This window comes from Malus sylvestris, chromosome 12, assembly GCF_916048215.2.
Source record: "Malus sylvestris chromosome 12, drMalSylv7.2, whole genome shotgun sequence".
NCBI lineage: Eukaryota > Viridiplantae > Streptophyta > Magnoliopsida > Rosales > Rosaceae > Malus > Malus sylvestris.
Window position 1 is genome coordinate 20,868,676 of NC_062271.1, and position 144,179 is coordinate 21,012,854.

Consider the following 144,179-nt stretch of genomic DNA (forward strand, 5'->3'; position numbering starts at 1 on the left):
CACACTCCCGTTTTTCATCCATTATCATATCCTGGAGGAAAATCCTTATACACTTCCTCCTCCAAATGTCCATGAAGAAATGCATTTTTTACATGAAACTGTTTCAATGGCCAATTCAAATTTGCAACTAATGAGATAAGAACTCGTATCATATTCATCTTAGCTACTGGAGAAAAAGTTTCTTGGTAATCAACACCATACGTTTGAGTATATCCTTTTGCTACCAACCGCGCCTTATACCTATCGAGTGAACCGTCAGTTTTGTATTTAACTGTAAAAACCCATCGGCACCCAATTGGCTTCTTCCCTTTCGACAACTCCACTACTTCCCATGTATTATTTTTCTGCAGTGCCTTCATCTCTTCATCCATTGCTTCCACTCATTCTCGACTCTTCAAAGCTTCCTCTACTCGAGTTGGCACTTGAATTGACTCCATATTGTTTACCCAAGCTTGACGTTTAAGTGAAAGGTTTTCACACGACACATAATTTTCTATGAGATACTTTACTTTTCTTTCTGGAGAGAACCTGTTAGAAGGTATACCACGATTTTGCCTTGGTGGCAGTTTATATGTACTTATAACATCATTAGTTACATGAGCATCACTTTACCTCAGGGATATTCAGAGAAGAAGTATTGGACGATGCCATGATCGAGCTGGAGAGAGGGGGAAGCTTCGGCATAAATCTCATGGCTGTTAGCTTCGGTAGATGCTTGTGGTGAGACTAGCTCGACCTCTGTAGCAGCTGGCTGAACACCACTTGCAGCATAGGGGTTCTCGGTGCAAACTGCCTATCTATATCATCTTCGGGAGGAAGCAACTGAGACCCTGCTTCTTCCCTTGGCACGGTATTGTCATCTCCCCCTGAAGGATGCACGTCTTGGACATCCAACCACCCAAACACACCATGGTGACATACATGTGGCAGGTTTCAAGGTGATAGCATTTATAACCTTTTTGTTGGGATGCAAAGCCAAGAAAAACACACCGAAGAGCACAAGGATCCAATTTACTATGATGAATCTTGTGGATATGAACGTAAACAACACAACCAAACACTCGAGGAGTAAGAGTGTTGGTAGAGACAACCGGAACATGTTCTGTCAAAACTTAGAGTGGAGTACGGAATTCTACAACCCAAAATGGCATGCGATTGATGACATACACGACATATGTAACAGCGTCCGGCCAAAAACTCTTAGGTACGGACGCGCCAATAAGCAATGCACGAGCAGTTTCTAAAATATGACGGTTTTTCCTTTCAGCCACCCCATTTTGTTGCGGGGTATAAGGACAAGTGGTCTCATGGAGAATTCCTTGATCTCGGAAAGAAAAAAAAAAAAAAAGCTCAGAGTTCTTAATAACGGAAGAATATTGTATAGCCACCATCTGAGAGAAAGATCGAATAATCATACTAACATCACTTTTATGTTTCAACAGATAAACTCATGTCATACAAGTGCAATCATCAACAAATTTAATAAACCATTTAATTCCCGAAGTAGTACTAATAGAGGAAGGCCCCCACACATCAGAGTGTACTAGAGCAAACGAAGAAAATGTTATATTCATACTTGGAGGGAATGAAGCACGATGACTTTCAGCTAAAATACATACTCCACATTTCAATTCTAAGTCTTCAATACAACTGAACAAATCAGGTAATATATGTTTCAAATAACCAAACGATGCATGCCCCCAAATGACAAAGCAATAACAATACCTTCTGTAGATTACTATTATGTGACGCACGAACCAAATTAGCTCTTCCAGGAACCACGTCATCCACATAATATAGCCCATCTCTCTTAGTGCCATATCCAATGATCTCCTTTGTCTGAATATCCTGAAGCAAGCAAAATGAAGGATACATTAATACAACACAATCCAATTGTTCAGTGACTTGAGGTGCAGATAATAAGTGATGGGACAATGACGAAACCAATAAACAATTACGTAAGGAAATAGAGGATGTAAGAGACATTGTTCCTGCTCCAACAACAACAGCATTAGTTACATTGGCAGTTGCCACATACTCTCTATGAGGACGTGTCATAGATTGAAATAAGGTTTATCATACGTCATATGATCTGTTGCACCGGAATCCAAAATCCAACCAATATTTGCCATTGTAATAACACACAAAACAGTATTACAAGGCAACCACAAATACTCGACAATTATCCCAATACACGATAATTGTAGCAAGAAGGCACAATGATTATTGCTTCTGAGGCTTGATTACAGCTTCTGAAACTCCACTCATGGAAATACAGACAAGACCACACGACCACGGGGAAAGGGAAAACCACGTAATTGTCGTGCTAAAGGTTATCACCCACTGCCCAAGGCAGCAAGCAGCCAGAGTTGAGCAAATCCCTTTTTTATTTTATTATTTGGTCAGTTCCTTTACATGCTGTAATCATGCAACAAGCAGCATCAAAATCCCCTTTTATTTTGGTCAGCAGCAATAGCCAATCATGGTATAAAATAGGAAAAATCCACACGGCACAATTTGTACTTTGAAGCAGCAGCAAGATCAGCATAACCCTTCTTACTTTGGGAGTATTCTGGGTGCAGTTGCATAATGTGCCGGTGCTCAGCATGACTCAGGCGGTCGCTGAATCCATAGGTGGGTTGATTGGGACGGTTCGGATGGTGGACAAAACGGGACGACGTGACTGCATTGGAAGATTTCTCCGTGTGAAAGTCAGATTTAATGTCCGGGAACCTCTGATGCGAGGGACCTTCGTGAGCTTCCCGGATGAAGGTAAGATCTGGGTAGAGTTCAAATACGAAGCGCTTCCAAATTACTGTCTACTCTGTGGAATGTTAGGCCATCCTACGAGAGTCTGTAAGGAACTCCATACAGCTGAACTGGCAGATGATGAGAATTCCAAAGAAAAAGAAGAAGCATTGGCTTTTCGCGGTCTGAATGTAGTGATGGACCTGCGAGGGAACCTGTTGGGGGCCGGTACTTGTAGTAGGGCTTCTCAGGGATCCAGTGGAAGCCGACGGAACTCAGGGTGGAAGGAGGAGCACAGTGATGAACCGGATAGGGGGAGACGATCTGGTCGATCCTCAACAGCGTCTGGTGTGGGAAGTTATACAAGACTTTGAGCCAGCAATTCTCTGAGCAGGAGCGAGTGCACTGCGAAAGTGGATGATGAAGTTATTAACACCACTACCTCACCAAGCAAACCTCGATGGTCTTCGAGTAGAAGCGGGAAGGAGGACAAGAAGCTAGCAGATAAAAACCGCTGCTAACGCAGAGAAGAGGAGAAAGCTAGAACAGCCAGAGAACTGGTTTTCGATGCAGGGCTCATAGGTCCGGGGGGTGTGGTGGCTACTGGGGTAGCCAATGTCGTCTTTTATGATATGCAGGAGCAAGAGGAAAGTTTGAATACGGTTAGTGGGCTATCAGGGACTGAACAGGGGTTCGACCTAAATGTCTTGCCATTTGTTGCTAAGGGTGAAGAATGTGGGCAGACTGATAAGGAACTGAATGTAACTGACTAAGTGTGTGGAGATGCTAGCAGTAAGGAGGACCAGGTTATGGGGGATGACCCGTTTGATCTAGCACCCATCATTGAGGCTGTTATGAATGAGCACAAAAGGAAAAAACGAGTGCATCAAGAGGTGAAGTATTCTGAATCGGATCTATGCGTGGAGCCGGTCCACACCAAGCCAATGAGGAGTTTTGCTATTGAGGCGGAGGAGACCAGCCGTAAGGGGTATCCCAAGTCCCCATGAAGCTAATCACATGGAACTGTCAAGGTATCGGGGGTGACCTGACAGTTGACAACCTATTGGAGCAGAATCGACTCCACACCCCTGACATAGTGATCCTACTGGAAACAAAGAACAACAGTAGTCGCTATGGATATTTAAGAAAGAGTTTGGGCTTAGATTATCTGCATGATGTCGAACCGAAAGGCATCGGATGAGGTCTATGCGTATTTTGGAGCGACGCTGCTATGGTGGTTGCGGTAAAATCCGATGAATTTATGATTGAAGTTAAACTGTGGGATGAGAGCAACAAATGTCAATGGTAACTTTTTAACATCTATGCTAGCACTAATGAGAGGAAACGGAGAGGCCAGTGGATGCAGCTGAGTAGGAGGCTCGAGAAAGACAGGGAAAACTGCCTACTCGTTGGGGATTTTAAAGACATTCTGAGTAACTAGGAAAAAGAAGGTGGAAACTAGAGAAAGGCTTTTAGCATGCGGGACTTCAGGGACTTTGTGGCTCAGAATGAGCTTATGGACCTTGGATATGAAGGATACCCGTTTACATGGCGGAACAATCAGGAGGCTAGGCCAATCCAACTGCGGCTGGACCATGGTCTGGCTACCTCGGGTTGGCATGAACTATACCCTGGTACCACTATCAGGCACGTTGTATTGGAAGGCTCCGACCATGCGTTACTCCTCATGTCTACTGAGAAAATTAAGGCGTGGACAGGCAGGAAATTCTCATTCGATGCCTGGTGGAGTAAAATGAAGGAGTGTCGGGACTTGGTTGCAGAGGAATTGTGGGTTAGGCCCGAGGGATCACACGCGTTCCGATTTTGTGAAAAGATGAAAAAGCTCCGGAGAACTCTCAATGAGTGGTACAGAGGGAGGGGGAGAAATTCTAAGAATTCCATCGATCATCTGAAAAAGGAAATCAGAGCAGCTTACAAATCCGGTGTTTTTGCTACGAATGAGGTTAAGCTGATGGAGAGGGAACTCAGGACTGCCCACAAAAATGAGGAGACCTATTGGCGGACGAAGTCTAGGAACCAATGGCTCAAAGAGGGTGACAAGAATACTAAATTCTTTCACGCACAAATAATGAAAAGACGGAGATCCAACCAAATTCGGGGTCTGATGGACGCGAATGGGGTGTGGCAAGAGAACGAGCCTGTGATCAGCTCGATTGTGACTTCCTATTTCTCGGATTTATTCCGATCCGGTAGGCCTGCCCATTTTGATGTCCCTGACAACGGCCTGGAATCACGGGTGACTCTTGAGGATAACTTGGCCCTAACTGCTCCGGTCACTGAGGAAGAAATTATTGTGGCGGCTTTTCAAATCCCGCCGACTAGAGCCCCCGGGCCAGATGGTTTCTTTGGGTGTTTCTACCAGGACCATTGGGACACTGTGGGGAATGATGTTATTAGGATAATTAAAGCTTTCTGGCATTTAGGTAGGCTCCAACGGAAACTCAACCATACTAACCTAGTGCTTATTCCAAAGGTCAAGTGTCCGAAGAACATGACGCAATACCGGCCAATTGCACTCTACAATGTGATCTACAAGATTCTTGCCAAGGTCCTCATGAACAGATTGAAATTGGTAATGCCTAAAGTGATTAGCGAGAACCAATCTGCCTTCGTTGCTGGAAAGCAAATTCAAGACAACATCCTGGTTGTGCACGAGATCCTTCATTCGCTTCTCCATCAAAAGAAGGATGACCAGGCCGGGATGGCAATTAAGCTGGACATGGCCAAGGCATACGACCGTGTGGAGTGGAATTTTTTGCTCTCTATGATGGCTAAGTTGGGTTTTGCGCCTCTGTTTTGTAGCTGGATTATGGAATGCATATTTTCTACATCCTTCAGTTTTATCATAAATGGAACCCCGACTGGGTTTATCATGCCTGAGAGGTGTTCAAGGCAAGGTGACCCCCTATCTCCCTATCTATTTCTTTTATGTACTGAAGGTCTATCTATGTTAATTAGAAATGGTCTGGAAAGGGGTGCAATCAACGGGTATAGAGTGTCGCCAGCTGGAATCCCGATCACCCATCTGTTCTTCGCGGATGACTCTATTCTGTTTGGTAAAGCCACGACTGAGGAAGCACTGGGGATTTTGAATATTCTGAAGACTTATGCCAGGGGGTCTGGGCAGGAGCTCAATATGTCGAATAGCTCTATCTTTTTTGGATCTAAGATTCTGAACCGTACTATGTTGAAAATTGGAAGGACCACGGGCATTCAATGCAAGGTGGGATTCGGGAAGTATCTTAGTTTACAGGCCGACTTTGGACATTCAAAGAAAGTTGTCTTCGAGGAGGTTAAGGACAGGCTTGAGACCCGTATGACCGGCTGGGCCGAACAATATTTATCCCAAGCAGGGAAGGAAACTCTGGTTAAGGCGATGGCCATGGCTATGCCAAACCACGCTATGAGCTGCTTTAAGCTACCTATTGGGGTGTGCAGAGACATTGAGAAAGTTATTCCTAATTTTTGGTGGAGGGGCAGTGACCAACGAATGGGGATTCATTGGCTCTCTTGGGACCGCCTCAAGAAGCAAAAACGGTCATGAGGGCTGGGTTTCAGAGATATCCAATGCTTCAACCTTGCCTTCCTTGCCAAGATTGGCTGGCGTATGATTCAGAACCTTTTGTCCCTGCTTGCTACGATCCTAAGGGACAAATATTTCCCAGGTAAAAGCCTCATGGAAGCCGGTAAGGGGAGGAATACCTCTTCGGGTTGGAAAGGAATTTTCGACGCTTGCAAAGTACTGCGAAATGGTCTGAGATGAAGGGTGGGTAACGGTACTCAGATTAATATTAGGGAGGACCCTTGGTTCCCTAAACCTTCTACTTTTAAAGTCCGACCTTGGGAGAATCTACTGGGCAGCATGGTGTGCGACCTCATTGACCCGGCCACTAAATCTTGGAAGGTTGACTTGGTTACGGCGGGCTTCAATCGAGATGATGTGGCTCCAATTTTAAGCATTCCCTTAAGCAGGACTGGCGACCTTGATAGATTAGTTTGGCATTATAATATGAACGGTGAATACTCGGTCCGATCGGGGTATGGGGTGGCGGTGGATCTTATGGAGAACGGCGCCTTGGGTAGAAAAGGTCGAGGAGCCCCTAGTGAAAGACAGAAGAACAATCAGGTATGGAATCAAATTTGGAAGTTGAATGTGCCAAATAAAATAAAAATCTTCATTTGGCGATGTTGTAATAGAGTTGTGGCGGTTAGACATAATCTTCAACGACGACGCCTGCGGGTCGATAATGTCTGTGGGGTCTGCGGCGCAGCGGAGGAAACGGAAAATCATCTCTTTTTCCTTTGTGAGCTTAGCCACCTATTCTGGTTTTGTTCTCCTCTGCACCTAAACTCCCATGAGTTGAATGGCGTTGATTTTTTGACTAATTGGGAGATCTTCCATAAAGTGTCAAGGGTAGGGTGGAAGTAGATGAGATTATGCAAGAATTTGCCTTCGGGCTCTGGAGGTTGTGGAAGAACAGAAACGAGACAGTGTTTAACGGTACACAAAAACAGCCTTTGGAGGTTTTGGACATCTGGATGAGTAATTTAGCTGAGTAAAGAGAATCCACTTCCAGGGAGTCTGATGGTGACTGCCTTGCTTGTGACTCGGTGACTTTGGCTGGGAGGCGACGGGGTGCGATGTGGACGAAACCTGAGTTTGGGTTTATAAAAGTCAATACGGATGTTGCGTGGTGTAAGAATACCCTTCGGATGGGTGTGGGATGGGTGTGCCGTGATTTTGCCGGTGTGCTCCAAGCTGCAGGTGGGTCAGGTCCCGGGTTCTGTCATTCTGCTGCGGCGGGAGAAGCCTACGCCATTCGCGAGGCCATTTTGGCTTGCACATCGCTCGGCTTTAACAAAATCATCATTGAATCTGACGCAATGGTGATCATAAAGATGCTCAGGAAGGAATTGCCTTTTGATTTTAGCCTGGATTGTATTCTTGGTGATATTGAGGTTCTAGCACGCAGGTTGACGTCGGTTGCGTTTGCCTTTGTGTCTAGGGAGAGCAATTATGCGGCTCACTCAGTGGCCAAGTATGTTTTCAAGCAAGGAAAAGAGTTTATCTGGGACTGTATTGGCCTGGATTTTTTGTTTAATACTCTTGTTAAGGATGTAAACATTTCTATTCGTATTTAATGCATCTCTATCTTTCGGGAAAAAAAAAAAAAAAGCAGCAGCAAGATCACAGCCTACAATACTAGGATACACGGCCTGAACCGATTTCTGCAACAACTACGTAGGAACCAATTCGACCGACACAATAGCGGAAGGAAAAAAAGTTTTACAGTTTCTGGGGTTACAGCAGCTTGGCTCTGATACCAAATAAAATTTTACGCCTTAATTTTTATGTATTGCATAACTGGGAATATAATACATAAAATCCTTGTTCTCCAAGGTAAACTAAAAAAGAACATAAGAAATATCCTTCCTAATAAAGGACTCTAATATTTACACAATATTTACATTCCTATTCTAAACCAACTCACGCAACAGAGATAATTTCACAGGAGTCATTGTCTCACGAAGGATAACCAATAACTAACAGGTAAAGGTTTAGAAATATTTATTTTGAAAATCTTCAAAATACATTTAAGTACTTAACTCATAAGCAAAATCTCTAATCATAACAGAAGTTTTCACACAACAAAATGGATGAACCTGCCAATTTCTAAATATTTCCAAGGAAATAGTAAACACAAATTAGAGTAGATAAATTAATGGCACTGATTAATGATGCTAACATGTACGTTTACACTAAACACAGTGTACGGCCCAGATTTTTTGTATTTTGGAGGGAAGGAGATCTTAGAATTAGCAAAACCATCGTCTTGTTTAGGCTAATTTAGATTCAGCGCCCAAGATACATAAGAAGCATTGAAGGAGGATGCGAAGAGCAAAGGACATGAAAAACATATGGTCGGTAATTGTAATCGCGATGATTGTCCACTCTCGTAAATAAAGATTATTTTGTTGGAAAAACATTTTTTGACACAATTGTTTAAAACACATATGTTGTCATTTGAAAATTAATTCGACAACTATATAAGTATTTGTGACCACAATTCCATTTCGAAAATAAAACAAGTTTGCCATTTTGATTATTCATTTTTGACATATATATAACTATTACCAATGAGTCATGTGCTTTAAAAATGAATTATTTTTTACAGCTAGTCGGAACAAGTATTTCCAATAGGACAATTTTCGAGCTTTTTCTCGTCAGAAATAGGTATTTGCGACGGCAAAATGTCTTTTTCTACGGCATTTAACCCTTGCTAATGACACTTTGTTTTGTAGTAATAATCCAACATTCTCTCAATGCAAATTTACTCAAAATAGAACCTATCCGTTAAGGTAATTCACCGACAGACTATAGTAGCTTGACAAGAAAGTAGAATATAAACGTCCAGCCCAAAAAAAAACAGAAAAAAGAAAAAAAACACCGTACTGATAAAATAATTCAGTTTGTATCTCTGACTTTAGTTCTTCAAAACCAAACTATATCATTTATTTATAAACCTATCCACTGACTTGCTCAAATTCAAAGTGTTAAATTAACTGCTAATTTAATTTCACAAAAGTTTTGGTGAATTATCTTAATTCCGTGATCTGGACTATTTGAAAAGGACCAATTTAGAATTTTGAAAGTAAGCAAAGTCAGAATGCAACATAAATAATAAGATAAAAAACGCGTAAAAGGTTATTTTTTTTGCCCGTCATTCACCATGATTTTCATCTCCACGTGTGCTGTCATTTTCATGCAATTCAAACAAGAAAACTAACCACAGCAAGGGCGCGAATTGTGGCTCCTAAGTTAGTGAGTTTGTTTCACTGTGGTTATGGACATAATGAAATTCTCTATAACCTCTCTGAGCCCAAAAAATATGGATAACAATGACTTACCACCAATTATCTTATTTTTTAATTAAAGAAACAACAACAAGAAAACTAAACAAACGACTTCTACTTCTCTCCAGAAGATTTGTATTAATCTTTTTTCTTTAAACATGGTTGAAAGATTTTTTATAGGAATTGGCAGATAATCAAAACTAAAATCTTAGATTGTGAAACTGACAAACACTCTTATAGACCTATAATTTTTTTTTTAAGATTGATATTTTTTTTTATTTGACAAACGATAGCATTTTTAGTAAATCAGATTTTTAAAAGTGTTTTTCTCGATCGGACGGTGTCACGTCAAATTATAGAAATTAGCTTAATAGTAGGATGACGAATGAGCCAATAGTGCGTTTTAATGTATTTTTCTTTATTTGTTACATTGACGTTGTTCCTCAAGGAATTTTCAATTTTGATGTGTTAAATACTATTTTCACTTAAACAACACTTGGTTCAACCTTCTTCATTCAATAACCATGGAACGTTATTTCACCGTATAAATATTATATTCAAAACTATTAGTATCATTTAAAACCATTTAAAAAATCATTTGACCTGGGGACTGTCTAATCATCCATATGAATCAAATAAATTGACATATAGTAATAAAAATGATACTTGTTACCATAACTATCGAATTATTCAACACAAATGAATAACTAAACGGTTTACAAATTGAATGAAATTTTCTAAAGGTATATTAAGATGGTGATAAAGAAAATAAACAATTTTGATTGTACAGTAAAATAAGGGTACATCATCGTTAAACGATGAATGGTCTAAGCCAAGTATGGTCAATTTCATTATCCACGGGTGGTACACCACTATTATTATATGAATGGATGAGAATTTTATGTTTCACCTTAATTTTTTAACATAAGTATTTCATTACTTGTATACTAACACATGGTGTATTACCTTGTGTTCTGAACACAGTAAAAAATCTCTCAACACCACATGCGATAGCATAACAGAGTTTTGAATCTCTATCTAAAAGGGGGGGAAACCACATAAATCTTTTATATTTTTACCTAACCAGAAACGGCGGGAGATAGAGGAGAGTCATATATTCAGCCAAATACCTAACCCAATACGCTTCTTCTTTTCCAGGTCTTTGGAATAGCTCAGAAAGGTGTTGATTATGATGTATGTACAAGTTCTAGATTTGGATTTGAACTAAACAAACATGATTAAGAATCTTAATTCACATCAACTGCTCCATCTTTCCTAATCCTAAGATTCTTACTGTGTATGATGTTGACTTTTCGTGTCCATGAGAGGATCAACATTTTCTTCAACTTCTTGTCCCCAACAACTCTGTTTTCTTTCCTTTGTCAGGGAATCATGAACAGAAAAAGATTGATGAAATCTATGTTGATTTTGTTGGCTACTACTATCCCTTGTTATAAAACTCGTTACGGAATTGGATGAAATAATGAAATAAATCTCAATTGTTTAAATGATCATTTTTTAAAGTGTTTGTTGATATTTGATCGATAATGTCGTTAATATTTGATTGATATGTCATTATGATTTTTTTTTAATAGTTCAACAATTAAATGCAAGCCGAACACGAATATTCTTTGGATTGGCAAGGGTTAGAACATAGAATTGAGTTTACAGCTCGCGCCATGGCCACTCAGACATGTTGAAGAAATCTTATTTGCAGCTTTCACGTTTATTTACACTGATGATCTCCATATTCTTCCTTCCAACAAAATCACAATGATGGAAACATCGTCATGGTACCGTCGGCGTTCCCCTTGTGGGATATCTAGCAGCTCATGGAATGCCATTCCTGCAAAACCCCAATATACACATTAAGTTCAAGGTTTCAATAAAAGAGTTGCAGCTTTGAATTGTTGTTCATCGAGAGAAAAATGCTTTAATCACCAGCTTTCTTTGCTGCTCGAAACAACACTTCTTCGATGAGATGTTGCGCAGGATCTCCATCGGGAAATGAAGAGATGAACAATTCTACTTCAGAGACGGCTTCTTCATTAGTGAAGTACTGGTAGAGTCCATCAGAAGACAATATTAAGAGCCGGTCTCTCGGGCTGAGTTTGTGGTGGTAGAGGGATGGATTGCAGGTGAGGTAGGGGGCAGTCCCAACATATTTGAGTCTAAACCTCTCTAGCAGTGCATCATTCCACTTTGGCTGCAACAGAACAAATAATTAAGTTATGTGACAGGACGAATAATTGCATTTCTGTGACCACAAACAGTTCTCATACATGTGACATGTATGTCTAAATTACTTCTACTAAACCAAATGTAGTAACACTCTGACTTGCTAAGCAAGTAATGAACCAGTGTCATGTATTCTTGTTAAGCATAAAGTCAAAATGTACCTGTTTGAGAAAGCCAGCTCCAAACGCTCGAGTGACCTTCAAATAACCTTTCACTCTGTCATTTGTTATCGCAGAAGCATCGTCTGGATGTTCTTTCTTTATTCTTTGTACTTCCTGCAACTTAAAGGACTTTAATTAGTCTCAAAATTAACCATAAAAACAGATAATTAAGCACAAAATGCACTCCAATTAGGTAATGTATTTACCTCTTTCACATGTGTGCTGTGATCCATGGTGAGCTGAAGTGCAGTCAAATATTTTAAACTGTAACTTTCATAAGCATTTGATGAATCAAATGAAGGCTCGTCCTCACTAATCCGATCCAAGTTCCGCCGAACATTTTGTTCCAATTTCCGAGCTAAAACCGCCCTACTGTCCCCAACATTCAACAAGTAAACATCATCTCCCTTCATTAGCATTACCAAAACACAAGAACCCATCAAGGCCAACTCAGGATTCTCAGTCACCACCTTATCTGCAGTGTCCAAAAATGCATCCTCTGTCTTCCTCAATGCCTCCGAAAGCGCTTTAAGAACATCAGAAGGGTTAACACCGGCCACACCATTCGACACTGGACGCTTTAAATTCTGCTGTAACTTCCGATCAAGCTCTGGCCTTTCTCTGTCCCATTCACACGTCCACCTCCTCCGAGTCCCTTCCAACTTATTTTCCAACCCATTACTCTGTTTTCTTATTGAATTAGCCTTTCCTTCCATTTCTCCATTTTCTAATGCATATTTCTCCCCATCGACACCGTCAGGCATCCGATTCCCCATCTGGGTTCGATCAGTTTCCTTCAAAGAAACCGAACCCACATCCGTATTCAATGAATTTAACTCGGGTTCAATTTCAATTTCGAACTTGTCATTCCAAAGCAACCCTTTGAGTTCCTTGTGCACAGCAGAGTAAAGATTGGAAAGCAAGTAATCAGGAGCATCAGGGCCATTAAACCCATCATAAATCCCCACAAAAACCCAGCTATGTTCCTCCGAAACCACCACATGAACCCGATCCTCGCCGGCTTTCCCTTGAGCCCATTGAAGATTCTGGCTTCCCATCGAGTAATGTCCACTCCCACCATCCTCATTCTCATTACTCAAACTCACATGGCTGCTCAAATTAATACTACTGCTAGTCCCATTCTCCCCCACCTTCTCCGAATCCGAATCTTTCACTGAAATGTTGCCTTTTAATGGCGAAACGCTCGATCTCTGCCCCCGAAGCATGGCACCCAAAACCGCTCTTCTGAAAATCTTCATCAAGCTCCTTATTTTTGGTTTCGTTTCAATCCCAAAAGAAAGGCTTCTCGAGAATTTGTCGCACTCTTTCTCGATCGGACCCGAATACATCCCGTGATCAATCGGGCCCGACAAGTAGCCTCGCTCTATGGGACCTGACAAGAACCCTCTCTCGATCGGACTCGACCCGGAAACTCCCTGGTATGACTTCCGAGGAACCGGCTGCAGAGGAATGGAGGCGAACGAGTTCGAGCTCTCGAACTTCGCCGCCCGATCGCAGCCGGTGCTGTACGGGTAGAGCTCGCAGAGAGAAGTCGAGAGCGGCGTGAATGTGTTGGCGCTGACGGAGGCGCCGGAGATTGACCGGAATGTCGTCGTTGGCGGGTTCGGCTCTTCGGACGAGACTTTAGACGACGTCGTATCGGAGGAGTCGGGCCTGAAGTAGCAGAAGGAATGGCCTAGGCCCTCGTCGAGCGGGTCCGACGAAACGACGGAGTTGTCGTGTCGCTGGGAGATTTCTCCGGCGGTGCAGAAACAACGGCCGGCTTTTACGACTGCGTTACCCATTCGAGATGAAACAAAAAGCGGAAAGAACAGAAAGAAGAATGAATGAAATGAATTGGGTTTTTTATGATTTGATTACTTGCAGGGTTTAAATTCAACTGTTCATGGTTAGAACTCAATTAACAGCTCGAACAGAGGAGGGAAGAAGGGAAGTCACAAATAAATGTCTTCTGTTTAGAGAGAGAGAGAGAGAGAGAGAGAGAGAGAGAGAGGGAGAGAGGGTTGACCTTCTGAAGGTGGTGGGCTTTCAGTTTATTTGTTTACTTTTTTTCCTCTTCTTTCTCTGAAATGGTGTTTATATAGATAAAAATAGGTTTTGTTGTTTTAAATATTTATAGAGGGAGTTGACTGAGTTGGGGAGTTGTATCATTTGAGTTGAAGTGTAGGATATTGAGTTAAAAAAAAAAGAAATAAATTTATTGATTTTCTAAAGTCAACAAGCCGATAGTCAGACATTCGTAATTCATGCAGGCGGTTGTTGAGTTTCTGTGTCGTTCTGCACAATCAAGTAAAGATGTATGACATGCACGAATGACTTTGTAATCTAAAACTTAAAACGAGGAAAACTTCAGAGATATCACGTGAATTGTTAAGCCGTTATGCAATTATTGTTTGAACAAATTTTTTTTAAAAAACTAATCAGTTGAAGTTCATGCCATTTAATACTTCAATACCTCTATTCACTGTTGTTCACGTTTTCGTCAAATAATAGTCATGTGACAAGCGTGAAAGCCATTTTTAAAAAGTATTCCCGTCAATTTACACTACTAAACCCTTTTAAAATTAATTTTCATCATTTTCTTAAGGGCCCTAAATCCCTATTTTTTTCTTAACAACTCTTATTGTAAGTGAGAAGTTTTAGGCTTGATTCTCGCAGAAGACGAATTTGAACCCCATTAATGCTAGCCCATTGTTAGGTGCAGCTAACCCCCCTCTTAGTGTAGATAATATCATTTATTTAAAAAAAATTATCTTTTTATTAAAAATAAAGTAATTGCACAAAATGTGAAAATTTCAGGAATTATTTGTGCAATTTTTTCTTTAAGGTTTTTGTAATTCATCAATTGTTTAGTGTCTTTTTAATTTTCAGATTGTTTAATTTATGGAAAACAATTCTAAAATAATAATTTTATTCATTTGGTAAGATCCAAACTAGGAAATTCTGGTGTCCTCTTCCTAAGGTAACTCAAAAATGGAATAGCATCCTTTACTGTATTTCTTGTTTGATTTTTAAATTCATACGATGTCGTTATAGTGTTAACGATTAATAATAATTTCCTGACAATAGCATATCCGAATCCCTCCAAATTTATATTTTTCAATGACAAAGTTCAAACTTTTCAGTAGAATTTTTATGTAGCAAGTAGAAACCCCATGCTTCCACTCATGCCATTTTTATATTACGTTATGTATATTTTCAGGTTCTTATACTTAAAATACGAAGTTGACTTTGTTGCAAGTGGAGTGGGAGTGTAACTTTAGGGTACTTTTTGTTTAAGGTGATATTAATTAATTACTTAATTAGCAATGTATCTTGCATCCAAAATATTGACAGCCAAACAAAAAGAATAAAGGAAAACTAATGAAAATGATTTGAAAACTTTGAGTTTTAACGATAAGGACAAAATAAATAGTAAAGTGAATAGTACTATTATTGACTTTTTAGTGTAAAAATGTGATTTTTCGTTAAAGTAAACAGTACCGAAAGTTTTTCGTTAAAGTTTCCAAAGAATAAAGCAAAGCAAGTAACAAGATTTTCCACAAGCTATTTGGTGTTAACACACACGCAAACACTTCATTCCATGGCCATATAATCATCATCATACATCATATGTAGTGTGTGCATATATATAGGGTCGGATAAGTGACACTATTTTTTGTATACAATTTTTTACGCATGTTTTTGTGGAGTCTACTTCGTAATGTATTTTAATGATCCAAATCGTATATATATTTTAAGTCTTCCCTCAAAGATCATGTCTACTAAAAATCACTCACATTTGAAACTATATGACCGTTAGATTAAGAGTTTAGGGTTTATTTGTGGAATCGTATTCGTCGATTTTCTTCAATACAGATAAATGTCTTACTTGTTTTGGATATGCTCAATTTTTTTGCAAATGATGATCTATGAATGATGTTCTAAAATATAGATGTTTCAAATCATTAAAATACAATACGGACTAGGCTCCACAAAAACGTGTGTCAAAAGTTATGTTAAAAAAAAGTAGTGCCACGGATCCCCCCATGTGTGTGTATATATATATATATATAATATATATATATATATATATATATATATATATATATATATATATATATATATATATATATATACGTGTGTGGTGTGTGTGTGTGTGTGTGTGCAGGAGGGGTGGCAATAGGAAGCAAGGTGTCCGGAAAATATATATGTGAAGGTCCTTCAAGGACACTTCGAATGTCTGGTACTGATCCTTTTGTGCCTGCTAAATGTTTGATATAATGCATGTCAGGCATACCTCAACATGTTACGTCGACAGCACTTGACAAATTCTCTCTATAGCACTCATCAAATTGTTTTGGCATATATCGATATTTGTTGATGACACACCTCGACCAAGATCAAGGCATGCTGGCCGTCACGTGAGAGTGACGTAGCCATGTGCACAGTGCAGAAGCAATAGAGATAAGAAGTATACGAATAATTAAAAACTGAAATACTAAAGTGCACTACTAAACAGGAAATGATAGGAGTTAGTTACAACAGTAAACACTCCTAATCAGAGCATAATAAGTCTAGGTGCAGTCCAGTAGGACAAGTACTAGTTATACAGTACCAGGAATGTCCTATTATTATTTAGGTAGGTCAGTACTGCCGACGTCCTCAAGCCACCAACAGCAAGCTGACGTCCTCAAGCCACCAACAGCAAGCTTACTTAAAACCTGGAGGGGCGCAAAACAGAAAACGTGAGTGGGCAAAAACAAATGTTTTACAAAACCATTTCATTTATCAACATATCTAACCCCTCGCTGTAAAACATATATAATTTTTCCCAGAATCAGAATATAAGCATATACATAAATATATATATATATATATATATAATCATAACATTTCAATCATGCTTCACATAATCATACACATATGTATGTCATGCCACAATATAACAGAGTAAGCAATTCAGGTAAGAATAATTTCATAGAAATAATACATGTGAGCCGAAACCCCTATGGTAGTCTATACAGCTAAATTCATAGCTCAAAAGTGACTCTAGCCGGAGTCACTACTATGACCTATACGGCAATATACTGCACAAGAGTCGGAACCAAACAAAAAGGTCTATATGACAATAATGGGTGTAATATAATCATGCTCAATACTACTCTCACATAATAGCCGGGCGATAAATCGCTAGTCACCTACGAGTCGGAACCATAAATAAGGTCTGTACGACAAGACTATGCACCTAAATTGGATCCAATATGAGCATATGGTGCGGGAGGTGACATAATAAACAGGCTTGTATCATATCTCTGGCTAAATCACAATCACCCTAAGTGCAGTTTTATGAGCTCAACATTATGCAATCACATATCACACCATCGATGATTCATATAACCAAACATGACTTACCTGGGCTTACCTGAGTGTCCACAGCACCACAATTATATATATAACGTATCGCATACCAAATCATACTTGAATTATAATTTATATGCATGGCATTTATGGCATACTATCATTTAAACGCATATTTCTGGGAAAATATCAACTATATAATATATACTGAAAACCAAAAGCCCACTCACTGGTAAATCGAAGGGTTGTAGCCCCCGAGTCGTCCTTGAATACGCTCGTCCTCAAGATAAGTCTCACCTATATGCGAATTAACTATAAAAAAAGTTATTTTAAAGCACATAGGCAAAACTAGCTAATAACTTCTCATACATAGCTCAAAATGGGTATATGAATATATCACAGTGACCTACACAACCTCAAGTTCATCCCCAAATTTTTAGAAAATTTTTTTGGACCCCTCACGCGCCGGCGAGTGCACGGCAAGACGCACAGCCATGCGCAGGGAATCCTGACAGATTCCCTAACTGCCGTTAGGAATATTTCTTGGAATATTCCGTTAAACCCAACGGTAACCATCCAAACTAACTGACGGCGTTAGAATATTCCGTCCAAACTGATGGAATATTCTGTCTTCGTCTCCGACGAGTCGCTTGTCGTCGGAAAACTGGGTAAAACTTCAAAACGTCTAATCTCACTCATTTTTCAACCATTTTCTTCGAAATTTGAAGCAAATGAAAGCTTAGAGTGAGAAGAATGGCGTTATATCTATTTGAAGCTTCAAATCTCACGAAATCGTGTCGGGGAAGCTTCGAAATTCCGACCAAACCTGTAACTCGTCGTTTCTCGCGATCCCGACGTCCAAATTCCTCAAACGAACTACCCCGAGACTCGTGAGGACCTCATTAAGCTTCCTATGAGCTTAGATTTCCCTAAAACACAAGGTTTTACGTGAGTATGAACAATGCATGAAAATTGGGTTACGGGTTCACGAGTTTTCGAATGATTCCTTACCTGAAACTGGTACCAAACGATTCATAGCACCACGAGGAACACAATGGTGCACTCAAAACCTTCAATCTGCGAAGTTTGGGGTGTTCTTGCTCTTGTCCGTACGTATAGTAAGGAGAGAGAGAGTGAAACCGAGAGAGAGAGTACGGGGAGGAAGAGAAAGAAGGATAATGTGTGTGTGTGTGTGTGTGTGTGGTCCACATGGGTCACCAAATCAAAACCACCAAAAATCAACATCTAAGTCTCCAAAATAAGTCACACACAAGCACCACAAGATTCATCGTCCCTGGTTAAAATCGTAAATTTACGTCACTGAGAATAAAATAATACATATTTCTAGGACGGGCTGTGACAGTTGACATGTGCAAACAAGCTTACTAAGTGAATAAACTGATTTTTTTTTTTTTTTTGCTCGCTTCCTGCTCTGTTACTATCTAAAAAACTTATATTTAATATTAGGAAACGCTGAAAGATTCAAATCATGGATCCATCACTGTAAACTTATCAAATTTCTTCAGATGAAATTTTAACATTAGATAATATGTATGTTATTAGACTAGTCGATCATGCATCCAGTTCAAACGAGTGATTTCAATTAAATTTAGTGATTCAGTTAGTATTGGATAGTCAAAATCACTTATGTAAACGATTCATCCCAGATCTATCTATTCTCAAAATCATTTTCGATCAGCATATCTTGTTATTAATTTCAAATGTACTCTTAATCTTATTGTCAAATTGAAATTTTTTTTTATATAATTCAATCCAAATGGATTGTTACTATTTTTTTCCGGCGATAGGATTTTATTGATGATTAAAGAGCATGACAATTTTCGAGAAGAATATCCTGAATAATGTTATTAGGTTCGTTACACCAACTGGAATCGAGTCTCGGATTATGCATATATTAGTCTCTCTGTTAAGGCTTTAAACACTTGCTGATGTGGAGTAGTTGAGGCCATTGGACCCCAAGTCCCAACCCTAAAGGCTAAAACACAGGAGGATTTACTTAATTAATTGTCTCATCGCATGGCATGTACTTTTCAAGTTTCAACCTACGGACAGACAAACACGCACACGAGCTTTTTAAGTTCTTGTTTCTTAAACGTTCGTATGGATGGCTGCTGCGAAGAGGTGCATAGATTTCGCTTTAGTCCTCGATCATGAATCATCCATTCGATCAATGGTACGAAATACGATTAACTATATAAAATTATGCTTATTCTTTTTGGTTTTTTCTCTTGATTGACATCAATTTCGACGTCACTTATATGAATCAGAGTCCCAAATATTTCGAGGAAAATTATTTGGAAATTATTTTAATTAGAAAACTGATTTGGATGCATGTTTTGTTTCCCATATATTTCTAGGAGCATCAATCAAATTCAAACTTAGATTAGGAAATGCCTTCTGAAACAATTAAAGGAAAAGCTGCTGCTAATTTAATTTGTTCTTCGGGGTAGATTAGGGGTATGTTTGAGATACGACTGCATTTGGTAGAAAAACATATAAGTTTAGGTCTTTCTCTTTCAAGTGCTTTTCCAGGAAGCACAGCTGAAGTGCTGCTTCTAATAAAAGCGCTTATGAGGAGAATTGCTTCTTTAATGGTTGAATAATGTATGTCAAAGAATTGCTTCTTTAATGGTTGAATAATGTATGTCAAGCATTCTGAATTTGATATGTAGGTGTTCGATATCTGATACATGTTATGTTGCCAATACAATGGAATTCCATTTCCTTGTCCGTGATGATTAATTTTTGCTTGCAATTTGGATATAGGTTTTACGAGCTTGTAGCTGAAGCCATCACTGGTCGTTCAAGTAGATTTACGAGGTGAATTTTACCATGGGAAAGAATTTGAGAGACAAAAACCTTAACAATCCATCAGGGAATGAGCATTCATCAGGGTGCGTTTGGGGATTACTTCACATCATGAAGTATCACCACTGGCATTATGTCAAGAAAAGACAAGTGCACAAGAGGCGCCGCGGTAATAGACACACTGTCGGTAAGTAAAATGACTCCAGTCTATATTATATGAAAGTTTTTCTTCCTGCTTTCTTTTTCATTAAAGTTTAATCTTAGCCACTTTGGCCATATACGCAAATTTTGTGCATAAAATCGATCTATGTGCATAAGAATCGGTCTTGTTTACTGCACTGGTAGCCTAAATTTCGTTCACTTTTGTAAGTAGTTCAATAGACTGGCTGGAGCTTATGACCATGCCATGATATGTGATGTAAAATAATATTACAGTTTATTTATGTTGGACTTTTTTTTTTCTTTCTGTCTGCTTGGCCGCAGGAGTTGGGATTCTGGGAAGCTGTACTGCAAATGCCTGTATGCCAGAAGACACTGATGCTAAGATTGATGAATCTACTGTAAGTTTCAGCAAAAGAATTTCTGATAGCATGCATTTTAGTGCATTATTGGATATTAATTTCTTTTCGTTTTCAAAAATATTACTTGAAAGAGTGATAGACAAAAGCAACATTTGATTTGATTTTATCAGGGTAAAGGAAAGACGATGCAGTCCATTCCAGCAGGCATACATTCTGTCAAGGCCCGAATAAAAGCACGGATTTCTGGAGAAATATCAAAGAAGAAGGGTAGGCATAACCGGAGTTCAAGCTGCCCTGTACGATCACAATTGAAACAGCATCATTTCGAAGCACCACCTAACCTGCACCCGATTGCTGAAATGGTATTGAATGAGAAAAGTCCTAGAATTGTTCACCACGGCAATGAAAAATCTTGTGCTACAAGCAATCTGGCATCACCGCCCATGACATCATATGAAGGACCAATTAGTGACAACAATGATTGCTGTGGAGATAGTTGCCCACCAATCACTAGAGATCGTACTGTGCATGACCAGGTTAACAAGAATCAAAAGGATCACACATTTACTGAAGAAAAGCTGGATAATGACATAATGCAAAATATGTTCAAGAAGAAGTTGATAAACGTAAAAGAACTCGATGCAGATGCTTCCTTGCACCATCCGAAGGAGTATTTGGAGGCTTTGGATATAATCAATGTGAACAAGGAGTTATTAGTAAAGATTCTACATGACCCCGGCTCTCCTTTGGCTGCGCACTTCAATAATCAGCAAGCCGTCAGTGCAAAAATGGGTTTAACTAGGTCAGACTCATTCCCCGTCAAGCCCAGGCACAAGCATGAGTTGACAGGGTCTCCTTTAAAAGAAGAAAGCAAGTCGAAAAACATCAGTAAAACAAAGAAGTTAGTAGGGTCGTCTTCTTTGAAATATGCTGGTGAACGCTCAATTCCATCGATCAGTGAGCACACTGCAGATGGGATTCTAGAGGTAAACCAAACAATTGCTGATAGTTCTAGTTCTGCCGAAAATTTGAGGAGCCGAGGTGAGAATCAAGTGTCAATTAAGCGGTTCAAGGATATTAGACAGAAAATAAAGCATGTAATCAAGGAGAGCAAACAAGAGAGACGTATGATTGCCATGGATGCCATCCTCCACAAGGTTCCTCATGGCCAAAAGCTTGCTAAAGAAATGGAGAAAGAGATCATTAACCATTCGAAGGACCTTGCAATGAATAGAGAAGGTAAAGACAGTTCAGCAAGCAGTTTTGATAGCGATTATTCGATTTCTACCTTCAAGAAAAAGCAACAGCGCCACATGAGAAGAGCATCATCACTCAATGCATCGCTAGATAAGTACTGTGAGTTTTACGAGTCTAGTTGCAACAGAGAAGCCAAATGCCATACAACATCCGAGAGATTGAAGTTGAGAAATGAAGGGGTAGGCTCGCCTTTACGCTCTGTCCCAAAAACGTTGGGGAGGATTTTTTCCTTGCCTGAAATGAAATCATATAACTATCAGAGTGAGGAATCTTCTGATGTGTTCTCTTCAGAATATCATATGCAGCTCGATGCGCCAGTAGAAAGTGAGATTAAAAAATTGGCTGATGTTGGTGAATTGAAGGCAGCTTCCGGGAATAAGATGGCATCAACATCAGTTGCAGACAGTGAGAAAAGTGCTCCGGTGTATTCAATTGTTGACGATATTGAAAACTTGAAAGAACCGTTTCCTATCTCTGTGCCCGAGTTCAACGTTTCCCTCTCCGAAGGTATGTCTTCATTTTTATTAATAGGTGCTACCTTAAATTACATCATCTCAAACCAAGCGCATGCATTCTTCAAAACTTTAATTTCTTGTTTGCTCTAAGAAACTTTATGTTCAATGAACCTTTAAGTCCAGAAATTATCAGATTTTTTAGCTTCAAATTTTGGCACTTACTGATCAAACCAACTTTTGACTGAAGAATAAAGATCATCCCAACTTTTTTCAGTGTAAAAAATGTGAATTATGTTTCAAATTTAAGTCGTTCTTCGTATTTTCCTCCATCAATCACCAATTGTTGAGCTTTTAAGACTGAAACGATTATGCTTATAGATATCGGTTTTATAGGAGAAGAAACGGAAATAAAACCTAGAGATGAACAAGAAAACTTGGCCAAGCCAGGGCATGATTTTGTTATTGGTACGCCTAAGGCGGTTCACATAGATACAGAGAAGATTGAAAGTCCAAGGAAGCACTTGAGGTACGACATGACTCATCTCCGTGTTGATGACAGAGACATGGCTGAATTCAATTACGTACGAAATGTGTTGAAGCAATCTGGATTCAATGGGAATGAGTCCCTTGGGACATGGCATTCGGATGACCAGCCAGTTGATCGTTTGATGTATGGAGACGCGGAGGGCTGCTTGGTGCATGGTCTTGATTGTTCAGGAAATGAAGAAGGCAGGAAATGCGATCACTATCTTTTGTTTGATATAATCAATGAGGTGCTGATGGAGATATATGGTAGGTCATACAACTACTGTCCGATGGCGTTGTCTTCGCTATGTCACATTCCTCTAATGCCGGCAGGGAACCATGTTCTAAAGGAAGTTTGGACCCTTGTGAGTTGGTACTTGAGCTTGAGACCTGAGGTTGATCAATCACTGGATTATGTTGCGAGCAGGGATCTTGCGAAGAACGACGGATGGATGAACCTCCAGTTTGATTCTGAGTGCATAGGGATTGAGCTGGAGGACTTAATTTTTGATGAAATTTTAGAGGAAGTTCTCTGTGTTTGAGCTTGTGGATGGATCGGCTTTCAGTTATCCGATACGTTGCCAAATCTGACAAGACGATATATGTTCTAAACTAGTTTAACCTGCAGGGAAGTAGAATCCGAAAGTGGGTGCAAATGATCGAGCACTCGGCCCTAGTCAATTGGCCTAACCCACATCTACATGTAATATCATTACTCTGAACTTCACCAAGAACATAGAGAAAAGGATTAGGAACAGAGAGAATTATTTTGTTCATATTCATATATCCTTTAGTAACTAGTGAAATATGAAATTTGTAGTGTATATTTAAAATTGGGGTTCACGTGTCCTGCAGTGTGAATTTGTGAGGAGATTTGCTTGTAACAGTTTGCTTTCTACAGTAATCAGACAGAAAGTATTACATCAATCAAAAGAAATTGTGCAACAGATTCTATAATTACATTCCCAAAACCCCTAAGTAAGGAACTAACCCAAGATTTTAGGCTTGAATGTCTACTTGGTGACATTGAGTTTCTAGCACGTAGGATGCAGTCTGTTGTTTTCGTTTCTGTGTCTAGAGAGAGTAACAAAGCTGCTCACTTGGTGGCCAAGTATGTAGGTGAGAAAGGAAGGGATTTCATGTGGGATTGTATTGGGCTTGAATTTTTGTTTAATATCTTGGCCCAAGATATTAACCTTCCTATGAGAATTTAATATACTCTATCTTTGACAAAAAAAAAAAAAATCGAAAGAAATTGTGCCATGCGTCTCTCTCGAGTGAGAGTCTTTCTCTCTTTTTGAGAGTACTAGAAATTGTGACCTGCACGTTGTTGTGGGGAGTGTGACTTGCACGTAGCTATGAGATTGAAAATTTTATGACATAATATGGTTAAAACATATACAAATCATGTATCCAATGATTGTGGACCTAATAATCATAGACTCAGCATCGAACACCTAAATGTCATCAAACCAAAGTAAACTTTCATTTTACTAAGTTCTTAGCACTTTAGTTAAATTTGAAGTTAAAAAAAAAGTAGTTCAATTTGACTTAAAATTACACAAAGGAAGGCAGATAGACAGAACAAACAATTGCGGAAAAGTGTACAGTGACACTGATCCTGCAAGTCAAATATGAAAATTATTCAAAAGAAAGTAAAAATTCAAATTATTCCTAGCATCAGTAGATTAACAATGAAGAAATAAAATTCATTTAAGTTTATATTGCTTGTCACTTGACAATTCAGCATGGGAAAAAAATGCAAGAGAAAAATATTGTTAATATCCGGTGAAGTGAATAACAGTGAGTATAACATGAATATGCATGTGCATAGTATGGAAAAAAACTGGACAAACCTAAATCAACTAAGTTACAACACAACTACAGATGCAAACAACGCAAAAGACTGAATTAGGCGCAAGCCAACTAACTTTGAATTTAACCAAATCAGAAAAGCAATCACAATCAAACTAACCTCTTCTTCCCATATGAAGTAAAAGATGTCTCATATTTTGCTTTTGCGAACAGCGCGCTTTTCACCCTTTACGCACAAAAAGAACACACTGAAAATGCTTGACAACATTATAAAACCTATACATACAGCATTATATATGTATTTGAACATAAAGTATAAAGATTTACTAACAAATTCAAGCTTAAATTTAACAAAATAAGTAAATATGAATTGAAATCAAACCATATCATACTTGTTAAAAAAAGTTTTTGACTAAATTTTACAAATAGCATCATAAATTGTTCAAAAATTAGCACCACTTAAAAACCAAAACAAAACACAAAATTACACACACATAACAAAATTAAATAGAAGACCAATAAAAAAAACCAATACATTACGTAAAAGAATTGTGGCAATTAACCCAATTTACAATGAAAACGTTAACTGGACAGCCTTGTCGAAAAGATTGGATCAACATATTCCACATAGGTAGTTCTTGTGGCTTTGGATTGACAATGGTATTTGCATACAAAAGATTTAATAAACATTGTCCCATTTACATGCAAAAAATGACAAAAATATTGTTCTATTCAGTTACCTTCCAGAAAATAATAATGATAGTGAAAATGCTTATGTTATTCGGTCATATGGCAGCTTGAAATCGAAATACTAAGCTCTCAATTAACCAAAAAAAGGCAGTAACTTTGAAAAATATTTGACAACATATTACACACCAACAATAAAAGGATTTCCATCCTTGTGAGAAAAAAATCCTACAAAAATTGGTATTGTTCATATCACTATAGATTTATATGTAATGGCATATAGTTTGAAGAAATTGACGACATTTCTCCAGAGTATTTTGAACCAAGAAATGATAATGACAAATAAGCGCTACGATGAGCGAGATTATATGACTACTGAAATTTTGGATTGAAAGAAATACAATACTTGCATAGAAAAAAATGGTCCATCTCGAACACTCCATATGTAGTGGATGAGAAACTAAGAAAGTAGCAAAAGAAAAATTAAATGGCATAAACTCTATGCTGAATCAACACATAACCAAACCCATTTGAGTCTTACCTCGTGATCATTAACCCAACTAACTGCCACCCACCTTAAGTTTTGCTACATAAATGCCCTTTGCAAGCAACCCAAATGGAGTGGTCTCCTCTTCCAAAGTGTGCATATATGGTTCTTTGTCAAGAGAAAATGCACTCAACATTTGCTCTGATCGACTGACACATAAGAAAGTAAAAACAATTGGTACACCGGTTAGCATAGTACTTACATAGAGAAAATGGTCCATTTTCTACACTCCATATGCAGTGGATAAGAAACTAAGAAAGTAGCAAAAGAAAAATTAAATGGCATGAACTCTATGTTGAATGAACACATAACCGAACCCATTTTAGTCTTATGTCGCGATCATTTGCCCAAATAATTACCAGATTTCCAAGTGATAAATCAAATATATAACTCTTACTATCATGCACTACCATTCCAAATTACCATGTCAAGAGAAGGGAAAGGAACATTGTGAGGTGAAAAATATAACTGAGGGCAGAGTAGAATTAACCATTTTGATGTTCCTGTTAATTATGTCTAAAAGAATTTCCATATCCAGTGCATTCTTTCTCATAATTGACACAAAAGAAAAAAATATACAGCCATGTTCATGTACTTCAAAGAGGAACAACCATATACCTGAGTTTTTCAGATGATTAGTCACCTTCTCCCCAAATTCCCTGAACATAAAATTCTCTTGCGCTCGTTTGTTTCATGTTGTGCCTTGCTCCCATTCAGATCCTTCTATTTCTCCTAGTTGAAGACTCTAAGTCAAGTAAAATCAAACATTTAAACAACTCATCTCTCACCTGATTGATTGGTACCAAATGAAGGCTATTCATACTTATTTGTAATTTAATTAGAAAAAAAATTAAAAACGCTTGAATGAATTTAACAAATCGGTGAGCTACAATATGTAAGTAATTAGTACTCTTGACAATGCCTGCTGCTTATCCAAGATATAATTCAATGTCAAATCGAAATCAAAATTAATATGAACTAATTTAAATAAGTGAAAGCATTGATACCTCAATTGAATTTTTTCTTGCCGAAAAACCTTGACCTTCAAAACCAAATTACCTTTATCAACGAAAATGAATCAATTTAAGAAAGCCAATACAATGTAGAAAAATAGCCATTCAATTCAAATGTATTTAGATTATACAAAGGTCCATTCAAACAACCATAAAGACAAAAATGAAAATTTGAACAACCAACCTTTTCCAAAAACCACTGGTCGCACCCTTCTAACCTTTGATTGATCCAGTAAGAACCAAAATAATCTTAAATGAAAAGAAACCCTATTAATTAACCTTCAATATCAGAATCTATAATCACTTTCTTCAACTAAATTGACTTTTTTGTTGGGAAACCCCACAAAACCCAGTTTACTTATCCATTTCTAAGGGAATTGACATACATGCTTACGTTTCTCACCACTAGTCTGATGCTCCACTTATATCCTGATTCATTTCCTTGCAAACCGTCGTTTGATTGCCATAAGTGTCTCGTAGAATTTTTTTGGAAGCTTGTAACTTTGTTTCATTACTGGTTGTAAATTTATGCAGAATACCGATTGGATTCAAAGGTATTAAATTAATGACGTATAAGATTAGAAAAAACAAATAGACACAAAAAAGGGACCGAAGTTCCACATATGGTGCAAGTTCATAGATTAGAACTTACCACTTGAAATGTCTCTAGCAATTTTCCGAGTTGGTGTTCATGTTGCTTTTCATCATTCATTCCATCAAGCATTATATACTCAATGAAGATTTTCTGTTGACTAAAGAGTCAGATTAAAGAGCAATAACGAGATTTTCTAAGGTTGTAAAACAACAGTAAAGTTTCGTTGTAAACAAATGAAAGCTCAAAGAATTTACTAAAGGAAAAGCCCAAGCTGCAGCCGTTATCTGACAATGAATTTCTTGGACTGCTGCATGAAGTAAAATTGCTAATTTCAGACCTGGAAGATGGCAATGAAACTTTCCATATTTCTTTAATCCAAATTTTTTAAACTAAAATCATAAAAATTTGAATAAAGAAAAAAAATCAACTTTTTTGAGCTAACCAATCGCCAGTTTTTGAGTGCCTACTCATGGAAGGAACTTCAAAAGTGGGAGCCAAATGCATAGCAGGTACTCTTTCACTCTTTCCCTAGGTTCTGTCCACTGACTCTGGCTTGTAAACAAAAAAATTATGAACAGAAAAATTTGAAAGATGTTGTAGAACAGTGGATGTCCACTCAAATAATTAAATAATTAGCCCTTCTTTTTGGTTGCTAAAGCTTGCTACACACTACTCTCATTTTCTATATAAATACAAACCCCACACAACATCAAAGTGGGAAGACTCACGGGAGAGATAGGAAGGAAGAAAAAGGAGAGAAAAGAAAGGAAGAAGAAAAGGAGAGAAAGAGAGAAAAGAGAGGAAGAGGAGAGGAGATAATGGAGAGAGTTATCTTTGTATTTCTATTATTTCATATTATAATGAAAGCACCACTGCTGCCCCGATGACGTACTCCAGTCACATTGACTGTAGAGGAACCTCGTAAATTTTGTGTCTTGTTTATTTATTCCATTGCACACACCATCGATTTTATAACACGTTATCAGCACGAGAAGCTCTCATGTCAATGGAAAGCACAACGCCACAAATCCTGTTCACATCTGTCGCTTGGAATCTCACAGATAAGAAAATATTTTCATGTCATCTTAAAATCTTTGTACTACTGATTTTCCTGAAGCAAATATATATATGTTGTTGCATGACTGTATATCATTCTTTGCAGAAGCAAAAGAGTACAAACTCAAAATTCGTAGAGAATTTGACAGCCATGTAAACAGCCTCGGAACTCCAACTTGCGGACCTCGAACTGAAATACGTTCTTCTTGAAAGTTGTTCATCCGCTCATTATCTACAACATATCAAAATTTCAGAAAACTTTAACGGTGCGATCGTCGCAGATGTCTGAATACCAAACCAGTTTCCACTTTCCGCAGAAAACTGGACAGCCACCTTATGAGTACCACAACTCCATTTTTGTAGCTCAAATCGAAATTGTTTCTTCACAAAAGTTATTTGGTATCCTCTTATCCATATCATACTAAAATTTGAACTAAATCTAACGGTTTGATCTTCTCATAAGTTGCAGACACTCTTGACTCCAAAACTTATGGGAACCGTTTTGACTTTTTCGAAACTCACTTGAGGAGGAATACCAATTGGAACTTATTGTTACTATTATTTACTGAGTAACCAAAATGACTTCAAAACTGTGAAATAAAAATAAAAATAAAAGGAATCGGACAAAAGAAGTGGCAGACCAAGAAAAATAAAAAGCAAAAGATGAGGACTTAATCATTGCATTTTCTGTTTTGGCATATTTATGTGCATGGTGTTGGTTTAAAGCCCATGTCACAAGTTCTATTTATTTAAAGCAATTTATTTACAGTGGGTAGAATTATTACCCTTTGCTTTAAAGCTTTGATATTTATGAGAATGGTGCTGAATCAAAGCCCTTGTCACAAGCTTTATTTTCTTAAAAGCAATTTATTTACCATGGACGGTTTTACGACCTACTGCTTTAAGTTTTAATTTATGTGAATGATTCTTAATTAAAGCCTTTGTCACAAGCTTTATTTACTTAAATGCAATTTATTCATTATGGCTGGAATTACCGCCTATTACTTTAATTTATTTATTATACTTATCTTTTGTTACGACAAATATATACAGTACCTGAACTTCCTTGATCAGATCAGAACCTGTAGTTTCTTGATCCTCAACATATAAAAATGATTGGACCTGAAGTTCCATCACACAAAAAGATCAGGCATGAAGTCCCTTGATCCTGAAGATCAGGACATGAAATTCCTTGATGAGTACCGTAAGTTTAAAGTGTCATAGTGGCTCAACTTAATTGTAATAAAAGCTACAAGAGTCTTAGTCTACAGACTATTTAATAAGGACCAGAAGTTCCTTATGTCCATACTCAAAATGGTTTAGCAGAAGCATTTATTAAGCGGATGAAATTGATTACCTGCACTTTGCTCATGAAAATGAAATTGCCAGTTTTGACATGGGGACATGTCATTTTACATAATTCATTATTAAGTTTGGTTGAGACTAGTTGCCAACCATCAATATTTCTCAGTACAACTCGTGTTTGGGCACCAGCCAAACATTAACATTTACGAGTTTTTGGTTGTGTTATCTATGTGCCTGTAAGATTGCCATAACGTACTAAAATAAGGCATCAATACAAATTGGGAATTTATGTTGAATTCTGTTGATGCACAAAACCGGAGGGGTCTTGGAACAACGTAAATCCGACCATGAATCTGCAAGAAAGTAAAGAACACAAGATATATCGTGGTTCACCCCAATGTTTGGGCTACGTCCACACTGATATTGTATTTCTCTGTTTGTGAGAGGATTGTGAGAGTGAGAGCTTTGAATATGAAAGTGAGGCTTTAGGGATCTCCGGCCCCTTCTTTATGAGGGTGAGGAGTCCCTTTTATAGACTAAAGGCTCCTCACTTATTACATATTTGCCCCTTCATTTATTACATAATTACATTTGAGTCCCCCAAGTATTTATACGAGGTCTAAATACGGAGGCCCTAAGTATGGTACAAACAGTAGTCCCCCAAGTCTTCAGTCAAGAGAGTCTTTTGGTTGGAGACTTGAAATTCAGTCCATGTGTGGGCCGAAGTAACTAGATGTCGTTTAGAACTGAATACTCGATATAAGGCGGTGCTCAATGTGAAATGATGCTCAACTAGATGTAGCACATGTTGCGAGGCTGCTCAGCTTATGGCTTATGTTGCCTTGGTTGGCTCGTCTTGTGGTGTTGAAGGTGAGGGAGTCCCTTTTATAGAATAAGGGCTCGTTCCTCAATACATAAATGATGGGCTAGAGTTGATGTTCGCGGCGAGACGGTTGCTCAGCAGGCGGTGATGCTCTCTAATGATGATGAGAGAGTTCCTTTTATAGAATAAGGGCTCGCTCCTCAATACATAAGTGATGGGCTAGAGTTGATGCTCGCAGCGAGGCGGTTGCTCAGCAGGCGGCGATGCTCTCTAATGATGGTGAAGGAGTCCCTTTTATAGAATAAGGGCTCGCTCCTTAATACATAAGTGATGGGCTAGAGTTGATGCTCGCAACGAGGCGGTTGCTCAGCAGGCGGCGATACTCTCTAATGATGGTGAGGAAGTCCCTTTTATAGAATAAGGGATCGCTTCTCAATACATAAGTGATGGGTGCTTTCTAATGAAAGTGAAGGAGTCTCTTTTATAGAATAAAAGCTCGCTCCTCAATACATGAATGATGGGTTAAGTCCCCTAAGTATTTTTCATGAGGCCCAGTTGCGGAAGCCCAATACATGGTACATAGTGTAGTCCCCCAAATCTTTAGTCAATAGAGTCTGTTGGCTGGAGACTTCAAATTGAATCTATGTATGAGCCAAAGTGGCGGTTGTTCAGAGGCGGTATTTGTATACCCTGCATTGAAGCTTTGTAGGTGAAGCTTTGCAAGTGAATATTTGAAGCTGGAGCTTTTGTAAATGAAGCTTTTGAAGCTGGAGTTCTGTAAATGAAGCTTTCGAAGCTAACTGACATGAGTGATGCTCATAAATGTTTATGTTTATTGACATGAGTGATGCTCATGGATGTTGACATGAGTGATGCTCATGAATGTTGACATGAGTGATGCTCATGAATGTTGACATGAATGATGGTCATGAATGTTTATGTATGATTGACATGAGTGATGCTCATGAATGTTTATGTATGATTGACATGAGTGATGCTCATGTATAATTTTGGAGTACTGGACGTACTTTTGATCACCTAGTTGGTGATAATAGCGGCAGGCTACCGAATAATTTTGGAGCACTGGACGTACTTTTGATCACCTGGTTGGTGATAATAGCGGCAGACTGCCGAATAATTTTTTGTAGTACTGGACGTACTTTTGATCACCTGGTTGATGATAATAGTGGCAGGCTGCCGAATAATTTTGTAGTACTGGACGTACTTTTGATCACCTGGTTGATGATAATAGCGGCAGGCTGCCGAATAATTTTGGAGTACTGGACGTACTTTTGATCACCTGGTTGGTGATAATAGCGGCAGGCTGTCGAATAATTTTGGAGTACTAGACATACTTTTGATCACCTGGTTAGTGATAATAATGACAGGCTGCCGAATAATTTTTTGTAGTACTGGACGTACTTTTGATCACATGGTTAGTGATAATAGAGGGTCTGGCTCTTTTGGGCATATGGGCCTTCGCCCTCCACATAACATTCCAGCCCATTATTTTGGGCTTGCCGTTTTTTTTTTAATTTTTTTATTACCCTCTAATGGGGTTATACAGATGTCTCCGAAAGATAAAAAAAAGTAAATTACATCATTCAAAAAAGCTGTTGTAGAAGGTGGGTATGGCAGATTGTTGGATAGTGGGATAACATGTGTAACTGTCAGTTGCTTTTGCAGTGTCCCTCATGTGTTACTCATCATCGAAAACAAGCTTTACGTCTTGAGGCTTCCCCTTATTCTTTGCACTGTCACCCATGTGCTACCCATCCTTGAAAACAAGCTTTACTTCTTGAGACTTCCCATTGTTCTTTGCAGTGTCACCCATGTTGCTTTGCAAGGTCATCTTTTGCTTTTCTTGATATGTGAGCAGATGCACCACTGTAAAATGCTCAATAATTTCTCATTATTGCAAACTGTTGCAGCAACGTGACTCTTAAAACTCTTTAGCAATGATGTATCTATTGGCCCTCCTGGAAAAGGCTCTGTCGGTTCAGCATCATCTTCACAAGATCAGGTTGTCAGATGAAGACTCCAGTAGCCCATGCCGATCTGATTCAACACCAGAACTATCCTCCAAATGCTGCATGCGTTTCTTACATAGACCAATGAATGCATAAAATTGTAGCGGTACACTCTCATGGCTTCTAATATCACCATTGAATACAGGCGTTGAATCAGATAGCATAGCTTCCACAACACACAATCTGACTCGTTCCTGCAAATAATCGAGACCGCCATTACATGGATTCCAATTGGAGAAAGTTTTCCAATCTTTGACGCAGCCGCTGAAAACGGATGGAACGTTCTCGGATTCGATCCGAGATGCGAAGTCTGTGGCCGAAGGAACTTCGTTCAATCTTTAAACTCACTGAGATGACTCTATTGATACGCTGATTTGCTCTCCGACTTACTGAGTTCGGTGAACTAGCACACAACCATAGCAGGAGAACGAGAGCAAGAGATAAATGAACTTAATGTCTTTTGTGTGGGCAACAAACTTTTGGGTTAACCAGCTGTCATTTGCGCCGATCTTTTCTACCGCATAAACTCCCCCCAACACCCTTCAAAGCCGCAAGATTGAATCTTTTCAACCAACCCAAATTCCTGAATCACCAACCTGATTTGGTTCCTCATAATTCCAGCATTTCCTTCACTGACCCCAAACTTTTGGGTTTAAATTAACGTGCCTCAACTGACAGCCTTCCCAATTTCACAGAAACGTCGGAAGACTCATCGGAAGAAGTTACAGAGAGACTTCGGTGATTCTTCGAGAAGAAATCCAGGCCGCCTTCATCGGAGTTCTTCAGCGTCAAGCTTAAGCTCTGACCTCGTCGGTGCTACGAATATGCTTCCTGGGAATATGTTTCCCACATACCTCACCGATCGTTGGAATATACTTCTCGGCTTAGCTCTCGTCGATTATGTAAATGGGTCGGGTTTTGAACGACGAGTCAAGCTCAATGAACTTCGTGATCGCGGCAAAGAGGTGCTTCACGACGGTGACTTGGTCTCTCGGGATCTCTGCTGAGTTAGCGGCGATGCTAAATCTGGTACCGATCAAGTTGTCGATGAAAGTCATGCCAAAGATTCTATTCCAGAAGGCGGAATTAGGTTCCAAGGCCAGGGGGTCATAAGGGTTTTTATGGAAATTTCACGAGCTAGGGGTCGAGCCCGTAAAAGCTGCCGAGCATGGAGGAACAGCCGGGGCCGCCTAGAGTAAGAAAATGTCCGTTGTGAGGTTCTGAGCTTTGTAGAAAGTGTAGAAAATGGCAGAGCCGCTGGTGGGAGCAGAGGATTATGAGGAAAGATATGAAAATGGCTTGCTTCTTTGACGACATTGCTCAAATGGGTTGAAGGAGGATGAGAGATTTTGAGGTGTTTATTTGGTGGAACAGGTGCTTGGTTCTTGGGTTTATGCGGATTCACGGTGGAGTGTGGTAAGGTCTCACGGTGGTGAGATGAAAAAATTGAAAGAGAACCGACATAGCTTTTCATGTCGATTTCCTACAAACGGCGTCAAATGTTAATGCACAAAACCGAAGGGGTCTTGGAACAACGTAAATCCGACCGTGAATTTGCAAGAAAGTAAAGAACACAGGATGTATCGTGGTTCATCCCAATGTTTGGGCTACGTTCACACTGATATTGTATTTCTCTGTTTGTGAAAGGATTATAAGAGTGAAAGCTTTGAATATAAGAGTGAGGCTTTGGGGATCTCCGGCCCCTTCTTTGTGAGGGTGAGGAGTCCCTTTTATAGACTAAGGGCTCCTCACTTATTACATATTTTTCCCTTCATTTATTACATAATTACATTTGAGTCCCCCGAGTATTTATACGAGGTCTAAATACGGAGGCCCTAAGTATGGTACAAACAAATTCGATTCACCATCTATCATTCAACATTTGGACCCCTTGACTGGGGATATATTTACCGCATGATTTGCGGATTATGATTTTGATAAGACAATTTTCCCGCCACTAGGGGGAGAAAATAACATTGTTCCAGAAGAATGATGAGAAAATATCATTCCAGAAGAATGATAAGAAAAGACCGTTCCAGAAGAACGAAGAGAATTTGTCTTATTTTGATTCACAAAGCAATCAATATGAAAATGAAGTAAGAATAATTGAATGATGCAACGAAAGTGATGAAATCATACATACTTGATGCAAATGTGCCTACAAGAATTGATGTCCCTGTTGGACAAAATAATATGGCAGTAAATTATTTATCTATTGCACGCCTGAAGCGTGGCATACCCTTAGACTCAAAAGGTTCATTCATTCAAAAGAGGAAGAATATGGCACTCCTAAACTATTGGATTCCCGAAGCATAACTGTTGCATGTCAAAAGCATGACAGTCGCCGCATGGATATACGACAATCCGCAGATATGGGAATGTTGATGTCTCATGCATGAAGCATGATAGACATATAGGTTCTAAATGACTCAACTCCTAGAAGTGGAGATTAAAATCCAAGCTCTATAACGCTCTAGAAGAGGTTATGATTCGTATTCTCTAAATTACGACTATCCTATAAGAGGTTATGATTTGCATTCTCTAATGCACATGAGAATATGGGATCACGGATTGATGATAACCAATAGTAATTTTGGTTTTTATAAGTAGTTACTAAATTCATCAATGAGCTGTGTCGATATTAAGTCTCGTTCTTTTTCGTCAACAAAATTATTGGCCAAAAATGGAGAAAGGCAATTCCATTACAATTTTGTAAGAACGTGGAAAAATGGACCTATATATATTTGAATAGCCAAACTATGTTGAACCAATGAAGTTACATATAGGCATTTGTAATACAATGAAATACACTTACATGATATGACACAAGGTTACTAATTATACTCTTGTAAACGAGTTCATATGAATGGAGAATTATATACGAAGGGTTGTGAGTCACCCACATCATATCTCCATAAGTAAATCCCTCAAGTATACATGGGAGCAAATTGCTTTGTATAAATTTCAAAGGAAAATGTGTCATGAAGTGTAAAAAATCCCTGAAGGATTCAAATTACTTGAAGTAAGCGCCCAAAGGGTAAAGCATAAATTATGTACTCAATACCAATGGATGGTATAAATTGCCTTAGTGAGTACTATCATTATGATATTGTTGCAACATACTAAAATCTCTTAGAAGAGTCAATGACATTAAATTAGAACTCCTAAAGAGTTGATGATATTAAATTGGGACTCCTGAAGAGTCAAGAAAGATTATAAAGTGCTGAGAGAAATATTGTCTCGAGCTGCAGATCGAACAATCTACCAACACGAATCTTATCCATGATGTCTATGATATTAAAAGAACCATATGGATTGAAGATTATGAGTTGAATACTCAAATAATGTAGACACTAAGAAAGATCATTTATCTTCGTAAGGGTAAAGATAAATTAATGTTTGGTCCAGAAGTACCACATCTTAGTGAAGTATATGCTTTATTGTATTTGTCACAATACACTGAATAAAATAAAGCTTATCTATTAATATCTCTGAGAAATTACAGATATGTGCATACACATGAGTTAAAACAAACAAACAGGATGGAGCCTCCCCAAAGGTTGCTCATGTGAAGCCTCAGTACTCAGAAGTACCCCATAATGAGGAAGCACTGGAAATTGATCATGTGGCACCCTAGTACTCAGTAAAACACCAGAAAGGGAAAGCATCAGTTGCTTTTTTAATCTAGCAACGAACCTTTGGTGATCACTTTAAATCCGACTTTCGGATTCCTGCAGCTGGTCGAACTTTCTTTTCATGCTCGTAGAGTAATTATTTGCAAGCACGTGTAACACTCTATTCTCGTGCTTGAGCCATCGGATCTCTTGTTTAAGACTTACCACCTCAGCCATCAATGATTCAACTTGGCGAGTTTGAACAAGTAGGCTTTGGCCCATATTGGAAACAGAGCCAGCACACTGAACACTGAGAGCCAAAGAGTCTTGAACGGCCGACTCATCAGACCGTTTTGAAAGGATTATGTTATCCTTTGGAGTAAAAAGATTCCTAGCTACCATAGTAGCGGTTATGTTATTCTTCATCACAGAGTCCCCAACTGTAAGAGGACCATTAAAAGATAAGAAGGACATGTGCCATATGTTATCCTGACGCTGCTAGTCTGTATCACTTCTAAGACTCAAATCTAAGGAAATGTTAGATGGGCAAGCCATTCTTAGAAATGATGAAGAAAAAAAAAGGTCAAATAAAATCTTAGAAGTGCAAGTAGGGGAAAATTTCTACATGCAGCAACTTTTTAAGCATACTCTTGAACATAATTGATGTCTCTATAAAAGAAGAGGCAGCAGAGCCACTTGTTCAGAGATCGAAGAGGCACTGCTCTCCGAATTTCAAAAGCTAGATTTTCCTTAATAAAGTTCGTTGGCATTTTTCAGATGCAATCTCAGCTTTTTCTGTTATCGCGTGCAACTTTGTCAAAGATCTCTGAAAAATTTGAAAACGCGTAAATCTTATTGTTCTAATTACACCACAGTTGCTGACAAGAGTAAAGGCACAACAACACTACCTGCTATTAGGGAAATCCCTATATATGTCGACCTTCATCGTCCATGGCAAGGCACACATCCAAAACTCCTAACTTTTTCTCATCTCCGAGAATGCATCTTCAACAAAGCATCTCGAAATACTCAGTTTTCTTCCTCTCCGAGACTACCTCTTCAAACAAGTCACACCAGAGCAAGAGTCTCTCATATCTTCAGGGACGAGAGTAAGAGTATCTCATTTAATGCAATCTCTATGTCCTTTCTTTTGTCCTTGTTCTTACCTGCAAAGATAAGGATAAAGAAAGCAATATGTCGGAACCTCCACTCAAACTCCCGGTAAGGAACCGACTACCTGGAACCTTTCCTGATTGCTTACCTAATATTGCTCTCGAGTAGCCATCTTCAACTGTTGTTGAAGCTGGGTCTCCAGTCACCAAGAAGTGATGAACCATCCAAATGCAAGGGTTGCATTCCACTCCTGCATCAGAAGGCAAATACTGCAGGAGAATATGCCACACATGCATGGGGAAAACCAGGGAAAATACTACTTAAGCAAGGGGAGCAAGTAAGGCAAATGAAAATGATACATTGAAGCATGTGGAGACAAGCGCAACAAACACGTGCTGATTCATCCCCGACAAAGCCGAAGATCAGTTGCCATGTGAAGCTTCTCACGGTACAACTTCATTCAAGATCAAGTTTCGAAGGTCCTTGAAGAAATTACAAGTCTGATTCAAGATCAAGTGTCCACCACCTTTGAATTAAATTTAGCTCCAAATAAAAGAAGTAAATTCAGACCTTTGGAGGAAATCTAGCAGAAGACTCTCCAGCCCAGTTCAAGAACAAGCCTGTGGAAAGTTAATAACAAGTAAAACACCTCTTTCGGCAACTCTTTTTGCTAAGAGACTGAAGCAGAATGATTAACGATCAGCCTAAATGATTTGAAATCAGGGGGAAATACTCATCAGGGGGAGCATTCAAAACAGATCAAGATTTTAACGAGTCAATCGAAGACTTGTGGCCATCCAAGGGGGAGTGTTGTAGAACAGTGGATGTCTACTCAAATAATTAAATAATTGGCCCTTCCTTTTGGTTGCTGAAGCTTGCTACACACTACTCCCATTTTCTATATAAATACAAACCCCACACAACATCAAAGTGGGAAGACTCACGGGAGAGATAGGAAGAAAGAAAAATGAGAGAAAAGAAAGGAAGAAGAAGAAAATGAGAGGAAAAGAGAAATGAGAGGAAGAAGATAAGAGATAATGGAGAGAGATATCTTTGTACTCATATTATTTCAAATTATAATGAAAGCACCACTGCTGCCCCGAGGACGTACTCCAGTCACACTGACTGTAGAGGAACATCGTAAATTTTGTGTCTTGTTTATTTATTCCATTGCACACACCGTCGATTTTATAACAAAAGAAACAGGCCCAAAATTTTAGCATGCCAGATGAGATTATAAATGTTATTAAAATGAGTGGCAATAGAATGCAGTGCAGATTTTTAGATGGTGATATTAATCTACTGCTTTTATCTATGTCCATATTGTGGATGCAAATTTCTTCCTCCTTGATCTTGAACAAAATTTATTCCTGCTGGAAGTCCTTTTTGGAAGGCTGCTCTAGTTATCGAGTCATTGGATCCGACTATCCTTGCCTTTTCTACTTTGAACCTCCTCACATAGTCGCGAAGCGACTCCTTTGGGTTCTTCTTGACGTCGAACAAATGGTCGGACTTCTTTTTTATCGATCGATATGATGAATATTCTTTGGTGAAAACCAAAGAAAGTTCGTCGAAATTCCAGATGGATTGTGGCAACAGGGTGTAGAACCAATCTTGCACCTCGCCTTGTAGAGTGGTGACGAATATCTTGCACATGAGATCATCATTGTTTCGATAAAGGATCATTGCGCTTCGATAATGCTTTAAGTGTCTCTACGGGTCTTCATCCCCTTTGAAAGATGTGAAATGTGGCATGCTGAACTCGCATGGAGGCTCTGTCTGCTCTATTTCGTCCGTGAAAGGTGACTTGCTTATGTTGGTCATGTTCCATCGTAGTGCCTCGTCGATGACCTCGTTGCGTTGGAAATTACGCAATCGCTTGGTCAAGAGTGTCTCTACTTCTTCTTGAATTTACCTTTGTTGAGGTAATGGAGCTCTCAGTTGCCCCCAACCGTGACTTGCTGGTCTAAGCTGCTCTTCCATGTGTTTAGCTCGTCTATGTCGCAGATGCGATATGTGTAGCGCATTACTAGCAGGCAAGCGAATTCTTCACAGGCTGCCAATTAAACTTGAGCCGGATTGAGTGATTGTTTCTCTCTGTCTATCGTGCTGCCTACTCCAATGTGAGGTGGAGGATGCTCCTTGCGGGCTTAGCCGCGAATAAACACTTCACCTGGAAGGTTGCTTATGTTGACTATCAGAGTGTGACCCCAACTGTGAATGTATGCTCGTCTGTGGGCCTAGTCGATAGTGCACACTCCTCTGCACTCTAAGACGGGAGTATACGTTATCTCGAGGGCCCAATCGCGATTGTACATTGCCTGAACGCTCGGTTTGTGGCTGGTTGAGTGGCTGCTTACCGATATGCTGCTAGAGAGGTTCTTTGTCTGCCCTTGTCCTACTTCGAGACACCTCGTCTAGGGCACGTTGCATCTCGGTGTGTTGCAAGAGCTAGTTCACCAAAGTCGTATGTTATGCGAGGGCGTTCGTCAACTCTATAACTTGTCGAGACAAGTGTTGTTCTCCATTTGGGTTGGAATAGCTTGGAATGAATGCGTCTTCTTGAGCAGTGGAAGTGTGGTAGACTCCGAACGCGAGATTTGAGTTGGGAAATGCCAAATCCATAGAAAAATGTGGTGAAAATGCTCTTGGTTCGATTGTCAGTCTGGAAATTTAGAGTCGAGATAGTTGAACTAATCTTGGATCGATTTGGGCTACTTGGAAGGCCATAGGAGCAGACTGGGCCATGGAAGCAGGTTGGGCCACAAGAGTGGGCTGCTCGACTGGAGCAGGCTGGGCCATGGGAGTGGGTTGCTCGACTTGAGCAGGCTAGGCCACGGGAGTGGGTTGCTCGGCTTGAGCAGGCTGGGCCACGGGAGCAGGCTGTGTCACGAGAGTGGACTACTCGGCGGGAGCAGGCTGGGCCACGAGAGTGGGTTGCTAGGCGAAAACAGGCTGCTTGGAATGTGATACACATAGGTGCGAGGCTTGGGCTCGGCTTGGCAACGCGTTGAGTTCGCGTTGGGCTTGGAGTGACATGGCTTGGGCCGTGGCCTTGGTGCCATGAGCCTTGGATGGCACAGCTCAGGCCGTGGTAGCGGTGTTATGGACCTCGTCGCGAGTAGTGATGACCGTGGTGGTTGCCATGGTGGAGCCCCGTAGCAATGGTGCTGCTCCTATGATCACATTTTGCCTCGTGGATCGCCGTGGTCCCATTTCTTGAATATTGGAATTTTCACTTGTGGAATTTTCTAAATTTCTAGCCATTGTATTTCTTTTTTACGTTTTATCAAAGAATCTTTGCAAATAAAAAATTCTAATAATAAGAACGTACGAAAAATCTACAAATGAACAAGAAAATAGAAAAACCTTTTGATACGGGAGTCTTCTACGAGTGGGTGACTTTTTTCTCAATGAAAACACCAATTTGTGGATGCAAATTTCTTCCTCCTTGATCTTGGACAAAATTGCACCTACAAAACAATTAACACCTTAGGTCAAAGCCAAGAGCCTCACGCACCCACGATGAATGGGGGGGCTTTGGCCGAAGAACCTCCGATGCCAAAGTTAGAATTTAGAGAGAAAAAATGTTTAAGAATTCTAGAGAATTTTAGCAAGAGTTGGAAGTCATTTTTGGGAGAGAATGGTGAGCTATATAGAGGGATACGGTCGGCCCTATTAGGAGAATAGGGATCGGCCATTTAGGTATTTTTTGGGTGTAAATTGTGGTTAATTAGCCATTACTAGATTAATTACGTAATAAATCTATTAATTGACTAATTAACATATTTTGAAAGAAATTATTTGGGGAATTATGGAATGATTAAGATAATTAGCTAATTGATTAGCTAAAAGAGGGAAAATGAGGTAAAAAATATATGGAATGAAATAGGTTTTGGGAGTTACCTTGTAGAAGGGGTTTGATGAGATAGGTTTTGAATTGTTACCTATTTTGAGCACTTTTGACTTGGTTGAGGGATGATTACACGTTGCTCACGCGTAGGAATCCCGTTATGCCTCAAATGTATTTTTGTCCTCTTTTGTCCAAAAATCCACGTGTCTCCTTGTGATTATTTTTGACTCCACAAATATCTCCTTATGAAGATGTTAATGCAGTAGGAAGGAAAATGAAGAAATGGGATTTTGGAGAAGAGGGTAGCTCGGGCGGAGGAGGAGAAGAGGAAGCAAATGGAGAGCCCCGTTGGGAAGAGATCGGGTAGCGTTTGGTTGGTTTCCCCAGTCCAGATTAGGGAGCTGGAAAAAAAAATCTATCACGTCAAGTTCAAGCCTTCATGTACCACAAAGTATTGTGTGTATACTAGGCATTCATGTGGCTTCCCTTTCTCTAACCAAAACCAAAGCTTGCTCATCCTCTGCAATTAAATACAACAACAACAAAAATTCAAAATAATAAATTAAAATTTAAAATCAATTTTTCAATCAGTGAGCAAACATAGATTTGCACATACAAAAAGAAGAGAAACAATGAATATAGAAGCACCCGTCGCCGCGATGAGAAGGTTGAAGGGATTGGTTTTAGCTTTTCCATTGAAAAGTTGGCTTTCTTCTTCTCCTTTTGATTCATATTCTATTATGTGTCGGTCGCTGTTCTCCCCTTTCTTTCCTTGTTTTTTTTCCTTACTTCGACTATTTTTTCGCCTTGGTTGTATACTGATCTATTATGTTTCTATTTCCTTAATAGTTTCCCTCATCTTTGTTCATCCATATTCCAATTTTGAACCATACAACCTGAGATTGTGTGTAGAGCTCCGATATTTTCACCGGCTTGGGTGTTTCCAACACCACCACTTTCTCCTTGTATTGCGTTATCGGTAGTGTCATTCGTGGATTTCCATGAACTTCATCTTGATAGCTAGCTTCTCTTGTTTAGTTGCTAGCTATCCTTACTTTATGGCTATGCTCGAGAAGCAAATTGGAGTTGGATGTGGCGTTTGGTGAGGTGTTGCTTGGCTGTGGAAGATGATTTGGATGGATGGGGAAGATCTATGGTGGCGGCGGAAGCAGTAGAAGTTTCTGGTTCTGTTACTGTGTTTTGGTTTATAGGCCTAACTTTTTCTTGGGCTCTTTTTGTGTTTTGTTTAGTTTTGGCCCGTTTTTTGTTGTTTATATGTTAGTTTTGGGCCATGCTTGTATGTAAGGTTTGTGTTTATAAGAAAAAGTTGGGTAAATTACATAAAACTACCTCAACTATTGGATCATTAACAATTTCATATCTCATCTTTAAAAAGTTTCAATGCCATACCTTCTGTCAGTTGCCTGTCAATTCTTCTGTAAAATGATGACGTAGCATGAGGCGGGGCCTACTTTCTATTAAAAAAATTAATTAAATATTTAAAAATTAAAAATTAAAAATTAAAAACCAAAACCCAAACCTAAATCCCATCACTCCTTCCCCCCCCCCCCACGAAACATATCCCCTATTCTCATCTTCCTCATTCGCCACCCCATTCCAAACCCAGAACCGCACCCCACCTCCCTTGCAACCCCCCCTTTCTTCATCCCGAGCCTCCCAACCACCTCCTTCTCCTCCACTCTCTTCACCTCTCTTCCCATTCAAAAAAAAAATAATTCAGACAACCTTCGACCCTCTTTAGCCTTCTTGAAGCTCGGTATAGCATCAAAGACAACCCTCGACATCGGCTCGCCACCCGACATCACAAGGTCATCTTCACCAGCGCCGACCACTTATCAATCAACGAAGTCATCGACCGCGTTTGACACAGGCTTATCGATCGCTGCCACTTCACCTCTGTCGTAGTTCTAAGCCGTAAGGGTCGCTGCCACGGGAATTGAGGCCTTGTGGATCGAATGAGCAGTCGGAGAATCTGGACAATCTGGGTTTAGAATTGTTTTTTTTTTTTTTTTAAGTTTTGAATGGGATGGGAGGTGAAGAGAGTGGAGGAGAGGGAGGTGGTTGAGAGGCTCAAGAGGGAGAAATAGGGGTTGCAAGGGAGGTGGGGGTAGGGTTCTGGGTTTGGAAAGGTGGACAGATGGGGAAAATGGGAAGGGGGATGGGTTTCACGAGGGGGGAGAGATGGGATCTGGGTTTTGGTTTTCTTTTTTTTTAATTTTTTAATATTTAGTTAATATTTATTTTATTTTTTAATAATTTTTTCTTTTTTAATAGAAAGTGGGCCCCGCCTCATGCCACGTCAGCATTTAGTAGATGAATTGACAGACAATTGACAGAAAGTATGACATTGCAACAAATTCAAAGATAAGGTATGACATTGAAACTTTATAAAGACAATGTATGAAACTGTTAATGACCCAATAGTTGAGGTAGTTTTATGTAATTTACTATAAAAAGTTACATTTTACCAAAAAATAATAATAATAAAAGAAATTTGATCATTTATTGTATTATGTGTGTGTATATGTGTATGTATGTATGTGTGTATGTATGTATGTATGTGTGTGTGTGTGTGTGTGTGTGTGTGTGTGTGTGTGTGTGTGTGTGTGTGTGTGTGTGTGTGTGTGTGTAGGTTAAGAGGCCAATGAAAACTTGATCTTTTTTTAATGAAAAACTGAACTTCAGTAAGCGCATATCTATGATAAGGATGGCAACAGTTCAGTTTGGGGACAGAAATGTTATATTTATCCTCATAACCACAAAAATTAATTATATCTATAACCGTAATTAACCATCGGAGATTATCCATAACCATACACATCAAGAAACAAATCGGTTAACGATTATATTCATCTTCGTCAATATAAAAAATATATTTGTTCAACACATTATATATAATAAATACTAATTTCATCATTAAATATCCATGTCCAACCAATAAGCCAAATATGATAAATTAGTCTAATGAAAAGAAAAAAAAAAAAAAAAAAGATGACAAAAGCAAATACAACAACCACTAAAGAAGAAAGACAAAACAAATCATCAAATAATTATGAAACTTGTGACAACAAAATCAGAGCAATGAATTAAAACATTAATTGACACGCCCCAACCCCGATATCCCCAAATATCAGGGTAGGCACGTGCTGGCCAACACCCGAGGGTGACGAAGCCATTTTGAACATGCATACAATTAAGAATACCTAATTAGAATGACTTAAACCAAAGCAAAATCATGTTCAGAGCATACAACTAACCAAGAATAATATGAAAGAATTATTATGGAAAGGTACAAACCGAGGAATGTGTCCTACACAAAGGAGACTTAAAGATCTCTAAGCGGAAATGCCTTGACGCTAGGATCGTGTGCCTTGACTCTGACTCCTGAGGGGCGCAAAACAGAAAAGGTGAGTGGACCAAGGTTTATAATAATACTAGTAGTAGGAAAACCATTTTCTTTCTAAACATACTAACCCCCTGTTTTGAAAACATATATATAATACTGCATAATAAGTTTTTCTGAAAGCTTTACATGCCATGCAAAGCATTCTTAAAAAAATGCATATGTAAAATAATGCTCAGTGATGGATGTATGGTAAATCTATAAAAACACATTATACTGTACTCTTTAGGGGTATCATAGTCGCCTGAAGGCAGTACATGTTCATCACCCGAAGGTGAAGCTGAATAAAAGAGCATACATACATACCGACACTAGTTGTGGCTAGTGAAGCTGTCTGACACCACTTTCGGCTGTGAAGCTGGGGATATATATATCTCACTACTCCTCCACTGTGTCCTATAGCCATAGATGTCATACCCGTGGTGTGTGTATATGTCGTATGATAACCCACTAGATAAGCACCAAAAACATATTTCAAAAACCTGTATTTAAAACACCAGCTAAGCTCAAAACTCAACACCTCCTTTCATAAACCACGATAATGCATATTCATAAAACCCAAGTATATCATTTATGAAAACCCCATATTTTATGGCCTTTAGAAAAACGTAAATTCGATAATTCATAAATATTTCATAAAAGCAATTTAAATAAATCATAAGTATATAAATCCATAAAACATAATGGGTAAATTACACTTTCATACCTCAAGTTTGAGATCTATTTCAATTCCTTATAACATCTTCAAAACATTTCACTTTCATACCTTAAGTACTATTTTATTTCAAAATAATACCTCTGTTACATTTTCCATCCATTGATCCGTTAAGTTGACGTGGCTGCCACATATATATCAAATGTCTGCCACGTGGTTGCCAAATGTCTGCCACGTGGCAAAAAAAAATAATTTCTTTTTAAAAAACCTGAATTTTCTCAAAATAAATAAATAAATAAATAATTGAAACCCATCCCATCCCATCTCCCCGCAACCACCCCCACATCCCTAAACCTGCAAGAACAAGAAGAAGAAGAAGATGATGATGATGATGAAGGGAAAAAAAAGGCCATACCTAGTTCGTTCCCCCCCCCCCCCCACAACTTAGAAGAAGAAGAAGAAGAAGAAGAAAGAGGAGGAAAAAAAAATTGAAACCCATCTCCCCGCAACCACCCCCACATCCCTAAACCTGCAACAACAACAACAACAAGGAAAGAAAAAAAAAAAAAAGGGTCAAACCCAGTTCGTCCCCCCATTTTCACCCCTAAAAACCTACAACCTAGAAGAAGAAGAAAAAGATAAAGAAGAAGAAGACGAGGAAAAAAAAAATTTGAAACCCATCCCATCCCGTCTCCCTGCAACCACCCCCACATCCCTAAACCTGCAACAAGAACAAGAACAAGAAGAAGAATGAGAGAAAAAAAAGAAAAAAAAAGGCCAAACCCAGTTCCTCCCCCCTCCCCACCCCCAAAAACCTACAACCTATAAGAAGAAGAGGAAAAAAAAATTAAAAAAAACTCAGAAATCGTCTTCCCCGTCCACCCCCTTCTCCCATCCATCATCACCCACCCCAAAATCCCACCCGAGCCACCCCTTTCTTCCATCCCCCATCACCCCTCCCAAAAATCCCCCATCACCCACCCCCAAAAATCCCACCAGAAATTAGGTGGATCTACCACAAAACCAGTCCAACAATCATCTCAAACTCAAACTCCCCATCTCAAAGTATTTTCGAAACTTACCCACACTGAAAATCTAAAAAATATGGAGGTCATTGTATGGGTGGGTTCGCGTTGTGGGGAGGGATGGAAGGCTGGTGCGTCGCGCAGGGGGTGGGGGGGCGGGGAAGGGGGGAGGGAGTTGGGTGGCGCACGAGGGGGGGAGGGGGGGAAGGTAGGTTCAAGCACTATTTTTTTTTCCCTCCTTCTCCTTCTTCTTCTTCTTGTTACAGGTTTAGGGATGTAGGAGGTGCAGGTTTAGGGATGGGTTTCAAATTTTTTTTTTTTTGTTGAGAAAATTCAGTTTTTTAAAAAGAAATTAAAAAATTATTTTTTTTTGCCACGTGGCAGACATTTGGCAGCCACGTGGCATATATGTGGCAGCCACGTCAGCACTTAACGGATTAATGGATGGAAAATGTAACGGAGGTATTATTTTGAAATAAAACAGTACTTAAGGTATGAAAGTGAAATATTTTGAAGATATTGTAAGGAATTGAAATAGACCATAAACCTAAGGTATGAAAGTGTAATTTACCCAAACATAATAGAAAACATATTCAAATCATGAAGTGTGAAATGCATGCTAGACTAATAATTTATAAAATATGTAAGTTTAGAAGGGGTTCACTCAGATATATTTTGTTGCCCGAAAGCCGCTCGAACTAGCAAGGAATGCGTCGCTTCCAACCGATACACCTAACCATAATTTGAGACCATTTAGTAAAACAATACCTAAATAATAGAATTTGGGAAATCGGATAGCGAAATTGGAATCAGAACGTCGAAATTAGTCTAGGAGGGGTCTCGGCCGAAATCTGAAAAAGTTAACCCAAAAGTCAACGTTGACTGAAAAGTTAATGGGTCGAGTTTGGTTCTGGGCTTGAAGGGATGGACCGGGTTAGGCTAAAGGGCCAAAGGTTAGGCCAAGTTTAAGGATTGGGCTTAAGCTAAGGTTAAGGACTTGGGCCTGGGTAAATGGGTTCATGAATTTAGACCTAAATCAGGCTTGGGCTGGGTTATAACATCAGGCTAATAGGTTTGAGCCTTGACATGGACAATAGGTTAATAGATTTGAGCTGACTAATGGGTTTGGGCCGGATTCAATTATTGGGCTGGGTTAGTTATTAGGCTAGGCTGCTTCGGGTTGGGTCTAACCTATTAAACTCGTGGGGCACCAGATCTAGCGAAGAAGAAGGCCGGAATTGGGCCGAGAAATTTCCCAACTCCGTTTTGGGGTCAAAACTCAACAAAAAAACAATGATTCAAAGATCATATTGAAGCTAGAAATCTGGAGGACAAGTTTGTACCAAAGTGGGGCCAAGTTATCGTCGGTGTTGGCCGAAAATCCCCTACAAACCCATGGTACCCGCCGAAAAACTGGAAAAGTTTCCTCCTTTGATGCTTCTATGTCCAACCACATTGATTTAGAATATTAACATCCTAATATGGTTTTTAATTCACGAAGGAAGAACGACAAAGGTGAACCGAGGCTTACCTTGGTTAGGATCCAAGAAACTCGCGGGAGTACAACAAGGTGATGTCGTTGTGCTCCCTTATATAGAGAGAAGTCAGATGAAGAGAGAGAGTTGAGAGAATTTAAGGGAAATAGAGTGATGGTGGTGAGGTCATTGTCGTTGTCGTACATTTGTACGTGTGTGTGTGGGTGGATGGTGCTCAGGAATGGAGATGAGGGGAGTGTGTTGTTTCCCGGGGAGAGACAAAGAGAAAGAGAGGGAAAACAAGAAAGAAAAAAGTTCGAGAGATTTGGGGAAGGGACCACGTGGCAAGAGAAGAATGGAGAGTGTAGTGTAGGTGCGGGTTCCACAGCCTGAATAATATTAAAATAATTAAATATCCAATCCTAATATCTCGAATAGTGGAATGATTATTTTGCCCCTCCACTTCGTAGTTCCGTAAAATCCTCATCGGAACTCCAAATTACATTTTGTTTGCGCCCACGCGTTCGTAATGATGAGTACTTCAAAAATACGCCAAGGAAACAAATCTTACGTGACACAACAAAATGGTCAACAAAAGTCAACGTTTGGCCCCAGAAGGCATTTTTTAAAATTTACGTATTAATATTATAAAAATTGTAGTAATTGGGGATGGGTCGTTACATTAATAATGTTGGCTAATCTTTGAACTCTTCCATAAGCACCATTGAATTCTCATTGGTTTTGATTCAAAATTTTGTACTTTCCCACAAAATGCAACTTTTGTAATGCTTAAGGTAAAAGGTTTAGTGAATGTACATATATATTATATTATGTATATGTTATATTATATCCTTAATAAGTATTATTCGGAGCGGATTCGGGGATAGATACTGATCGGGGACCGTTATTTCCAAATCGGAAACCATAGCCTAATAATATTTCAAGTTTTCCTCCATATCCAAAATATATTTGAATTTCACCTCCAAATCCGTTCTTTTTGGTTGGGCTATCCACGATTATCAGAGTTAACGATTTGAATTGTCATCCCTAATCTATGAGGACATATACGAAACAAAAAGATGCCAAGATGACAATGTATCAAACTAAATATCTACTCAATGTGAAAAAGTTAAAACTCATAATAACGCATGATAAGTTTGAAAAGCTACCGTGACACTTTTGAAGATTTTTTCCATTGAATTTTCTCTAGTGAACATCAAAAGAGCACAGTTACAAGATCAAAGATACTGTCATTCAGGATAGCTTTTTTAATGTGTCTGGAACACGAGGAAATACGTTATATGTCATTATACATGGAGGAAAATTATTTTTGTCAAATATTTTTCAACTTATATAATGACATATGACGTTAAGACACTGGGAATTCTCTTCTAGCAAACGGACGAACTGCATTTGGGGCCTACCACAGTAGACTGCCCATTACGTGACCCCAAATCTTGTCCACTCTTGTTTGATGGGCCTTCCCAATGTAAGAAAAGAAGACGCATGGGGCACTAACAATGACAGGTCTTTTAGCCCATGTGGTGCACTTTTCACCTTAAATCATGAGTTTGTTCTTTCATATAGGTTACGAGTAAGAGATCCGAAGCTGAAACCTCTCTTATATTTTTGATACGCGAAGTATTGCTAGATTAAGAGTTAGTTGATAAAATCGGATCGATTTGGCATTGAGAGTGAAATTATATGAAATGAGGGTGACACAAATACAGTCACAGAAGCAAAGACAACCATCCTTTTTAAGACCGAAGTGATTGAGAGAATCTTTGGTCCTTTCACTTTATGACTCCTTTATCACATTATTTAAATTAATCCAACTTAAACAAACTTAAATGAATGATGGTTACATAAGATACTTCCTTGTCCACTAATTTTTAATCAATTTAATTAATTAAATTTAATTATAATTATACTATACAACAGATATCTAGGATTCCGTATCTTCTTCTTTCCGCAACATGGACGGCTGACAATTGAGAGCCTTTACTTGCCCATATCTATTACAAATAGACAAGATATTGGTGCAATAATTTTAGATGTTCCCCATGGATGTAGATGTTAGAGTTGAAAAACCCACCACTTCCGCAATCCCTCGTAGCAACTCCCCCATGGATGTAGATGTTAGAGTTGAAAAACCCACCACTTTCGTAATCCCTCATAGCAACTCCAGTGTAAAAACCCTCATTCCAGACTATTTACTATTTAATTCATCCAGTGAATAGTAACTGTTCTTAATAAACAGTAATTACAGTGGCAATTGCCTTTTGCATCTCCACTCCTGTACTGAATAGCCTTGGCAATTGGTAATAAAATATTATTATTTTTTATTTATAAAATAATACATAATAATTTTATTTGTAATTTTGGATAAGATTTTTAATCGTTCTCGTTTCCCCACGTGTCATTATCCGCAAAGATAATTTTTCATAATTTTTTTTCGGATTTTAAAGAATTTTTTACATTTAAAAAAAAAATTTATTCACCTAATTAATCTTTGCCGTTGGATTTAAAAAAAAATTGAATTCCAACACTTCAGATTGTGCCACGTGGTACAACAGTAACATTTCAGAATTTTAAACTGTTTTTTTTTTAATTTACAAAGCCTAATAACGTGGACCGTTGATCTTAGATCAAACGGATGAAATTAAATGAGATTTTTAAATGTTTTTTTACCATTGGAAATCCAACAGTCCATAAAATAAGGCCGTTACAATCGAACATACATGGGGAAGCTACGTGGCTTCCCCAACAGTAGCATTTCAAAACAGGCGTCGTTGGCCCAACCCTGTTTTTTTGTCAGAAGACGCGAGCATGAAACGCACGTGCCTGACGCAGCCCTCGGGTTCTCGGGCTGGCAATTGACGCCGGGCCTGCTCCTCGGGCCTTGCCTGTCACTCGGGCTACCCAACGCTGGACCCTATCCCCCGACAATTTGGTCCTGTTTGAAGGCCTAGCCCTCGAGCAAACTCCCTCGGTGGAGTTGCTCTCATGAGAGAAAAAATTCAAGGCATCCGTTTGCATGAAATTTATGTTTAAAAATTGTTACATCATTTTTAAGTGTCATAATCACAATTGAATTCTGCATCATATGTTTTTTTTAGTACAATAATATATTTTACATTATTTGAAGAGAGAAGTTTGATTGAGCCACACAATGAGTAACCTAATTTGATATCAAATTCGATATTTACGATATTCAAAATTAAAATCGCTCACATGCAAATAAAAGAAAATATCATCGTTTACATCATTCGTTTTAAGTCGGTTTACCAAAATTTGTTATTATGTTTGATTTGATGACTGGTGAAGTGAGACTAGGTTAGGTAACAAGTCTTTCTCAGTAGGGGCTTAAGAGTCAACATACAATGTCCCACTCGCTTTAATTAATAAAAATTATTTTGACTATTATCTTATCAACACTCGTTTACGGAAAGGAATCCTTTCTTGATCATTTTTCATCTAATTTAGATCAGCAGGTTGAAATTTAATTAAACAGTTATAAATAAAAGATTTCTTTAGAAGTGATAATAAATGTAACTGTTAAATTAAATTTTAACAATTCAGATCCTGAATTAAGTGGAAAGGGATCCACTCCCTTTCCCTCGTTTACCATCATAATCCAAATTAAGGTTACTATTTAATTTGGATCTCCAATCATTGTGGCTTGGCTAATATAGAATTCTTCGCGGTGGTGGTGGTGGTTGTTATGGGTAAAAAAAAAAAACAAAGATATTTCTAAGTATATACTATTTACTATCCTTGCTAGGCTGTTTGTGGCTACATTTCAACACTCACTAATGTATGGCATGTTCCAATCTTTGTTTCTGAATTACAGCCACATGATGTTGTTATTTTGTTGTATATTTTGGACTTAACAGACTCTTACCGATCATTTTACACCTTCTCATAATCAGTAACATGCTCGGAATTATACGTAGACTGAGGTTGCCATACCTCTCCTAGCCATCGTGGAAACAAGACAGTCCTCATGAAATCACTCATTTAATAGATGATTGTCACAAGTTTAAAAAGAACACCACTCATCCAAGAGGTTAATGATTTCTTTACTTACAAGTAGAGGTAACAAATTAACTCATTGACTCATTAATGATATCTATTAAGACCTGCTTAAATTTGATATTACCATAACATAAATGTGAGATTGGTAATGATGATGATAGTGTAAGATGAAATGAAATCAAACGATTTTTAACATGCATTTATTAACAATCCAATGAACTAATTTGTTGCATCTAAATTTTTATATTAACGTGTGTAATTATTTTTTATAAAAATACTTTATAAAAGCATATGAATATATCGTTCACACGTATGATAGTATATACGTGAAAATAATGTACCAAATGAAATATTTTCCATACACGCAAAAGGTTCTTCCATCCTAGCCGTATGATTTAAGAGGGAAAGCCATAATGGCACAAAAATCATACAAATCAACTCCATCGCACCCGTTGATCACCTCTCAATCACCCAAATCAGCAATCCAACGGTGGATACGCTTACAGAAAAGGGTACACTTCAGAACACACCAGAGCCATCCCCCACCCCACGCCTAATTATGTAAGGCCGCCTCAAGGAGGGAGAAACGACAGATACGTGGAAGAAAACAGGTACAGAGGGATTGGACTTAAATGCATGGGATAGACATGACGTCCGATCACGCCACGTGGACGGTGGATATCAACCACTCTCTCTCCTCCACCGCACTATAAATTAAGGGTCATGGCTTCCCATGAATACTCGTTCAAAACAGAGCTTGCGTTTATCTGCTTCTGTGTCATCAATTCAATCAAACTTTCCGCTGTGAAATTTTCAATCTCCAATTCCAAAAATGTCGTCGTGCTGCGGTGGTAAATGTGGTTGCGGGTCCGGCTGCAGCTGCGGCAGTGGCTGCAACGGGTAATCTTTCTACCTCTGTTTGTTTTCCGAGAATCTGGAAAAAAGAAAATCCCAGAAAATTTCTGCTCTGATTTGGGTTTTTGACTATATGGGTTTTTGTTCAGGTGTGGGATGGCTCCTGATCTGAGCTACATGGAGGGGTCCACCACTGAGACCCTCGTCATGGGAGTTGCTCCCCAGAAGTCGTACGTATTCTCATCTCTCAGAAATGAGGTCCCAAATTATTTTTGAAATATGTAATTTGCAGATTTTGTGGTTATAATTTTGGGAGACACGGAGAAACAGAAGTAGATGGACACCAAACCGACAATAAAAGTTATAAAACGACAATAAAAGGGAAAAGGACTCCGATCCCTTCCTCCAATTCAAATCAGGAAATTTATGATGTTGAAATTTTGATCCAACGGTTGAAATTATTTTCTTTACTAATTAATGAAATCTTTTTGTCAATCAAAAAATGAAAGATAAATTAGTTTTTTGTTACAAAAATATAATGTAATTTTAAAGGTTTAAATTTTATTATTTTTATTGAAATATTACTTACCGATGATATTAAAATACCTTTAATATTATATAAAAAAATAACCAAAAAATACCTTCCCAACTCTCCCAGTTCTCTCTCTCTCCTCATTTTTTTTTAAATGTGTTCATACATATAAATTGCAAGTAAATATTAGTAATTTTTAAAGTGAGTTTCTGTTTGTAATCCTTAAATCTATAAGGATTTTCTGATTTGATGATTAGGAGAAAGGGATATGTGGAGTGGTTTTAATCCCAGTAAAAGGAAACAAAATCATGATTTATGTACGGTTTATTGTCTGTTTAACATAAGTTAAATTTGTCTTTGTTTTGTTTTTATTGAAACCGCGATCGGTATGATTTAGGGAAGTATGGAGAGAAAAAGGACCATTTATATACTGACTTATTGTCTGTTTCGGAGCGCTGTAACATTTGTTTTGTAATTTTGATGTGCAGTCACATGGAGGCATCTGAGATGGGAGTTGCTGCCGAGAACGGATGCAAGTGCGGAGACAACTGCACCTGCAACCCCTGCAACTGCAAGTGAGAGGGACAGATGTCACCTTCTGATGAAGCAAGAGAATCGCGGGGCTTGTATGTTTAGCAGTAATATATGTATGCGTGTGTGTCGTAATCATGAATCATGATCCAAATTTACGAAGGTCGTGTTTTTAGAATAAAGTGGCCATGGCTTCTTCTGAGCTGCACGTCCTACTAGGCTGGGATCTGGTCCTAGGTTATGGCTGCATGTTGTCTGTTTGCTTTGTGTACATGAAGTAGTCGTATTTGTGTTTTTATGTTGTGTTAACTTGGTGGATCGTATTATGTGTTTCTGATGAAATTAATGAAAAACTTGCTCCATCTTTTGCTTTAATTTTTGGGTTAATTGACAAGGAAAACGAGTGCAATGAGTTCCAACAACGAAAGTTTCTATGATGTTCTGGGGAAATTTGGAGTACAACATATTTCGATGTTTTAACCGTTTAAGAATTTGTCAAACATCTAACGATTATCGGAGAATTTGTTAGAATTTGTCTAGAAAGTCGTATATATATGGAGGAGAAAAACACACAAGAAGAATTAGATTAGATTTGTTACTAATCCAAACATTTTTAAAAAGGGCTTTTAACAAAAAAAAATTTGGTATTATTTATTTTAACGAAAAATTATATTTTTATAAAAATTTAATATTAGTATTATTTATTTTATTTTTTTATTTTGTATTTATCGTTAATTTAAAATTTTAAAATTATTTTATTAGTTTTTATTTTTTAAAAAATATTAACTATCTATTTGGGATAATAATTTAGCCATTAATAAGACTTCAAAAAAATAATCATCAAAGTATTTGGAGAACCATCAACCCTTTCCTTTATTTCGTTCCACGGTTAAAAAAAAAAAGAACAAAAAAGCAGTAATTAGTGGTAAGCTATAGTTATTAACCCTTTTTTGGTCCGAAACCGGGGTTGTAATTTTGTTATGTCGGTGGTTAGATCAAGCAGATCTAACAAATATTTCACATTTTTTCAAAACTCACCCATCCAATATTTATTGTATGGTTGTGGTTCAACCACATTTTTTTGTTGGAAACTCACCCTCGATCTAATATTTATTGTATGGTTGTGGTTCACGTTACGCTTTGGACGGGCGATGTCTTTATGCTGGGAGCAGCAGCTTTTGGGCACTCCACATGTTGGTCGAAAAAGTGTCACCGTGACATCTCATGTTAGTGTAACATCTCGGTGAGGACAGTTTCAATTGTTGAACGAAAATATGACGAAGCATAAGTGCCTTGCCGTATCAATGACTCAGCAATAAGGCTTTTGTAAATTTCATTCAGTTCAAGATTGTAACTACAAATAGATGGAATTCATTAGAAATCATGAATAATCTTCGTTACTAGTTTACAAATCAACACAAACAGGGTCTTTTCAGTCTTTTACAATGACACGTCCATAAGGTTTTACTTGGGCGAGAAATTTCCGTATAGCTGCCTTTTCACACGGGGTTTGACCAACTTGAGGTTGGATAGATTAAAAACTAAAATACAGGAGGTTTTAGAGTTGGAGTTGACGTGGTCAGACACCCCTATCCAAATTTCACACTTGCTTGACCTATGAAATACCTGAGCAGTTGGGTGTTGCCTTTATTTCCTTATCAAGTACCCCTATCGCTGCTTTGTTAAACAGGTTGACAATCTGTTAAAAGAAATTAATTAGAGCAGATTAGTAATCATTCATCATTCAACAGGGAAGGTTGTAGTGAAACTGTCTTCTGGGATCACCTGCTTAGTTGAGAGGCCTATTTTCTCCAAATCGTTCAGCTGAAACATGCAACGTTCAACATCACAGTTACTCAAAAACTTAGTTCCAATTTCGCTGTACCGTTCCAATTTTATCGGATAGTCCATGAAAAAACAAATGTAATTCAAGTTTCATCTGTTCCTAAACCTTAATAAACTTGCTTACCGATTTTAAAGGGCTCGTTTCTCTGAGCTCGAGTATGTATTCGGCCATTTTGACTCCTATTCCCTGATTGATGAACGCGAGGGAAAAAGAAAGTATCAGAAGGCAAGTAATTATTTTAAGAACACACAAAGATGCAGCATTTGATATGAACCTTTAGCTCCAGCAGCTCTTCCCTGCGGTTGAGAAAACCAGTCGAAATATTAGGTTCATTTGGTATGATTGAGTGAAAAATGCAAGAAACGAAAAAACGAAGAAGCTTCAAAGAGATGATAAGATTTTTACCTGTTGGCTGTGTTCAAGAAGTCAATATAATCTTGAAGTAGGAACTTCTGTGCAATAAGCGAAAGAAAAACAGATGAAAATCACATTAAAAAGCTAGAACTTAACTAATAGAGTTGTACGTAATGATTGTACCTTCAAGTTTGATCCGCAAGCAGTGAATTTATCAAGTGGGGTGCCTGTCCCTTGGAACATGTTTTTCGTGCAGGTCGCTAAAGAGGGAGTTTTCGGAGTCTTTGGATCAAAGAGTAGGGTGCAATCTCCATTTGTGAATAAGGGTTCACTGAGGGGATTTTGATTTATATTGGTGTTGATCGGGGAGAGAGCTTTTCTCAAGGAACTTTGAGGTGTGTTTTTCTTCCCGCTGACGGGTGATGAGTCGTTTGCAAAGTTTTCCTCCTGGTTTGGTGGTTCAGCTATGCATATATACAAGAAAATAGTGCATTTATTCAATTTGTTTAGAGTGTTTGAAGGAGCATATTAAGTAATAAAACCATATAGAGCTGAAACATACCTGGTAAACTTGTATTTGATTTGAGAACGGATCCACAAGCTCCAGCATTGCCCACTTGTTTATTATCCTTAGCGGCGAATTGCAGGCTCTGGAAAGCAATTCCAACTCATAAATACACAATGACATAAACATCAAACGCAAGATAAACTAATTCGGAATGAATTCAGTAGCTTCTCATCCCCAAGTGGAACTGCTAAACTCAAACTTTCAAATAATATGCCATCTCATGAATATCCTAATGTGATGAATAAAGTTTCACAATAGACTAAGAATAAGAATATATTGAATACACTATAACGTAGTTCTAATTTTATTATTTTCCATCCATGTACTCCCTAAAATTTAGTAATTACCTCCAAATTGGAATCAACTAGACTTTCATTGTCGAATATGTTCCTGATAGGTCTTTTGATTGTCCTGCAAAAAATTTCAACAATCAAACAAAAGTGACTAATGCATAGCATGAAGGATATACAATTCAACTAGTTACTTTTCATTGTACCTTTCTTTCACAGAGCAGGCGCTTCTGTTTGTATTAACCTTGGATTTCATAGAACTGAGGTTGATGTTGGGTTTCTTGACATTAGCAATAGAAGAACTTGGAGATTTCCCCAACAAGGGAGAATTGAATGCTTCAATTCTTCGCGCACTCTTTGTCTTTCCTCTTGATTCAAGCCAAGTACGGAGTTTGGCTTCCATGTCAACTTTAACCTTCGGGGTCTCTTGCTTGTGAGCTGAAGGAACAAAGTTGGTAATGTGGCGTGACCGAGCTGCCAAGCTGACAGTATGAACAGACTCCTGGTACTCTCCTGGATTCTATTATCAAAGAAAATTGTTTCCAATATAAGTTTCAAAGAAAAAAAAAAAGATAATAATAAGTACAGGCCAGACAAAAGCACTTCTATTCAAACGCTAATTCAAACTTCTTACCAAGCAAGTAATCATCAAAGCCTGACTCATCCCACCTAGTGAGTCTTGCAAAATACGAGTTAATTTACTCTCTCTATAGGGCACTCGGGATAAGTTGTTGTTCAGTGCATAAATGACATTTGATAATGCAAACAAGGACTGGTTAATCTTCGCACTCTCTTGGAGATGGATCCCTTCGTTGCAAGTTCTTCTATTATCTTCATTGCCTGCTTGAAATACACATGTAGATTAAATAAAGAAAAGACAAAGATCATGTACTTTATTTATAGGAAAAGTTTAGGAGTGAGAAAAGACCTGCTAAATCTATGAGATTCAACTTCCCAGTAACAGCATCCCCAGAACCATCATCAAGAGGAGTTGAAACGGCAATCACAAGGACACCATGGCTCCTACTAGAGACATCATTGAGACCTGTATGGGCAGTTTTCCGCCTCTGAATCCCACAAGAAAAGGCCTCATAAAACTCAAACATGGACTTTACAGGGACCCGAGACAGCCCCTTAAGATGAACCTGCCCATCTTTGTCATCCAAAACCGTAATTTCCTTGGCTTTGATCTCTAACAGGTCATAACACCTGTCCATATAGACCTCGTAGTATGATAGCTCAACTGAGCTTCCTGTGCTCTGGCACATAGACAGGATTTTGGACATGGACAGCTCCATTAGACCCGGCATCTCATCCGTGCCCTGGAACATAAAATCCCATGCTGGATTAACATTACAGAAGAAAATGCTTCAGAACAAACACTAAAAGCTGCATTTAGTTACTTTTAACCTATGCTAATTCACAAATTTCTTTTCTTTCTGGGGATAATTACAGATGATTATCCAGATTAATGATTTATTAATCATAAAATGCCTTCACTAATGTTTCATATGGGTGGTCAGACGTTGGTGTAGCCACATTGGGTAGAGCGGATGTGCTCCCCCTCCCCGCAGTTTAGATTAGTTTAAAAATTAAAATGGAACATCGATTATGTAAAAAGAAACGAAAAAAAAAGTTCATATCTTTGGAGAATTCAAATTCAAAACTGAATTTTTGCCAAAAGAAGTAAAAGAAATTTCAAACCTGTATAGTGTAAGTCTTTCCACTTCCAGTAGCTCCGTAGGCGAACACCGTCGCATTGCAGCCATGAAAGAGTCCCGGAATCAAGGGGCAAACTTCTCTACTGAAGATCCGGCCAACATTGTTATCCTCCTGGGCAAAGAAGGAGTCTAACCGATAGCACTCGTTTCGGCTACACCCCGAAAAACAAAATCAGGAGTCACCATCAAAACCCAGCTTCCCAAATCAAGAAAGCCAAAATTCATCTCCGAATTGGCTGACAGAAAAGCAAGAAAATTACTCACCTTGTCACTTTATCTTTGAGATGAACAACCACTTCCTCGGTGGCAAACTCGGATTCTTTTTCGATAACGGAAGCGCACGGCGTCGGATCTCTGTTACCGTCAGCGATCTCTTGGGGAAGAAAAGGGCGCACCCGAGCGATCACCCTGACCTTCGAAATTGAACTGGGGTTCGTAGATTTTGCTGGAGTTGCAGAAGAACTGTCAAGAGCTCGACCCACCTCCATTGGAACAAAGGAAAGAGCTTTAGCTTGGATTTCAAGTGAGAGAGAGAATTGGGAATTTGCAGAACGGTCTGTAACAGAAAGATGGAGATTAAGAGGAGGTCTGAAACTATTTGTCGAACGTTGGGGCTTTTTCAGTTTGAATTTTTGGATTGGGTGCGGACTGTGCCGTTGGGCCTCGTGTGTGGTGGGGGCCTATTTCTTACTCCTTCGGAATGTTTGCCGTTTAGGACGAGAAATTTTTTAGTATAACCGGTACACGGGTGGGACGTGTCATTATACAAATAATGAGATATAAATTTTTGTGTTTTGACTGTCGAACGTAGTTTGTACACATGTTGAGTCAAGTGACATCTAAATGTAGGAAGCCCATTATTTATGAGCAAGTCGGACAGTGTAATTATTTCGACTAACACGTACAAGAACTAGTTCTTTTTTTTTCTTTTTAGGAGGGGGTTGGCTTAGCCTTACAAAGGGTTAGTAAATAATGTGGTTCAAATTCGCTTTTAGCGAGAATTGAACCTAAGACATTTTATTTATAAGTGAAGGTGAATACCACTAGATCGTAATACTAAGTGGCAGCAATAACTACTTTCTAAACAATGATAAATTCTTCCCCGTTGCTTGTTGAGATCAAATGAGGCCCATAGTAAGTAGGGAACTTTAATGAAAAACTCCCGGTACTGTTCACTTTAACGAAAAACCACATTTTTACACTAAAAAGTCAATCATGGTACTATTCACTTTACCCTTTATTTTGTCCTTATCATTAAAACTCAAAGTTTCCAAACTTTTTTCATTAGTTTTCCTTAGTAAGTATGGTCGTATTGTCTTTGCATTAGAAGAAAGACTTTTATGATATAAGTATACACTATCTTGACATTTGGTGTCAATACTATAAAAACATGTGTAAATTTTTATTTATAGCATCGTATCATTAACATAATTTGTTGATAGTATAACTAGGATTTGGATTTCGGATCCAAATTGTAGGAATTCTAGAAATTCTCATATTTTAATTGTTTATCATATATCATGCAGTCAGAAATTATTTTGAATTTATTTATTTAAAACTAAACATAAATAATAATGAACACTGAATGCACAATATACGATAAACGATCATGATGTAAGGATTTCTGAAAGTGGATTCTCATCCGTATAACCATGCCATCAAGTTGCTCTCATGAATTTTCGAAGTAAAAAAAGCTGTCTCATGAATTTGGTTTGTATATGGGCCCCCACCATGGACCCACTACTTGTAAGACAAAGCCGCATACGACCGGCGGAGGGAAACTCTCTCCCAACCAGGCCCAAATGGCCCCCTCGTCAGAGTTTCAATTACCCAAACGTTTGAGGACCTGTCAGCAAGGCGGCGCATATATGTGAAGGGTTTTAGACAAAGACCGTAATTGTATACGCGTTAAACCCTAAACCCCCAAAATTGTGGGAAATCACGAAGATGGAGAAGGGCATGCTGTCTGCAAACTTGGAGGGTCTTCCCGAAGAAGACAAGCACAGAATGGCCACCTTGATCGACCAACTCCAGATTCGCGACAGGTTTTTCTGATTTTTTTTTTGGAATGCAGTGTTTTTTTTGGAATTTGTGATTAGTGAGGCATGTTCTTGATACGGTGCATGATAGATTGAAGTCTTAGAAAAATACCCACAAAATTAAATGGTTAATTGTTAGCAGGAAATTTGATACTACGATGTGATTCCAATGTAATCAAGTATATGTTTTGAAATTTTGAAAACCGAACCGAACCGGATATATGTCTTGGGTTTGGCTCACGGTTTTGATGATGAACTGGCCCAAACCAAACTGTGCCCATCCCTACTGATTTCGGTTGTGTTTGTCCAAAAAATGCAGTCTGAGGATGTATAATTCATTGGTGGAGAGATGCTTTACCGACTGCGTAGACACCTTTTATCGCAAAGCGCTGACGAAGCAAGAGGATACGTGCGTTCGTAGGTGCGCTGAGAAGTTCCTCAAGCACTCGATGCGCGTTGGCATGAGGTTTGCAGAGCTTAATCAAGGAGCGGCTACTCAAGATTAAGCTAAGCTCTATGTATGAATCATTTTTTGGTATGGAAGGTCTTGGAAATCTTTTGAGTCGGTTTACGGAAGTTGCAATTTGTTTAGCCTTGATTCTAGAATTGTGTTTCTTACACTGATAGATTCGTACATTTTCAAAAGAAAAAAAATATTCATTGTGAGGTTTTACAGTTAGCTGGAACTGGATATGAATTGGTTATGATTTATGATTTTGCCCTTTTATTCGCGTATCATATCTGGTGTGGTAAATTCGTTGTGTACATGTTAGACTGTGATTGAACGTTTAGGAGGAACGGCTCCTTGCCTCTGCAGTATTGCAAGTGTAGAGATTGAGATTGTGTAGTTTTGTTCATTGATGAAGTCCCGACTGCGAAAAAATGAATATAGGATTTGGGATTGATAGACTTTGATGCAACCCTTCATTCTTGGTATACAGATCCTTCCATTCTTCCCCTTAATTTAGAACTTGACTTCGGTTGGCAGTGATCTTGATAGTGAGGCAACCAAGTGATTTCGATTAGATGAGAAGAAAATTGGTTTGTAAAATCACCGCCTTCTGAGCTTTTTCCCCTTTCTGCTAAGGATGATAAAGATTACGATGTGACTGTGAAAGTATCTCAAGGACTAGAAAAGGAAAACTCGAAGGGAGATTGATTACCTAACAGTGAATGAAGAAGTTGCCAGTTGGTCTCCCGGGCGTGGAGGTCCCTGCTTGAACTTGATGAGCAATTAGGCAGAAATGTGAGCAAGCAGATGCAGGGTATTGAATTGAACATGCTGTGATGCAGGCAATTTTGTGCTTCGATGATCGTTTTGGAATGCAGTTTTCTAGTGCTTGTTATTTGGGATTCAATCATGTATATTTTTACGTTGAGTTGTGTTATTGAAGGAAGGATGAAGGTTGTTCTTGGTAAAGATTCCATGATGCTTTGTGGGGAAGTAGTTGGATATAAAGATGTCAAATGCTTATGGTTTGAAGTTCTCTTGCTCACAAGTGATTTTTGGTATTTTAAAAACTCATTAAAAACCCAAGTGAATACCTTGTTTTAAAAAATAAAAAATAAAAAACTTAGAAAAGCACTTCTATTTATAAAGCACTTTCGCATTTAAAGCCCTTTCAAATTTTTGTTACACTTCTAGTCTTGAAGGCCTCTTTGATGTCTAGGGTTAGCTTGTAGTATAAGATAAATCATCAGATTGTGTGAATGCAGAATGAAGACTTAGATGTCCACTTGCATTTTTTGTCAAAATTAAGGTAGAATATGGATTAGCTATGAAAAAAACATATTCCGACCAATTCTATCATTTTTTGTAGGAATTAAAGGGATCAATTTCATAGCTAATCCATCTTCTATCTTCACTTTGACCAAAAACCCAAATAGACATTCATTTTTCCATTCATAATCAGTTTGAAAACAATTTCACTTGAAACAAAAACGATTTTTGTACATTATTTTCTCCTTCTAAACATCTATGTTTATTATGTCATTTGATTCTTCTTATTTTATTCAATTCAAACGTCATAAATAAACAATGGTGTTTTCGGTTCCATACTTTCTGTTTTGAATACAAGTGATATTTTATACTAATCTCAATAAGAGAAGGGGAAACGAAAAGTGTTTGAATTCAGAAAATAGCTTATTTGAGAGACTAGACGATCCAACAAAACATATATACACCTTTCCAAACATGTTTGATTGCTTCAAGTTTCATCAATTCTTACGAATTTGAATTGGAGCAATCTGACATGGTCAGAAAATTACAATAGGAATTAAGGTGAAATTAGAACATAAAGGAGAGAGAAAAAAAAAACAACTTGCACTAAATAATTGGTCACGTTGAAGGTTTTCCCGCCAACCAACGGTCCAGATTCACGAGAATAATATAACCTAACACAAAGAGAGAAAAAAACATCATCAGGCACCGTTCATTCACCCATTGATCTGACGTTCCAGCCAACATTTAGTACCCTAACCCGCCATTTAATAATTAAAACGTTCTTTTCCAAACAAAACCCACTTAAACGACGATCCATTTATTCCCCAATCCAACGGTTCATAACTCCCCGCGCAATCAAACCCCTCATCCAACCGCTCCAAACCTGTTCGACATTTAACAAAGGGGCTCAGAGTGCCGTTTGAGGTTCAAACTTTTGGCTAACGTTCCCAGCACGCCGTCATCCGCCGTTAACTGACAGGGTTTTCTATACCTCGCAAAAACTCATACCTCTTTCGGTAACGGTAATTAACGGAGACGTCGGTGCATATATATTCGTTATAAAATTTTCTAAACATTTTTTTAAAGTATTTAAATATTATTTCCTCCAGGTTCTAACCTCTGTTCTCTCTCTCATCGTTTCAACGGGCGAGGATTTTTCGAAACCAAAAAGCTCTCCTCTTTCTTTCATGTTTCAGAGAAGAAGGGTTCTGAAATTCTATTGGGTTTAATCGATGAGCTCGATTTCGATTCCCGCCACTTCTTCGCAAGCAGAGGTAACTCTTACCTTTTCAGAAAAATCGTTTTTTTGTTTTTGAAAACTCTTGTCCTTGTTTTTGTTTTTTTGCTTTTCAATTATTTTCCACTGGGTTCGATCAAGTTTTTACGATTTATTAGACTTCAAGTTGCTTGGATTCGTATTGGGGTTTTTGGGTTTTCAATAAAAGCCCTAGAAGAATTGTGTTTAATTTGCAGTTTTTTTTTTTATCTGAAAACGAGTTTTTAAGATCTGGGTCTTCCTTGTCTGGGTCTATGGCGGTACGGTTTTGGAGATTTTGGAGTAAAGTTCGGGGGTGTTAGGTGTTTTCGATTTGGTTTAGGGTTTTCTCTTGGAGGGTTATGTTTTGTATTTGTGTGTTTGTGTATCTATTTATTGATTGGGATATTGGATTTTCGAGATTATTTTTAGGAGGAGATGGCTGGGGCAAAATTAGAGGAGTGTTGCCTTGAGAATAAGCAATCCATGGCTACATCGAGCTCGTCTGTATCCGAAGGCAGTGGCAGTGCTATTATCAAGTCCCCAGGGGCTTGCAGCCCAGCATCTGCTTCTCCTACTCAACGGTAGTTTTCCTCAATCCTTAATAGCTGTGATTTAGTTACAACTATATTGACGGTCTCTATTTGAAAACCATTCAATTACAAATTTGGTGTTCATCTTTAGTTCCATGCATCTGCTTTTAGAAATTATATGGTTTTCAATGGATTTTTGTATCCTTACCAGCTGGAAAATCGATCTGCTAACTTAATTTTCCTTTTGACCATTATGCATAGCTTATAATTGTCATCGAAAGTTTTGTGGCCAGTGAACTGAAATGTGTTTTTTCACCTTTCAGGAGAACTAGTGGTCCTATTAGGCGAGCCAAAGGCGGTTGGACTCCACAAGAGGTCAGCATTTCATTTTGTACTTATGTTCACTTGTTTGTATTGTCAGCTAGAAGCATGTACGTTTTTCGTGTTTGTTACTGGAGGGAGAGGTTCATTAGTCAGTCATCAAAACATCTATCTTGAAATTCTTGAATCTGTCATTGCTTTTAGACTAACTGGTTGTATTACTTTTGTTATCAGCACCCATTTTCATATGTTGTGTTGCTGCTATGATCCGCAGAAAACAAATGAAACTGGCAATTAGATCAAAATAAATTATTGTTTTGACTAAACAGTTACAGTTATGGATTAGCATGCTGATCCTGTTTATTTAGTCACAACTCTTTTCATTGCATGAGTTTAACTTTTAATAAATGTTGGATGACCACAGGACGAGACATTAAGGAATGCCGTTGCTGCTTTCAAGGGGAAGAGTTGGAAGAAAATAGGTACATCTGTCGCCTGAGTAGTGTTTCTGATTTATGTTGTTGGTTTCCAAGGCAGTTATAGAATGCATCTTTTGGGTGGATTTTGTGTAGTTAAATCTTTCCATAGCTATGGTGTTTTTAGGTAGAAGTGAGTCTGCTCAGGCAATATGTTCGCCTAATCTTTTTAGTAATAGAGATCTTGATAAATTAAAATAAATCTAATTTTGGTCGAATGATAAGCATATAGTCAGAGCTCTGAAAGTTCAAAGCAAACCCATGAGTCCCAAGAGTTTGAAACGTGACTGTTCATTTAATTGCCTGATTTTCTATTTACCTATGTTGTGAATTTTCTGTTGTACCTAATATTCAGGAAACCAATCTAATATTTGAATTTGAACAATGTGTATGCAGCTGAATTTTTTCCTGATAGATCGGAAGTGCAGTGTCTGCATAGATGGCAGAAGGTTCTTAATCCAGAACTTGTTAAAGGACCATGGACTCAAGAGGTTGGAACCTGATACCATACTTGTTTTTCTTAATATGTTCTTGCAGTTTTGATTCAAAATTTCAACTTTCTCTAAAATGTTTTGGTTTGTAGGAGGATGATAAAATAATTGAACTGGTAGCAAAGTATGGACCTACTAAATGGTCATTGATAGCAAAGTCTTTGCCTGGTCGGATAGGAAAACAATGCCGAGAGAGGTAATCTTCATAAGTTTTGAATTATCATGATGCTTTTTGTCTGATACCATCCACCTATAGTTACTAATAAGTTCTTATGTTATTGTCATATGTGATCCTGGAAATTTTGACCACTATTGTACTTACCTGATTGATCACAAGTGCCTAAAAGTGCTATTTTGCTCTGGAATTAACATTTATGCCATTTGTTGCTTAAATAGTTTTGTATGATGCTGTCTGTATACATTTTAATGTTATTCTTTCCGTAGGCTTGTATCTTCCAATTGATTTGTTCTCGAAAAACAATCAAATGGTTTGGGTAGTCACTGCTTTTATAAACAATGAACCATTTTTTCTCTTCAGGTGGCACAATCATTTGAATCCTGATATAAAGAAGGAGGCTTGGACATTGGAAGAGGAATTAGCTCTTATGAAGGCCCACCAAATGCATGGGAACAAGTGGGCCGAAATAGCGAAGGTTTTACCTGGAAGGTATGTTTCTTGTTTGATTTGTCATTTACGAATGACGTTGAGGTGCTAATTAGAGCAGCAACATATAGATATAACAAATTTCAAGGATCACTGCTAAATTGTGACAAAAACTTCTGAATTGTGGTCTTATACCCAACTTTCGGTTAAAACTTTATGAGGGAAACTCCCAATTTCAATGAGTAGTGCTAATGCTGCCGTCTGGAAACCACTGTTACCTTAAAAATTAATCTTATAAATTGGAAACCACTGTTACCAAGTTCTTTATTTTTGTTGTATATAACTTGGAAACCATTGTTTACTAAGCCAAATGTTGTATGTAACTTAACGATGTGTTTGCAGGACTGATAATGCAATAAAGAATCATTGGAATAGTTCCTTGAAGAAAAAACTTGACTTCTATTTGGCTACTGGGAAACTTCCACCACCTCCGAAGTATGGTGCCAAAGAGCCAAGATCCAATGCGACTAAAAAAATACTTGTTCGTTCAACTAAAGGATCAGATTCAACTGCTCAGACATCATCTGGAAATGCAGACATGTCTAAGCTAGATGAAGATGGAAAGGATCAGTTCGAGTCCGCCGCTCCACCTCAGGATATGGGTGCTTCATCAAGTGTTCACCCAAATGAGTGTGCAGATTCTGAAGGTGTAGAATGTGACCTGAGATTATCTTTTATGGATCTTAGTTGCTCTAACTCAGACTCAGGGCCAAAGTTTGATAATTTTGGAGTAAAAAGAAAGCCTCAGATTGAGAATTCTGTCAGTAATGGCCGGGCAGAGTCTGAGAATTGTGGATTTAGCAACCAAATGGACGAAGACAGTGTTAAGACAACATCTTTTCCGTTTGAAACTCCAAGATATGGTTCCTTATACTATGAGCCACCACCGCTAGAAAGCTCTGTCCAATTCAATTCAGGTTTTTCAAGCATGCATCGCTTGCAGAATGATTACACCTCTAGTCCAAATTTATCACCTATAAGTTTCTTCACTCCTCCTTGTGTGAAGGGCAGTGGTTTATGTAATCAAAGTCCTGAATCAATTTTGAAAATAGCTGCTAAGACCTTCCCCAATACTCCTTCCATTTTGCGAAAGAGAAAGACCATTGGCCAAGGAAAATCGCCTTGTCATAAAGTTGCAGTAGTGGATTGTGAATCAGTCAGGGAAATGCTTAATGTTTCTAGTGAACACAAAAACAGTGCGGAAGTTTCTGGATCTCAAGATGGAAGTTTATGTGAGAGTCCAACTAGTAATGGTATCAGTACCATTGGGCCTAATGGTAAGGCGTTTAACGCATCTCCACCATACCGGTTAAGAGCCAGGAGGACTGCCGTTTTCAAGTCTGTGGAGAAACAGCTTGAGTTTACATGTGATGAAGAGTATGATGCTAATTCTATGTCCGTGGAATTATCTGCAAATGGCGGCTCTGTTGTTATCAAAGACTGTACACATCCAACAAAGATGGCTGTGACCTAGGGCATGCACTGTAAGGTACAATTTTCTTATCATTGTTCTTGAACTTATTTGTCTCTGATCTAGTTTCTTAAAATGCTATCATCAAATAAAATTTTATGACCTTTGGTGTTGTCCTTTTTATAATTAGCATGTATTGTTCGCACTTGGTAAACTGTTCTTCTATTTTAGACGTCTCTGAATGCAAGATCGCTATATGACATAGAATTGCTTAGTCAAGGAGTGAATTATGATTGTAGATTATCTGGTCGTTCGATTTTATCCTGCCATTATATTTGGAATTACATACCTTATGAGATAAAGGACAAGCTTGCAGAAGTAACTGATAGATTTTTGGTTTTCAGAGCAAGGAATCAAAGTTGTCATTCTTTCATTCAGGATTTTTAAGAGTTAGATCTATTTCCTCATTCATTTCGTTGTGTAGCCTTTGTTGCAAAAGTTAGAAAAGAGCCAAGCAATCTTTTCCACTTTCTTACAATAAAACATTGGTGGTATCGAATCAGTTAATCCGACATCCAGAATCCGAAGTGATACAATTTCAACTTTCGTTTCCATGAAGCACTTTTTATTTTCTCACCGGCAGCTGTAAATCTCTTTTCTTCTTTCTTCATTTCTGACTTGGTTTCCTCTGGTTTAATTCAGGGACAAAAGAGAGGGCGATTCTTTTTGACGTTGGCTGACACTGTTGAACTGGTGATATTTCCAAGTCCACAGAGCTTTTGAACAGAGTGATACTTCGATTTACCGGACCATTCTCTGGTCTCACATCTTCAATGCCTTACAAGTCATTAACTTGCAAATACACCACTTGTTATTAGTTACGTGCGAGCGGTTTTTCGGCACGCCAACTTGACAAAATACAGTGGCTGGGGCTTCTGTTATGTGTAGAATAAAAATGATAGGCCCCAAATACTTGTGAAAATATATTTTGGTTGTATCAGGATTTGTACAGAAAACCCCTCATCAAAGGAGCCATGATGCTTCATCCTTGAAGTTGAGGGATTTCTCAATGAAAGCTTAGCTCCTGTCATTCTTTATCAATGTTTACAGTTACAACTCAACTTAATTTCCCATGGAGACACATGTATGCTTAGAAATCATTTTTATTAAGTGGTCCTGGAAATCTTAGGGTTACTCTTTATTGCGCCAATTCTTTTTTTATTTAGGGTTCGTTTGATATCCCTTCTATTTTTTTGTTGTTGGATCATCTTCAATATTTGGGGGGTTAAAACCTAGAATTTTTAACCCAGAAACAATTGTTCTTCTCCAATGGTTTGGGTTAAAATTTTAGCTCGAAATTATTAAATCAATTTAGGCTAAATTTAAAATAACATTTATGTAGATTATCATAATTTAGTTTTTTTTGAACATTTTAACCTAAAAATATTTAGATTCTAATAAAATTTGAAAATTCACTGACCCCAAAGATTTTTTTTGGTGAATTTTGATTTAAATAATTTTTTTAATTGTTTTAGCCGTTGGATTTAATTTTGGGTTGTTTGATCATTTTTTACTATTATATTTGATTATATTCAATCTCAGCATTGGATTTAAAAATTTAAATTTAAAAAAATTAAATAGGTTTGAATCCAACGGTCCAATAATTAAACCCGACGGTTTGAAAAGAGTTGTTGGCTCGTTTTGGGTGGGTGGCCTAACATTCTCGTTAGGAGCGGGCTCCACATTCAGTTAGCCTTCACGTGATGGGCGCGTTGCCTTACTACGGCCTCCACTTTTATGGGTGTGTCCATGTGCATAAGGTGGGCCAGCCTTCCCTGGCCGGAATTCTGGGTTAAATTTGCCAAAATTTTAGTTTTTAACTCAAAACTTATTTTAGGCTCAACTCTTGGAGAAGAATTGAGTTAGTTTAAAACCAAAATTTTAGGTTTTAACTAAAGGATTGGAGATGGTCGTATTTAGTTTTCATTTATAAAAAGATGAAAAATAAGAGATTTCGTAGTATTATTCAAGGAATTTGAAGCTGGGATTAATTTTTTGGTCGGTAGGTCGCTAGGGTGGTCCAATGGTCTCAGGGCTTGAATCGGATTCACGTTATTGCTTGGGCCGGTCCAAGTCGGTAGGCCCTAGACATCAGATATTGTTACATGGAGTGAAACATGTTTTGTGCGTTCCTCAAATCACTTCTATGAGTAATGCTAGTAACAACAACAAATAAAAAAATTTCGTCACAAAACATGAGTTTTCCTCGAGTAATAACTTTTTGGTCTAATTGGATTAATGGTCCTCATGGTGATATGATAATTGGAAGATAATCCTTGTGGTAAAAAAATTCGGATTTAAACCCATGTGGTGAAGTTCGTTAGGAATTAAGCCCAAATCAAAATTTTTGTTAATTAGTTTGTCCGTTAAGTTCTTCTTCTTATCCCAGAAGAGAAATATCTAGTTTCATAGATATGCAACAAGCTCCCTTTGCCAAGGGATCCAGCTTAAAATCTTCTTGGCTTCATCCTTGCTATGTATCTGACGATGGTGTTGCCATGCTTACCTTCGAATCTCTTGCCGAGACATTTGAATTTGCAAGAAAGTGGGTACCATTCTGCAAGAAATATTTTTCGATTAAATCATGTGCACCTGAGTTTTACTTCTCACAAAAGATTGACTACTTGAAGGATAAAGTGCAACAATCTTTTGTGAAGGAGCGCAGAGCGATGAAAGTAAGTACCTAATGGCCGAAGCTTCTTCTAGTTGCAACTGAATATTCACTCATGATAATTTGATATCAAAACTAAATGAAAGCAAGCGTGCTAGTTGTTCGGCTATGGGCTTATTACAATAAAAATCAAGCTTGTAAAAGTAATGAAGCAAAGAAGATCTAGAGTCGGATCCATTGGCAAAAGGAGCTTGCTGCATATCTATGAAACTAGATGTTTCTTTAAAAAAAAAAAACACACATTTGGGCTTAATTCTTAACAGACTTCACCACAAGGGTTTAAATCTGAATTTTTTACCACATGGACTATCCTCTGAGTACCATATCACCACGAGGATCATTTATCCAATTAGGCCTAACTTTTTTCTTTTGCAAAAAATAAGAAAGCTAACTTTTTATATCTCATATAAAATAAAATTTTATTTTATTTCAGTGTAATTGGGTATTATCCAACTTCTTTAGGTTTTTGGCATGAATTTACACATTGTAAGGAAAGCCCCCATTACTTAATGTCGTTTTCTTCACAGGGATATGAAGCATATCCCACTTAACCCCATTTTTATCGGGGGATGAAGCACTTAATTAACTTTTTAGCAGAAAATTTTCTTGTTCGAGCCTCAACACAATCAAAACACTTTTCTTAAAGGTTGAAAATAATAAGCAAGATAAAAACTCCCTAAAAAAGCACTTTTTTGCAAGAGAAGAAATAAGCACTTTTAGGACTTCTTACCCATTTGTCCATATTTTCTTATTCTAGACCGTATATTTTTATTGTATTTATATTATTTTGTTTCTTACCCTAAACTTCCATTTAAGTCATAGCATTCTCGATTCAAAAGAAAATTCAACTCCTATAAATACATGCAGTTTTCCTTCTCTCAAATTACTACCTTGAAAGAACTCAACAGTCCATCCAAAGTTACAAAGAATTGTTGACAACAGTTCAGATAGCATGCAAAGCAGCTCTATTTCGCATTCTCAAGCAACCTCAAGCTCCTGTCGCTCTAACTTAATGGGTACGTCTGCATGACCTTTCGTTTCCAAATTCGATATGAAAGTTATATACTTGTTCCCAATTTTTTGTTTTCCGGTACAAACTCTATCTTTGTTCAAGTTATTATACGAAAATTTGATACGGAACTTTATGGAATTGAAACTGATTGTTTTAGTTTGAATTTTTTTTAATGCAGTTGGCTATTGGGCTTTTGTGTTCTTATTCTTAGCATCTATTGCTAATGCGAAAGCCGAAGTCTTTTATGTGACAAATTCAACATATGGAGGAAACCCTAGCGGCGATATTACGCTTGCTTTGGCTGACGCTTGGAGAGATGCCTGTTCATCGCCATGGCCAGCCAAAGTTGTTATTCCAGAAGGGGAATACTACTTAAGAGGAGCAATTTTACATGGTCCATGCAAATCTCCCATTGAGGTTCAAGTTCAAGGGTATTTGCGTGCTCCACAAGAAAGCAGCCAACTCCTTCAACAGAATACTTGGGTTGGCTTTCAATACGTTGACAGGCTCACCTTATTTGGTGGTGGAACTTTTGATGGCCAAAGTAATTGCCACAAATATAAAAGTTGCCAGTCCAACAGAGTATTTGTAAGGACATTGTAATCAATCCTTGCTTTTGTTTAATTTAGTCGATTTTTATCGTTTATTTAATTATATGTTGCTAATACTTGTTTTGTTTTCGTAATGCAGAATTTGAGGTTTGATTTTGTCACAAATTCAGTGATCGAGGGCATAACTTCACTAGACAGCAAAAATTTCCACATCAATGTTTTTGCATGTCGCAATGTTACATTCCAATATGTTACTATCACCGCACCTGAAGACAGCGTCAACACAGATGGAATTCACATCGGGAGATCGTTTGGGGTCACCATTGATCACACAATAATTGGAACAGGTGACGACTGCATTTCTCTTGGTGACGGTAGCCAGAACATTGTCGTGACCGACGTTACTTGTGGACCAGGGCATGGCATAAGCATCGGGAGCCTAGGAAAGTATCCAGACGAAGAGCCCGTGGTTGGAGTCAGAGTGAAGAACTGCACACTCACTAACACACAAAATGGTGTGAGAATCAAAACATGGCCGGGTTCTCCAACATTTACAACTGCCTCGCATATTCACTTTCAAGAGATTACCATGGTAAATGTTAGTAACCCTATTTCTATAGACCAAGAGTACTGCCCTTACACTTATTGTGGAAAAGATGATCCATCCAAAGTCAAGATAAGCGACATCAGTTTCACCAACATCAAGGGCTCATCTGCAACCCCAGTTGCAGTCAAGCTTATGTGCAGTAGAAAAATACCGTGTGATGGAGTCGGGTTGACTGACGTGGACCTCACGTACATCGGAAGCAAAGGCCCTCTCACCTCTCAATGTGCTTATGTCAAGCCCTACATTAGTCGCGTGGCGAATGCTCTTGCTTGTGCTACCTGGTCATATTCTAATAGTCTAAGAAGTGGAAGAAATCTCACTAATCTTCTCACTAGATAATTTGCTGCTTCTCTGGTTTTGTTTTGATGGTATATCATGTAAGAGGTAGAAAATAGGTAGTATTGGGCTTAGTGAATGTGTCTTTTGCTTTTGATTTAGGGTTACATTGGTTCCCGACCTAGGTTTATGGGTCTGGGGCGGAATCTATGATTGTGGCCCTTTGAACGCACTATAATTTCATCAGTAAATAAAAAAAAAGTTTTATCAACACGGTTGCATTTTTTTTAGCTTAGTATTCATTCAAAATGGATTAGCTAAAATGAGCATGATTCCCTTTGAATCCTGGGGATTTGATCCGTGATGCTTTATTTGAAGATTATACTATTTAATCATCAATAAAATGTTAATGAGTTAGTCGTACCATGAACACACTTCTTTTTTGGTGCAGTTTTTGCTCACCGACTTTTTGAAATTTGTGTCTATTTACTACACCGATCTCGAAATTTAAACTCATTCAACAATGATAAATAAGGTGATGAGCATCACCATTACTTAGTGGTGAGGAAAAATTGGTTTGAGCCAAATCAAACTAAAAAGTCTAGGAAGGCGAATAAAAATCTTGATCGATCTTCCAATTGGAACATACGATCAAACTCAACATGGTAAAAGGTGCTTTTATTAATTTAATTGGGTTTAAGGAATTTCTGTTGTGATAATAATTTCCAAAACAAAATAATGGTTTAAAAGATTATAAAAAACATTTAAGCTTAATTAGTTAAGTTTCAACGCATCACATCTCAAAACACAGCGAAACTCAGATCTTGATCAAGCACCTGGAGCCGAGCATGAACAGCATCTGAAAATTTGATGGCAATTCATTTTCCGACCATGAAGAAAGAAGCAATTCTTTTTGGGAACTTTAACGAAAAGCACTCGGTACTGTTCACTTTAACGAAAAACCACATTTTTACACTAAAAAATCAATCCTGGTACTATTCACTTTACCCTTTATTTTATCCTTATCATTAAAACTCAAAGTTTTCAAGCCATTTTCATTAGTTTTCCTTTCTTTTTATCGTAAAAGGACGTACCGTGTACATATTAGCCTAAACTCGAAGCCAATTCTTTTTATTTTCAAACTTTAGCGCTATGGAAACCTTTAAGGGAAATCAAAGGAAATGCCTTTCAACAACTGGAAGTCTCTATTAACAGTACACAAGTCACACTCTCCATCTTCCCCCTCCCTCCCTCCCTCCCCCTCAGCTCTCTGGAGATAAAAAGAATGCTTTTTAACAAATTAAATAACAGAGAGCGAGAGAACGAGCGGGGGCACCTTTCCTCAAATCCTACGCAAAGCATGCAAATGCCGCTACCCATAAATCAGTGGCTCATGACTGATGGTATAACTTTTATGTACAACCGTTTGATGGACAACTCCCTGTGAAGATAGTTTGCAGCCAGCCTTCAGCTTTCAGCATCATATCGAACTGTACATGCATAAAACAACGGATGGAACAACCTGCCGCCGACAAACTGGTCTTCCCTTGGGACCAAATTTTCAACCTGCTGAGAGGAATACCCCAAGCATCTGCCGGTGTAGGTAACAAGATATTTAGTAACAGTACGATTTAACAAGCAAACTAAAAGCAACGGTGATGATAAAGAGAACAAAGAGTGTTCCGTATTTTTCGGAATTGGAATAATTATAGGATCACCAGTAGCCACTAACCTCAATGTGCAGTTAACTGAACCATTGATCCAAGGTCCAGATTTATTGTCAGAAGTGGATATTCTCTGCTGCTATCAAGAATCCTTTGCCATCAATCTGCGTCAAACATATATACCACCTGAGATGCCAAAAGAGAACATTCAGCATCGTGAATAAAATCGGACTAACACGGAACTTGGTAACATGATGAACTACCATCCATGAAGTTCATGATTGTCTTTACCTAAAAATCCAAACTAAACCATGAAGAAAGAACCAATTGTAGTTTGTCCAAGGACCTTGGAGCTTCGATCAAGGCCATGAGAAGCAACCTTCCATGCAAAACATAAACCATTTACCATAAAACAGATCCAAAACAAGAAATAGTTTCAATTTGAAGTTTGGAACGTATAAATTAAGGATTCTTCAAAATGAACTTGCAGATAAAGCTCAACACATGCCCTTCACTTGAGAAATTTCAACACAAGGTTTAGTTACGAATCATGGATGGTGGGGGTAGGCAAGGGGCTCCAAGTGGATGGTGGGGGTGAGGCAAAGGGCTCGAAGTGGAGGGTAGAAGGGAGCGTGAGAGAGGGGGCCAAACTCTTTTTTTTTTCAGATTTATTTCTTAAATGAGTAATGAGGGTACAATGGGAATAACGAGATTACCATAAACTGTTGAGTGACAATGGGTTTCTTCAACATTTACTACATTAAAGAAAACATTATGCAAAATTAAGAACGCGGCAAAAGATTCTCACCAAGTAAGTTAAAGCTGCATAGCGTTCCTCGTTCAAGTACAGTGGCTTTCCTCTGTGCATTTCAACATCCTGCAATAACAAAATTTACAATATGATACACAGAAAGCATAAACCCCTAGAAATCAATGAATGCACTAAAAGCACAAATTAGAACAGGAGTGTCCACAAGTACTACTTCCAACATCTTCGTCTTCCATTTTACATTTTCTTTTTGAGGGTTTTGGGCTGATGGAAGAATAAAACTGCAAAGCGACCTTTGCATTTTATTCAGAAAAACCGCATGCAATAAAAGGGGGAAATTTCTTTTTTCTTTTTTATTTTTTTTTATTTGACTTGGGGGTTGGAGATTTGAGTTAAGCCACACAATAGGCTAGCCATAATTAGGTATTTCCCTTGGGAGTTGAACCTGAGACCTACTTACAAGTGCAAAGGAATACCATTAAACAGCAGTTCAAGTGGCAGAAAAGGGGAAATATCTAAACTGCCTGAAAGGAGCTCCATGAAATGCAGTATCAAACATTCTTTTGCTTCATTCTATAGATGTAAAGCTCCAAACTGAAAGAGGAGATATGCAACTATAGTGGGTGGATGGCATAATGAGAACATCCTCTAAAAACCGATGCCCCATTCCTCCTCTTGCCAAAGCAATAAAAATAAAAGGCATTTCACAAGTAAGCCCTTGAAACCATAAAGATGAATGACTTGCTAAAAAGTCCTATAATGCAAAATATCTCTAAGGACCCTAGGCTCAAACCTGTATGACTTCCAGGATCAGAGCAGCTAATTTGTCTACCCTTCTGGAAATGTTCACTAACATTGCTTTCCCCACAAGGTTTTCCAGAAATTATCATGAAAAAGCACTATGCTTTTGAGAAATACAAATAAGTCTCGAAAAAAATATTAACCATCATTTTCTTCTTAATTGCTTCAAATTGAGAAAATCAAGTGGAGTAAGATGGATAGACAAGGGTTCACTAGAATATGGTATGATTATTTTGTCATTTCAAATTGTTTACAAGGGAAGATGATGAAAGAAATAGAGGAATACAATAGCAGAAACCAATTACCTCTTCTCCAAAAGCATCCAAGTAGGGCGATGGCCAAGGAGCTTGCCGTGCAGATCTCTGCAGCAGAATTGTTGTCCTCTGGATTTACAGCAAAAAAAATTAATCATCTCCGCCAACAAGAATAGACATACAAACAAAATTAAAAGATCTGAAAGACAGGATTCCAAACATAATTATTAAAAAAAGGAACCACAATGCATACCCTGATCAACAGAAATACACCAGTACCAGAACCACAGGACACTGCATGAGTTTGGCATCCACTTTCCCTAAGATAAAACATCAAATTTAGCAATGATGGAGCAATGGGGCATAAACATTCTCTATTGATGGATGCACCTAAATGGATAATTTATCTGATAATAACGACATATATTAGTGAATACATACCTGCAACATGACTTCCAGCTTGGAGAACATAATCTCCCACAAAGCAAGCACAATGCAGGGTCATCAAGGATATTTTTGCAATCAGGACAACGCTGTTTTATGTACCTGCAAAAACATAACCTTTCTGAGTAAATTTTAATTCTCGAGAGATCCTTTTAAAAGACAAGAACTCCAGTAACAAACCAAGAAGCAATTCAACTAACCTCTGCAATAGGTCCTGGTAAACTTGGGGAAGACGCATCAATTGGAAGGGAACTGCAGGGATACAGTGCATGCTTCCTTGAAATCTTTGGACTTCAAACTCCTTCCGAAAATGATGGAACCATTTCTGAGCTATTGAACGTACCACATTATCCTTAAAGATAACATCCAGAGAAGGAATCTTTAACATGCTTTCTATTTCTTGAACATCATTTAGCTCCACTAGTGCGACATAAGTGGTGTCCATCATGTCACCAATGGCATGAGATCTATCCAAGACATTATACCTTTCATGGAATGGTACTCGGGAACAGGAGTTCAGTAGCTTCAACAGCAATGCACACCTCCGCAAATAAGGGAAACTCAGGCTACGAACTATGTTCTTGATATTAGGAGAAGAGCCAATATAATTTGAAACGAAAAATTGCTGAGTGGCTCCAGATTCTTCCATAAGTTTAGAGAGGTCAGTAACCAGGCAATCATCAATACCTAATCCACTAATGTCACATTGATTTTTCCCACAATATGTCATTATGCCCTGCATTCACCATAATGAATTAGGCCACTAGATGTTTTTAATGCTACTTAAGAATTATGATAAAAAAAAGAAAGAAGAAGAGGTGCCGCTAACATACCTGAACTACAGAGACAACATAAAATAAGTGCACTAGGGACAACAATGAATCTTCACATGATAAAAATCGGTATGGAAGACAAAAAAGAACCCACATCAATGATGAAAAAGGATCGCGAGCAAGGACAGGATCAGAAGCTCGACTCCAGAACTGAATATCAGGATACGATACTGCTAGATCAGCATATTCCAAGATACGCAGCATAGCACCTGTGAAACATAGCATTGATGAGGATTTAACCGAATAAAGTAAAATGCTTCAAATTTTGGCAAGCATAACACCTAAAATTTTGCACATGTGAAACTTGAATTCAACCAGCCGCAGCATTCTCCATTATACGAATGAATAGTGCTACTTATCCCAGATTTCTCTCAACTTTTTTTTTTTTCCCAATCAGACATGATATATACACCACATCATTGCATTAAGAAATGCAGCAATGTTTTAGAATCCAATGTGAGAATGCCATGTAAAAGGTTGGGCTCAACAGAGTGTTGATCACCTAAAAAATCACTTTAATAAATTCATCCTTTGAAAGAAAAAACAAGGATGGAAAATAACTCTTAAATCCAACTGTCGTCTTACTGTAGGGATGTTAATTGTAATTCTGAATGGCATCTGATTAGTGATTCAGAAAGCAAGAAACAAATATTCACAGAGTCACCAGAAACATATGAAATAAATGGCTTTTACTGGTAGCAATAAGAATACCTTGTCCACATGTTTCATTGCGAACGTCTATGGAAACTCCAAATAGAATAGATTCTGTAAAGCTTTGAATTCCTATAAATCTCTGAAGGACATGAAGAGAATTCTTTCTTCTGCTTTGGACTATTTTCAGCAACAAGGACAAAATAAATCTACTTGATTCAAGTTCCTTATACAACGCATTAAGGCCAAAGCTTGGTGTTGCATATTTCCCATCAGAACGTGCAGCAATTTCTGTTGATAGTAGAGAGTACTTAATTGTGTCCCACATAAGCATTGGGTGGTTAACCCTGGCAGATCCTGATATCTTATCCTGTTTAGTTGGAAAATACATCTTACTGAGCAATCGAAAAATTGGTTCAAGGTCTGAGGTCGTTCTTCCACATCTCTGAAGGGGGAAACCTTTAAGACTTCCAACCTTCCCAGATGCCTCTGCTGCAGATCGCAAGAGAGCCAACCCTTGTTGAAGCTGAAGAGAATTAATTTCGTCAACTGATTTGACCGATGGACCAGTAGCATGCGATGAATTAACACCTGAATGCACAGGCTCCTTGGTGACCTGGAGAAACCCTGGCAATGCGGGCAAGACAGAATTTGCAAGTCGACGGCATACAGGGCAGAGAAACTCCCCCTATGGGAAAATGAACAAACATGCACAAGGTTAGTAATAGAATCCTCATCCATTCACTACAGGCGAAAGTTGGAAAAAAAAAATGCAGGGAAACCTTGTACCTTATCCGGATCTGCAATATGTCCCCCTTCAAAAACAACTCTTCTGAGATACCTGCATGGACAAAAAAGATGGGACAAGTTAGGCCATTGTCAATAAAATATCAATAACCTTCCAGAGCAACGCGTATGATATATCTTACTATTTTTCTTTAGTTGTTGCAATGCATCATAACTATAAAAGCAGGAAATTCATTTTTTAGCAACCATCGATTTGGAAAACCACACCATACCCCCTTGTAGAACAAATAAAGAAACCAAAAAAATAAATAAAAACTGAATAAAAAATCATCAAGGCAAGATTAAAGGTTCACACAGGTCTTCCTAAAGAACAAGACAACTCCACTTGCAAGGTTAAAAGCAAGGCCAAAGAGATTAAGAGAAATGTATTCTGAAACCGTCTTTTCCAAAGTTTCTGCTACTGGATTGCCCTTCCAAGTTCATTGCATAAGGTGTAACTACTCTCACTAGCAATCAATAAAACAACAGAGAAGGCACTCCCTCTTAACAAATATTTTAATAGTGTTTGCATTTGAAAAAATACAACTTCCACTATTCATGCAAATAATTAAAAAAAAAATTCCATAATTAAGATTAAGAAGTGATCAAGAATTCCTAACCAAAATTACCAAGGATTGAAGATTTCTCTTAATGAGAGGATTTACCTTTCCTTCAACGAAGATAAATAACGATCAAGGCATCCCTGATGCACAGCATGTCCACAGGAAGAAAGATAAATTCCATCACAATCTGTCAGGCCAAATCCGTCACGCGCTGAAAGACGAGAAGAATCTACTGGCACCCTTTCATTAGGAGCACTTTCAGAAGATGAAGGAATCTCTGTTGTTTCTCTAGAAAGAGCAGCTATATATGTTCCAAGTAACATAAATTCAGCATGCTTAGTTTCTTCTTGATCCCCTTCAGGAGTTGAAAATCCCTTATCCTTTAAAGGATTAGAATGAAGTATCTTATCACGCATTTCCTTTTGGATGGAGATGTACATATCGTCTTCCATTGTCTCAAATGTAAATAAAGTCTTCACCATATCATCATTTGATTCACGTGGCACTGGGATATTCCTTAATTCATGGAACCGGCCCTTGAGAAAATTTATAAGAGCGGCAACATCCCTAGGTTGTCCATGATAGGCAAATTTGGTGATTGCATTCTGAACCAACTGTCTGCAAGAATAAGATGGCACCTGTTCTGGTCCTGAACCACTTGATAAAGTGCTTGATCCAGATTGATCACTCACCTTGTTTGTGGTAATAGAGATGTGCTTCTTGTCTGTCCAAGGTGGTTGCTCCCATGACTGGGAACCTCTTTCTATGAAACTTAAGAGTCTAGATTTCTGAAGTAAAACCAAGTAGGATATGGGATTTCTGGAACTGGGATCATGACAAAGAGAGCAAACAACTTGTTCAGATTCTTCCAAGTCATCTTCAATATTGAGTTTACAAACCTCTTGCTCAGATTTTGAACCCTCATCCACAGTGGAATTAACACTGGCCATAAACTTAGACTGTTCGGCTCTCATTTTTTCCAATATGGCAGCCTGTCTCTCTCTAGCTTTTGCCTTGCGCTTCTCAGAGTAAGAAATTGAACCTGAGGTCTTAGCATCACCATTTAAAGAAGATTGTGATACGTGACCAATCACTTCAGGTGCAAGTTGTTGTAATATGGTCATACATCCGGAATCAATCTCTACAAACTTCTTTAATAAGCTTCCAATTAAAGAAGAGAGGTCGCAACTGCCAGCTTCCAAACAATTGTTGACATTCTCTTTCTTATACATCCTCATCGAGATAACAAGAAGTGACAGTAAGCTTTGTTGACCAGCACCAAAGTATCGCCCTTCAGTAATTTCTTCCCCAGCAAAAGCTAGCATTGGAATTGCATCTCCATCATAACAAGACTTATCACCAGCTTCCTTATGTTGAGAACAAATGTCTAATGCTAATGAGAGTAAGTGCAATGCAGTTAAGAGAACACTATCAGGAGCTCGTGAATCATTTGATTTATCAGAAAAAACAGCATAAAACAGCACAGCACGGATAATTTGAAGCACTGATTTACAAGTAGCTATTCTAGCTACCCCTTTGAAAGGAGAATAAATCTTAGTCCATCTGGGTAGCTGAGTGGTCAATGCACAAACACCACGAAAACGCAAGTATCTTTCTTCTGCAGCTTGCAGATCCCTTGAGTTCCAACGAGAGTAGTACAAATCCAGTTCTTTCCAAAATGTCCATTGTAGCGAATAAGTCCCCTGATTAAAGCCAGAGGGATTGGAGTACACGGCAATGGATTCCAAAATTCCATGTAGCTGATCAGACTTGGAGAGATCACGAGGAAGAGATTTCACCAATTGACTATGAGTGCCATCTGCAATGGCTAATTTATGAACCAACTCTCTTTTCAAACTTTCAGCTTTAGTTAGACCACAAAATCGCCTTTCTTTGATTATTTGTATAATAAGAGTGAGCATTTCTTGCACTAGAATAGTTTCATATTCACTAGAGCGCTCAAGGTTCAAAGAAAGGTAGCTGGACAGGCCAAAGCGTTCTATAATTCTGTTAACATAAGGATCAGCTGGAGCTAAGGCAGCACAGCACTGAAGCAGAAACAGATCAAGCTCCAAACCCTGTTCAGACCTGCAAAATTAACCATATGATAAAGAGACAATCCTGAAAATAAAAGGGGAAAAAAGAGTGAAAAGAAAATCAATCATTACAAGAGATACATTTTCCCCCTAAAATGCATGCCACAGATAAAGCATAAATCACTTACCAGCGAACTGAACGATACCACTCACAAGGTAACAGGGCGGCATCCCCATTTTTCCGCCACATTCCAGCATGAACCTCAGCACAAAATACTCTGATCCGAAGGGGATGCTCCATAACAAAGGCAGAAAATCCATATGGGTGGCAGCCTCCCAGAATATTTCCAAAGAAGTCAGTGAAAATAGCTGATGATGAATTTGCAGAAGTAACGCTAGCCAGATCTGGCACTTCACCGAAACATCTTCTTAATGCTTTCTGTAAAAGCAAGGAAAGTAAACGGTGTAAAGGAATGTGAACAGATATATCCTGTGAACTAACATCATATGTTATGTCTGGCCAATCAGACAAATTCAGAACGCGTTGAGCATCCAAGTCCATGGCACCATCTACTTCCATAGCACTATCATCAAATCCTGCAGGATTGCAGACATTAACTGAATCAATTTCGTCAGTAACCATCAATTTACTCTCCTGCCCTGCACTTTTGCCATTTTGGGTGTCAATACTCATATTGCAATCACTATGTCCATGTGATGAATGCTGCTTGCCATGATCTTCACTTGAACTGCCAAGTCTACCAAAAATATATTTTCCTTTCCTGATCTTGGATAATGTTCTCTTCAATGCTGAAAAATTGCTAACAGAGAAATTGCTAGTACTTGGAGAAGAGGCATCAAGAAGAGTCCTGGAGGTATTATCAACTCCCAGCCAATTCTTAATTGCCCTCAAGCACTCATATGTTAGCCACATCACAGAAGGTGGAATCAACAAATCAGAAAGAGCATCCGATTTATCTTCAGAAACCTTCGACTCGCACGCAAATGAACTACTACTCCCCACTGCACTGCATGCAGAACTTTCCTGGGACAGCCATCCTACTTCTGAATGCCTTAGGCTATCCATGTCATCCATATCCTGCTTATATGTTCTGAAAAGAGAGTCTTCATCCATCTTGTCAATAGCCACAGAAAATGCCCCATCCACCAATAAAGAATGAATGTTGGCAATTGAATGACCTAGAACAAATGGCAGATGCATATTCTCATTTTCTTCTTCAATGTGTAAGCCTGTTTCTCTTTTCTGCGGGTTCATCCCTTGCATGAAAGCCAAGAGTCGTGTCCAAGTTCTTGAAATATCTTGCTGGTCACGTGTTACGTATTTGGGCACTGTAGCATGGCTCATAACAAATCGAATATCTTCAATCACACGAAACGTGATCTCATACAACTTTGACAACTGGGTAACCTATAAGGGTAACCAACAATTTTACTACATGAGACCAAAACAAATGAAAAAGTAGGAACTTTTATAAAGCAAAAGAAAACGCATCAGGTACTCAATCACAATGAACTAGAAAAACAAAAAAAGGAAAAACAAACAGAAAAAAAAAAACAAACAGAAAGAACTCCACAACTGGAGCATAAAAAGTACCATAGTTAGAACACCATATAAGCACGACATGACTTTAGATTAAAACATAACTACACAATCTATAAGTTGGGTTATCAATTCCATAATGAAGGTGGCAAGGACAAGGAAGCAATGTGCAGAGGAGTAACGATCATTTCGCAACCTATAGAGATATATTATATTATTATATAAATAAAAGGAGATCAGTGAAACATTCAAAATACCAACAATTGTCCACCCCTAGTTAGATTTTCAAGAGAAAACAATTTAATTGGTGGTAAATTAGTTATCACATTTGGAAGTAAATAAAAAATTCAGTAAAAACCAATATTTTAAAAGGCTTGCCTCAGAGCTCGCCTAGGCGCCCTCTAAGGCTGGGCTTGAGGGTTGCCGCCTCTGTTTTGAGGGAGTGGGCGTAAGGCTTCGCCAGAGCCGCCTAGGCGGCGGAAGGCACGCCTCAGGCCTTTTTTTTTTTTAAACTCTCATACACAAATTTTGGGTAGGGTTTTAACTGCCTCATACCTCTTCCTTGCACTATTGTCTCTCTGACTTTTTTTCTGATTTTTATTTTTAATATAATGGATGTGTGTGTTGTCTGCGTGCATTGTTATATGTGTGCTCATTGTGCTTTTCATCCTCAATTTTATATACATATATATATATATATAATATAATATATGTCTATATATGTGTGTATATATATTTATAATATATGTATGTGCTCAGGATGATTATTGGTTAATAATCTTTTTTTTTTAATATAATATATATGTAAGCTCAGTGTATATATTAAAAAATTTAGGTACCTGTGAGGCTTCGCCTCATGCCTCACGCCTAGGCCAGGCTATCCCTTGGACGCCTCGCCCATGCTTTTAATACACTGGTAAAAACTCTAAAAATTGAAGAATCCCACGTATTCCTGATTAGTTATCTTTGAAATTTTCTTTTAGACCATCTCCAACCCTTGGGCTAAAAGCCAAATTTTTTAGCCCGGAAAATTTAGCTTTTAGCCCAGAAACATCTTTTCTGCTCCAACCCTTCTACTCTAAAATTTTAGCCCGGAATTATTAAAGAATGAAATTAGCCTAAATTTTTTTCTTAAATCAATTTTTTTAAAAAAAATAAATATGTAGATTATTGTAAATTAATTTTATGAACATTTTAATCTAAAAAAATTTAAATTCCGATAAACATTTCGCATTTAGCCCGGGGGGAATTTGGGGGGGGAATTTGGCCCAACTTTAGCATTCCCCTTTTAGCCCAATATTTTAGCTTGGGTTGGGGGGTGTTTGGGGGGAATTTTGGGCTAAATATTTGGCATTTAGCCCAGGGTTGGAGTAGGTCTTAAATAACCAATTGTAAATTCACCTTTTCAAATTAAAAAAAAAATACAAAAATCCAATTGGCACACATGTGGGCATGTGCCACGGGGTTAGGACAGCACTTAAAGAAAGAAACAAAAAATCAATGCATTACCTGTAAACGACCGTCATCCCCAGCACAGGAAATGAAAATATCTTCCAAGCATCCCATCAGCATAGACAGTAGGTTCATTTCTTTAACAAGACGAGGTGTTAAAGTTGGCACCGTGAAGATTTGTACAGAGAATACAGAGAGCAGTGGATACTTTTTCGAAGAATAGTCACTTAATTTCTTTATGGCTTCACTTACAACGGCTGGGTAATAACTCAGAAATACTTTGGCAAACTCAAATTTGAAAACTGGTTCTCCCAGCAGTTTCAGTAGCAACTCATGCAGCCTTTTCGTAACAGTGTCATTCAAAAACCTCTCTGCTCTCACAAGAATCCCCAATAGATCCCCTGATGCTAAAACCGTCTTGGATACAGAACTTAGCAGACTCTCACTGTACTTACAGAATTCTAGAAGCATCTCAACCACGACAAAAGTTAACTCATTTGCAACCTTTCTATGCCCTCCAACTTGGTCACTTGCTCTAACATTTTCCCGCCAGATAGTTTCACCAAGAACCAGCTTGGTTTTCCATATATCAAACAGGCAATCAAGAACAGGCCCTACGATGTTTGCAATCTCCTTCGGGAGAGGTTGTATCTGTTCCACACCTTTATGCTTTGAACAAAAGCCTTCGCGCTTCCATGCTGTAACATCACCACAATCACAACAACCACCACCAGTATAAATAACTGAATAATCATGATCCTTGTGGTTCCCATTCTGAAAACACGGAACACAAATTGCACAGGTTGGATCATTTTCACAAGTTCGGCATCTGTATGCAATATCGTTCTGTCCCCAAACAGCTCCGCAAAAACCACGCTGCCCAACACCCATTTTGGAGAGACTCCTCAGGGCTGCCTCAGGTTCGCCCTCAAACATCAACCACTGCAACCACGACACGTTTTCACGGAATCTATTTTTCCTGCTTACACCTTGTTTCTTAGCCCCTGGTTTAGCTTCAATTAAAACTTCTGCCACTTCCTCATCAGCAGGTAGAACAGCGGAAACCAGTTCCGGTATCCGGTGCTTGTTTTTCTTAACATAAGCAACCAACCCTCGTTGATATTCACCAAGAAATTCGTTTGGCACTCCCAATTGAGCAAGCCTCTGGCATGAATAAAGCAAAAACATAAATGTGAACCTTTCTTATGTGTAAAATTACGATACAAAAAGACAGCCAAAAAAGCACATATACTTTAAAAGGTAGTTTTTTTTCCCAGAAATTTCACTCAATTACTCTACAAGTTTTATGGTATTAGCTCTGGAAAATGATCAATAATTCCCAAAAAAAAAAAATCAATAAAATTAAAAAGGAACAAACTTTCAACTACACATGAACAGTTAATTGTATCCCAAATACCGTATAATTCAACAAACTAACTGCTGAAAAAAGACAGAAAAAGAAAAGGATAATCAGAAGCAGAAAACTCATACCCGCACGATTCGATCACGATGCTTGATGTGGATGGATTCAGGAGGCAAATCGACTTCCATGGTATCAGAACTCCAGCACCGAGCAAGCCAATCCACGCAGCACAAACAACGCGTAATCCCAGAGCTTTCACTCCCCAGGATTACTTGACAACCACAATAATTTAGAGCAGTAAAGCCTAATAATTCTTCCTAATTCGACAGCCTAATCGAATTCCCCAAGCCCTAATACACCATCCGAGAGTCGAATATATACAAATAATTGTACTCAACCAACTCTCTCTCTCTCCCTTGGCGGCTTATGCAGAAGGACGCGAAGAATCTATCCGGAGAGAGAGACAGAAGATTTGAGAATATAATGGAGTGTGATTGAATATTTGTGACAGATTGCGTGTAAAACTATCAATTTTGTTCTTCACAGTTAATTTTTCGATGTTGTTTGGCTGGATTTTTTATTTTATTTATTATTTTAATTATTTATCTCCTCTGCAGCGGTGGTTGTAGTTTTTCACAGATTCATGTGATTAGTTTTAATTTTCACATATTTATAACTTGTGGATGCATGGGCTGTGGAGTTGCAAGCCACCCCAACTTGAGGGAATGGAGAGGCCATGGAGTTGGGTGGATAACACTAACAGGCCAGCCCAACTTCGTCATCAGGTTGTGTGGGGCGGAATAGTATTCGGAAGATAATTCCTGTAGTAGAAAAAATTAAGATTTTTTTTTGAGCAAACGATATTATTTATACTAATTTTAGATTTTAAATCAACCTTAACTTCAACCTTTTGGTCAAATAATGAGTTTTAAATCAAAACTTATTCTAGGGTAAATTTAGGTCAGGATTCTTCTTAGCTTGGTGGCAGCAAACCCACCATATTTGTGTATTTTTTTTTGTTTTGTATTTATAAATTCATTGAATCCAACGGTTAAGATTTAATATAATCAAATCCAATAGTTAAAAAAAAAAATTTAACGATCCAACTTTACATCTAATGGCTACAATAATTAAAAAATAATAATTCATTCATGTGTTTCATATTCTTTATAGTGTTTTGCGAGTTTTATGGTATCGGTTCAGTGATTTTTCAATATTTATAAGAATCTAAATATTTTAAGGTTAAAATTTTCGTAAAATTAAATGAAATAATAGTCTACATAATTTTTATTTTAAAAAAGTTACTTTAAGAAAAAAGTATCCTAAGGGTTGGTTTGGTATTGCTATGCTTTTTTTTTAAAACTGATTCTGTTGTGCTGTGAAAATTAATAGTTGTAAAAAAAAAAGCAGTAGAGTGTTTGGTAACTTTTTTTTTTTGTAAAAGCGTTTTTAACAAAAAAAAAAAATTGTTTAAGTGTTTGATAAATTTTTATATAAAACTGATGTGACGATGTTAAATGACGAAAAATGGTATGATGTTAGATGCTATACTTTTTTATTCATAATGTAACTCTTTCTAGAAGCATCCAATTTTCTCTCTGCCCTCTCTGCCCCTTTCCACATCTTCCAGACCCTTCTCCACACCTCCAACCATCCCCCACCGTAACACCCTTGAGACCAAGATGATCTCCCCAAATTTGATAATTTATTTTCTAAATTTGGCCGGGCTTGATTCTGTAATTGCAGCAAAAGCATATGCATATTTGGTGATAATAAGGTTTGGAGTGTGAGGGTTCAGCGACTCAGAGTTGACGAAGCTCAAAAATTCGAGAAGGTGTGAGGGTTCAGTGACACCAAGGGCTATGGCTTCATCACCCCCTAAGACGGAAGCGAGTATTCACCAGTTATCGATCAGAACCGACGGCTTCCACATCATTGCTGAAGGCGAGTCCATGGCAGTAGTTTTGAATTTGGCAGTGGTTGTGGATTCGAGAAAAAATACAGGAGGTGGGCTGCGGCTATAGTGGGTTGCGTTTTTTAAGGGTGAAAATTATTGACCAGTGGGTTCGGAAAGGTGGTCATGGTGTTAGTAGGGGTAGGTGTGGTGGGTGGGGTGGTCGGGGTTGGTGGGTGGGTGGGTGGTGTTTAGCACAGAGAAATGGAGGACATTACAGAGATGGAGGACAAAGATGCCTTTTAGTAAATTTCATTAAAACTTCACTGTAGCTCCGCATGCTTCATTTTGAAGCAGTTTTCTGTGGTTTTTGAAAGTAGGGTCAGAGCAGCTTCTTGATTTCTACTTTTTATCACCGCACTTCAAGAAAAAGCTGCTTTATTTTTCCGTTACCAAACTTTTGAAGGATCCAAATTTTTTAAAAAAAACTACTTTTTAATTAAGCACCGCAATGCCAAACTGGGGCTAAATTCATTCTTTGGTAAATTCGGGCTAAGAATTTAACCCATACGAGTTTTTATTTTTTATTTTTAAGGGGAACAACTAGTGACAAGTCATGGTTATCCACCCCTTCTAGAAGTGATTTGAGCAAAAAAAAAATTGTTTCTGGTTAAAACTTAATTTTTCTAGGTCAAAAATTTTAAGTTTTAATGCAATAGTTGGAGATGGTCTAAAAAATAAAGGGGATACTTTGGATGCGGTCCCTAATTCTTGACATTCTTTGACTAAAACCTTAATGGTATTCAAAGTTTGATCAAAGTCCCTTGACTTTGTACACCTCATTATATTACAATTAATATTAATATTTTTATAGTTTTGACATTAATTGTTTGATATTTTATGAGATTTATAACCCTATAAATTTAAAATTCCTCATTATAATACTATTAAAAACGGTTACAATAAAAAAATTCAAAAATTTTGATTGAATAAATGGATAAAAACTATGTAAAAATCAAGAAATAATAAATAGCAAAAGAATGTATCCATAGTGTTAAAAAAATTGGTACATTTTACCAAAAAATTGGTACATTTCACATATAACAAAGTGGTAAATTAATAAAGAAGAATGGGTACATTATAAATAAATTAGGGTGCATATAAAAGATTAAAAAATTATGAATCTTCCTCTCATTTATGACATTTACATTTAGCACATATAAATTTTAGATCTTTAAAATACATGCGCACACTTGGTTTTATTGCTTGCAATGATGATTATAATGATAAATGTGAAACATGTATTCAAGCAAAAATGACTAAGAAATCTTTTCCAACTACTGAAAGAAAGACTAAGAAACCTTTTCCAACTACCGAAAGAAATACAAATTTATTAGACTTAATACATTCTGACATATGTGAATTTAATGGTGTTTTAACAAGAGGAGGTAAAATATATTTTATCACATTTATAGATGATTGTTCTAAGTTTACTTATGTTTATTTATTGTCTAATAAAGATGAAGCTTTTGAGTGTTTTAAGCACTATAAGCTGAAGTTGAAAACCAAAAGGGAAGGAAAATTAAATGCCTTCGTAGTGATGGAGGTGGTGAATATTTTTCACATGAATTTGATATTTTTTGTGAGGAGCATGGTGTTGTACATCAAAAAACTGCACCCTATACACCACAACAAAATGGTTTGGCAGAAAGAAAAAATAGGACACTCACTGAAATGATTAATTCTATGATGATTAATGCTAATACTCCAAAATATTTATGGGGTGAAGCATTGTTTACTGCATGCTATATACACAATAGAATTACATCTATGAAGACACATGTGTTACATTATGAAATTTGGAAAGGAAGAAAACCAAATTTGTCATATTTGAGAGTATGGAGTTGTGTAGCTTTTTATAAGGCACTCGATCCTAAAAGATTCAAATTTGGTCCAAGAGGAATTAAAAGCATATTTGTAAGTTATGCAGAAAATTCAAAGGCATATAGGTTGCTTAATTTAGACTCGAACACAATAGTTGAGTCTAGAGATGTCGAATTTATAGAAAATAAATTCTATAATGACTACTCAGTGTCTGGAAAAGAGAATGATCAAACACATTTCTCTAATCCGTCTACTAGTCAATCTCAATGTGAGAAAAGAAAACAGTCTAAAACTGTTAATGAACCAAGGAAAAGCCAAAGGGTAAGAAAAGAAAACACTCTAGGCCCTGATTTTATTTCATCTCAATCTATTGTATTTTCAGTTGAAGGAAATAGAACAAAGGTTCTTAAGAAAATACCCATATTGTTGAATGTTGAGGATGATCCTAAAAGTCTAACCGAAGCATTGACTTCAAGAGATGCAGCCTTTTGGAAAGAGGCTATAGATGATGAATTTGAATCATTAATATCTAATCAGACATGGGTTTTAGTAGACTTGCCCCAAGGATCGAAAGCAATAGGTTGTAAGTGGGTATTTAGAAGAAAATACAATACAAACGGGTCTATTCAGACATTTAAAGCCAGGCTAGTTGCCAAATGTTTTAAGCAAAAAAAGGGAATAGACTATTCCGATACATATGCACCAGTAGCTAGGCTCACATCAATTAGAATATTGTTTGCATTGGCATCTTTATATAATTTGCATGTGCATCAAATGGATGTGAAAACGGCATTTTTAAATGGTGATTTAGATGAAGAAGTCTATATGAAACAACCAGAAGGGTTTGTTCTCCCTGGGAATGAAAAGAAGGTTTGTAAATTAGTAAAGTCATTATATGGATTGAAGCAAGCACCAAAACAATGGCATGAAAGTTTGATTTTGTCATTTTATCATATGAATTTAGACATAACAGTGCTGATAAATGCATATACTCTAAATTCACAAATGATTATGGTGTTGTTATATGTTTATATGTCGACGACTTGCTAATTTTTGGTACAAACATGAAAGGTGTATCTGAAACTAAAGAGTATCTAAATTCAAAATTCAAGATGAAGGACTTGAATGAAGTAGATACTATCTTGGGAATTAAAGTAAAGAAGCATAGTGGGGGTTACGCTTTGTGTCAGTCACATTATATAGAAAAATTGCTTCTTAAGTTTAAGCATCTACAAAGAAAAGAAGCAAATACCCCTTATGACCCTAGTGAGATTGTGCTTAATAATTCTGGTAGGTCCGTTGCACAGCTTAAGTATGCTAGTGTAATCGGAAGTTTAATGTATGCCATGCATTGTACCAGGCCAGATATCGCATTTGCAGTAAGTAAACTTTCTAAATACACTAGTCATCCAGGTACTGCTCATTAGAAAGCAATAAATAGAATTTTTGGTTATTTTAAAAGAACTATTAACCTGAGTTTAACTTACTCTGAGTTTCCAGCAGTACTTGAAGGATATTCAGATGCAAGTTGGATAACAAGTGCTAATGATAATAAGTCTACATCAGGGTGGATTTTTACAATTGCCGGAGGAGCAATTTCTTGGGCTTCGAATAAGCAAACATGTATAGCACATTCAACTATGGAATCTGAATTTATAGCATTAGCAGCAACAGGTAAAGAAGCGGAATGGATTAGAAATTTGTTATTGGAAATAGAGTTGTGGCCACAACCAATGCCATCCATTTCTTTATATTGTGATAGTGAGGCTACTTTGTCTATAGCATACAATAAGGTATACAATGGAAAGTCTAGACATATTAGCTTCAGACATGAATATGTCAAACAATTAATAACTGATGGAGTTATTAATATTGTTTATGTTAAATCAAGTAATAACTTGGCAGATCCGTTAACGAAAGCACTTTCAAGAGCTTTGGTAGTTAGTACATCTAGTGGAATGGGGCTAAAACCCTTTACTGAAAATTAGCCACCAATAATGGTAACCCAACTTTCTCTAGAACATCACTAGTTTAAAAGTTTAATGGGTAATAACAAGTTATTGTTAAGTGGTTGTGAAAGCACTGAAAATTATTATATAGCTCATTTCAAGATGATCAGTGCACTGCTACGTTTAGAATGATGAGTTTTATCTCTTAATGAGGTTATTTGTAGTTATGTCTATAGTAGCAGGGACATGGGAAGGAACCTCACCTATATGAACATAAGAAGTGGTGCCGCTTCTACCAAGAATTGGGTTTTCTCTTATAAATGTTCATGAAACTAAGATGAAGCACAAGGCCATAATAGTGCTTAATTAGTTCAAAAAATTCTTTAAAGAAATAAGACATAATCATGTGTGTAGTGATTCCGGTTTTAACATAAGAATATGTGGTTTAAACTTAGGTCACTATCGCATTCGTTATAACTTTGAATTACTTACACTAATTAAAGGTTTAATTCGAAAGACACCTTTATTGTATGCATGATTATATCGGTATGTTTGTGATAATTATAAAGAGAGAGTTGTAATATCATTTTCTATATATTTTTAAAATAGGGAAGGATTGTTGAATATTTAAAAAAATAATATATATATATATATATGAGGCTGTTTGACGGAAAGTTGGGTCATTGACCCAACAATTATATCTTTTCAAATTAGCATTGCAACCTTTTTGCTAATACCCAACGGTTGCTGCATGTTTTACAACATATATGACATTTGGGTAATTGGTGTTTGTATTAGATATGTCCATTGGACATAATGCTGCAATGTGTTGTATCCTATGGTGAAAAGACATACTCAAATCAAATGATGCGTCTAAAGGGTGTAATTCTCTCTATATATAGTGGTGACATTAGTAGAAAAGAATCATTCAGAAATTTGTTGTCTACATAATTTATTTGCTCTCTTTTCTCTCTACATCACATTCAATTTCTTTTTAGTTATTATAAGGGAATATAATTCAGTTTTGCTAATCGAATATTCCATACTTTGTTGTATCCTGGAAGTGATTTGCCAATAACCCTTTAGAAAACTCATTCGAGTGGGGGTAAATAACACTTTAAGGAAACGATTCAAGTCATACCTCAAAATCATTATTCGGATTATTCTCCATAATTCTACATTTACTCAAACAATATAAACATGAGGAGCGTTGATTATCTTTTTTTTTTGTTCGTTTGTAGTTTTTCATTTTTATTTTAGACAAGAGGGTTTAAGGAGGAAGGATGTTGGATGAGATGTAAAAGAAATATGAAAGAAAAGACGCACACAAAAATTTAAAAACTGTTTTAAGTTGTTTTCACTTTTAAGAATTTGTTATTATTAATTATTTTTTTTATTTCCCTATATTGACATGCCCCGATTTTGATGTCTGGTCACGTGCTGGTCGACACTCGAAGGTGACGCAAGCCATTTATGAATGCAAATCCTAAGAACATGTGAAACATGCACCTAAATTGTAACAAGATAATAGGATGTGACTATTCATAGAGTGATGAGGGTATTATCACAACAATAATATTTAACTGCCAATAGTGAATATAATGATAATGCATGACATGTTCAGAGCATACATCTATTATAGAGTACAAGCAGAAGGTGAGATAGAGGAGTGCTATTACAATAGATGTCAAGCAGAGAGAATAAGACGATGTCACTGGTAGGGGAAAGCCTCGTAGTTCGGGTCGTAATCCTCGTTCCTATGTTCTGAGGGGGTGCAAAACAAACATGAGTGGACCAAGTTGATATATATATATATATATATATATATATATATATAAATTACTAAACAGTTATCAACATACTAACCTCCAAAGTTTTATAAAAATATCTATAGTATAATAGGTAGTAGGTTTTTCGAAAGCCCTAGCATGTCATAAAACTCTTCACAAAACATATCTCGTATATATAGCGTGCTAGCTAGTGGTATCAATATCAATATCTCTCGGCCCGAAGCAATAACATGTACCTCTTGCCAACCATATAGCTCTCTCAGCCATATATCTCCCTCAACCTTATTTCTCCCTCACCCGTAGGCAAAACAGTGACCACTAGATACACACAAAATCATTAAACATAGTCTTTCCAAACATAGGTACATATATCTCAAAAACATCTTCATAGTATAAAGTCATCCATCATCTATATTATAAAGCAGTGTGTAAAAGCATGTTTGTAAGCAGTATAAAGTCATCCATCATCTATACTACAAAGAACATGAGTTCGATAAAATATGGTAATTCAAAATATTCTAAGTAAGCATAATATCTCATATAACGTTTCATAAAACGTAGTCATTAAATCATGTTTTTCACGTATGCATTTCTATTATTAAAACATGCATTTTAGAAGGAATGCACTCACAGATACTTCGTCGTGGTAGAGCCGTATGAAATAAGAATGACGGAATCGCCACTATTAATTGCACCTAAGCACCTACAATTAACAAAACTATACTCAAACGATTGAATTTCAGAAAACAGACGTCATAATCGGGTTTAGGACGTCAAAAAACATAAAAATGGACCTTGGGTATGATCACATGCCGCCCCATACACCCTCACGGGCCGCTGCAAAGTGGCAGTTTCGGCGGCCATGCACCGCCGTGGGTCGCCATAAATGTCACTGAAAAAGTTGCCGACGCCACCATGGACGGTGGCGCGTGCACCTCAAGCGTTGGCCACGCGCAGGCTCACGAGTGGTTGGGCTAGGGTTTGGGCTTAGGCTTTAGGTCAGTGGGCTTGGATCCAAGTTCACACGACCTAAATGCCTAAACCTCTAAGGGTTTTAGGTCAAAGGCTCACGTGCTGAAGCCCTTTGGTCTTAGGCCGAAGGCCTGGCCCAAATAAAAGGGTTTTGGGATAAAAATAAGAAAATAAAATGCAAAAGGATTTGGGTTGGGTTTTAAAGGGTAACGGCCTTAAGGTCCGAGTTCCAAATGGCCCAAAGGCCTAATCAAGTAAGGGTTTGGGTTTGGGCTGCCCTACGGTTGGGCTTGGTTTAGGGCTAATGGCCTGGTTGTTTGTTCTCACCGGGAAAGGAGGCCAGAGCCTTCCGTGCTCCGATCGACTGTGACACATATACCTAGGCTACCAAATAGGTACGAAATTGAGGGTAGAAGGGAGATGAAGAGGTTCCTTACCTTCGATTGCCGTGTAATGGATGGAATCGGCCGAAATCTAGCTTGAAGCTCAAGGGGTTCGCCGGAGCTGGTTCTCGGTTTCTGGGCTTCAACGAACTCCATAGAGATGAGGGAGAGTGAGAAAGAGAGTCCACGATGGTGGTGGTGTGTCGTCGGTGGTGTGGGTGTGTAGTTGGTGCGTGCGTGGATGTGTCGTCGGTGTGGGTTCGAAATTGAGAGAAAGAGAGAGAGTTGAACTGAGAGAGGGAGAATGAGTGAGCTGAGAGATCTGAGAGAGACTCAGGAAAGGAGAGAGAGAGATAAGTGAGTTTGGAGGCTGCCACGTGGCAGCGTAAGGGAGAAGGGAAATCTAGATGGAGGGTCCTGATTAGAATATGATAGGGGACCAAATTGTAAGATTCTATAAACATATAGGGAATTTGTCGGATTACATAGAAATTTTGGGTATGGGTTTAACATATATTCTTTTTGTCATCCCCTTTTCCCTCGTATATTTTTTTTTCATATACCAGACACAAAAAATAAATACTAATAACTAATAACAAATAGTTATCGAACAAACAATAATTTTTTTTTGTCTTTGGCTTTTGTTACACATATATGGACATGCAATAATTTTTTTTATTATATTTTTTATAAGTGGCACATACAAATAAGATAAATGTTCTCTTGTTAAATTGTTGAGAACACAAGTCTAGCACTCATCTATGACATTTAATTTTGTGATTAGGATGAGAGGAACGAAATCAAGAAATCCCGAAAGAGGGAACAAACCCTCGAGGAGTTTCTAACGTCAGTTTGTGATTCACTTAATCGCTGGCCGATACTTGGTGAACGACCAACTTGTCATCTAAACAACTTGGAAGCTGTCCCTAACCACACGATGAACTCCGATGTGGTTGAAGATGCTGCAATTGATGATCAGCATTTAAACGAAAACGATGATAATTTGGAAGAGTTGCTCCAGAATTTTCGAACTGATTGGGAAAGTGAGAATCAATTGCCTTGAACTATTGAGTACGACACATAGTGTGATTTTCCTTTTTTTTTCTTATTTTTCATTTTTTGTAAACATTATGCAACTTTGAAATCAAAATTGTGTTGGGCAACCTTCAAATTCATTAGCTCGACCTACCAGGAAGCTAACCAAAACTTTGAAAGTAATATCTGTATAAATTAGAACTAGCTAGAGATAATGGTAATCTGATTTTTGAGAACTAGCTAGAGCTAATGGTAATCTGATTTGTGTAAATTAATTGACAAGAAATCTAGAATTAATTTGTTTTTTTGTTTATTCGCTGAAAAGATATGATATTGTTGTGAATGTATGGAATGTGGATGGCCACCATAATGTCCATAACCTCCTACCTTAATGTTCTGTAACAATGCTCAAAGACCATCTCTAAAGGAGATGTCAAATCCTAAGTATCATGTAATCAAATTTAAAGGTAGAAGCAAGCTTCAACCGATATGTCAATTCTATGTGGATTGACATATGAGTTTTCATATGTCAAATTTGACATATGAGAAAATGTGATGTCAAATAATTTTTAATTATTTTATTGTGTGGGTTCCATTAATGCACCAATTATAAATCTTGAAATTTATTTTAATTGATTTCTTTTTAAAATGGATTCTATAAATATCATTTATATCAAAAAAAACATATCGGTTGGAAAAAAAGAAAATCTGGCATTACCACATCAGCCATCAAATTAACATTTGACATTTATCTTTTGACATATACATTAGAGATGCTCTGATTATTGTATTTATAGTTGGGAACTTGTGGGTTAATCTATCATTATAAGCCTATACATAGGTGCTTATTAAAGAAGAAATATACATAAGTTTGGAGAGCAATTTCTATTGCATTTCTCTATTTCTCATTTCTCTTTATAATTTATTTCTTAGTTTTATAACACGTTATCAACACAAATATTTAAAATTAGCCAAATCTCTCGTGGGTTCTTTTGTTGATGGAGTTAGAAAACATGCTTAATTTGTCATGATCCTTTCATACCAAAAAGGCGAAAACGTTAAGTGGTCGCTATTTCTTTTTCAGTTCGCTTATTATATTTTCATATCAATTATGTTTGGCCTTTTATTGTTTGAATATATAGTTTTATTCTTTATCATTACATGAATTTGAAGTTCAATACCATATTAGAATCCGAAGTTCTAATTCAAAGAATATGGGTTTTGGATGTGCTTTTAAAATGATTGAAAGCGCTTTTAGAAAAAATGTTTTTGGATTCCAAAAGCACTTTAAGTGCTTTCTGCAAGAAGCACCAGTTATGTGCTTCTAGTGTTTTTCAGGATTTACTTACATATTTACTAAATATTGGTTCTAAAAATATTTTCACCAAAAACGCTTTTAGTCATTTTAAAAGTACATCCAAACGAGCTTTATAACACTCTAGAACTTGAAGTTCCAAAATGAAAAAAATATAATAAGGTGGTGTTATCCAAACACTATTTTTACCTTCTAGACACCCTATTCAATTTTGTCCATCGATTGAATAATTGAAGAGAATTAAAGGACAGAAAGCCAGAGCACGAGGTTCAAGGGGTCCACTGCCGTATGAAGGCTTGGAGGCTCGAGTTGATTTGTGGGGCAATGTGCTTAGGTCACCGTCACGAAGATCCAAAAGCCAGAAAACAGGGGAGGGAGTGGGAGAACAATGGAGTCACAGCGAAGTGGTGGCGTGAATCGCGAGGGGATGCATGAGGAGGTAGGGATATGGGCTGAATGGGGTCTTGTTGGGCAGGAGAGTAGACAAATAGATGACACATCTGGGGGGGAGGGGACCTAGACGATACTACCTCATCACTGGTAAAACAAAATAAGAATGTTAGTAAGGCTGCTAAGAGCAGGGGGAATAGATAGGATTTTATGGCTCAACGAAAAATAGAGGAAGATGTGGCTCAAAAGGCAAGGGAAAGAGCTTTTGATGTGGGACATATTGGATGATGAGGGGTCATAGCGCCGAGGGCCGAGAATGTGAGTTGATTGATTTAGTTGAACTGGTGGAGAGTATGGTTGGGGATGTGGAAGGGAGTCAGAGGGGCTTACAAGTGGACTTGAATGATCTGATTTATATGGAAGATGATGGATGTCCGGTTGAGGTGCAGCAATGAGGAGGGCCATATTAGGGTGTAGCAGGGGATGAAGTCTATTGGAGGCTCGGCAAGAGCTGTTCAAAGCGGGACCCAAGACTCGAACCCTTTTTGAGTTGGGTCATATTATTGTTGCTGTGTGTAGCGAGAGCAGGAGACGAAAGAGAATAATTGATGAGTTAGAGAAGGAAATTAAGGGGACGGAGGGAGAGGATAACAGTAACTGGCATAAGCGAGCTCTTATTTTTTCTGAGGCAGAGGAGACCAGCAGTGAGGAGTCTTCACTATTGCCATGAAAACATTATGCTGGAATTGTTGAGGAATTGGGGGTTCCTTGACAGTTGATGCCTTGGTGGAGCAGGTGCAGGTTCACAACCCCGATGTAGTGATCTTATTGACAAAGAATAAAAGTGATCGCTACAAGTATTTACTTAAGTTGATTGATGGGGTGGAACCAAAAGGTATTGGTGGAGGTTTATGTGTTTTTTTGAAAGATGATGTGGTTATCTCTAGCATTGTATGGAATAGCTGTTTTATTGAATTGGGCTTTGGTGGTGATCCAATTCATTCGGATTGGAGGATGTTAGTTGTATATGCAAGTATGGATGAGAAATGGAGAAGAGCTCAATGGGATGAGCTTAGTAAGAGGATTAGTAGCTCACAAGGGAAACGTATTGTGATTGATGATTTTAATGATATTGTGGATGATGAGGAAAAGGAAGGGGAAATTACCGGTCTAAGGCGAGTACGAGGGATTTTAGGGAGTTTCTGGAAGATAACTAGCTCATTAACTTAGGCTTTGAATGCTACCCTTTTACATGGAGGAACAAACGGGATGATGGGTTGATTCAACAAAGGCTTGATAGAGGGGTGGCAACCTCGGGATGGATGGATATTTTTTATGTGAAAATTAACTTGACACACAAATTAAACCCTATTGAATATGTAATTGTAGTATTAAGCAAGTAGGGATCGTTCTAAACTGGGGATTAACTAGGGCTGCTAATCTACTTAAATTAAACTCTAAAACACTAAACTAGACTTAAAAACACAAGACTAGACTCTATAGACTCTAAACTGACCTAAAACACTCAAATTAGCAAAACTAGATGAAATTGACTCAATTCTAGACCTAACAATTGATTTGGACAAAAATAAAACTCAATTTGACTCAAAAGACTAAAAGAAAACAGATTATGACTTAACTAACTCAAAACACACTTAAAAAGACTCAAAACAACATAATACTAACAATTAGACTAAAACAGACTCTAGGGAGTAAATTGGACGAATTTAAGACTAAATTGAGACTCCAACAATGTTTATGGACTAATTCTAACCTATATTAACTCAAGACACTCTAAAGAACCTAAATTAGACAGATTCTGACCTAAAAACACTAAATAGAAAGACGGGATTATTTTTGACGAAATTGAAGTAAAACTAAACAAATTGCAAAGCAAAGTAAGTTAAAACGAAATTGAGATGAATTCAAAGGTGAAAGGCTAGTTAGAGGATCATTCTCCACACATAAACATATGCAACATAAATCGATTTCCAGTATTGTTTCTTTAAACCATGAATGACAATGCCCCAAATTCATCGTGAATGCACTAATTAACTCTCAGATTTCCCTAGATTCATTGAATTGGATGAATGCATGCGACAACCCAAATGATTCTTCTCAAGTTCCCTATATGAACAGCATGATAGAGATACATTCAAAAATCATTAAGTTCCATGGAAATCATAAGCATTGACAAGGCAATTATAACTATGAACGGCATGATACTCTTACCAAGAATCTACTTAACACAATTGTGACTAACAATCTCCACTACTTGTAATTATAAGTTCCTAACCATTAGGTGAAAGTCCCTTATAATTTAACATCAGATTCATGCATGTAAATTAAGTGTGCACCCTCAATCAACATACACAAATACGTTCTCAATCAATCAAATAAGTAAACCACATTCATGTTTTACAAAACAAAAACTGTAGGTAATCAATTCATATAAAACATATGTTCATGGCTTCGAATTCACCTCTAACTAATAAGAAAGTTAGTTACACATGTTCATAACAACTGAAAAACGAATTAAATTAAACATGGAAACAAACGAAAGAAGAAAGAACTCTGAAACTCCCCAATGGATGTAGGTTGATTGCAGCACAACTCCTTCTTCTCCTATGGAAAGCCACGACAAGTCTCTCCTCTTCTCCCATAGCTGTGGCATAATTGAATTCCTGTGATGTAGAATGAAATATGGTGTGTTGGATGATGGATGGATGTGGCTAAATGTGTATGTGAATGAATGAAGGGGTGGTACCTCGACCAACTCTTAAAACACATATATATAGGTATGCAAAACCCTCAGAATTAGGTCTAGGGTTTAAAGGGTGAGGCACAATGTGTAAATCCACCAAGGAAAAGGTTTTGGCCCACTTAGTTTCTGAAAAGGATTTGTATAACCCAGATCCACAAGGAAAATGCCTAATAAATCAGAATCCAAAAGGGAAAAAGAATAGAGGGGTGTGGCAGGTATTGGAGGGAAATGAGAGTGGATTGCAAGGCAAGGCCTTCTAGAAGGGAATAGGCGCCACCTTTGTAGGGCTTCTAGAAACAATGTGATTTGTGGCTGATTTGGGACTTCTAGAAGGGAATGCTTCTAGAAATAGCTTCTAGAATTACATATGTAGGTAATCTTGCAGCTAGAATTAAGGTATGATGAGATTAGGATAGGATAAGATAAGATAAGGTTAGTTTGGATAAGATAAGGCTGGATAAGGTTTTGGATAATATCTCCTTCTTTTGAGTTAATTCCTTATCTTCTTTGTCTTGAATTTAATTTCTTCATCTCCTTATTAGATTCCTAGCCTTTTGAACTCCAAATTCGTCCATGCATCTTGGCCCATACATGTGATATCCATTTAGTGCCCAAAACTGCTCTAAAATGCACTTTCTTGCTAACTTTGTCATTAGGACTTACAAACACACGAAAATAGCTTAAAACACTATAATAAACAAATACTAACTACGAAAATGCAAGAAAACAAGCTAACTAAGTCGCATAAATATGCTCCTATCAATTTTTCCGCGGGAAAAGATTAGTCATGTGGTGTTAGAGGGTTCAAATCATTCTATGCTAATTCTTTCCTCTAACGGTACCATTTCGAAAGTACCGCGGCGTTTCCTCTATGACTCTAGATGAGGAAAGAATCTGGAGTGTCGAGAGATTATTACAGAAGCATGGAGGAAATCGGTGGAAAGATCATTGGCGTTTAAAGTAAGTGAGAAACTGAAGGGGACTCGAAACCGTCTTGGGTTGTGGAATAAGACTACAAGATTGAATTCCCAACGGAGGATAAAGGAGCTCAGGCAAGAGATCAGGAAGGGGATTGTGGATCCGTATGTTCAGAATGTAGCATATTAAGGTGAAAGAAAAGGAGTTGGCAGTTGCAATTAAAAAGGAAGAATATTACTGGAAGGTGAAATGAAGGAATACATGGCTCCGAGAAGGGGATAAAAATACCAAATTCTTTCATGCTCAAACAGTACAAGAAATGAGGAATAATCGGATTCAGGGGTCGGAAGAGAATACCAGAGTATAGCAGAAAGATCCTATACGGATGCAAGACATTGCTATTAATTACTTTGCCTCCTTATTTCAGTCTGATGCTTCTCGGTAAGGAGGGGAGGTGGCAACCTATGTGGGGCCTAAGGTGAATGCGGGAAAATGAGGAGCTTATTCGGGCATTCTCGACTGATGAAATCTGAGAAGCAGTGCTTTAAATTCCGGCTACCAAGTTTCCCAGACCTAATGGGTTTATGGCTGGTTTTTTTTCAAGATCATTAGGAGGTGGTGGGTAGAGATATTATCCGAATGGTGCAAGCCTTTCATCATTCAGGGTGGTCACTATAGAAGAATAACCATACACAAATTGTATTAATCCTGAAGGTGAAGGTTCAACGGCGGATGATGGAGTTGAGGCTTATTTCTTTAGGTAATGTAGTATACAAGATCATTGCAAATGTCTTGACGAGGAGATTAAAAATAGTGATGGATCAAGTTATTAGTCTTAATTAGTCAACTTTTGTATTGGGATGGCAGATTCATGATAATATGTTGGTAGTACACGAAATTTTGCATTCTTTAAAGTATGGTGTGGACGGGAAGGATGGTAGGATGGCTATTAATTTGGATATGGCAAAAGCTTATGACCGTGTGGAATGAGGATTTTTTATTGAGGTTATGGGTAATTTGGGGTTTCATCCCAATTTTGAGATTGGATTCGTGAATGTATTTCTACGATGTCATATAGTGTAATGGTGAACGATGTACCATCAGGTTAATTTTGACCTAAGCGGGGATTAAGGTAGGGTGATCCAATGTCCCCTATTTTATTCCTCATATGTGCGAAATCTCTTTTGCCATATATTCGGAAGCATGAGATTAAGGGCCTGATCAGTGGGGTACGGGTGGTGCCGGCTACAACGCCTATCACTCACCTGTTTTTTGCAGATGATTTGGTGGTCTTCTGTAAAGCTGATGAGACGGAGGCAGGACAGGTGATTAATATTTTGGAAGATTATGGTAAGGTTTCTGGTCAGATTATTAATTTGGAGAAAAGCACTATATTCTTTGGGAAGGATTGTCTAAAGAAGCAAAAAACGAGAATCGTGATGAGAATGAACATTCAAGCTAGAGATGGATTCGGTAAATATTTGGGGATTCAGGCTGATTTTGGGCATTCGAAGAAGGCGGTGTTTGAATTGGTTCATCGCAATAATAAGAGACGTATTGATGGTTGGGTCGAGTAATTTCTTTCTCTGGTAAGAAAGGAAATATTGATTAAATCAGTTGCCATGGCGATGTTGAATCATACTATGGCGTGTTTTAAATTGTTGATGGGTACCTATAAGGAAATGGAACAAGTTATTGCTCAATTTTGGTGGATAGGACATGCTAAGGCTAAAGGGTGTCATTGGGTGGTGTGGGATAAAATGGCCGCAAGTAAGAAGCTTGGAGGGTTGGGGTTCCATGACTTTATTGGATTTAATTTCGCTATGCTTGCCAAAATCAGTTGGCAGGTATTAAATAATTCGGATTCGGTGCTTGGGGTGGTGCTTAGGGATAAGTACTTTCCTAACTCTTCATTCTTGGAGGCAAATAAACAAAACAAATCGTCATGGGGGTGGAAAGGTATTTTGTTGGGAAGACATGTCCTGAACCGTAGGCTTCGTTAGCAGGGAAGGGGGTAACAGTGAATCTATTAGGATCGCTAGTGACCCATGGATTCCTAAACCTTAATCGTTCAAACCGGTGTTGCGTAATGGGGCTCCTAACTTGAAGGTGTGTGATTTAATCACTACAAATAGAAAGCGTTGGAAAATGGAGAAGATTGCGGATTTGGTGGTACCGGAGGACTTGGATCTGATTCAAACCATTCCGATTAGTAGAAGTGGTTGCAAGGATAAAAGAATATGGCATTACACAAAGAATGATATGTATTCAGTGAGGTTGGGATACCATATAGCAATTGAGATGATGAAAAACGGGGAGTTTGGTTGCAAATGAGGGGGAATGTTGAGCTCCCCTGGTGCACTGAGAGGAAGTTGGAAAAGCATATGGTTTCCCGTGTTGTTGAATAAAATTCGGCTCTTTATTTGGAAGGCCCGTCGAAAGGTGTTGGCGGTGAGGCATAATTTGGAGCACCGGTGGATTCGAGTGGTGAATAAGTGCGAGCTTTGTGCTCACCTTTTCTTTGGGTGTGAATTTAGTTGTGCGTTCTAGTTTGGGACGGCTTTGCAAATTAATATGAAGAAAATGTGGGCGATGGATTTTTTGGAAGGATGACAGAGAGTACTGAAGTGTATGAAGAAGGATGATGATGTGGAATTGATATTGCAATAGGTGGCTTTTGGTTTCTGGCAAATCTGGAAGTGTAGGAATGAGGTTGTCTTCTTAGGGAATCGAATCCCTCCATACCTTGTTGTAGAACTATGGCAGTAGCAAGTAGAGGAGTTTCGGGAGGCTATAATGGCTATGGTAGTGGGGAAGGGGAGCAGCGATACAGTAAGAAATCAAGGTTGGATGATGGAACAGCGGTATGGATGGGGGGGGGGGGGACGATCATCAATGAAGGAAGTCCGTCTTTGAAGAGCTGAAGTTGAATTATGATGTTGCTTGGAGGAAAGACACGAAGGTGGGGGAGGGGGGCTTGGATGGGTGCTATGGGACTTTACTGGGATTCTGAAGCTTGCGAGAGGGGTGGGTAGGGAGCAGTACGGGGCTGCAATTATGGTGGAGGTGGAGGTTGTTAGACAATGGATGGAGATGATTATTGGAAGTGATGTTATAGAGGCTGGCACTAGATTGTTGGTGGAATCAGATTCAAATGGATTGATTTAGATGCTTAATAAGGAGGTCACAGCTGATGTGACTCTTGAAATTTATCTCCAAGATATTTAAAGGATGGCGAGCTTATTCCAGTTGGTGAGGTTCTGCTTTACCCCTCGGCAATGCAATCGTGCAGTGCATTCGGTGGCGGCGTACATTGTTAAGCATGGCGGGAGATTTAGCTGGGATGAATTAGGTCAAGAATTTCTTTTTATTATTTTAGCAGAAAATGCAAATGTAACTGTTCGTATTTAATTTCAATAAAGTTCTATCTTTCAACAAAAAAAAAAAGGATAGAAAATTGATAAAAGGTAAAAAGAGTGTGTGGATAAGTGTTGAGCCCTTGTACGACGGTGTGGGTTCAAATCCCATCGGTGACTAATCTAACATCTAATCTAATTACAGAATCTATCTTTTGACCCCCAAAAAAATAATAAAATAAAAAAATAAAAAAAACTCAAAGTTCTAAAAGTTAATTGGACTTGAATCTACAATTTGTTGACTGATATATACATGTCAGCTTACATATCAGCAAGGCAGTTAGGTGCCACATCAGCAAGGTAGTTGGTCTCTTGAGATTGTAGGAATATAAGGAAGTTAGTTAGTTTAGGGGTGGGCAAACGGGTACAGGAACCGCGGGTCGGGGCGGGTAATAGAGGTTTGGGGCGGGTACGGGCCGGGTCCTAATTTTGTAAAACAAAAAAGGGCGGGACGGGCCGGGCCGTAGACATTTTCAGTTCGGGCCGGTTCCAAACATATTAAAAAACGGGTACCCGGACCGGCCCGTTTGTAATTAGAATGTACGGACGAGATTGAAGATCATATCTCTATCCAATCTTAACCGTTCGTTTTAGGTTTCCTTGTCCTATCGAATTCGACTCTGTCACTCTCTAATCTCTCACTCGAGTCTCAGTCTCTCTCGCTGTCTGTGAATCGTTCCTTCCCCTCCACCACCCCGACATCACGACGGTCTTGGCGACCACCACGACAGCCTAACAACTTCAACGGCATCCCAAACTTACAGAACCCAGTCACCCCACCACCCATCTTCTCGATTTGTCACTTATCTCTCAGTCTCACAGGTAAAAACCAACATTTGTGTATATAACTGATCTGCATTTCGAGTTCTCTGCTTTATTTCGGGTGTTAAATTCCTAAATATTATGTGGGTCGAGTTTGATTTAGTTGTTTTTCTGCATTTCGAGTTCTCTGATTTTGAATCACCTGTTGTGTTTTTAGGTCAATTTTATGTGATTAGTGCCAGCATTTTTTAAGGATCTGAATCTGGTACTCAGTCTCTGTCTCACAGGTAAAAACTAAAAACCAATTGAATCTTGCCCTTTGGGTGTGAGATAGGCTGCGTGAGTCTATCTGTGTAATGTGATGTTTTATAGCTTATGTTATTGTTTCTATTTTCTTCTCATACTTTTCTGCTCTTGGTTTTGTGATTTGTTAAAAAAAAAAATAGAAAGATATTTGGCCCCAGCAGGTTTTGTAATTGTATGACTTTTGACTCTGTTTGGCTGCTCAGAAAATATGTCTGTCTAACTTTGAATGCTGAGAAAATGTTGGTAATCAAGTGTTAAAAACGTACAGTAAATGATGATTAGCTCATCACTTGACTATGTATATATACGGATGAAAGTATTCACCCTTTTTTTTCTTCACTGTCCCGTGGATTTGGTTGTTGTTATCTGGTATTGTGTTGTGTGTGTGTGTGTGTGTGTGTTCCTGTGTGTGTGTTCTCTGTCTGTGTGTGCGTGCGTGTGTGTGTTCTGTGTTCTGCTTCTGTGTGTGTGTGTGTGTGTGTATGTGTGTATGTTCTGTGTGTGTATGTGTGTATGTTTTGTGTGTGTGTATGTTCTGTGTGTGTACAATAAATAGTTTAGTGACAATAGAAGCAATTGCGGTAATATTTTAAACTCAAATTAATAAACTTTAAATTTCAATGAGGATAATATGATGTTTATATTCTATTTTTGCTTACAGATTCAATGAGGAATTGAGGATTGTTGTTGGAATTTGGGCGTTGGATGATGTGGTTTTAATTTGAAATTTATTGCGGATGTCATGTTTATGTTGTTTTGGATTATTTGATTTTTGGAATTTGGATGTCTTGGACTTTCGGATATTGTGTATGTGGATTTCATTTTTAGATGTTGGAGGACGATGTAATATTGTTATTTTGGATGTATTGTTAAAATTTAATTTATGAACTTGGATATTAGACTTTGTATTTAGATTAGATGTGAATAATGGTGAATTTGTGCAAAATCTGCATAAATGCAGTGTCATTGTGATTGTGCAGTTGCAAATTGCAAACTGTGCAGTGCAGTTAAAAAAAAAAAAAAAAAGGGTACCCGTGGACCCGGCCCGAACCGGCCCGTTTTAACCGGGCCGGGTAATGTCCGGTTCCTATACAAGAAAATCCAATCCCCGCCCCGTCCCGGCCCGTTTCGGGTAATGTCAGGTTCCTACAAACTTGGGTTCGGCCCGGCTCGGCCCGGCCCGTGCCCAGCCCTAAGTTAGTTAGTTAGTAGCGTATCTAAGAAGCAAATATAGTTGTATAAATAGCAACTTCTCTCTCTCTGTAATTCAATCAATTCAAGCAATACAATTCTTAGTTAGTCATTTTCTCTCTAACCCCTATGCGATTGTTCTTCCTTTTCCCTTTATGCTTTTTTGCATTTCATACCTTTCCGTCTTCGATTCTTCCGCCGTGTAGTGTGTTGTTGCTCTGTTTGTGTGAGACGATTTGCTGTTCTTGGTGAAGGTTCTTGGTGCTCGAATCCGAGTATTTCAACAGGGAAAAGATCTGTGTACTCCAGCTGTTTGATGGGTTGTCTCAGCTGATTGCCGGAGTATGAAATCTTTTTTGAAGGCTGATTGCCAAAGAAGTTTTGGTTCTTGATATTGTTCTTTAGTTGTTGCGAATCTGCTATGACAAAGATTAATGTGTGCGTTCCTTGGTGGTTATTATCTTCTGCTCATGGTGGTTTGGTGGAGGTTCTCCGATGGGGTTTTTTGATCACGAGCTCGAGTCTCAAGTTTTGTTACTAAATTCTGCACTCTATCTGTTTGCTTAAATGCCGCAGCAAAAAAAAATTTGTTTCTTCGATAGGGTTTCTTGTATGCAAGTTTATCTGTTAAGGCCAATAACCATTTTCTGCGAGATTGTTGAAGGAATACAAAGGCCGATAGCCATTCCTTTCTGTTGTGTGATTAGTTCTTGGTTGTTTGAGATTTGTGCACTCGAAAAAGGCCGATTGCCAAGAGTGCGTTGATTGCAATTTGTTTCCTCCATAAGGCCGATAACCGAAGTGAAAAGTTCTATCTCAGATATTGTGTGTTACTTCTTAAAGGCCGATAGTCGGAGTAACGTTCTTGAAAAGTTTTGTTTGTTGTTATTGTGTGCACCTCCATTAAGGTCGATTGCCGGAGTGCAGTTCTTGTTCCCTTTCTTCATTGAAGGCTGATTGCCAAAGCATGGTGTGTTTCTTGATTTCTGTGATTGTAAAGTTTGTTGTTTGACCATTCTCGATTGTGAACGAAGAAGGATTTGGTCAGAGTAATCAAAATGTCTGAAAATACAATGGAATCTATGAAAATTGAAGGTCTTCTAGGAATGTTGACTGTGAAATATTGGAAACCTTATCGCAAAGAAAACAGTAGCACAGCAGTGTATAAATCAGTTTGGGGGGCTGAAATTCTTTAACAATTGCTCAACAGCTTGGTGATTTGTATGGCATTGGACAACTTTAGCCAAAACCTTCAAATCATCCTCATTGTTCAAAGTCTTTAAAAATGCAGTCAGTATGTCGTTAGACCGCCTCCCAGGATCACTCAAGATGCATGAAGACACCTTTAAACACCAAGAACAAAAGACACCTTTAAACACCAAGTACATGGACAAGAAGGATTTCATTGTTCTGCATTTCTCAAGCATTCATTCAATCTCAAACTTGGAAACCCAGTTGAGATTGAGGGGGGATGTTGACTGATATATACATGTCAGCTTACACATCAACAATGCAGTTAGGTGCCACATCAGCAAGGTAGTTGGTCTCTTAAGATTGTAGGAATATAAGGAAGTTAGTTAGTAGCGTATCTAAGAAGCAAATATAGTTGTGTAAATAGCAACTTCTCTCTCTCTGTAATTCAATCAATTCAAGCAATACAATTCTTAGTCAGTCACTTTCTCTCCAACCCCTCTGCGATTGTTCTTCCTTTTCCCTTTATGCTTTTCTGCATTTCATACCTTACTGTTAATACTATTATCAACATATAAATGTGGGTCGATATTATATTATTACTACATTATACATTCAAATTATTTCGGGTATTGATTCCTATACAGAAATTGTTATAATGGTGTATTACTACTACACTATTATAATGAAAAAGATAATGACCTTAAGTTCTTCATTCTCACCAGGTTAGGACCTGATATTTATCGTCAATACAATTATGAAGGAAAGAATGAAAATGTTAAATCATGACTTGAAGTCATTTGATTTTCAAAAAAGAAGATGAGGAAAAATTGTTAAAATTAAACGAGGATTAGAAGATCCTCAAACATTATATATTTAATAGGTGGACTTTGGATGTAGTCCCTAGCTATTATTGTTGTTTGACAAAAACCTTGTTTGTTTTCAGTTTTTGATCAAAATTCCTGATAGTAATGTAATTATGTATTTTTATGTGGTTTATTATACTTCAAAAAATTGAAATTTTGTAGTTGTTTATATGGATGAGATTTTAAATAAAACTCATAATTTGTAGACTTAAAAATATTAAAGGATAAATTATACTCTTTAATATATTGTAATAATAGATATTTGGCTTAACAACATTATTAATTGAAAAATTATATGAATGGGTACATTTAAGATTAAAAAATTGAAAATCTTTTTATAAAAAGATTTGATGGGTACAAACTTATTCTAATTTTGTTTTTTTAGTACATCGATATTTTTATACTAAGGAATGAGGAGTTCGGCTAAGCCACACAATGAGTAGCCTAATTTGGTATCGAATTGCTATTCACAAGATTCGAAATTAAGACATTTCACTTCTGAGTGAAGAGGAACACCACCAGACCATAATACTAAGTAACAACTTATTCTAATCTTTTTTTTTATTTTAGAAATGTTTTGAATTAAAAATTAATTAGGAGTTTAATAAAGCATGATAAATTTATAGCCGCATGGTCTTACCCAAAGTGATACAACAGCTGAGAGTGTGATCCCATTTTTTCTTAAAAATGGGGATCCCTTTGTTACGTATATGCATTATCATTTCACGCCTTCACGGTCTTCAATGCCTTTATCAAGAATCTATTTCCTCCAAACATATTTGGCAAGAATATCTCGATTATTAATGGGATGCATTTAGACGTTCTCATATGTTTTACTCAATCATTATCTCTTTATTACCCATTCAAATTGAAAGAAATATTTGTCACACGCTTTGCGTGAGAAGGAATTTAATGTAGGAAAATTAAGAAAATTAGAAAGTACTTGTAAGAGAGATGATTTGCAAGTAAACAAATCAAAAAAAGAATAAAGAGATAAAAATAGGGTTCTTTAGAAACAGACCCTTGAAACTCTTATTTTCCAAACAAAAACCCAAATTTCAAATAGAGTATCATGTAGACAAATATATAACCAATTATTATCACATATTTACAACTTATGCCACAAAACTCTAATTATCTCAATAAATATTATTACTCATGGTTTTATTTTTGGGAATTCACCAGCAACTTCCCAATGGGCCACCCATCATGGGAGTGCTCTGGCCTCCTTCTCGCTTAACTTCGGAGTTCCTACGGAACCCGAAGTCAATGAGCTCCCAAAAGGTCTCGTGCTAGGTAGGGATGTGAATATACATTGAAGGATCAATTCCCTGGGCGATGTGGGATGTCACAATCCACCCCCTTAGGGGCCCGACGTCCTCGTCGGCACATTTCCGACTAAGGATTGGCTCTGATACCATTCTATCACATACCGGCCTGAGTCCACCACATCCCGGGCCCGTTCCACCACCGTAGCACGATATTGTCCGCTTTGGACTTACCATTCACTCACGGTTTTGTTTTTGGGAACTCACGAGCAACTTCCCAATAGGTCACCCATCCTGGGATTGCTCTGGCCTCATTCTCGCTTAACTTCGGAGTTCCTACGGAACCCGAAGCCAGTGAGCTCCCAAAAGGCCTCGTGCTAGGTAGGGATGAGAATATACATTTAAGGATCACTTCCCTGGGCGATGTGGGATGTCACAATATATGCTTGTTAAAAATAATTTATCTATATTTATATGTAAAATATAAGTAAATTAATTTTGAATCAAATAGCATTTATTTTGTAGGTAAATTAAAATAGTAGTTCCATTATTTTGGTAAAGTTAAACAGTGCCTAAATTATTTCGTAAAAATTAAACCAAGACAAATTATCTCTATTAAAATCAAACAGTAGATATTCGACAAAAAAAAATAAAAACAAAACAGTAGCTACATTATTTTCTTATAAGATTAAACAATAGGTAAATTATACTGTAGGTACATTATGTTTGTAATATAAAAAAGAAATTGAAATTTATAAACAAAAAGTAGTATATATATTATTTTTTAATCAAATTTCCTTTATTTGTAGGTGAATTATTTCCATGCATTATTATATATATTGGGCACATTTTACTACTAATATATATGTGTAATAATTTACCTATATTATTATATAAAATATAGATAAATTTATTTTGAAATCAAATAACATTTTTTGTTTTATAAGTAAATTATTTTGCATGTATCATTACATATATAGGGCAAATTTATTACTAATACACATGTCCAAATAATTTATCTATATTTTTTAAATATAGCTAAATTATTTTATAGTGCTCTTTCATATTTTCATTTGGTAAGAAAATGACAAGATTAAATTAAAATTGTCTAATTTTATGCAAATTTGAAAAACAATTACGAAATCTTAAGGAAAGTATAACATTATTAGTTCTTTTTTGCCTTAACATACAATTTGTTATGACATATTATTATTTTAAATATTAATGCATTTTTTCCATTAATCTCTCCTTTCAAATCTGCATAGAATTAAATGTTTACATTAAAACTGTTTTTAGGGGTATTTTAGGCATCTGCAAAATGTAAAATGTGTAAAGGCAAACAAAATTAATGAATTTGCTTATGTGGAGCCTAGTCATTGTGTTTTATTCAGATAAAAAGACCATGTCGGGTTTTATGTAAAGAAACTTGAGTTTCAGGGGCTAAAGTCATATTTTCAGATAAAAATATAGGGACGAGTGTAAAAAGAAAAAACCAAAGTTTGAAAATCATTTCTCAAAACCGCAATCAGCACACAAATTTAAACCCACAGTTTATTCAAAACCGCTAATCTAGAGTCTTCCATGTATATAATATGTTGGGGCTTAAAAAGACTTCACTACTTTGGAGATGTTTATCTCACAAAGAAGAATGTAATGCAGCGGAATTGATAGGCAAGAGAAAGAAAGAACACTCAAAGTTTTTACACAAAATTTTTTATTCTAAAATTTTCTAACTTTTCTCCGTTCATCTTCTGGCTCAGTGTAGCCTTTCTCCACGACTTCCCATACATCGTGTGCTTCTAAAAAGACCTTCATTTTGATACTCCAATTATCGAAGTTGTTATTGTCGAGCACTGGAACTTGGAAGGCTGCCATAACGTTGTTAGCCATAGCTCTGATACCACTTTGTTGGGGCTTAAAAAGACTTCACTACTTTGGAGATGTTTATCTCACAAAGAAGAATGTAATGCAGCGGAATTGATAGACAAGAGAAAGAAAGAACACTCAAAGTTTTTACACAAAATTTTTTATTCACTCACAAACTAGTACAAGAGGAAACACTCAAACACTCTTACACTTCTTTACTCTTTTCTCACTTCTTGCTCTCTTGGTTGTTTCAAATGGTGTGGATGCCTTCTCCTTTTATAGGCATGGATGGAACCTTGGAGAAGCATGGAAGCATCATGCTAGAGATATCTAGATAATTCCACTACCTTCCTAAGCTAGAATTATCTACACTAATCTTGTATGTTGGTGGAATCCTCACCATTCTTCTAGACTCTTCCACCAACTTGAACTTTGCTAGAATTCTCTAGCATGTGCATGGATCTTTCTTTGTGCATGTGCTGGATCCATTATCTTTGGGCCAAGACAAGATTACAATTCAACATCCCCCCTTAATCTTGTCTTGTGACACCAATTTAGTTCCTCGGTCTGATAAAGTCTTCTTGTTTGAGTGGCTTAGTGAATATGTCCACAATTTGGCTTGAGACTTCACGTATTCCACTTGCACATCCTTTCTTGCAATACACTCTCTTATGTAATGATAGCGGGTATCTATGTGTTTGCTCCTGTCATGGAATACTGGATTCTTTGCTAGAGCTATTGCAGACTTGTTGTCGACATAGATCTCTGTTGGCTCTTCTTATGGCATGCTTAATTCTTTCAGCAAGTTTCTCAGCCAGATTGCATGACAGACACATGAAGTAGTAGCTACGTATTCATCTTCGCAGGTAGAAAGAGTGACAATCGGTTGCTTCTTCGACATCCATGTGAATGCAGTGTCTTCCATGAAGAACACAAATCCAGTAGTGTTTTTTTGTCGTCGGAATCTCCTACCCAATCACTGTTGCTATATCCAACAAGTTTGTAGTTACTAGAACTTGAATAGAACAAGCTAAAGTTAACAGTACCTTTAAGGTATCGAAGATTTCTTTTGGCTATCTTCAAATGTGTAGTTGTAGGATTCTCCATGTAGCGACTGACTAATCCGACGACATAGAGAATGTCTGGTCTTGTGCAAGTCAAGTAGCACAAGCTTCCAACTAAACTCTTGAAAAATGTTGGATTTACACTTTCTCCTTCGTCATGCTTGGTTAGTTTGACTCCGCACTCCATTGGCGTGCTTATGGGCTTGCATTCTTCCATTTTGAACTTTTTCAGTATCTCTTTTGTGTAGCTTTCTTGGGAGATGAAAATGCCTTCTTTGTTCAGTTTGACTTCAATGTCTAGGTAGTATGCCATCAACCCAATGTCGGTAATCTCGAATTCTTTGGTCATCACTCTCTTGAACTCTTCAAACATGCTTGGATTACTTCCAGTGAAGATTAGATCATCCACATATAAGCACACAATTAGAATATCTCTATCTTTGACTTTGACGTAGAGAACATGTTCATGAGGGCACTTGATGAAGTTGTTCTCCTGAAAATACTTGTCGATGCGACTATTCCATGCTCGTAGCGCTTGTTTTAACCCATAGAGGGCTTTCTTCAACTTCAGAACTTTGTCTTCATGCCTTTTGATTTCATAGCCTGTCGGTTGCTGAATGTAGACTTCTTCTTCAAGGACTCCATTTAGGAAAACGGACTTCACATCCATTTGTTGAATCTTCCATTTGTTTTGAGCTGCCAAAGAAATTAGTAATCGTATAGTTTCCAACCGAGCAACGGGTGCAAATACCTCATCATAGTCGATTCCGACTCTTTGACTATAGCCCTTCGCCACTAATCTCGCCTTGTATTTTTGGACCTCTCCGTTGGCATTCTTCTTTGTCTTATACACCCACTTGACTTCGATAGCTTTGTGTCATTTCGGAAGAATAGCGAGTTCCCATGTATCGTTCTTCTGGATTGCTTCAATTTCTTCATCCATTACTTTCCTCCACTTAGTATCTTGCACTGCTTCTTGGAAGTCAACTGGTTCACAATCAGCAAAGAGACAGAAAAGTGTAGGATTATCGAGTCTTTCAGCTAACTCATAGAGATCTCGTAGACTTCTTGTGCATGGTACTTCTCTTTCATTTAGACTCCCACTTGATGATGCTAATGCTGGTGAATTACCATGATTGGTTGATGTTGGTGAAGCAAGTAGAGTAGTGGATTCTTGTTGAATCTCTCTTGCTTGCTCCATCATCCCTTGTTCATTCTCTTTTTCAAATTGAGGAAAGAAGTGAAAATCACCTGCATGAGAGCCAAAATCCCATTCTCCTTCTTCATCGAACGTCACGTCTCGACTGATCACCGTCTTCCCATTGTTTGGATTATACAGCTTATAGCCTTTTGAATTTGAGTCATAGCCGATGAAGATGAACTTCTCACTTTTGTCCTCGAGTTTGGTTCTCTTCTCGTTTGGTACATGTACATGGGCTATGCTTCCAAAAACTTTTAGATGAGAGATACCTGGCTTTCTTCCAGTCTATGTTTCTTGCGGAGTCTTTCCCTACACACTTCTTGTTGGAGACCGATTGGATAGGTAGACAGCACATGCTACAGCTTCTGCCTATAACTCATTAGGTAATCTCTTGCTTTTGAGCATGCTTCGAGCCATGTTGATGATGGTTCAATTTTTTATTTCCACCACACCATTTTGTTGAGGGCATCTTGGAACTGTCAAAGGTCGATGAATTCCATTGGCTTCACAGAATTCTTGAAATTCCTTCGAAGTGAATTCTCCTTCTTGATCAGATCTCATGGCTTTGATCTTGCAACCACTTTATTTTTCTACGGCGGCTTTGAACTTCTTGAATGCTCCAAATACCTCTGATTTCTACTTCAAGAAATACACCCAGGTTTTCTTTGAAAAATCATAAATGAAGATAAGGAAATAATTATTTTTACCCAAAGAGCTTGGTTTTATTGGACCATACACATCGGTGTGAATGAGCTTGAGTGGCTTCTGGGCTCTTGTGGTTGACTCCTTTGGAAAGCTTTTCTTGAATTGTTTCCCAAGTAAACATCCTTCACAAACTTGATCAGGGCGACTGATGCACGGTAAGCCTCTCACCATCTCCTTCTTGGATAATAACTCCAGTCCCCCAAAGTTAAGATGCCCAAAACGAAGATGCCAAAGCGAGGATGTGTCTTTGTAACATGTTTTGAGGCACTTTGCAACATCATTTTGAATATTCATAGGAAGCATTCTATTCTTTGACATTTTCAGCTTGGCAATTAATCTTTCTTTGTCATCCCTAAGAAAAAGGCTATAATTTTTCATGTGAATATCATAACCTTTTTCTAAGAGTTGACCTAAGCTCAAAATGTTGCTTTTCATATTGGGCACATAGTAGACATTTGAAATTAATTGGTGACCGCCATTTTTTCAGGGGAATTAAGATGTTACCTTTTCCTTTGACGGGTATTTTGGATTTGTCTCCAAAAGAAACGTTGCCATTCATCGATTCATTGAGCTCTACGAACATGCTTCTTCTTCCGCACATGTGGTTGCTGACATCGGTGTCAAGGTACCATGTATAGTCTTGGTCTCCATCATTGTCTTGCATGCTAGTTGCACAATGCCATTATCTTCTTTCTCTTCTTTCACATAATTGACCTTCTCATAAAGCCTGTTGCTTGGAGCTCCACATTCCCAAGCATAATGCCCAAACTTTTGACAATTGTAACATTGAACTTGAGATTTTTCATACCTCAAGTTTAAGCGTCATCTTCCACGACCATTTGTTGAGCTTCCTCCTCTTTCGTAGTTGTTATGATTGTTGAAGTTCCAACCACGTCCACGTCCATGTCCACGTCCTCGACCACGACTTCTTTCATACTGGCTTATCTCATTGTCGAAGCTTTCTTCTTTCTTCTTTGGCTGGACATGTGTCTTGAGAAGCTGTTCATCATTCCCTTACCTCTTCTTATGTTTCTCTTCATATGCTTGTAGCGAACTCATTAATTGCTCTATACTAATTTCTTCCAAGTTTTTAGTTTCTTCAATCGTCACAACAATGTGCTCAAACTTGGGGTCCAACGAACATAGTATCTTTTCCATAATTCTAACATCTTCTAACATTTCTCCGTTCATCTTCTGGCTCAGTGTAGCCTTTCTCCACGACTTCCCATACATCGTGTGCTCCTAAAAGGGCCTTCATTTTGATACTCCAATTATCGAAGTTGTTATTGTCGAGCACTGGAACTTGGAAGGCTGCCATAGCGTTGTTAGCCATAGCTCTGATACCACTTTGTTGGGGCTTAAAAAGACTTCACTACTTTGGAGATGTTTATCTCACAAAGAAAAGTGTAATGCAGCGGAATTGATAGACAAGAGAAAGAAAGAACACTCAAAGTTTTTACACAAAATTTTTTATTCACTCACAAACTAGTACAAGAGGAAACACTCAAACACTCTTACACTTCTTTACTCTTTTCTCACTTCTTGCTCTCTTGGTTGTTTCAAATGGTGTGGATGCCTTCTCCTTTTATAGGCATGGATGGAACCTTGGAGAAGCATGGAAGCATCATGCTAGAGATATCTAGATAATTCCATTACCTTCCTAAGCTAGAATTATCTACACTAATCTTGTATATTGGTGGAATCCTCATCATTCTTCTAGACTCTTCCACCAATTTGAACTTTGCTAGAATTCTCTAGCATGTGCATGGATCTTTCTTTGTGCATGGCCTGAATCCATTATCTTTGGGCCAAGACAAGATTACAATTCAACATAATAGACCCCAAGACTAAGTTATTTTTTTTTGTAAATATGCAAACAAGCTAGATCTTGATTTGCTTTTCCTGTGGTTTTGGTTTCATTAAGAAAAGGGATGCCAGTTTTAGAGCCCCTTGAAGGAGAAGATGAAGCGGAAAACGGTTTTATCTTCCTATTGTCTGATGTAAATTTAAGAAATCTAATCGATGATTTACCAGAGGTACATATTAAATAAAGACAAGTATTTGTTACTCTGTCTTCTTATAATTCAATTTTATAAACTAATATTATTATTAGGAGCTTTATTGCCTGTAATTTTTTTTAGTTAACTATCTCTCTCTCCATCTTTTGTCACTCTCTGTCTCTTAAGATGTCTTGCACTCGAGAGAAAAACACCTCAGCCCTAACCTCCACACCTGGAAATGTTGAGGTGACTCTTGTACACGACCAGCCATATATCAACCTCTTCTCCTAAACCTAGAGTTCTAGAGAGCTCTAGTACTAAAGATAAAGAGGAGTGGCACAAGCAACTCTTTCAAAGCTTGGAAGATCAGATTGATGTAAGTTTTCTTTGGCACTTAATGATGTTGTTATCAATATTTTTATTACATTTGATCTTTTTATATATGTTCTTTTCAGGAAGCTGCATCGGAACTCAAATGACAGCCCTTTTAGCAACCACAAACATCCTCTCAAACGACTGCAAACCAAGCATGCAAGGATGCCCATGAGGTTAATTTGTGACCCAATACATATATATTTTATATATTTTATGAGCAGTATTACATATAGATACCATGTTTCTAAAAAATTTCTTTGCATTTGAAACTACAGGAAGCATCGAATAAGAAATCACGAGGACGCAGTACTCCTGCTGGTGAATTAACTTCACCGTTCCGAATTTGGAAAAGAAATGAAAGCCGCTGTTTTGTATATTTCTAGACGGCTTCTTTCTCATGTACATGAATTTTAAGGAAAGATAATTTCTACCAAAAACAGAACGATACCTTCTCTTTCCTAGCTATAAATCTACAATCTTTCTACATATTCAGCCATGCACATTTGATTTCGCTCATCTCCATTGCTTTGCTTTTTGCCTCTAATTTTCTTGGTTACCTAAATCTCTCTAGATCTCTCCCTTTCTCTCTCTCCCTTTTTTCCCACTCCTTCTCTCAAGAGGTCTTGCACTCGGAGAGAAAAGCACCTCAACCTTAACCTCCACACCTGAAAATGTTGAGGTGATTCTTATACACGACCAGCCATCAACCTCTTCTCCTAAACCTAGAGTTCTAGATAGCTCTAGTACTAAAGATATAGAGGAGTGGCACAAGCAACTCTTTCAAAGCTTGAAAGATTAGATTGATGTAAGTTTTCTTTGGCACTTAATTATGTGGTTATCAATATTTTTGTTACATTATGTACTTTTATGAGCAGATTACATATGTATACCATGTTTCTAAAAGAATTTACTTTGCATTTGAAACTACAGGAAGTATCGAATAAGAAATCATGAGGACTCAGTACTCCTGCTAGTGAATTAACTTCAATTTTTTTTTTAAATTCCTGAAGCATTTTATCGGAATGATATTGGTCTAGACCTTGAGAAGGTACATATATCCTCATTATATACACAGTGAACGTGCCATGTATTGATATGCTTTTTATGTATACACACACGCTATATATATGCTACACTATGAAAGTATGAATGGTCTAATATGTGTTTTTGAATGTAGTTATGGTTGGTGCCCCTAGGGGAGGACAAGAGGGCAAATAATCAGAACAAAAACAGATCCTCTCGCGATCCACGACTTGAGGGTTGGAGTATTAAACGCAGATGAAGAGCATCCGATGAAAAAAATCCCACTTGGTAATTTGAATAGTTGGTTTCTTCTTCAGATCTCACTGAATTCCAACTTGTAGAAAGTATCAAACAGCTGATGACATCGTATCCAGCGGGAATACTCCTTCCCCCGACTGTGATTTAGACTTCAACAATTTTCCGAAGGCCATTTGGTGACTCATGTGCATGACCAGCCATCAGCCTAACCTACCAGAGAGCTCTAGAAGTAAAGACAAAGAGGGCCTGCGCAAGCAACCCTTAGAAAGCTTGATACACAATATTGTTATAAGTTTGTTTGGAGCTTAATTATTATGTGGTTAATTATAAGAAGTTTGGTTAACATCCTGACATTTTTATGTTCTTTCATGCTGTTACAATGACAAGATGACTTAATGTTTGATTTGTGACCCAATATATACAATACACTTTTCAATAGCAGTGCTACATATCATGTTTTCAGAAAATTAACTTTGCATTCCAAACTATAGGAAGCATCTAAGAAATCACGAGACCATAATATCCCAAAAGGAAATTAAACCCTCTTGATCGTCATGACATCCCAGATCCATAGAGGAGCGAAAATTGGAGGAGTTTTTAAAGTCAGCTCGTGACTCCCTTGGATGCTGGCCGATACTTATTTGATGAGTGAATTTTATATTATATATTGAACCCTATTCTTAGTATATTTTGGTTAATATTTTGGAAGAATTTTGATACTTTGAATTGTATTTCCAATATAGGACTTTCGACTTCCTCTGGAGAAAAACATGGTCAAATGGATGATTTTGGAGTAATTTCAATTGGAGGACGTTCGTGAGCCACTTAGCTTGAATGTGTCAAAATATCAGACTTTTCCACCAGTCGGTTATTTTCTGGCAATAGAATAAAGGAGCAGTGCGCGGTGCTGAAATAGTGACGTTTTGGGCTTGAATTGCATTTTTTGGAGCCCAAGATGATCTCAGATGGGTTCGTTGCCTTCTGGAGATGTGTTCAGAACGTCCCGATCTTCAAAACAAGCTATTATGGGCCAGATTTGGGCGAGATTTGAGGCTAAAACGTGATTGGACATTTTCTGTGCAGATTGTCCTAGTTTAATTAAAACTCTATTTTCTAAGTTATATTATTATTATTTAGTTTCCTAGTTGGAAGAAAGAGACCTATGTCTTAGGGTTTGTGTGATGGCTTAGCAAATATATAGCCTTGCCGTTCTTAGTTTTTGGCTACGCTTTCTTTTATGCAACTTTGGAGATAGAGAATAATTGGTAGGGTTCTTGGAGATTTTCTACTTTAAGGTGTTTTCATTCATTTTCTTCTAATAATATTTTCTTTGATTTTTATTATGAGTATGCGTAACTAATTCTTTTGCTAGGGTTAGGCCATGAGCCTTAGCATGAATATGTAATTTTATTAACTTGCTTATGAATGGATGCATGTTTGCTTTGAATTATTAATCACCATGATTAAAACTATACTATCTATATATTTTAATGATTGATCACCATTAGGATATTTAGGCAAGTAATTTGATGCAATTTTTATTGGAACATCATCCTGAAATTGATGAGGGCTTCTTGTGATTAGTAATTGTAAGTTCACTTAAGGTGAACATCATGCTCTTAAGGGTTGCATGGTTTTTCAGAGGGTTTTCACGAAACTTAATGAGTCTTGCATGTTTATATTTGATATGAACATCACAGACGGATTGCATGTTAAATATACGTTTTCGCTTGTATATCACAAGGAAAATATGCATTAGGAAAACCTAACCTTCAAAGCATGTATGTGGAAATTCATAAGTAATTGATAGAATTGCATAGGATTGTGACGGTGACGGCTAAACCCTAGATTTCTCTAAATTGTTAATTTTAAAAAATGTTTTTCTTCTTTGTTTACTGAATTTGTGGACAGCGAGGTCAAAATAGCATTAGCAATACCTGCAGTAGGTAGACCACTCAGAGAGTTGTTGGCTGCCCGTGCAAATGATGTTCATAATTGTACAGTCTATCCTACCCAGGAAGAGAAAGGCACATTCGAAATCAAGCACCACATGCTTGAAATTTTACCAACGTTTCGTGGGCTGCCTAACGAGGATGCGAACATACATATTGCAAAATACCTTGTGGGTTGCAAAAATATTTTGATTAGGGGTTTTTTTGCCAAAACTATTAAGTTACGTCTTTTCCCTTTCACTTTGAAGGATAAGGCGGAAACTTGGTTGTTCACTCTACCGGCTAATAACATTACTATTTGGCAACAATTACATACAAAATTCCTGAATAAATATTATCCAGCATCCAAGACATTGAATTACAAACGAGAGATTATAACATTCACACAAAAGCCGAACGAAGAGTTTCATGAAGCGTGGGAGAGATATACAGAGATGTACATAAAGTGTCCACATGCAAATATTGATTCACATACACAAATGAATATTTTCTTTGATGGTCCTACATGTAAAAGCCATGTTAATGCCTCAGCTGGAGGATTGTTGTCAAATAAATCTGCAAGGGAGGCATTTGAATTATTTGATATGATGACTACAGAATCTCAACAGTGGGCAACAGAACATTCACAGAAAAGGGGTATTTTTGAGTTATCAGCAGGTTCTCCTAACATGTTTGCACAAATAGAAAAAATGGAGAAGAAAATGGATGCAAAGTTTGATATTATTCTACAACAAATTGCAAATTCTACACAACAACCACCTACACCAACAGTTTGCAGTATTTGCAGCATGGCTACACACGATATAATGGGATGCCCACATAAAGAATCCTACTTGGATCTTGTTGAGCAACATGTTATTATGATGAACATCTATCAAAGGCCTAGGAATGATGCATATGCAACTCATTACAATCCAGGATGGATGGATCACTCTAATTTCAAATTGGGTGACAATCAAAATAATGCAAAACCATTCCAGAATACACAAAAACCATTTATTCCATCAAACCATCTTTGGAATATCAACTTGCTAAATTGGCAGCAATAACTCAGTCATTCATAGATGGCAACAATCAAAGAATTTAAAATGTTGAAGCATCAATTAAAAGTTTGGAGCAACAATTTGGACAACTAGCTGCACAAATCACAAAAAGAGAAAAAGGGAAATTTCCTAGCCAAACAGTTCCAAATCCAAGAGGTATAGAAAATTGTTGTGCAATAAGGACTTTGAGATCCGGAAAGAGTTATGACAACTGAACAAATGAAGAAATTAGCATTGTGCAGCCAATAGCAAAAACATCTAAACCAGTTACTAAAATTGTAGCAGAACACAACCTGGCAGAATCTAACATTCCCTCAGTGCAAACTCCTGAACGTGTTTATGAGCCTCCAACACCATACCCAAAAAGATTGATTCCAAAGGCTAAGGATCAGCAGTTAAATGATTTTATGCAAACTTTGGCTAAAGTTCATATTAATTTTCCATTGTTGGAAGCCATTAGAAAGATTCATTCCTATGCCAAATTTTTTAAGGATGTTTGCAGTAAGAAAAGAAAGCTTGTTAAGTCAGAAAAAATTGTGCTAGCAAAACAGTGCAGCGCTGTCTTATTGCATAAATTGCCTCCAAAGAAGAAAGATCCATAGAGTTTTACTATTTCTTGCACCATTGGAAACTGTGATTTTAGTAGTGTTTTAATTGATTTAGGTGCTAGTGTAAACTTAATGCCTTATTCTATTTTTAAACGTGTAGGTGAGGGTGAGTTGAAGCTAACCTCCAACATTATTCAATTGGTAGATTGTTCAATTACCTATCCTAGAAGGGTCATTGAAGATGTTATTGTAAAGGTGGACAATTTATTTTTGCCAGCTGATTTTATGGTTCTAGACATGGATGAGGATTTGAAAACACCCATCATTTGAGGCCGCCCTTTCATGGTAACACCCCGTACTCTTATTGACGTTGAAGCCGGTACACTAACATTCCGGGTTGAAGATCAAACAATTGTTTTTAGGTTGCTTAAAGCTACCACACATCCAGGTGAAAAACAAGAATGCATGCATGTTGATGCATTAGATGGTTTACCTAGTGCCAAGTTTATGACCAGATCATCAACTGACCATCTGTCTATAAAGCCTCCAAATGTGATTCGTGATTGCATAAGTCCTAAAATGCAACAGCAAAGTGTGCAGCATGATGTTCAGCCTATTAACATTAAGAAAAAACATAAAAAGTTGCAAGGCAGCCCAAATTTTAAGAAATTACAGCCTTGTAAAAAGGTGTGGTTGTTGAATTCCAGTTTTAAATTAATTCCAAGGAGACAAGAGTCTCGGTGGAAATGCCCTTATATGGTTCAGCAAGTTTTTCAAAATGGTAACGTGGACATTGAAACAGAAGGCAAAGGTTGTGTGTGCTTAAGGTCAATATGTATTTACTAAAGCCATTTCTAAGGAAGTTTAGTACAAGCGAGTCATCAACTCTAAAGGAACAAGTAACTTGATCACTAGCCTTCGGCAACGTCTAGCTATGGACATTAACTAAAGCGCTTGTTGGGAGGCAACCCAATTTTCTATCCCTACTCTTTCTAGTTTCTTTTAAATTCGATCAAGTATTTTATGGTTGTTAATTTCGTTATTATTTGTTTCACTTACTATGCAAATAAAATTAAAAAAGAAACTGAAAACATAAAAAATTTAAAAATTTAAAAAAAAATTGAAAACTACAAAAACATTTTGCTTTTAATTTATCTTTTTCTAGAAGTATCTCTATGAATTTGATACACAAGTCTACGAATATGCATGTTGCTTTCAAAACATTCCAGACAAAACAAGAGACTGAAATGAAAGTACTGGATGCACCCATCAGCAAGTCTACTTTACTATCAACCACAACAGTTACTTAAAGCATAAATCAATGAAGGAAATATGGAGCAAGTTCGGGATTATACCTATGCAAATGCGCATCTGGGATTTTCTCTTGGCTTCCTAGTAGCTCTAGTTAATTTTGTGCCGTGCTGGACTATTCGAAGCTGCAAACACACAAACTTTGAACGTTAGATATAAACTCAGCAGATCATTATTACAGCATTCAAGTTTGGGGGTAGTCAAGACTGAACATTGTAATAAATTGAAGGAGGATAAGTTATACCAAATATGTGTTCCCAGATCTGTGTGTTTCCAATTCATAGATCCGTGAGGTTAGGGACCCTTCACGTATATATCTTCATTTTCCTTGTGGATCTCCAGCCCTTACCATAGAAGACCTTCGGTGTGAGCTCGTACAAGGACGAATCATAGGGAAAATAAAATTAGTAAATATGTATATTGCACAGAGTGGGAGGTGATTATCGTTGCATATTCGAAACGGTCTCAATCTGCTTGATTAGACTTTGAATCTTTAGGTCTGAGCATCTCAAGCACTGCCGGTGATGATGATCTGAGCTTGAATCCATGATGCTTTGAGGCATGGGGGACGGAATGTTTGGTTGAAAAAAATGGCTAAGGGTGATTATTAGGGTGTTATTTCAAAAATGCAGAAGAGAAAGAGAGGGCTGAGAGAGATGGGTTTGGAATGAGAGCAGTATGAGATGCTTTTCTGATTTTCTAGACACACAGAGAGGCCTCGGTTTCTGAAAACAATATTATTATTCTTCTGCAAAGGAGATGGGAATGGACAGTAGAGAGCCGTTTAGCTCTGAGCTCGAGGCTACTGGAAGGGGATCCAATGCGTGTTCAAAAATAGCTAGGGTTTTTCAAATGATAAATGCAACTGCTACACTAGGTTATATTGTAGTTGTTGCTAGGATTTGACACACGTGTGGACTTGTACATGTTGGTCAGTGCGTCTTATCAAGTTTCCAAGCTACCAGATCCTGCTTTCGAATCCCCCAAAGTGTCCAATAGTGTTTTATATCTCCACATTTTTGTCATCTCTGGTCTGTTAATTTCTTTTTCTTTTTCTTTTATTTTCTGTTTTTTGTTTTCTTTTATTTTCTTTTATTGTTTTTCTATTTTTCTTTCCCAATTTATTTTCTTAGGGGTTTTTCTTTATCTTTGATATTCGTTCTCCATTTTCTAGGATTTAGTTGTTTTGTTTTTGTTCTTGTTTCTTCTGTTTATTTTCCACACCTTGAGGGCAATGTGTGATTTAAGTTTGGGGGTGGGAAAGTAAATTTTAGATTTTTAATTTTTGAGTCTTGTCTAAAATTTTCATTTTTAAGTTAATATCCATAGATTATTTTAAACGTTAGAAACGTTAGAACAAATAAACATGATGAAGGTTAATCCCACAGTAGGGTCTTTTCTATTTATCATTGCTTAGACATTAATTCATGAATTATACTTTGAATTTTGCACATCACACCAACATGGTTTGTGGGGAGTGAGATTTGTTGATGCACAAAATCAATGAGGACTTTGGTATAACAGAAAGTGTTAAGTTTGTGACCTTCGCTAGATTGCTCCAGTCACTAGTCTGGATAAGTATGCAAATGGATAGAGACAGGGAAGCAATAATTCCCAGATCAGAAGTTTGATTTCGAGTTCTGACTGATTGTTCTTATTCTCCCTATCTTGCAGGCAGCAGGAAGAATAAAGATAAGAAAAAGGAGAATAAATGATATGAGATACTTTTGCTTTTGAAGAAGTAACTTTCCACAGACTTATTCTTGAACTGGGCTGGAGAGTTTTCTGGTTTCCTCCAAAGTATAAGGTAGATTCAAGAATTTGAGGGTAAAAACAAGTCCATCAAATCAAGAGTGCGTTCGCTTTAATGATATGAGATACTTTTGCTGTTGGCAAAGTAATAGATGAATCAGCACGTGTTCTGTTGCGCTTGTCTCCACATGCTTCCTTGTATCCTTCTCACTTGCCCTATCTATTCCTCAGCCACATGTGGTATCTTTTCTGGAAGCATAAGATGTTGAAGATGAGTACTCGAGAGCAATGCCAGGTAAGTAATCAGGCAATGAGTTTCAGGTAGTCAGTTCCTGACTTGAAGCTTGATTCCAAGTGCTGACTGATTGCTCTCTTTCTCCTTGTCTTGCAGGTAAGAACAATGCCAAAGGAAAAGACAGGGAAAAAGCATGATATGGGATACTCTTGCTTTTAACCCTGATGATATGAGATACTCTGGCTCTGGTATGGCTTGTTTGCAGAGGTATTATCAGGGGGAAAATAAGCTGCGTATTTCGAGAGACTTTGCTGAGAGTGCCTTCTCGGATGTGAAGAAAAGTTGAGCATTTTTTTTTATTTGCAGGTTTGCCTGGCTGTGGAGGATGAAGGTCGACATATATAGGAATTGTCCCAACAACGAATAGTAACAATGTTCCTTTACCCTTCTCGATTATAGCAATGTAGTGGGAGCTGCAAGATTCACGTGTTTTAACTTTGTCAAAGCACTTTGAAAAAGTGGTATGTGGTATCTAGAAAGCTGATGTTGCATATGAAGATTGCAGTTAAGCTTTATCCAAGGAAATCTGGCTCTCGAAGTTCAGATAACGGTGCCTCTTCGATTTTCGAACAAGCAATCCTGTTGGGGACCTGGCTTTCGAGATTCGAAGAACGGTGCCTCTTTAATTTTTGAGAAAGCAATCATGTTGGGAGTCTGGCTTTCGAGATTCGGAGAGTGGTGCCTCTTCGATTTTTGAGAAAGCAATCATGTTTGGAGTATGGCTCTCGAAAGTCGGATAGCGGTACCTCTTCGATTTTTGAGAAAGCAATCCTGGTAGGAGTTTGGCTCTCAAGATTAGGGGAGCGATGCCTCTTCGATTTTTAAGCAAGTAATCCTGTTGGGAGTGTTTTCTCGATGTGAGTAAAGGTTGGGCATTTTTGCTAGTCTGCCTTGCCACGGAGCATGGAAGTTGACACACACAGGGACTTTCCAGTTATCAAGTAGTGGTGCTGTTCATTTACCCTTGTGGGTAATGGTAGGGTAGTTGGACCTTCAAAATTTATGTGTCTAAACTTTGTTAGAGATATTTGGTAAAGTTATCTGTAGTACCCGAGAAGCTGATGTTGCGTGTGGGGATTGTCGACATATTTTACTCAGGAAAATCTGCTTCTCGAAATCCGGAGAGTGGTGCCTCTTCGATTTTTGAACCAACGGCCCTGTTGCCCTTTCTTTTATAAGGGCACCAATTGTGTGCAAGAAGTACGTTCAGAGAATTATTGTTTGCAGGAATTTTCCCCTTATTTTTGTATTTCAGAGATTTATTGCACCTCATTTCTCCTTCATCATTTCTGAAAATGTCTGGCCCATCCGACCGTCGTTTTGACTTGAACTTTGGTGAAGAGGCAGTCATGTCTTCTCAAGACAACATATGGCGCTCATCCTTCTTATCCCCTACTGGTCCTCTTACCGTTGGGGACTCTGTGATAAAGAATGATATGACCACTGCGGTGGTGGCCAGGAACCTTCTCACTCCCAAAGATAACAGACTACTATCCAAACGGTTTGATGAGTTGGTTGTTAAGGATTCTCTTGCTCTCAGTGTTCAGTGTGCAGATTATGTGTCTAATATGGCCAAACGCCTATTTACTCGAACCCGCCAAGTTGAATCATTGGCGGCTGAAGTGATAAGTCTCAAACAGGAGATCAGATGGCTCAAGCATGAGAATAAAAATTTGCAAGGCTTGCACATGACTATGCTACAAACATGAAAAGGAAGCTTGATCAGCTGCAGGAATCTGATGGTCAGATTTTACTTAATCATCAGAGGTTTGTGGGTTTGTTCCAAAGGCATTTATTACCTTCATCTTTTGGGGCTGTACCATGTACTGAAGCTCCAAATGATCAACCTTCGGTGCCTTCTCCTTCTGGGGTTCTGCCCAGTACTAAGGCTCCGAATAATCATCCTCCGGTGCCTCCTCTTCCTGGGCTCTGCTGACTGTTGAGACTTCTCCTGAGCAACCTTTGTGAAAGCTCCCTCTTGTTTGTTTATTTTGATTCATGTATATGTACATATTTGTAACTTATTGGAGATATCAATAAATAATCTTTGCTTCATTTCATCATATTGTGTTAAATACACCAAGGCTTCCTTCACTAAGTTCTTTGAATTTTTTTTTCTTTGGTTGAAGCTTGTATTTTGAAGCTTTGTGAGTGAAGCGTGTAGGTTAAGGTAATGCTCCCTTAATTTCCCGAGTGAGGAAAACTTCTCGGTTGGAGACTTGAAAAATCCAAGTCACTGAGTGGTCGTGAGACTTTCGAGTATCAAGGTGTAGTAACATATGATAGGAGTCCCCCAAGTCTCCAGTCGAGGGAGTTGACGAATGAGGTGTCTTGCTAGTAACCAAGTTTCTAAAGTAACAAAACTTCACCATTTTCTTTTCTAAGTGGTAGCCCAAAACTCATCATTCATATATATTTGTTATGAAAGTTGTTAGGCCCAAAGAAGATGAGGCCTAGGCATTTTTTTTTTCAATTTTTTTTTTCAATTTTTGAATTTTTGAATTCGAATTTCAGATATGGGTGTGCCGCCGCTTATGGAATATATCACATTCATTTGACGTTGGTTACGGTTATCCCTTGAAGGGTGAAGGAGGAATCGATCAATTTTTCCTTCACGCGCCAAAGCTTCAATATGATCACGAAGGGTGGTACACTTCTCGCCGTCATGGCCGTTATGTTTGTGGTAGCAACAAAATGTGCACGTGTTCTTCATGGGCTTGTAACCCGACTGTCCCGGATTTGGCTTCGGTATCAAGTGTGCTATGCTGGGGTAAATGGCCATGCATGTGGCGTTCAAAAGCGTGTATGCCTCATACCTCGGGGTAGGGCCTGCCCTGACACATGCTTGGCCCACTGTGTTGACTGCTTTGGGGCAGGCATTACCGTGGCGATACCCTTGGTTATCGTGATAGTGTCCCTTACTTCTTTTACTAAAATGGGACTGGTGAGGATGGAAATCTTTCCTTTTGCCCTGAGATTGATATGTTTGTTGACTTAGCGAAGTATTAAGTAAGGTAAGAGAAGGCACCGCTGCCATTTGGAAGGTCAAGGTCTTCTCATTTGGTTGGATCTGGCTTCCACTCCCTACTTGCTGATAAGGGGTGGTTATGAGGGGGTTTCCCTTGATATGTCCTTGCCTCAGCAGAGTCATGGTTGTAAGCATGTGCCATCACCTCAGAGTAAGTCTTCCAAGTGTTGGCATTGATCATGTACTTGAAGAAACAATCACGTAGGCCTGCCATGAAGGCTTTGAGGGCAATCTTGTCATCTACCTCGGCACAACGGGAATACTCATGGCTGAAGCGGCCAGCATACATACATAATGACTCATCTGGCTTTTGCCGAATAGTGTATAAGTCATCCGCATATTGTAAGCAATCGGTCTGGAAAATGTATTGAGAAACAAACAGTTTCCTCAATTCCTCAAATGAGTTTACCGTCTCAGGTGGAAGACGACAATATCAGTTTAAAGTTCTGCCAGAAAGGATGGAGGGGAAAAGAAGACATCGTTCTTTGTAAGTGTGCATCCGATATGCCATGGTGGACTCAAAGAGGTTAAGGTGTTCAATCGGGTCCTCATTCCCAGTATAGAGTTGCAAGCCAAGCTTCTGCTTTGTCTTTGCTTGGAAATGGGTGTCAAGGGTCCTCCTTCCCAGTATAGGTTGGTTCCAATCAGGTATCTCAGCTTGTCGTTCAGCCTTCAACTTGTTTACTTCCTTAAGAAGTTGTAGGACAAGAGGGTCTTGAGTGGAGTTATGTACTACTGGAGCTTTCTTTCGTAAATCTCCATCTCCACTTAGAAGTAGGAATGTTTGATCAAGAACATGTGATTTTTCCCTGGACTCGCCGTACTGACTTCCAAGGTATGTCTATTGGAACATCTCTGAGTCCCCTATACCTTCTTATTTCTCTAGGACTTGTTGCCCCTTCCTCAAATTGGTAGCCGGTCTGGGACATGGTAGGGGACCGAGTCTTTCAGAGACCTTTAGGTCATTAATCTTCGAACTTACATGGATGGGATTGTCTCGACGTTGCTTTAGGAAGTATCGACAGTCGCAAAAGACGACTTTCAATCCTTCCACTCCTTCTGTAAGGAGGTGCCTTCCTCCACTCCTCATGCTTCGGGTTGAAACAGCTGGGTTGAGAGAAGTCTCATGTTGGTCGCCATTTCGATGAGTAGCTCGCTCCTCAACAGGAATACCCAGGTCGAGGGTAAATGACCCTTCGTGTTGGGGGGCACCCAGTTGATGGTTGACTTCCACATGGGTGATAAGCTCGTGTGTTTTAGTATATCTAGCCTCGTGGAACATCTCGAAGACCTTCTCATACTGCTTTTAGAGGATCTCATTCTTCATCGCTATCTTGTTGTTCTGAGCCTCCAGCTTATCGACTTTAGTCTGAAGAGCAAACTTCTTTTGTTCCTTCTTTCGTTGCTTCGCACCAGGTGCAAGAGGGGTGTCATTCTGTGTGATGTGGCCTCATTTGCTCCCCATGTTGGAAAGGGATTCCTGGTTAAAAGAGAGAGTATGAATGGTGGAAACCAGCTTAACAAAGCTAAAGAGAGTGGGAATAAGTGTCGTTCCCACAAACGGCGCCAAATGTTGATGCACAAAATCAGTGAGGACTTTGGTACAATAGAAAGTGTTAAGTTTGTGACCTTCGCTAGATTGCTCCGGTCACTAGTGTAGATAAGTATGCAAATGGATAAGGACAGGGAAGCAAACACAAGATGTACATGGTTCACCCTGATTGGCTACGTCCACAGAGTAGAGGAGTTCTCATTAATTGTGAAGGGTTTACACAAGTACATAGGTTCAAGCTCTGCTTTAGTGAGTACTAATGAATGATTTAGTATAAACGACATTCGAAAATATTGTGGGAGAATGATCTCTTTTTATAGAAGAGTTTCTAGCTTTGTTCTGACATTGACACGTGTCGTGTTTTGATTGGCTTCTGATGTTGACACGTGTCGCGTAGTGATTGGCTTCTGATGTCGACACGTGTCGCACTATGATTGGCCTTCTGGTTGGAGGGAAACTCTTCTGGGTCCTTGACGGTATAACGTTGACTTGTACTCAATAGTTTCGGGATTGGTCAAGTATGGTATAAACAAGAATAAAACACTTACTTTTTGTCTAAGCATGTTTTATTATTTTTGTTATATAGAAAATAAAGTTAGTATGTGTTATAAAGTAATAATTGTTCCACCCGAAGCTTTGCCTAGTAACTGGGCCAGTCTTACCTAATCAGCAGTGATTCTCGCGTCAAACAGTAGAGTTTTAGCATGGGGCAGGGTGGTTAGTTTGTTTCGTAGCCTTTTCAGCTCAAGTTAATAAGTCATTAGGGGTGTTCTACACCTAGTGCCCTAAAGCCCTAGTGGTTTATGAGTCATTGACCTTGTTGATGCACAAAATCAATGAGGAATTTGGTACAACGGAAAGTGTTAAGTTTGTGACCTTCGCTAGATTGCTCCGGTCACTAGTATGGATAAGTATGTAAATGGATAGAGATAGGGAAGCAAACACAAGTTGTACGTGGTTCACCCAAATTGGCTACGTCTATAGAGTAGATGAGTTCTCATTAATTGTGAAGGGTTTACACAAGTACATAGGTTCAAGCTCTCCTTTAGTGAGCACAAGTGAATGATTTAGTACAAATGACATTAGGAAATATTGTGAGAGAATGATCTCCATTTATAGAAGAGAGTTTCTAGTTTCATTATAACATTGACACTTGTCGTGTTGTGATTGGTTTCTGATGTTGACACATGTCACGCTATGATTGGCTTCTGATATCGACACGTGTCGCATTGTGATTGACCTTCTGGTTAGAGGGAAACTTTTCTGGGTCCTTGACGTTATAACGTTGACCTGTGCTCAGTAGTTTCGAGATTGGTCAAGTATGGTACAAACAAGAATAAAACACTTACTTTTTGTCTAAGCATGTTTTATTATTTTTGTTATATAGAAAATAAAGTTAGTATGTGTTATAAAGTAATAATTGTTCCACCCGAAGCTTTGCCTAGTAACTGGGCCAGTCCTACCTAATCAGCAGTGATTATCGCGTCAAACAGTAGAGTTTTGGCATGGGGTAGGGTGGTTAGTTGGTTTCGTAGCCTTTTCAGCTCGAGTTAATAAGTCCTTAGGGGTGTTCTACACCTAGTGCCCTAAAGTCCTAGTGGTTTGGGAGTCATTGACCTTGTTGATGCACAAAATCAATGAGGAATTTGGTACAACAGAAAGTGTTTAGTTTGTGACCTTCGCTAGATTGCTCCGGTCACTAGTATGGATAAGTATGTAAATGGATAGAGATAAGGAAGCAAACACAAGATGTACGTGGTTCACCCAGATTGGCTACGTCCATGGAGTAGATGAGTTCTCATTAATTGTGAAGGTTTATACAAGTACATAGGTTCAAGCTCTCCTTTAGTGAGCACAAGTGAATGATTTAGTACAAATGACATTAGGAAATATTGTGAGAGAATGATCTCCATTTATAGAAGAGAGTTTCTAGTTTCATTCTGACATTGACACATGTCGTGTTGTAATTGGCTTCTGATGTTGACACATGTCAGGCTATGATTGGCTTCTAATGTCGACACATGTCGTGCTGTGATTGGCCTCCTGGTTGGAGGGAAACTCTTTTGGATCATTGACGGTATAACGTTGACCGGTGCTCAGTAGTTTCGAGATTGGTCAAGTATGGTACAAACAGTGCTTCCTTAAGTTCCCGAGTGAGGGAAGTTCCTCGGTTGGGGACTTGCAGGATCCAAGCTATTGAGTAATCACGAAACTTCTAAGTACCAAAATGTGGTATCATTTTCACTTGCCTTATCTGTCTCATATATAGATGTGGCATCTTCTCTGGAAGTCCATTTCCTCCATCCAGGGGTGGTATCTTTAACCGATGAAGATGGACAAGGTAATGTATCAATTTCACTTGAAGCTTACTTGTAGTTTCGGGCTTGGTCAAGTGCGATACAAACCCTATAGTAGGAGTCCCCCAAGTCGCAGAGCTAGGAGATTTGCCAAATGAGGTAACAGACAAAGCAATCAGACTTCCAAGCAAGCAACCTGGATCGGAGGTTCGACTTTGGCTTCCGGTTGATTGTTCTCATTCTCCTTGTGTTGTAAATAGCACCAAGGATAAGGAGAATCAAATGGAGAAGAGATGATATGAGATACTTTTGCTTTTGAAAAAGTAACTTTCTATAGGCTTATTCTTGAACTGGGCTAGAGGGTTTTCTGGTTTCCTCCAAAGTATAAGGCCGACTCAAGAATTTGAGGGTCAAAACAAGTCCATCAAATCAAGAGTACGTTCGACCCCGATGATATGGGATACTTTTGCTTTTGACAAAGTAGTGGATGTATCGGCACGTGTTCTGTTACGCTTGTCTCCACATGTTTCCTTGTATCCTTCTCACTTGCCCTATCTGCTCCTTAGGCAGATGTGGTATCTTTTCTGGAAGCATAAGATGTTGAAGATGAGTATTCGAGAGCAATGCCAGGTAAGTAATCAGGCAAGGGGTTCCAGGCAAGGGGTTCCAGGCAATCAGTTCCTGACTGGAAGATTGATTCCAAGTGCTGACTGATTGCTCTCTTTCTTCTTGTCTTGCAGGTAAGAACAAGGTCAAAGGAAAAGACAGGGAAAAAGCATGATATGGGATATTCTTGCTTTTAACCCTGATGATATGAGATACTCTTGATCTGATGTGGCTTGTTTACAGATGTATTATCGGGAGGAAAAGAAGCTGAGTATTTCGAAAGACTCTGCTGAGAGTACCCTCTCGGATGTGAAGAGAAGTTGAGCATTTTTTTTATTTGCAAGTTTGCCTGGCTGTGAAGGATGAAGGTTGACATATATAGGAGTCACCCTAACAACAAGTAGTAGTGATATTCCTTTACCCATCTTGGTCATAGCAATGTAGTGGGAGCTGCAAGTTTCACGTGTTTTAACTTTGTCAGAGTACTTTGAAAAAACGGTCTGTGGTTTCTGGAAAGCTAATGTTGCGTGTGAAGATTGCAGATAAGCTTTACCCAAGGAAATCTGGCTCTCGAAGTTCGGAGAGCGATGCCTCTTCGGTTTTTGAACAAGCAATCCTGTTGGAGATCTGGCTCTAGAGATTCAGAGAACTGTGCATCTTCAATTTTTGAGAAAACAATCTTGTTGGAGTCTGGCTCTCGAGATTCGGAGAGCAATGTTTCTTCAATTTTTGAGAAAGTAATCCTGTTGGGAGTCTGGCTCTCAAGATTCAAAGGACGGTGTCTCTTCGATTTTTGAGCAAGCAATCTTATTGGGAGTGTTTTCTCGAATGTGAGTAAAGGTTGGGCATTTTTGTCAGTCTGCCTTGCCACGGAGCACGGAGGTTAACACACATTGGGACTTTCTAGTTATCAAGCAGTGGTGCTATTCATTTACCCTTGTGGGTAATAGTAGGGTAGCTGGACCTTCAAAATTTATGAGTCTAAACTTTGTCAGAGATCTTTGGTAAAGTTATCTGTGGTACCCGAGGAGCTGATGTTGCGTGTGAAAAGTGGTACCTCTTTGGAATCCAGAGAGTGGTGCCTCTTCCATTTTTGAATCAAAGACCATGTTGCCCTTTCTTTTATAAGGACACCAATTGTGTGTAAGAAGTACATTCAGAGAGTTATTGCTTGTAGGAATTTTCCCTTTACTTCAGAGATTTATTGCACCTCATTTCTCCTTCATCATTTCTGAGAATGTCTGGCCCATCCGACTGTCGTTTTGACTTGAACTTTGGTGAAGAGGCATCCATGCCTTCTCAAGACAACATATGGCGCCCATCCTTCTTATCCCCTACTGGTCATCTTACCGTTGGAGACTCTGTGATAAAGAATGACATGACCGCTGCGGTGGTGGCCAGGAACCTTCTCACTCCCAAAGATAACAGACTATTTTCCAAACGGTCTGATGAGTTGGCTGTTAAGGATTCTCTGGCTCTCAGTGTTCAGTGTGCAGGTTCTGTGTCTAATATGGCCCAACGCCTATTTGCTCGAACCCGCCAAGTTGAATTATTGGCAGCTGAAGTGATAAGTCTCAAACAGGAGATCAAAGGCCTTAAGCATGAGAATAAACAGTTGCACAGGCTTGCACATGACTATGCTACAAACATGAAGAGGAAGCTTGACCAGCTACAGGAATCTGATGGTCAGCTTTTGCTTGATCATCAGATGTTTGTGGGTTTGTTCTAAAGGCATTTATTGCCTTCGTCTTCTAGGGTTGTACCGTGTAACGAAGCTCCGAATGATCAACCTTCGGTGCCTCCTCCTTCTGGTGTTCTGCCCAGTACTGGGGCTCCGAATGATCACCCTCCGGTGCTTACTCATTCTAGGGCTCTGCCGACTGCTGAGACTTCTCATGAGCAACCTTTGTGAAGGCTCCCTCTTGTTTGTTTATTTTGATTCATGTATATATACATATTTGTAACTTATCGGAGATATCAATAAACAAGTTTTGCTTCATTTCAACGTATTGTGTTAAATACACCAAGGCTTTCTTCACTAAGTTTTTTGAATTTTTTCTTTGTTGAAGCTTGTATGTTGAACCTTTTCAAAGCACAGTTGGCTTATGTATGAATGTGTTGGAATGTATGATTGAACGAATATATTGTGAAGCTGTTCATTTATTTGTATAGTCTTGTTGACATATACTTAGACTTTGTTTCATGTTGGAAGCATTCATGTTGAAGTTTTGAACCCGAGTGTTTCATTGCTAGGAATGTTAGAGGATTAGGACCGAGTTGTCTAAATCACCTCTTTATTGAATTCATGCCAAATAGTCTTCGTTACATAGGATGCCGAACGGCTGAAGCTTAACACTTGTACAATGTGAGTTTACTTGTAATAGTATTTTAAGTAATCAACGTTCCATGGATGGCCAAGGGTCTTGCCATCGGAGCTTCTAAGTTTGTAGGAGCCAGGACGATTGATGCCAACAACTTCAAACGTTTCATCCCAGTTTGGACTAAGTGTTCCTTCACTCGGGACTCTGTCACAGAGTAATCTTTTCTTCAATACCCAGTCCCCCATTTGAAAGAACGAGGTTTGACCCTTGAGTCATAGTAGTTGGAAATGCGCTGCTTGTAGGCGACATTCCTCAAGTGAGCCTGGTTTCTGTGTTCCTCGACTAGGTCTAAGTTGAGGGTAAGTTGTTTGTCATTTTTGCTTTGCACGTAGTTCTGGACTCGGAACGTAGCTTGCTCAAGCTCAACTGAGACAACTGCCTCTGTACCAAAGGCAAGTGAGAATGGGGTTTTTCCTGTTGATGTCCGATACAAAGTGCGGTATAACCAAAGAACTTGGGGTTCAAATTCTGGCCAACAACCTTTAGCCTTGTCCAAGCTGGTTTTTAAAGTTCGCTTGATTATTTTGTTAATAGCTTCAACTTGTCCATTAGACTGGGGATGAGCTGGGGAGGTAAAACATAAGTTAATGTTGAACTTAGAACAGAACATCCTGAACTTATTGTTGTCGAACTGTCGCCCATTGTCAGTGACTATAGCATTGGGAATGCCGAATCTGCAAAGGATGTTCTTCCATACGAAGTTTTCTATTTTTGCCTCAGTAATGGTTGCCAAGGGTTCTACTTCGGCCCACTTTGTGAAGTAGTCAACTGCAACGATTACATAGCAAACTTTGCCCTTCCCAGCAGGCATTGGGCCGATCAAATCAAGTCCCTATTGGGCGAAGGGCCAAGGGCTGATCATAAGAGTGAGCGGCTCGGGAGGGGAGTGAGGAATAGTTGCGTAGCATTGACACTTATCACATGAGCGGGATATTTTGATGGCATCTTGGTGGAGTGTTGGCCAGTAATATCCTTAGCGAAAAGCCTTGTGTGCTAGGGATCGAGATCCAGCATAATCTCCACAGACTCCTTCATGTATTTCCCGAATGACAATTTCCGCCTTTACAGGCGTAAGGCATCTTAGGTATGGTACGTTAAAACCCCGCTTGTAGAGTTGATCATTAATGATCAAGTAACGGGTAGCCTTGTATCAAATTTGCTTAGCTTGGACTTTGTCATTTGGAAGGGTACCATGAGTAAAGAATCTATAAATCGGGGTAATCCAACTATCCCCCTGTTGTAAGTTGCATACTTCCGCAGCCATGGTGCTTGGTGCTACCAACAATTCGACCTGAATTTTTCTCCCAATCTTGTCTTCCACCACTGAAGTGAGGCAAGCCAAAGCATCTGCATGACTATTTGTCGTTCGAGGACTTTGGGTGATCTGGTAATGGAAGTGTTTGAGCAACAATAGTGTTTGTGCCAGATATGCTACCATGGAGCTATCCTTAGCGTCAAAGTTGTTGGTGACCTGGTTAACCACCAATTGGGAGTCACTGAAGATATCAATTCGTTTAACCCCCAAGGTGTTTGGCCAAACGTAAGCCTGCTAAGAGGGCTTCATATTCGGCCTCATTGTTCGACGCCTTGAATTTGAAACTAAGAGCATACTCCATTGCCACTTTGTCAGAGGTCGTAAGGACTAGTCCTGCTCCACAACCCTATTGGTTGGATGAGCCATCAACATATAGGCTCTATGCTGGGGTTGTTGGCTCTGTTTTTTGAGCTTCCGAGGGTAATGAAACCATTTCTTTAGGCGTAGAAACAATGTCAACAGGATATGTGAAGTCGACGATGAAGTCTGCCACTGCTTGGCCCTTCTCAGCTAGTTTTGGTTGGTAGGAGATATCAAACTCACCTAATGCTATCGCCCATTTGATCATTCGCCCAAAAGTGTCAGGACTTTAGAGTATCTGTCGAAGATGATGATTGGTAAGCATGATGATGGAGTGTGCTTGGAAGTAAGGGCGAAGTTTTCGAGCAGACATGACCAATGTTAGAGCCAATTTCTCAATGTTGGAGTATCGTGTCTCCACATCTTGTAAAGCCTTACTAACGTAGTAGACAGGCCGTTCAACATTACCATCCTTTCAAATGAGAACTGAACATACTGCTGAAGCTGATACCGACAGATAGATAATGAGAGTGTCACCAACTTCAGGTTTGGAGAGCAAAAGGGGCTTTACTCATGTAGTCTTTGAGGTTCTTGAATGCCTCAGTACATTCATCAGTCCATGTAATGTACTTCTTACTTCCCTTAAGTTCTTTGAAGAAATGAGCACATCTATCTGTGGCCTTAGAGATGAACCTAGTTAAGGCTGCCACCTTGCCAATAAGGCTTTGGATGTCTTTTGAAGTTACCAGTTCCTTCATGTCGAGGATTGCTTTGATCTTCTCGAGATTAGCCTCAATGTCTCATTGGCTTATCATGAAGCCTAAGAATTTGCCATAGCCTACGCCGAAGGCACATTTGTTGGGGTTCAACCTCATTCGATACCTCTTCAGAATGGTGAAAGTTTCAGATAAGTTGGTGATATGTTGGTCAGCATGTTTGCTCTTGACTAACATATCATCAACGTAAACTTCCATGCACTTCCCAATTTGTTTGCAAACATTGAATTGACCAATCTCTGTTAAGTTACTCCTGCATTCTTTAGGCCGAAGGGCATGACTTTATAGCAATATATTCCCCTGTCAGTAGTGAATGTTGTGTGTTCTTAGTCCGGAGGGTTCATGAGGATTTGGTTGTACCTTGAGTAAGCATTCATGAAGCTCAGGAGTTCACACCCTGCTGTAGAGTCTATAAGTCTGTCTATGAGAAGAAGAGGAAAGCTATCCTTCAGACATCCTTTTTTTAGGTCAATGTAATCGACACACATTCTTCACAAGACCTTTTGAAGCAGAAGACTTTCCTTAGTCAGATTCTTCTTACCAAGGACAACATTTGCTACCCACGTTGGATAATTGACTTCGCGGACGAAGCCTATGCCTTTGAGTTTTTCAACTTCTGCCTTCATTGCCTCGTACCGTTCAACGTCACAGTATCTTCGCTTCTGTCTCACTGGCTTGGTCTTGGGGTCAATACTTAAGCGATGACAGATGATATCGAGAGATATGCCTGACATGTCCTCGTATAACCAGGCGAAGACCTCAGTGTTCTCTTGCAAAAAAGAGATCAATGTCAATCAAATGGGTGGTGACAAGGCGGTGCCAATCTTCACCATGCGATCCGGATAATCTTTTGAGATAGAGACCTTCTCCAACTCTTCAGCGGGTTGTGCTTGCTGGGTGAAAGAGTCATCTCGAGGATCGTCGGGTTGACTGTTGCTACTGTGAATATCCAAGTTGGCTTCGTCTGGGCTGGTCTTTATGACTTGGTCATGTATAGAAAGGGTTTCCTTGGGCACATGCAGGTGATGTTGCTTGACCGAAGTGTTGTAACATGATCGTGCACTAAGTTGATCTCCTCTGATGTAACCATTGCCATAAGGGGTTGGAAATTTCATCAACAACATATGTGTGGATACCATGGCCTTGAGATCATTGATGCATGTGTGTCCCAAGATGACATTGTATGCCGTTAGGTAATCAACCACCAGGAAATTAGTGGTAATGGTAGCTGTGTAAGGGCATGTACCAATGGTGAAAGGTAAGTGTATGCTCCCCACAGGTTGCACGATATCACTGGAGAAGCTTATCAGAGGGAAAATCAAGCGATCGAGCAAGTGTTCAGCTACATTAAGTGCCCTGAAAGCTTCGGCAAACATGATATTGACCGAAGCTCCCGTGTCTACCAGGATTCGTCGTACTTCAAAGTTGTCTATGTGAGTTTCCACGATCAGTGGGTCATTGTGAGGGTAGATGATACCTTTTTTTTCCTCAGGGTAAAAACATATTGGATCCCAGTTAGGCTTTTGATGTTTGCCTCCCCTGATGTCTTCCACGTGAAACACTTAGTGGCCAGACCTTAAAGCTCATTCACTATTTTTCATGGCTCTGTTGGAAGATTTAGATATGGGTGTGCCACCACTTATGGAATATATCACATTCACCTGGCATTGGTTACGGTTACCCCTTGAAGGGTGAATGAGGAATTGATCAATTTTTCCTTCACGTGCCAAAGCTTCAATATGATCACGAAGGGTGATACACTTCTCGCTGTCATGGCCGTTATACTCGTGGTAGCAGCAAAACGTGCTCGTGTTCTTCATAGACTTGTAATCCAGGTGCCTTAGCTTTGGCTTCGTTATTAGGTGTGCTATGCTGGGGTAAATGGCCACACATGTGGCGTTCAAATGTGTGTATGCCTCATACCTTGGGGTAGGGGCTGTCCTGACCCATGCTTAACCTACTTTGTTGACTGCCTGAGGTCGGGGATTATCGTGGTGATACCCTTGGTTATCACGGTAATGTCCCTTAATCCTTTTACTAAAATAAGACTGGTGAGGATGGAAATCTTTCATTTTACCCTGAGATTGATATGTCTGTTGACTTGGCAAAGTATTAAGTAAGGCAGGGGGAGGCACCGCTGCCATTTGGAAGGTTAAGGTCTTCTCAATTGGTTGGATCTGGCTTCCACTTCCTACTTGCTGATAAGGGATGGCTGTGAGGGGTTTCCCTTAATATGTCCTTGCCTCGGCGGAGGCATGGTTGTAAGCCTGTGCCATCACCTCAGAGTAAGTCTTCCAAGTGTTGGCATTGATCATGTACTTGAAGAAACAATCACGTAGACCTGCCGTGAAGGGCTTGAGTGAGTCTTGTCATCTGCCTTAGCGCAGCGAGAATACTCATGGCTGAAGCGACTGGCATACTCTCGTAGTGACTCGTCCGGCTTCTGGCGAATAGTGTACAAGTCATCTGTAGAATGCAAGCGATCTGTCTGGAAAATGTGTTGAGAAACAAACAGTTTCCTCAATTCCTGAAATGAGTCTATTGTCTCAGGTGGAAGACGGCAATACTAGTTTAAAGCTTCGCCAGAGAGGGTGGAGGGGTAGAGAAGACATCGCTCTTCGTCGGTGTGCATCCGGTATGCCATGGTGGACTCAAAGAGGTTAATGTGTTCAATCGGGTCCTCCTTTCCAGTATAGAGTTGTAAGCCAAGCTTCTGCTTTGTCTTTCCTTGGAGGGGGGGTGTCGAAGATCCTCCTTGTAAGAGGGCTAAGCCTAGGTTAGTTCCAATCAGGTATCCCAGCTTGTCGTTTGGCCTTCAACTTGTTTACTTCCTTAAGAAGTTGTAGGACAAGAGGGTCCTGAATGGAGTCATGTATCACTGGAGCTTTCTTTCGTAAATCTCCATTTCCTCTTGGAAGTGGAAATATTTGATCAAGAGCATGTGATTTTTCCCTGGACTCGCCGTACTGACTTTCAAGGTATGTCTATCAAAAAATCTCTAAGTCCTCTATACTTTCGTGTTTCTCTAGGACTTGTTGCCCCTTCCCCAAATTGGTAGCCAGCCTGGGACGTGGGAGGGGACCAAGTCTTTCAGAAACCCTTGGGTCATTGATCTTCGAGCTTATGTGGAGGGGATTCTCTCGACGTTGCTTTAGGAAGTCTCGGTAGTCACGATAAACGACTATCGATCCTTCCAACCTTTCTGCAATGAGGTGTCTTCCTCCACTTCTCCTGCTTCGGGTCGAAGCAGCTGGGTTGAGAGAAGTCTCATGTTGATCAATGTTTTGATGATTAGCTCGCTCCTCATCAGGGATACCCATGTCGAAGGAAGGTGACCCTCCTTGTTGGAAGGCGTCCAGATGATGGTTGATGTCCACAGGGGTAACGAGTTCGCGTGTTTGAGTATGCCTAGTTTCGTGGAGCATCTCAAAGAGCTTCTCATACTGCTCCTAGATGACCTCATTCTTCATTGCTATCTTGTTGTTTTGAGATTCTAGCTCATCGACTTTAGCTTGAAGAGCAACCCTCTTTCCTTCATTCTTTCGTTGCTTCGCACTAGGTGCAAGAGGGGTGTCATTCTGTGTGTTGTGGCTTCATTCACTCCCCATGTTGGAGAGGGATGCCTGGTCAAAAAAGAGTGTACAAATGGTGGAAACCAGCTTAACAAAGCTGAAAAGAGTGAGAATAAGTGTCGTTCCCACAGACGACGCCAAATGTTGATGCACAAAATCAATGAGGAATTTGGTACAACAGAAAGTGTTAAGTTTGTGACATTCACTAGATTGCTCCGGTCACTAGTATGGATAAGTATGTAAATGAATAGAGATAGGGAAGCAAACACAAGATGTACGTGGTTCACCCAGATTGGCTACGTCCACGGAGTAGATGAGTTCTCATTAATTGTGAAGGGTTTACACAAGTACATAGGTTCAAGCTCTCCTTTAGTGAGTACAAGTGAATGATTTAGTACAAATGACATTAGGAAATATTGTGAGAGAATGATCTCTATTTATAAAAGAGAATTTTTAGTTTCATTATAACATTGACACGCGTCGTGTTGTGATTGGCTTCTGATGTTGACACATGTCGTGCTATGATTGGTTTCTGATGTCAACACGTGTCGCGTTGTGATTGGCCTCCTGGTTGGAGGGAAACTCTTCTGGGTCATTGACGGTATAACGTTGACCGGTGCTCAGTAGTTTCGGGATTGGTCAAGTATGGTACGAACAGACCTAAAGCTCACTACATGGGTTGGATTGAAAAAAAAATTATATAAAAAAAATTGAAGAAAAAAAAAAAGAGAATGATTATATAAGTATGTGAAGTATGAATAAAATGGATGAGAGGTAAGGGTTTTAGTCGAGTCTCTTTAACTATGATGGTTCACTTTACACTGAAGGATGTTTGTGAATTCTTTTCTAATTGATTCTAAATAGCTTAGACTCTGTGATGGGATTAGGTGGATCGTTTGAAAAGATGTTCTAGTTTTTAAAATTTGCTATGGATTGCAACTTGAAGGTGGAAGTTTTGGTTTGGTTAAGTTCTAGCTAAGTGTCTAGTTGTTAAGTTTTTATTTTTGTTTGAGTCTTGTTTTGCTTGAGGACAAGCAAAAAGCTAAGTTTGGGGGTATTTTGATGAGTGAATTTTAATTATATATTTAACCCTATTCTTAGTATATTTTGGTTAATATTTTGGAAGAATTTTGATACTTTGAATTGTATTTCCAATATAGGACTTCTGACTTCCTCTAGGAAAAAACATGGTCAAATGGATGAATTTTAGAGTAATTCCAATTGGAGGACGTTTGTGAGTCACTTTTCTTGATCGTGTCACAATATCAGACTTTTCCACCAGGCGGTTATTTTCTGGCAATAGAATAAAGGAGCAGTGCGCGGTGTTGGAATAGTGACGTTTTGGGCTTGAATTGCATTTTTGGAGCCCAAGATGACCTCAGATGGGTTCATGGCCTTCTAGAGATGTGTTCAGAACGTCCTGATCTTCAAAACAAGCTATTATAGGCCGGATTTGGAAGAGATTTGAGGCTAAAACGTGGCTGGACAGTTTCTGTACAGATTGTCCTAGTTTAATTAAAACTCTATTTTCTAAGTTATATTATTATTATTTAGTTTCCTAGTTGGAAGAAGAGACCTATGTCTTAGGGTTTGTGCGATGGCTTAGCAAATATATGGTGTTCTTAGTTTTTGGCTACGCTTTCTTTTATGCAGCTTTGGAGACAGAGAATAATTGGTAGGGTTCTTGGAGATTTTCTACTTTAAGGTGTTTTCATTCCTTTTCTTCTAATAATATTTTCTTTGATTTTTATTATAAGTATGCGCAACTAATTCTTTTGCTTGGGTTAGGCCATGAGCCTTAGCATGAATATGTAATTTTATTAATTTGCTTATGAATGGATGCATGTTTGCTTTGAATTATTAATCACCGCGATTAAAACTATCTATATATTTTAATGATTGATCATCATTAGGATATTTAGGCAAGTAATTTGATGCAATTTCTGCTGGAACATCACCCTGAAATTAAGGAGGGCTTCTTGTGATTAGTAATTGTAAGTTCACTTAAAGCAAACATCACGCTCTTAAGGGTTGCATGGTTTTTCAAAGGGTTTTCACGAAACTTAATGAGTCTTGCATGTTTATATTTGATTTGAATATCACAGACGGATTGCATGTTAGATATACATTTTCGCTTGAATATCACAAGGAAAATATGCATTAGGAAAACCTAACATTCAAAGCATATATGTGGAAATTCATAAGTAATTGATAGAATTGCATAGGATTGTGACGGTGACGGCTAAACCCTAGATTTCTCTAAATTGTTAATTTTTAAAAACGTTTTTCTTCTTTGTTGTTATTATTTCCAGACTTTCAAATTTCTTTTATTGTTAATTTAATCTATTTAAATTCATAAATCTCAAATCTTTGATAAAATCTATTTTAATAATTAATTAAGAGTTAGTTTAATTACAAATTAGTCAAACAATCTTTAGGGACAACGACCTTGCATGAGCATCTATACTACAATTACCTTGTATTCTTGCAAGTATTTTCAATGATTTGACCCTATTTGCACAGGTACTAAAAATCCTATCATTATTCAATGTCCAATTTTCTTCTAAACAACGCGGAAGCTATCTCCATCCTCACAATAAACTCCGATGTGGTGGAAGATGCTGCAAATGAGCAACAATCAAATGATAATGATGATAATTTG

The 144,179-nt window shown here is 38.3% G+C and overlaps 7 protein-coding genes, 2 long non-coding RNA genes and 1 pseudogene across 15 annotated transcripts; 6 read left to right on the forward strand and 4 right to left on the reverse strand.

Annotated features, from left to right (window-relative positions):
• Positions 1 to 11,184: 11,184 nt before the first annotated feature.
• Positions 11,185 to 14,073, reverse strand: LOC126592646 (probable protein phosphatase 2C 4). The gene is made up of 4 exons (XM_050258404.1): positions 12,230 to 14,073; positions 12,024 to 12,137; positions 11,566 to 11,830; positions 11,185 to 11,470 (listed from the first exon to the last, which is right to left on the reverse strand). The coding sequence occupies exons 1-4, from the start codon at positions 13,826 to 13,828 to the stop codon at positions 11,355 to 11,357; spliced, it is 2,094 nt and encodes a 697-aa protein (XP_050114361.1). The 5' UTR covers positions 13,829 to 14,073; the 3' UTR covers positions 11,185 to 11,354.
• Positions 14,074 to 19,372: 5,299 nt separating this feature from the next.
• On the forward strand, positions 19,373 to 24,174 carry LOC126592523 (protein TRM32-like). Of its 4 annotated transcripts, none has more exons than XM_050258227.1 (5): positions 19,373 to 19,578; positions 20,172 to 20,400; positions 20,697 to 20,773; positions 20,905 to 22,498; positions 22,825 to 24,174. In XM_050258227.1, exons 2-5 carry the CDS (start codon positions 20,238 to 20,240, stop codon positions 23,511 to 23,513), a joined length of 2,523 nt encoding a protein of 840 aa, XP_050114184.1. In that variant the 5' UTR covers positions 19,373 to 19,578; positions 20,172 to 20,237; the 3' UTR covers positions 23,514 to 24,174. The 4 variants fall into 4 exon arrangements, with proteins under 4 accessions (XP_050114184.1, XP_050114187.1, XP_050114186.1 ...); XM_050258230.1 differs by having other exon boundaries at positions 22,840 to 24,172; XM_050258229.1 differs by lacking the exon at positions 19,373 to 19,578 and adding an exon at positions 19,660 to 20,046.
• Positions 24,175 to 24,477: 303 nt separating this feature from the next.
• LOC126593795 (uncharacterized) lies at positions 24,478 to 26,804 on the reverse strand. The gene is made up of 3 exons (XR_007613027.1): positions 26,639 to 26,804; positions 24,947 to 26,169; positions 24,478 to 24,592 (listed from the first exon to the last, which is right to left on the reverse strand). It is a non-coding gene; the product is annotated as an uncharacterized LOC126593795 (long non-coding RNA).
• Positions 26,805 to 52,766: 25,962 nt separating this feature from the next.
• On the forward strand, positions 52,767 to 54,332 carry LOC126591879 (metallothionein-like protein type 2; annotated as a pseudogene).
• Positions 54,333 to 55,262: 930 nt separating this feature from the next.
• LOC126591878 (kinesin-like protein KIN-10B) lies at positions 55,263 to 59,334 on the reverse strand. Its single transcript, XM_050257585.1, has 13 exons — positions 59,001 to 59,334; positions 58,720 to 58,888; positions 57,944 to 58,337; positions 57,650 to 57,855; positions 57,222 to 57,535; positions 57,073 to 57,136; positions 56,720 to 56,807; positions 56,341 to 56,621; positions 56,209 to 56,255; positions 56,078 to 56,099; positions 55,927 to 55,989; positions 55,743 to 55,781; positions 55,263 to 55,656 (listed from the first exon to the last, which is right to left on the reverse strand). The coding sequence occupies exons 1-13, from the start codon at positions 59,222 to 59,224 to the stop codon at positions 55,573 to 55,575; spliced, it is 1,995 nt and encodes a 664-aa protein (XP_050113542.1). The 5' UTR covers positions 59,225 to 59,334; the 3' UTR covers positions 55,263 to 55,572.
• Positions 59,335 to 60,570: 1,236 nt separating this feature from the next.
• LOC126592006 (mitochondrial import inner membrane translocase subunit Tim9-like) lies at positions 60,571 to 61,502 on the forward strand. Its single transcript, XM_050257753.1, has 2 exons — positions 60,571 to 60,781; positions 61,095 to 61,502. Exons 1-2 carry the CDS (start codon positions 60,684 to 60,686, stop codon positions 61,279 to 61,281), a joined length of 285 nt encoding a protein of 94 aa, XP_050113710.1. The 5' UTR covers positions 60,571 to 60,683; the 3' UTR covers positions 61,282 to 61,502.
• Positions 61,503 to 63,599: 2,097 nt separating this feature from the next.
• On the forward strand, positions 63,600 to 68,843 carry LOC126594436 (transcription factor MYB3R-3-like). 2 transcript variants are annotated; one of them, XM_050260742.1, is made up of 9 exons: positions 63,600 to 63,772; positions 64,175 to 64,337; positions 64,610 to 64,661; positions 65,032 to 65,089; positions 65,480 to 65,574; positions 65,667 to 65,770; positions 66,113 to 66,241; positions 66,581 to 67,727; positions 68,352 to 68,843. In XM_050260742.1, exons 2-8 carry the CDS (start codon positions 64,192 to 64,194, stop codon positions 67,710 to 67,712), a joined length of 1,716 nt encoding a protein of 571 aa, XP_050116699.1. In that variant the 5' UTR covers positions 63,600 to 63,772; positions 64,175 to 64,191; the 3' UTR covers positions 67,713 to 67,727; positions 68,352 to 68,843. The 2 variants fall into 2 exon arrangements, with proteins under 2 accessions (XP_050116699.1, XP_050116698.1); XM_050260741.1 differs by having other exon boundaries at positions 64,186 to 64,337.
• A 2,510-nt stretch (positions 68,844 to 71,353) lies between these two features.
• LOC126592243 (exopolygalacturonase-like) lies at positions 71,354 to 72,889 on the forward strand. Its single transcript, XM_050257965.1, has 3 exons — positions 71,354 to 71,396; positions 71,571 to 71,980; positions 72,083 to 72,889. Exons 1-3 carry the CDS (start codon positions 71,393 to 71,395, stop codon positions 72,887 to 72,889), a joined length of 1,221 nt encoding a protein of 406 aa, XP_050113922.1. The 5' UTR covers positions 71,354 to 71,392.
• Positions 72,890 to 73,917: 1,028 nt separating this feature from the next.
• On the reverse strand, positions 73,918 to 86,611 carry LOC126592896 (E3 ubiquitin-protein ligase PRT6-like). 3 transcript variants are annotated; one of them, XR_007612821.1, is made up of 15 exons: positions 86,132 to 86,610; positions 84,698 to 85,804; positions 81,816 to 83,056; positions 79,694 to 81,679; positions 79,032 to 79,083; positions 78,303 to 78,930; positions 77,592 to 77,800; positions 76,959 to 77,494; positions 76,756 to 76,860; positions 76,568 to 76,634; positions 76,366 to 76,443; positions 75,299 to 75,367; positions 74,782 to 74,869; positions 74,559 to 74,676; positions 73,918 to 74,417 (listed from the first exon to the last, which is right to left on the reverse strand). XR_007612821.1 is itself a non-coding variant. In XM_050258699.1 (14 exons), exons 1-13 carry the CDS (start codon positions 86,189 to 86,191, stop codon positions 74,795 to 74,797), a joined length of 6,213 nt encoding a protein of 2,070 aa, XP_050114656.1. In that variant the 5' UTR covers positions 86,192 to 86,611; the 3' UTR covers positions 74,559 to 74,677; positions 74,773 to 74,794. The 3 variants fall into 3 exon arrangements, 1 of the variants encoding a protein (XP_050114656.1); XR_007612822.1 differs by lacking the exon at positions 74,782 to 74,869 and having other exon boundaries at positions 86,132 to 86,611; XM_050258699.1 differs by lacking the exon at positions 73,918 to 74,417 and having other exon boundaries at positions 74,559 to 74,677; positions 74,773 to 74,869; positions 86,132 to 86,611.
• An 18,784-nt stretch (positions 86,612 to 105,395) lies between these two features.
• On the forward strand, positions 105,396 to 106,454 carry LOC126592457 (uncharacterized). The gene is made up of 3 exons (XR_007612647.1): positions 105,396 to 105,535; positions 105,693 to 105,762; positions 106,443 to 106,454. It is a non-coding gene; the product is annotated as an uncharacterized LOC126592457 (long non-coding RNA).
• Positions 106,455 to 144,179: the final 37,725 nt, after the last annotated feature.

Coding starts and splice junctions, on each gene's coding strand:
- LOC126592646 (XM_050258404.1), bottom strand. CDS start 13,828: ATGGGTAACGCAGTCGTAAAAGCCGGCCGTTGTTTCTGCACCGCCGGA. Junction 12,138..12,229: donor ACAGCACACATGTGAAAGAG/GTAAATACATTA, acceptor TTTAAGTTGCAG/GAAGTACAAAGAATAAAGAA. Junction 11,471..11,565: donor TCGAGCAGCAAAGAAAGCTG/GTGATTAAAGCA, acceptor GGGGTTTTGCAG/GAATGGCATTCCATGAGCTG.
- LOC126592523 (XM_050258227.1), top strand. CDS start 20,238: ATGGGAAAGAATTTGAGAGACAAAAACCTTAACAATCCATCAGGGAAT. Junction 20,774..20,904: donor CTAAGATTGATGAATCTACT/GTAAGTTTCAGC, acceptor TGATTTTATCAG/GGTAAAGGAAAGACGATGCA. Junction 22,499..22,824: donor CAACGTTTCCCTCTCCGAAG/GTATGTCTTCAT, acceptor TTATGCTTATAG/ATATCGGTTTTATAGGAGAA.
- LOC126591878 (XM_050257585.1), bottom strand. CDS start 59,224: ATGGAGGTGGGTCGAGCTCTTGACAGTTCTTCTGCAACTCCAGCAAAA. Junction 57,856..57,943: donor GAATCTCATAGATTTAGCAG/GTCTTTTCTCAC, acceptor TATTTCAAGCAG/GCAATGAAGATAATAGAAGA. Junction 57,536..57,649: donor CTTTGATGATTACTTGCTTG/GTAAGAAGTTTG, acceptor CTTTGATAATAG/AATCCAGGAGAGTACCAGGA.
- LOC126592006 (XM_050257753.1), top strand. CDS start 60,684: ATGGAGAAGGGCATGCTGTCTGCAAACTTGGAGGGTCTTCCCGAAGAA. Junction 60,782..61,094: donor CAACTCCAGATTCGCGACAG/GTTTTTCTGATT, acceptor CAAAAAATGCAG/TCTGAGGATGTATAATTCAT.
- LOC126594436 (XM_050260741.1), top strand. CDS start 63,731: ATGAGCTCGATTTCGATTCCCGCCACTTCTTCGCAAGCAGAG. Junction 64,338..64,609: donor TCTGCTTCTCCTACTCAACG/GTAGTTTTCCTC, acceptor TTCACCTTTCAG/GAGAACTAGTGGTCCTATTA. Junction 65,090..65,479: donor GAAGAGTTGGAAGAAAATAG/GTACATCTGTCG, acceptor ATGTGTATGCAG/CTGAATTTTTTCCTGATAGA.
- LOC126592243 (XM_050257965.1), top strand. Junction 71,981..72,082: donor GCCAGTCCAACAGAGTATTT/GTAAGGACATTG, acceptor TTCGTAATGCAG/AATTTGAGGTTTGATTTTGT.
- LOC126592896 (XM_050258699.1), bottom strand. CDS start 86,191: ATGGAAGTCGATTTGCCTCCTGAATCCATCCACATCAAGCATCGTGAT. Junction 79,084..79,693: donor TTATCTTCGTTGAAGGAAAG/GTAAATCCTCTC, acceptor TTGTCCATGCAG/GTATCTCAGAAGAGTTGTTT. Junction 78,931..79,031: donor ATATTGCAGATCCGGATAAG/GTACAAGGTTTC, acceptor ATTTTCCCATAG/GGGGAGTTTCTCTGCCCTGT.